Source organism: Trachypithecus francoisi, unplaced genomic scaffold (genome assembly GCF_009764315.1).
Source record: "Trachypithecus francoisi isolate TF-2019V2 unplaced genomic scaffold, Tfra_2.0 Contig01474, whole genome shotgun sequence".
In the NCBI taxonomy this organism is placed as follows: Eukaryota; Metazoa; Chordata; class Mammalia; order Primates; family Cercopithecidae; genus Trachypithecus; species Trachypithecus francoisi.
Window position 1 is genome coordinate 19944645 of NW_022681435.1, and position 144179 is coordinate 20088823.

Consider the following 144179-nt stretch of genomic DNA (forward strand, 5'->3'; position numbering starts at 1 on the left):
TGGGAAATGATGCTGGTTATTCTACAAACACCCCTTCACTTTCCTTCTCTGCCCTTCTTTGCCTGTCTTTGTGCTTTGAGAGGATGCACTTTAAAACAGACATTTCTCAAGCTCTCCTGTCCTCTGATTTCTGGTCAAATCTAGCTCTCACTAGAATCACTGGCAGGAAACAAGAGTTGGGATAAGAAGGACACTATGAGTTTAATTTCCTTCCTTTCTTCTCTGCTGGAGTTTATTTTATTTTATTTATTTTTCGGACAGAGTCTGTGTCTGTCATCCAGGCTGGAGTGCAGTGGCATGATCTCAGCTCACTGCAACCTCTGCCTTCTGAATTTAAGCGATTCTTATGACTCAGCCTCCCGAGTAGCTGGGACTACAGGCATGTGCCACCATGCCCAGCTTATTTTTGTATTTTAGTAGGGACGGGGTTTTGCCGTGTTGGCCAGGATGGTTTCCAACTCCTGGCCTCAAGTGATCCACCTGCCTCGGCCTCACGTAGTGCTGGATTACAGGCATGAGCCACTGCGCCCAGCCTTAGGTTTTATTGAAATGGCAGATTCATTCCTCTACATAAAGGCAGAGCTTCTTACTAGCAGTCCTTGTCCCATGGCTGCAGCTCTAATTGGGTCTTTCCTTTGTCCCCTCACGTCTAGGGGTGGCCATTGGCCTCCTGCTGTTATGTTCCCTGGGTTCTTTGCCATTCATTATTGGTTCCCTTAACCCCACCCACATCTCTGTAAATAGATCTTTCATTAAAAATGTCCTCCATTATTTCTTTGAATGTGTCAACTATGTTCTGCTTGACTTCCATCAATATATGCTACCTGACATTGACACGAATGAATTCTAATATGAAAAGTTTACAAAGTGAAATTCAAATTCTTTGGCACTCCTTTCATTGAGAAGTAGAATTTATGTCTGCTCTTCTTTAACCTTGGCTGAACTAGAACTGCTTTGACCAATAGAGAATTGTAGACATGATACTCTGCAACTTCAGAAACTAGACGAGAAAGACCTAATCCTTTTGGGCACTTGCTTTCTGGAGACTCCCTGGCCAAACACTTCCTTTCAGAACTCAGCCGCCATATTGTGAGAAGCTCAGGCTACCTGGAGAGATTATTTACAGGTGATCTAGTGACAGTATCAGCTGAGATGGCCTTGGCATCCTTCCAGCCCAGGCACCAGGGACTGTGTAATGTAGGAGAACAGTTCATTTTGTATCTGTTACTCTTGTGCACATTGTACTCTCCAATCACATTATACTTTTTGGTATTTCTTGGAGGTATATTGTTCTTTCTCATTTTGAATAAATATTCTCGTATTTCTGCCAATATATTTTCCCAATAAGCTCCTTCTTCCTGCATATGAGAATGACACCACTTTATTCTTCAGATCTGAGTTGAAAATTATTTTCCCAAGGTTGCTTTTGTTGACATTTAGGCAAGCTTATTTTAGTGTGAACAAACATATCAATAAATAAGTGCAATCAGTAAATAATAAACATATGCTCATAATTAATGGAAATTTTATATGAATAGATGAGCATAGAAATGTCAAGCAAATATCAAATTGGACTTGAGATATAAACTTAATATTCATTATTATTTGGACAATAAAAGATTAGATTGGACAGAAGCTTATGTAAAGTAAGGGAAAAAGTAGGCTGAAGACAGAAGATAAAAGATTAGATTGGACAGAAACTTGTGTAAAGTGAGGGAAAAAGTAGGCTGAAGACAGAACCTACCTAGTGAAATGCCGTCATCAACTACCTTGGATAAAAGAAGAAAGACCCATGAAAAAAACCAATCAGAACTTCCGGAGAGAACGGTCAAAGCAGAGCAATGCAGAAATGAAAAGAAAAGAACACGTAGAGAAGGAAGAGGAAATTAACAATGTTAATACTGTTCCAGGGAAGTCCATTAATTGTGGCAATGAATGATTTTTAAGTTTGGAAATTTTCCATCTATTTTTGAAATTTTTATCACTTTAAAAATAAAGGTGGTATATAATTAAGGTATACACCATAATGTTTTGATGTACATAGAGACGTAATTACTGCAAAAGCAAATTGACATGTTCAGCTCCTCACATAGTTACTTTTTAAGGGGTGAGAATGCTTGAAATCTTCTTTCTTAGCAAATTTCCAGCAAAATCCCTCTAATTTCAATATACATTACGATATAATTAACCGTAGTCCTCATGTTGCACATTAGATCTCTATACTAAAGCAACTTTATATCTTCTCCATTCCCCCAAACTTTCCACTCCTGGTAATCATACTTCTATTTCCTGCTTCTATGTATTTGACTCTTAGATTCCACATAAAAGTGATACCATTCAGTATTTTGTTTTCTGTTTTTGTCTTATTGCACTTGACATAATGTCCTCCAGGGTCATCCATGTTGTAAATGTCAACGTGGATGAATAGTATTTTAAAGACCGAATAGTATTTTGTTGTGTGTATCTATACATATCTCACATAAACTGCCGTCTAATTCTCCCAAAGCCAGGACACTTCTCTCCAGTTTCCCTGCACTATCTAGTGCATACATCATCATCTTTCCTAAGCTAAGGCCTCAGTACTGGCCCAACTCCAGTCTTGTTTTCTTCTAATTCATTCTCTGCAAGACACCAGCCATAGTGATTTTTCTCTAGATCAAAAATTATGTATATCTTAAAATCAACTGTGATGTTCATTGCACAACACTGTGAGTATATTAAAAATCACTGTACACATTTTTTGGATGAATTGTATAGTATGCCAATTGTATTTCAATAAAGGTATTACAAAAATAAGTAGTGTGACATTTGCCAGATAATATTCAGATAATTTTGAATGGAGTGGGAGGAGTGAAGATTGTTTTTGGCATGAGAAGTGGAGAACAGAATGTAAGCTCCATGAACCCAAGGGTTTTTGCCTGGTTTTACAGTGTTATAGACACTCTTCTGTGTTTAAAACAGTTGCTGGCACAGAGAGGGTGCTCAGTAAATATTTGATGAATGGATAAATGAAATAATATGGGGTAAAGGGACCACATAAGACAAGAGAGGACTTTTCTTATTTTAGGATGGATGAGAAGAGAGTGTCTTTGGACTGAGGTAAAGTGATAGTTGCGAAGGAAAGGAGAGAAAAGAGGTCACCTCTTTGGCTTAACTCTCCCTGCAGATACTGCAATCACTTCACCTTTGTATTTGTACATATATATTGAGAAGTGGGTAAAAGAGTGATTTTTTCAATAAAGTTTTGTTAAGAGTAAGTACTAGTAATTTCTCTGTGATGGGTGGTGGTGACCTTCGGAGCCTCTCTACTGAGAACCTTTATAATTTCACCTGATTGTCTTTCCTCCTACCAACTATTTACTATTCAGTAAAATTTATCTTATTTATCCTAGCTTTGTGATTAAATTACCAATTTAACTTTATTGATTTATTCTTGCAGTAGGTAAAACAATGGACAAGAGGTTTTATGCAGAAGCTTTTAGAGTTACATCCTATATGCTAAAGATTAAGGCTGTTACTTCTTTTAAAATTTATTTTTATTGCAATAGTTTTTGGTGAACAGGTGGTGTTTGGTTACATGGATAAGTGCTTTAGTGGTAATTTCTGAAATTTTGGTTCACCTGTCACCCGAGCAGTATGCACTGTACTCATATAGGTGATTTGTTTGATTTCCTTGTAGATTCTGAATATGAATCCTTTGTTGAATGCATAGTTTGCAGAAATTTTCTCCCACTCTGTGAGTTGTCTGTTTACTCTGCTGATTATTTCTTTCTCTGTGCAGAAGCTTTTTAGTAGGTCCCATTTATTTATTTTTGTTTTTATTGCATTTGCTTTTGGGGTCTTAGTCATGGATTTTTTGCCTAAGCCAATATATAGAAGAGTTTTTCTGATGTTATCTTCTAGAATTTGTATGGTTTTGAGCCTTAAGTCTTCGATCGATCCATCTTGAGTTGATTTTTGTGAAAAGTAAGAAATGGGGATTCAGTTTTAATCTTCTACATGTGGCTTGCCAGTTTTCCCAGCACCATTTATTGAATAGAGTGTCCTTTCCCCAGTTTACGTTTTTGTATGCTTTCTTGAAGATCAGTTGGCTCTAAGTATTTGGTTTTATTTCTGCGTTCTCTATTTAGTTCCATTGACCTACAAGTAAGGCTGATATTTCTAATGCAAGTAGTTCATCTACCTACGGATTCCAATGTTTCTCTGAGATTGAAAGTATCATAATTTTTAAATTGTTAACCTTGATGTTTTCATTTGCTTTCATTCCCTTGTTAAATGTTTCATGTGAAATTATACTTTTCATGAAATGTTAATTCTAATAGAGATCTGGCATTTGGCAGTTATTGACAAAGGTTGTATTTCCAAGGTTACAAACAAATGCTTATAGGAAATGAGAAAGGATGATAGAAAATCATACAGGGAATTTTAGCCATGATCACATTGTTCCCTAAATAATTGAAAAAAAAATGCATTGATATTTTGGAATCACATAAATATTTCAAAAATATATTGTTGTCCAAGCTTGTCTTGCATGATTTTGTATAAGAATTAAACACCAAAAATAATACCAGCATAAAAGAAGAAGGATTAGGGGAAGTAAAAGAAGACTGAGGAAAATTAAGTGAGAGGTTATAACATTTTAGAAATCATGAGAAGTTTTTATGTACTTTCACCATCAAGAAGGTGGTTGTTTCAGAGAATTATACATAATTAAATAATTTAGAATAAAAATAGAAATATTGAATCAGACACATTTGAAGGAGAACGAGCAGGAGTTCTCTCAAAGCAAAATCATAGGCAGCAAACAGAAATAAGAAAAGGGAAGCTGGAGAAATTGTAAAAAATAAAAGGAGAAGGGGTGGAAAAGATAACACAGTGTTTTGGAAAAATAAAGATGAGTGAAGAAGTCTTAGGAGTTCCGTATTAATAAAAAATGACCAGGAAACAAAAGAAAAACAGTGAACATAATTATTTCCATCAGATTTGGTTGGATAATAATTCATGGATGTTTATTTCAGCTTTTTTTTAACAAATAGTTTTTAACTTTCTGCATCAGGTGTCCTGTTAGGTTACAGATGTGAAAAGCTGAACAAAGTAGTTCGACTCTGGAATTGCAGTCAGTGGAAGAAACAGTCACACAAACACACACACTTTCAACACAGCATTACCAAGTCCCGAGATGTAGATGTGCACAGGATGCTAGAGGAATAGGGATGAGGGAGGCAGAGCTCAGTGGGATGTAAAGACATTATTTCCAGAGTTGATGATACTTGATGGGAGCTTTAAAGATGAGTATTTTTCAAAGAAAGGTGGCATGACAGTCCTTGGAAGATTCTCACAAGCTCCCAGAGATATGTAACCACATCATGTATGCAGGAAGCTACAAGCAGCTCCCTCCTAAATGTATAAATGAGCAAGAAGGAAAACGTCATGAGAAGGGGCTGCAAATGTGGGCCCAGGCTTGGTCATGAGGACCTTGCTTGACATGCTAAGGAAGTTCATCTTTTACCTTGGGATGTTGGGGTGTCAATGAAGGATCTTATTTTGGAGAAATACTTGGTCATATTTTTTTTTAAATGTGGCTGAGGAAGAGATGAATTGAAAGAGATAACATCAAAACTAGAACCAAAAAGACAATTGAGGTATTTTAGGTGAAAGATGATATATAAGAACTAGGAGCCGGTCATGGTGGCTCATGCCTGTAATCCCAGCACTTTAGGAGGCCAAGGTGAGAGGATTACTTGAGCGCAGGAGTTCGTGATCAGCCTGGGCAACACGGCCAGACCCCAATTCTGTATTTAAAAAATACAAATATTAGCCAGGTGTGATGGCAAACCCCTGTAGTACCAGCTACTTGGGAAGTTGAGTTGGGAGGATCACGTGAGCCCGGGAGTTCAAGGCTGCGATGAGCTGAGATCATGCCACCGCACTCCAGCCTGGGCAACAGAGGGAGATCCTGTCTCAAGAAAGAACTAAAGCAGATTCAAAAATTTCTATGGGGCTTGGTGATTATCTACAGAGAGGAGTCTCAAATGGCATGTAGGTGATGTAGGTGACTAGACAGACTGATGCCATCATCTGAGATCTTGAATTAAGAGGAGAAAGGATTTTATCAGGAAAGATGATGAGTTCAGATTTGAATATTTTGACTCTAACATACCTGCTGAATATCTAGGTGGAGATATCTTATAGGTGATTGAAGATTTTATTCTAAACCTCAGAGGAGAGAAGTAAAGTGGTGGAAATTAAAAACTATGAGAGTGGATGAAATCAACCTGTGGAGAACAATTCTGTCTCATTTATTCTTATAATTTCATTAATTTTTTTTTTTTTTTTTTTTTTGAGACGGAGTCTTGCTCTGTCGCCCGGGCTGGAGTGCAGTGGCCGGATCTCAGCTTACTGCAAGCTCCCCCTCCTGGGTTTAAGCCATTCTCCTGCCTCAGCCTCCCGAGTAGCTGGGACTACAGGCGCCCGCCACCTCACCCGGCTAATTTTTTGTATTTTTTAGTAGAGACGGGATTTCACTGTGTTAGCCAGGATGGTCTCTATCTCCTGACCTCGTGATCCGCCCGTCTCGGCCTCCCAAAGTGCTGGGATTACAGGCTTGAGCCACCGTGCCCGGCCAATTTTTATTCTTCAATTCTTCTAATTTATGTGGAGTTATGTTGCTGTTTCTCTGCTTTCCTACACTAGAAACTTAGGTTTCATTTTCAGACTTTCTTCTTTTTAATATAAATACTTATGGGTATAAATTTCCAAGTACCATTTTTTGTTTTTTGCTACATTCTATTAGTTATAAAATGCAGTATTTTCAAAATCATTGTTTCTTATTTTAGACCCATGAATTACTTAGAAGTGTGTTGTTAGAATTCAAAGCAGATATTTTATTCTTAAATAGCCTTTATTTTTAGAAACATTTTAGAGTTACAGAAAAATTGAGAAGACAACGTAGAGTATTCTTATAGATCCCCCACATAGACGCCCCTGTTGTTAACACCTTACATCTTTACAGTACCTTCGTTATAAATAATTAATCAATATTGATGCATTAGTATAACTGAAGTTCAAACTTTGAGTCCCTCAGTTTTACCTGGCATCTTTTATCTGTTCCAGGATTCCATCCAGGATAACACATTATACTTAGGCATCCTCTCTCCTTACTCTTGTCTTGGTTGTGACGGTTTCTCAGATTTTCTTTGCTTTTGATGACCTTGACAGTTTAGAGGAATATCAGGTATATTACAGGAAGCCCCTCTACTAGAGTTAGTCTGACATTTATCTCATGATTAGATTGAGATTGTAGATTTTTGGGATAAAGATTATAAAGTGTCATTTTCATCACATCCAATCAAAGATATGCACTACCATTGTGATTTTTGACTGTTGGTGTTGACCTTGAACACTGCTGGGATGGTGTTGTCAGGTTTCTCCACAGGTTCTCCACAAGTTACTCTTTTGTTGCCCTTTCAGTCACTGTGAGCAACACCCACTTAAGGAACAATGGGTTATGTTCCCTTTCTTTATGGGGAAGTATGTATCTGAATTATTTGGAATTCTGCATGATTGATTTGTCTCTTCTCCCTTATGTTTTTCAGTCAACAGTGTGGGTTATGGATATTTATTTTGTATTTTGTGTTATGTTTCAATACTGTTTTATTCCAAATGCATGTTTTCAGTTGTCATTTAAAAGTTTATTTTTAGACAATTGCACTGTAATCAATCAATCGGATGCATGGGATTATAGTAGTTATTTGAAATTTGTTGACAATTCCTTTAGTTCCTAATAGACATTTATTTTCCATGGGAATTCTATGTGTGATTAAAGTTAATATGTATTCTTCAGTTGCAAGGTACCACGTGTGTTAATTACATCAAGACTGTTAATTTTAATTTTCAGAGCTTCCCTATTCTGGTTCATATCTTTTCCCTCCTTGATCTATCAATTACTGAGAGAGGTATATTGAAACATACTTCTATGATAGTCAATTGGTCTTTCTTTGGGTGGAGGGCGGAACTTTATAAATTTACCCTTAATTTCTTTAGAAATCGTGATGCATAGGTTTTGGGTGAACATCGACAATGCCACTTGCTGCAGCTAAAAGTTTTGGACTGAAGGTTGTTGGGTGGCATTGGTCCCTCATTCTTTTGATCTCCTGCAGACAGGAGTCCTTGGACTTACGTGCAGCTGCATACACTATGATATTGTATTCCAGCAGAGAAATGCTATTTCTTATTCACATGACAACAGTGACAGCATCCTTGGATGTGAGGAATATGCACCGTGTGCTCAGAAATCAAGGAGTCTGAGCTTAGATGCCAGTTTCTACAGGGGTGCTGGGAGATACCTTCTGTGTTACCTGGCACCCTTAGTCAGGGGTAATGGCTTTGTCCATGGGAAATTGATGTGATGCATGTTCCATTCACTATGGCAATGGAGAGATGGCAGTCTTATAAGAATTTGACTTTTATTTCATTTCTTTCTTAATTGCCCTCTCTACAACCTCTAGTAGAAAGAGGCGGTGGTGGTAAGAGCAGATATTCTTTTGTTGTTCTTAATCTTAGAGGAGCTCTTTCAATCCTTTACCATTAAGTATGATAGTTATGATTTTTTTCAGAGATGCCCTTTATCAAGTTACCTTATATGTCTATTTGATGAGAGTTTCTATCATAAATGGGTGTTAGACTTTGTCAAATGCTTATTTCGCATTTGACTCAAGAAGCACAAGAAGTACAGTTTGAGATGAACATGTGGTTTCTGTACTTTATTAATATGGCATATTACATTGATCAGTGTTCTTATATTGAGCCACACTTACATTCCTGAGATAAATCCCACTTAGTTGCAGCGTATAGTATGTTTAATGGGTTGTGGGATTCAGTTTGCTAGTTTTTGGTAATTTTTGTGTTCATATTTGTGAGGAATTTTGGTATGCAGTTAAGCACTAGGGCCATTATCATGCTGGGATCATTGAACTTAATTCCAAATTGTGCTTTCTGAGGGTACTAAAGGAAGCTAAAAATTGGTATGAAACTGGGCTTATGTAGGAATGCTCATAAATTCATTTCATTGTCTCCTTTCTACCCATAGCTAAGACCAAGACAGGAACAAAGCATATCTTCAAGGTGCCTTATTTTCTTTTTCTATTTTTTTCCTCTAGAATTTTGTCTTTCAAGTTGCTGAATTTTTCCTGAATGTCTGATGCAAATTCCCATCCTAATAGAACCTCAGGCTTTGTCTTCTTAGCCCCATTTTGATGGCAGTTTAAAATCCAGTTCCAAGCTAGGGATTCTTAAATTCTGTATGTCATGGAACACACAAAAATGTTTGTATTTCTTGACTTGGCCACCTGGAGAGCTGAGTGGATCCATATCTGCACCAACTGAAAGAAACCCGTTTATGCACCATCAGCTATGAAGTTCAGCCAGGCCACCAGGAGTTGAAGCTTCTGAGCAAATGTCCACTCAGCTAGTTGACCTCTCTGTGTCCAGCTTTTACTCGGAGACATTTGCTTAATACCATGCTGGCCCAGCCAACATAAAAACTTGCTCATGATATTTATGTAAAATAATATTTTATAATATCCATATTGTGATATTTAACATGGCCCCAGTACCCACTTTGCTGAAGGGTTTCCTGAACATCATGCTTTCCTCTAGGGTTGGACTGTGACTCACCAAAAGATCCTGTCTCAACCTTGGAGCTGATGCTCAGGAGTCTTTGGAGTTCACGTACAGGAAGAATAAAGAAGTTATGGTCACTTTCAGCTGCTAGTTACTCCTGAGCCTCGGCTGCTGTCTAGTTTTTCCCATTAGTTTGTTTGTCCAAGAGATAATAAAGGACACTTCTAAAAACAATCCCTGTTTTGTTTGAGTTAGTATTTTATGACTTTGGTTTAAACAACTGGACACACATGTTGCACATACACACACATATCAAAGCACAATCCAAAATATGCACCCATTTTACTTCCTCTTCTCCTGTTCTAAGCTATTATATGTAAGGAAGAGTGCATAGGAGTGGAAGGAAGGATGAAGGGAAGTAAGAAAGCAAGAGTGAGGGTGAGTGGAGAGCAGAGAATATGATTCGCAGCCTGACGATGTGGAATTTAGATAAGGGTAATGCAAATACAATTTTCGGGAAGATGTTTTCTGAGTTGTGCGAGGTTGATGATTATAGTGAGTATAATTCAGTTGTTATGTGTGTCAGGAAAAGTTTTTAGCATAAGATGCATTGAAGTTTAATTTATATGCAGTAAAATCCATGCTTTTAAGCATACAGTTCTATGCATTTTGACCAAAGTGTATCATGTTATCAACACTACAATCCACATGTGAGAAACAGTTTTAAAATAACTCATTTAACTCTCACAACGAACAAAGAGGCAGGAACTGTTATTATGGATATTTCACAGATAAGGAAACCGAACCACAGAGAGGTTAAATGCTCCAGTGACCGAGAAGATAAAAGAATCCCGGGAGTTTGACTTCAGAGTCTGAATTTTTAACTAATGCAGATTTCCTGCTCATTCTGTCTTTGAACTTTTAGTAACAACTTAAATTCATTTTCTGGACTCCTTGGTCTTGGTTTTGTGTTTTTCTTGGATAGAACAATATGCTGAAAATGACTCAAAAAGCACAGTTTGAAGACAAAGGGGTAGAAAATAGAAATTGATCTGGGTAAAGATACATGGATAAGTGCACTGATATTCTGCTCATTCGTTATTCTGTCCACAATATACATTTAATTCAAATAACTCTTTCTGACATACATTTCTCAATCTGAAATTTGGGAAGAAATAAAATAGGTGTTCTGAAGATCTGTTTCTGTCATTGAATTTACCGTACCCCGTATGAGCTTCTTAGATATAAACGCATGCCAAGAGCCTCATGACATTACCACCATCCAGTTCCCTCAGACATTCGCTGCATTACTGTGACAGAGAATGGGTAATTTCTTTCTCTTGACAATTGCTTTCCTAAAACACTGGATAATGTCAGATCAGAAGCTGAATGTTGAGTTCCAAGGGATGAGAAGTGGTGTAGACCAGCATGGACAAGGGAACTAGACCCCAGGAGAGTGAAATAGCTGCATGCTTGGTGATGCTCCTCCTAGTTCTGGCTGTCTCTGAAGTGGGAGCCATACTAGATTTTTCTTGCAGGCCCACCACCAGAACCTTGTGAGTGTTATAATTCACAGTGATATGTCACATAAAAAGGGGAAAATCCATTTGAAAGTTATTAATTAGAAACAACTTCATTTTGTTTTCAAAAACAATGTGATGTCTCAACTTTTCATCATTTTGTGTGTATTACCTTTAATTCATAGCATAATATATACATATATATATGAAATCACGTTTATTTTTTGCTGTTTCTCTTTTCCAGGCACTTTTTTTCTGTTGAGCTGGACATGAGTCCATAAGAGCTAAAAGCATGTCTTTATTAAACAGTTATATGTGCAAATCACAATAAAAACTATCATTTATGGAGGGCTTGAACACCACAGACATGTCTGCAGTTTCTGAGGTAGGTCTTGCTGTCCTGATTTTACATAAGAGTAAACTCAGCTCCGAGGGGTTGACTTCCTCAAGGCCCCACAGCAAGTAATTTATGGGGTCTGAATCCAAACAATCTGACATAAAATACTGTGACATTGAAGTTACACAACACACACACATGCACATACGTACACGTCACACAAACACTGAAGTTAGAGCCATTCTTGGTTATAGAAATCATACATTTAAAAAATTCATTCTTGCAGTTATTTTTCTCAGCTTATGCTTAATGAACTGAATTAGGGTGAAAACAGAGTATGGAAACTCTTTTCATGGTTAGCTTTTGATTTGCGTCCTCTGACAATTACTAGATTTTTTTTAACTAACAAAATGTTTAGCATTCTTCATTTGGTTACTGGTGCTTGGGAGGCATTGGAAGTTAATCAGAAGGCATGAAAAATACAACTTCATTTTGTTTCTGACATCCAAGGGCTTTGCCCAGCTGTAGCTATTTCTAAAAAACAAAGGGCATAAGTACATTATTTGTTCCTTTCACCAGCCATGCCTCTTAATAACAGCAAATACCTATGTACACCATGTACAATTTCATAAGGCTTGTTATTAATGTTATACTCTTCTACATATGAATCAGTACAATTTAGCCACAGAAAACTCACTATACAAGAGTTTATATGCTTTATTCTATTTCAATTAGAGCCAGACGTGAAGGCTCATGCCTGTAATCTCAGCATTTTGGGAGGCCGAGACAGGGGTATCGCTTAAACACAGAAGTTCGAGACCAGCCTGGGCAACGTGGCAAAACACTGTCTCTACAAAAAACAAACAAACAAACAAAATTAGCTAAGAGTGGTGGTGTGTGCCTGTAGTACCAGCTACTTGGGAGGCTGAGGTGGGAGGATCGCTTAAGCCCAGGAGGTCAAGGCTGCAGTGAGCCATGATCCCACCACTGTACTCCAGCCTGGGTGACAGAGCAAGACCCTGTTTCATTAAAAAAAAAAAAAAGTTAGACAGTGACTTTCATTATATTTTGCATTATTATATATTGTTTTACACAAATACACTAATTCCCATACATTTGTCTTAATTCAGTCAGTTTATTTTTGGTTTACTTCTTTTCTTCACTCGTAAGTACATTTTATTTTGGCACATTTTACCTTTTTGGGAATTTAGGTTTATACTTCTTGTGTCTCTTCTTGTGTCTCTTGTGTTGCATGTATTTATGAACTCAGAAAATTTTATTAAAATATAATTTCTTTGTGACAGAGAGTGAATTGAATTTAAAGGGTGGAGAGGTTTCCATAATGAGGTGTCTGTGATATAAAACGCTGAAGACATTTTTCAAAAAATACCTTAAAATATATTTTTGAAATGGTTGCACTCAGGGATCCTTAACTATAATGTAAATAAACTGAAGGAAATCTTAGAGATTATTTTACTTCCCATCCTTATGTTTTATAGCTCAAAAAAATTGCCTTTTGAATTTAATAGCCAATAACCTTAATGTCTTTTTTTTTTTTTTGACCAAGTCTCACTCTGTTGCCTAGGCTGGAGTGTAATGGTGCAATCTCAGCTTGCTGCAAGCTCACCTCCCAGGTTCAAGCAATTCTCTGGTCTCAGCCTCCCAAGTAGCTGGGACTAGTGCGAACCACCAAGCCTGGCTAAGTTTCATATTTTTAGTAGAAATGGGGTTTTGTCATATTGGCCAGGGTGGTCTCAAACTCCTGACCTCAAGTGATCCACCTGCCTTAATAGTGGGATTACAGATGTGAGCCACCATGCCCAGCCTAATAACCTTAAGGTCTGTCCCTGTTACTCTTAGAAACTGAACCTGAAACCTACTTTCACAGAGCAACTAGAGAAAAAAATAAAGTGCAGAATTCTTTAATTTCCACTCTTCAACAGGACTTGATCACCAAGCAAACATAGGAGGTGATATTACTGAGCAGAGGGCTCGCTGCCCAGTGCACTGGAAGCCGATACTGGCTTTTATTGTGAGTCGATCAACAAGGAGACCAGGTGTCCAGCTCAAATCTGTCTCCTTCTGCTGACTTTACCGCCATATTTTTACTAAAAAGGTTTAAAAGTGGATTGCGGGATTAGCAGGCAATTGGTGAAAGGAAAAAAGGAAAAGGAAAGGAAAAAAGGCATGAGCAGCTGTTCTTTCATGTTACCTCATAGGTCCCATGTGTAAATTCAGGAGGCGTTCATATGAAATATGCTGTTGAAGTTCAGGCTGTGATTTCAGCAAGGTTGTTCTGCAGATAATCTAATTGCTACACTGGTTTTAACTGATTTCAGCCAGTTTTGTTGTCTTACAAGCAAAGGAAGTTTCAGTGTTTGTGTGTGTGTGTGTGTGTGTGTGTGTGTGTGATGCAAACTCAAGAAATTCTGTTAGTCATTGGTTTCTTTAACTCTGGGTCATGGTTTCAGTGAGAGAAAGGGAAGAATTGGGCTTGGCTCCTGGCTCCTGACTTTGATGACTGGATGACTATTCACCAAGATAAGAAGAATCACACTTCAGAATGGGGGTTAATACAGATTTTGAGCTAATTTTTGGATATAGTAAATTGAAGGTGGAAATTACCAGGAAACAGGTTTTTATGCAGGCCTTGGGAATCCAGAGAAAAGTATAATGGTAATTTTCTCCAACAGTACTCATCACATTGGGTGTTTGAATGGAGAAGGCAGATAGGTCTCCTGGACTCATCTCCTGGACTCCTTGGACTGCTTGAAGAGCACTGAAGAGAGACGCACATGCCAGCTGATGGAGGCAGCATTAAATGAACGACCAAACACAGGAGTTTAAAGAAAAAGCAAAGGTGTAGGTGGCTTTGATGAGGTCAAAGAAGTGATATAACAGGAGAGATTCTAGAGATTAGTAATTTATGCACAAGACGGTTTAGTAGAGTAAAGATTTCAGAAGGGGAACTCTTCACAGATGACCACGTAACAGCTGTGGCCACATTGTGGGCTCCTGAGGCACAGAAGGGGGCTGGTCTGGAGCGAAGTTAAATACTCTTGACTGGTGTATCTTTTTTGATGCTCTGTCATCTTGCTTCCATTCCCACTCTCTTAGTGTATGCTATTATATTATTTTTCTGGACTATTCAATATTTCCTAATTTCTTTCTTTTCCTCCAATCTCTCTGTTTTAATTCACCTGTTAATACTGTGGCTAGAGAAACTTCTCTTAAGTGCAAACTTTCTAGTCTCACTCCATTACCTTCAGAATGATTTCACCTGTTTAGCTTCACATCTATGTATTTCAATCAATAAATTACATATTCCATACTCCATCTATTTTCAGCTACATATTCTTTCGTTCAAAACAACCTTGTCACTGTGGTCATGCTCATGGTGTTGCCATGCCCCTCATTATACCCCAAAAGCTAGCTAAGCCACACCCCTCACATGTCCACACCCCACACTATAGCTGTGACCCTCACTAATAGCCACGCCCCTTACTACAACCACATCCCTCATGACAACTATGTCCCACGCTATAGCCACAGCCCCTCACTAAAGCCTCACCCTTCACTACGGCCACACCCCACATATGGCCACACCCCCTTACTAATGGCCATGCCTGTCACCACACCACATCCCACAATACTGCCACATCCTCTGACCAACAGCCACATTTTTCACCATCAGCCATGGCCTCTTACAGGTTCACACCCCACACTATAGCTAAGACCCTCACCATCAGCCATGTCCCTCACTACAGCCGTGCCCCTCACCAGCTACACCTTCTCACTGACAGCCACACCCGATAATAAGCCTCACCCCTCACCACACTCCTAACCACACCCACAACTCACCATGTAGCCACACCCCCTCACTAATAGCCATGCCCCTTACCAAGCTTTCACTCCTCACTATGGCCGCACCTTTCATGATAGCCACACTCCACATTATAGTACACCCCTTACCAAGCCACACCCCTCACCAACAACCATGGACCTGTTTGAGCTGTCTTTCAGCACCAGCACTTTCATACTTCCCTGCCTTTGTTCATGCTACTTTCTTCACTAGACATACCCTCCTTCCCCATCCATCCTTCACCCTCTGCTCGTCTATGCACCTCATCTCTAGTATTCCTTCTTGGAAACCTATTTAAGCTCCTGAAGCTGAGTTAGTCTTCTATTTCTATAGCACTGTGGAGATGTTATCATGACAGCAAACCACATTTAATCAACGTTCTAGTTAGTTTTTTCATTGCTAGACTAGAGGCCCTTCAGAGTGGGAATCATGCTCTCTAATATCACTCTTTCCACTTTCCACAGCGCTTAGCATCCGGTGGGTGCTAACTCGGGGGGGTGACTTGATCACAGGTGACTAGTGAGAGGCCTCCTCTATCTCGCTATTCTTTCACAAACTGCACCGTTTCCCTAGCTCCCTAGCGAGCTTTAAGGAATTTTGCTCTGCTTTCTGTCCCCACCATCCTGGCTCATCACGATGAGGGAGAAGGAGAAGCTTCTACCTGTAAAGGTTTCTGTTGCTTCCTCATTCTCTAGAATATGATACCCTAAGGCATTGAGTCTAAATCAGTCTCATGACTCTGAGCAAATTTGCTGCCCTCTTTCTTTTCAATGTGACCAATTTTCTAATTTATTTCCCCCAACTTTCTCTTTGTGTGCTTTTTTCCACTCAAATTATACGTATGATACATTCTATTAATATTCTCTGCACCTAAACCTACAGAGCACATATCGCTTCACTGATCATCTGGAAGGAGACGTTGCTAAAAAATAGAGCTCAATTATTTCTAAAGTGAAAGGAATTTCATGATAAGGGATTTTACCATTAGCAGGGCTCATGCTCACCTTATTTTATTTTCTTGAAAAACTCAAAGTCTGAGTCTCTAAGAATTGTACATTTATGATGTCTTTCTGTGCTTTGGGAAAACAGTTCTTATGAGAAAATACAGAGCATTCTTCAAACAGATTAGATTGGCCAGGAGCATGTTGAACCTGATATTTTCTTAATACCTCTAGGAGTTTAAGGCACAAATCTGAGAAATCTTTATTCATCCAGTCATGCATTCAAACACTATTTACTGAGAGTACAAACTGGGATTAACAAGCATTCCTCACATGCATAACAAATCTATATACTTGGCAGTCACATTTTATATACCATGTGCCTAATATCCTATTGGGTAGACAAGATTTTAGATGACATATAGTTTAACTTGGAGTAATTATAATGGGAATAAGTAATGTTTGCTATCAAAGACGGGTCATATATACAAGAAGATTTATGATGCCTAGCTTTGTGGTAGATACTGAGTTTGCTAAAATAACTAAATATATTCTCCCTTGAGGAGCTCAGTACTGGGATAACCCTTTCAAATGGTTGCACATTCTGCCAAATCAAGTCATTAAATCCCTGCTGAGTGTTGCCCATTTGAATTAGGACCCAGATCCCTTTTCTGCCCCTTTCTGCCCTGCTCTGTGCCTCACGGGCTGACTGCCATAGACTCTTTCACATGATCTCCCCTGACTTTAGTTGAAAATGGTCAAGGAGAGGGACCGGCAGAGGACCTAGGAGGGGAGACGGTTCTGGGTGTTTATGACCACATTTCTCCCTGTTGCATTTGTAGTTCTGGTGGTGACACATTCCTCTAAGGTCATAATTCCTGTCAGTGGCCATTTTTCTTAGGCTCCTCATCTCACCAGGCTCCAGAAGACAGACTGTGCCCACGTCTGTCTTCAGTTCCAGGGCTGAAATGGTTTCTCCTGCTGCTGGTGTACCACTGGCCCTTGGGGATTCCCTTAATCTTAACTTTATTCAGTTTAATCCTTTTAATGTGCCATTGATTTTGTTCTTGGTGGGACGCTAGGAAAATGAGACATTGGAGGCTAAAATGGGCCTTTCAACTACAGTCATCTAGTTTTATCTCATGTATTAGTTTCTTGGAATTATTATAACAAATTTCCCAAATTTGGCTGCTTAAAACAATGGCAGTTTATCCACTCACAGTACTGAAGGCAAGAAGTTAAGTCATGGAAGCAAGACCACACTTTCCGTGAAGACTCTTGGAAAGCCTCTCCCCTGCTCTTTCTAGCTTCTGGTGACTCCCGGTGTTCCTTGGCTTATGGCCACAACACTCCAGTCTCAGCCTGCATCTTCATGGAGCCACCTCTGTGTGTCTCTGTGTGTAAATCTTACTCTCCTTTTAGGAAAACATCAGTCATTGAATTTAGGACCCACACCACATCGAATATAATTTCATCCTGAGATCCTTAATTACGTTTGCAAAAACACTATTTCCACATAAAGTCACATTCTGAGGTTCTGAGTGGACCAGAACGTTTTTAGGGGGAGAGGGGGAGCTATTCTATTCACTCACTACTTCACTATTAAAAACATTATTGAATCGCTATTTTAGCAGAAGATAATTTGAATATGTTAATAAAAACAGAGAAATTAGCTGTATAAGGATGACAAGCAATATATTACCAACCCTGTGTTAAGTGGCTAAAATTACAAGTAAGTCCACACTTAACATTATTGTTGGGTGTGGCTGGGTCTTGAAAACTGCAACTTTAAATGAAAGAGCAAACAACAGGTCCTCCAATAACACCATCTCCTTCAACTCATCTTCTTATCACTTTGATAAGAAAAGAATTGGTTTCAGTATATGTCATGTCACTTATAGTTTCCATTTCCAAGAACCTACTGATGCCATTCAATGAGGATATTAGAAGAACTGATGGTGTGCATTTATATATTCAGGACATAAGTTTGTCTAAATATGATGGGGACTCCAAATAATTATTTTGTAAAGAAAGAAAGATGGTTCTTTCCCAGGCTATTGTGGTTCTGCTCTACGAGGTTGTCAGGAACCAGGGATGCAGGCGTTTTCTACCTCATTGCCTCCCCAGCCTTTTGCTCTCATTCACATGACTCATGAGGGCTCACCAAACACCTCCATTCTGACTGTCATGGAGGAGGAAGAGTGCCAACAAGGGCGCACTTCCAAGAATTTGTACTTAACACTTCTGATTGCATGTAGTTAGACAGAGCTTTATTCTATGGCCCCATATTGCTGCAAAGGGAGCTGGGAATAGAGGGTTCATTTTGAACAGTCATATGTTCAGCTAAAGGTCAAAATGTACTCCCTATTTAATGAAAAACAAAGAACAGGTTTTTGGAATAATAGCATTCTATGTTACCCTCTGCAAAACCTGAAGTACCATTTGCTTAAGCTTATCTATCTTACACCTTTGCAAGATCTGCAGAATTTTCTGCAAAACGTTTAATGAACTCCTTACAAGATACTTTTTAAATAGATATTTTCTGTGCTTTCAAAACCTCATCTGAAAAGTAATTAACACTTATTGTATGACTACCATGTGCCAAACATTTATTCAATCATCCTTTATATTTATTGCGTACCTATTATGTATCAGCCTTGAAAATGTATCAGTGACGAAGACAGCTGAAGTCTTTATCCTTTGGAGGGAAACATCTCTAATGAGGTGGAAAAATAATCATATTAATTCATTTATTAAAGGTAGAAACAAACAAATTAAATCAATTTATATAGTTATAAACATTAATAAAATAAAATGGAGTATGATACAGAGAATGACTTGGGAGGGAAGAGTTTACTTTAGATAAGAGAAATATGCTACCTTAAAGCTTATTAACAGTTGTGCAAGAAATGTTTTACCTACTTCCATGCTCAAAGTAACACTAGTGTTTATTATTTTCTCATTTTACAGGTAAAATTTGCCCAGGGTCATATACCTTGTAAATTCAGCCTCTGAATTTAAAGACTAGTTCTGAACCCAGGGTTCTCTGTCCTCTCGTCTATTCTACACTTCTTCAAATAAGCCTTCTCTAGGGTTATTTCCATTTCACTTTATGAAACATATAGTTAGGCAATTAACTTTTAAGATGAAGGAAGACACTAATGATTTCATCCAACTCTGTAATTTTCATGCTGCATCAGGTTAAACTTCAAAGCCAGTTTAGAAAACGGAGGAGATACTTAGAGCAAGTGTGAGAGGCCACCGAGGCTCAGTTCGAGGATCACTGGGCATTGTTTGTGGGAAAAAAAGACCCAAGGGGGCATGAGAGCAGCCTCCAAATATGGAGATTCGATTTGTTCCAAAGACCAATACATTTTTACCTTCCTCTATATTTCTGTACTTAACTGATGATGAGAGTTTTGAGAACTAAGTCAACCATTCCTTTGTAATACCTGGATTAAGTGCTTCATTTCTAGAGTTATATGTCTCTGAAGGTAGTACGTTGGAATCACATAATATGCTTGTTAAAAATATAGATTCCTGTGCATCTTTCTAGAGGCAGGATATATTTTGGAAAAAAAAATAACCCCTAGCAATTCTTTATGCACATTGAATTTTGGAAGCACTATTTTACCAAAGACTATTGAATAGAAATGAGCCAAGTTAGCCTCTATACATGGTAAGAAAATGGCCAGAAGATTTAAGATAATCTTGGGCAAGTCCCTCAACTGTGAGTTTCCCCATATACAGATGAGCACACAAGAAGCCATGAGAGCCTTGCCGCATATCTATCATTCTAGATACTGAGGCAGAGCGCAGGCATGGAGTCACATGTGAAAGAAACTGGAAAGTATGAGTTACGACTGGTTATATCTGCAGAGAAATCAGAAAAAGCCACAATGAGGTGTTGAACAGTTATTATTGGTAGATGTATTAGTACTGTTTAACAGCGCTTAAAAATTTAATGAAAGTAAATCACTCTACTGAACACTCTAGTGTTTTTTGTTTATGTTTTACTAATTTATCAGTATGTTATCTTAAAGAAAAATCAGATTAATTAAGCATCACAACCCTACATCATTTCAGAAACTTTAGGATACATTTCCTTTCAAAAAATATTTAAGTCTGTGCCAACAAAACCTTGAGATGTTTCTCATATATTAGGAAAACAAATGAGCAAAGAGAAGGAAGATAGATTGCAACTTGTAATTTAATCTCATGGTACTGATGATATCATAAACATCACAATCTACCGATTGAATTACAACTTTGTGATCAATCTATCTCCCTATCTGTTATCCACCACTGAATAAATGATCATAGTGGAATCTAAATCAGAAAATGCATCCAGCAACAAGATTAACAAATGAATGCAAACTACTCCTGAAACTTCCCTAAACAAAACCACCGCTTACGGGTAAAATAAATAAATTTAGAACTTTTTGTATTAACATTGGAACCAAATCATCATGAAGACAAAGAACTTTAGAACTGGCACGTCTAGACTGACTGGCTTAATGAAATGATACCTAAACTCAAAACGCTGTGAAGCTCTAAAACTAACACTCAATGCTTTGATTAAAGAGGATTTTGCCATCTGGCATGTTTTGTTGCCACATAGATCTAAGACATTAGAAATCAGTGATACTTTGTTTGGTAGCATGATTCTAAATAAGATATTATCTTTGAATTATGGTTTACAAGTTATTAAATGTTTTCTTTGCTTTTTGTTTGTTTGTTTGATTGGTTGTTTTTTTGAGACAGAGTCTCACTCTGTCGCCCAGGCTGGAGTGCAGTGGTGCGATCTCAGTTCTCTGCAAACTTCACTTCCCAGATTCAAGTGATTCTCCTGCCTCATCCTCATGAGTAGCTGTGGCCATAGGCACGTGCCATCCCAGCTAATTTTTGTATTTTTAGTAGAGACGGGGTTTCACCACGTTGGCCAGGATGGTCTTGATTTCCTGACCTCGTGATCCATCTGCTTTGGCCTCCCGGAGTGCTGGGATTACAGGCGTGAGCCACCATGCAGCCTATTAAATGTTCTTAAGTGCTTTGGTTTAAAATTGCTCAATAGTGTAAGGAAGAAATTAGAAATGTTAGTATGGACACTAACATATTGGAATATTGGACTGAAGAGAGTGAACTTGTATAAGTACACATAGCTAGACAGAGAGGTATAAGATCCCAATCTAGGACTCATGTTCCGAAGGTATCTGAGTGCCTTACCTAGTGCATCATCCCATATCTTGTAAGCATTGTAGAATTATTTGCACTGTATATTTGTAATTATAGATGCATGTGCTTTTAAGAATACAGCAATTTCTCAAAATGAAATATATGTCTTAGTATTTTATAAAGCACTGTTAAAATTACAATTATACACACTTTTGTAGTCACCCTTAAAATTTTTAATGAGATGAAATCAAATCAATCTTATTGTTAAAAGTAATTACTTATTAAGTAAAATAAATTCAGAGTTGGAAGGGAATGTAAGAACCACATTTATTATTTATGCCCCAATTCCATTACTGGCTAGGAAACTATCTGGGGAAAGATACAAATATCTTTGTAGAGGGTTCACCTCCCAGATGCATATTTTTTTCCATATTAAAAACTGCTACCAACTGAAGTGCTGAGGCTTTTAAAAAATGTACAAGGCACTGTTGACAAAACATTATATAATAATACTCTGGAATATGATATGGAAGGTAAAGGTATTTAATTAAAGGAATGGATAAATCAATGGGCCCTGCTGAATGAATATTATAATAATCAAAATTAATAGTTAAAATGTATCTGTATTTCCCATGTGCCAGGCACTATTTGAAATACCTTATATTTTAACTTATTTAATACAACAACCATATGAGATGAGTTCTCATATTATCTCAGGTTACAGAGGAAGAAAATAAGTACAGATAAATCAAATAACTTGCTCATGGTTCACACAGCTAGCCATTTTGGAGCTGTGATTTAAAAGCAGTAAATCTGTCTCTAGAGCCCATGAACCTATTCACCATGAGATTCTGCATCTTACAAGCTGAGATTAATCTCTCTTCTTCCATATGAATTTGTGAATTGAATGTATAAATACCCAGGGCCATGGTAGATATTTTCTGAATATTGCAAAAGATATGCTTTCAGACTTGAATTCTGTCTAATTAGGTCTTTTATTGATTGGTGTTCTCCAGAGAAACAGAACCAACAGGATGGATAGCTATCTATCTATTGACGTTTATTTTACTTTAAGGAACTGGCTCACGAGATTGTGAAGGATGGCAAGTTTGAGGTTTGCAGTAGGCCAGAAGGCTAAAAATTCCTTGCTGGAATTTTTGTGGAAATTGCATTAAACCTATAGATCACTTTGGTCAAAGCTGACATCTTTACTACTCTAAGACATGCAATCTATTAACTTTGTTCATGTCTATTCGTTTAGATCTTTGATTTATTTTCACCAGTGTTTCATATTTGCAGCATATAGATACTGTATATATTTTGTTAAGTGTTACGTATGAATTACTTGTCATTGAGCAATTTTAAATGTTTTTTCTTAAATTGATTTCTGCATGATCGTTGTTAGCAGGTAAGAATTCAATTGATTTTTGTGTGTTCCTGTATCCTGCAACTTGCTGAACTGACTAATTAGATCCAGAAGTTGTTTGTTGGACACCTTGAGATTTGCTACATAGACAATCATATAATCCGAAAACAGAAAGTTTTATTTCTTCATTTCCGTTCTTTAAGCCTTTTATTTCTTTTTCTTGCTTTATTGCACTAGTTATAACTTCCAGCTATCTTGAATTAGATTGCTGAGAGCAGACATCTTTGCCATGTTCCCAATCTGAGTGGGGGTGACTGAGCATTTAGTACAATGTTCACTGTAGGATTTCTGCATATGATTTCCATCAAGTTGCACAAATTTCCTTCTACTCCTATTTTTTTCTGAGAGTTTGCACATAAATAGGTATTGTATTTTTTCAGATGACTTCCTGTGTTATTTAATTTGATCATACGATTACTGTTGATATGGTAGATTATGTTAATTGATTTTTGAATTTTAAACCAACATTGCGTGACTAATAAGTTCCACTTGGTTGTTGTGTATATTTTATTTTTTGTCATGTTTTAATTAGTTTTGTTGAGTGTCTTTGCATCTAAGCTTATAAGACATATTGGTCTACAGTTTTCTTTTTTCTGTATGCTATTTTTGTCTAATTTAGGTATGAAGGTAATAATAGCTTTATAAAATGCATTGGAAAATGTTTCTCCCTATTTTCTGTCTATTTTATGGAAGTAAATGTGTAGAATTGGTATAAGTTCTTATTTAAATGTTTGGTAGAATACTTCAATGAAACCACCTGAGCGTGGAATTTATTTTTGAGATTATTAATAATGAATTAAATTTTATTAATGGTTATAAGACTGTTCAAATTATTTATTTATGATTGTCAAGTTTGGTAGTTTGTGGTTTTCAAGAGTTTGTCGGATGTTTTAGTGTTAAGTTTTTGGTAATGTTCCCCTATTATCTTTTTAATGACTTAGGAATCTGAAGTGATATCTTCCTTTTCATTCCTGTTAGGGATAATGTGTGTCTTTTCTATATTTATTTTTGTAAGTCTTGCGAGACGTCTGTTAATTTTATTAAATTTTTTGAGAAACCAGATTGTTTTCATTGGTTCTTCCTATTTTTTCCTTGTTTAATGTTAATTATTTCTGCTCTTTATTAATTTCTTCTTTCTGCTCCCTTTATATAATATGTATTTTTATTTATTTCACAGTTTCCATAAGGTAGTAATTTAATTTTTAATTTGAGACATTTCCTTGTTTATAATGCAAGCATTTAGTGCTATAAATATCATTCTCAGAACTGTTTTATATGCACCCCACATGTTTTGATTAATTGTATTTTCATGTGTATTTATTTATCATTTATTTATTTTTTTGAGACAGACTCGCGCTTTGTTACCAGGCTGGAGTGCAAGAGTGCAATTTTGGCTCACTGCAACCTCTGTCTCCCGGGTTCAAGTGATTGTCCTGTCTCAGCCTCCCTAGTAGCTGGGATTATAGGTGCCCACCACCACATCTGGCTAATTTTTGTATTTTTAGTAGAGATAGGATTTTGCCATCTTGGCCAGGCTGATCTCGAACTCCTGACCTCAGGTGATCCATCTGCCTTGGCCTCCCAAAGTGCTGGGATTACAGGCATAAGCCACCACACCTGGCCCATTTATATTTATTTCTATGTATTTTCTATTTCTTTTGAGACATCTCGACCCATGGATTTAGAAGAGTTGTTTTTTTTTTTTCAGATGTTTAAAGATTTCCTGCTGTCATTCTGTTATTGATTTCTTGTTTGATTTTATTAAGTTAGATTACACTCTGCATAGTTTTTGTTCTTTTAGACTTATGCATTACATAAAGATATTTTGATCAAAGACAATTGCATCTATGACAGTGATTCTGTAAGATTACAATATTGTATTTTTTTGTACCTTTTCTATGTTTAGAAATGTTTAAATACACAATACTTATCACTGTGTTACAATTGCCTACAGTATTCAGTACAGTAACATGCGGTGCAGTTTTGTAGCATAGCAGCTATCTGCTATACCATATAACCTAGGTGTGTAGTAGGCTGTATCATCTAAGTTTGTGTTGGTGCACTCTATGATGTTCACAAAGCAATGAAATAGCCTAATGATGAAGTTTTCCAAATGTATCCCCCTTGGTAAGCAATGCATGACGGTGTATATACTGAAGTCTGTTTTATGGCCCAGAATGTAGTCTAACTTGATGGATGTTTTATGGGTACTTGAAAAAAATGTGTACTCTCTTGTTGACTGGAATATATATATATATATATGATTATTTTGTCTGATATATATATGTCAATTAGATCCTGTGGGATTATATTTTCAGATATTTAATATCCTTGTATATTTTCTGTCCTGTACCTCTATCAGTTGCTAAAATGAGTGTTATTATGTTATAGTGTTCTTTGTCTATAGTCATTGCTCTTGCTCTGAACTCTATCAGATATTAATATGCCCAATTCTTGTTTTTAAAAATAACTGTTTGCATGGTATATCTTTTTTTCTAGTATTTTACTTTCAGTTTACCTAGGTCATTAAATTTGAAGGGCTTTCTTGTAAACAACGTATAGTTGGGTCTTGGTTTTACATCTGCTTTACCTGTTTATTACTCGTTTCTTTCTGGGACTCCAGTGAAGAAGGTTGACTATTTTGTTATTATTTTATCATATATTCCTGAGACTGCTAAATTTTTTTGAGACTATATTATCTCTGCTGTTTAGATTGAGTGAGTTCTATTGATCTATCCTCAAGTTCACTGAGTCTGTTACTTATCATTCACAATCTGCTATTAAACTCATCAAGCAAGTTTTGCTTATTGTATTTGCTAGGTCTATAATCTTTATTTCCTTTTTCTTTTTAATTAATACTTTTTGCTGAGAATTTTTTCAAGTAAATTTATATGATTGTTGAAGCTTTTTTTTTTAAAACTATTGATGCTTTTAAATCCTTGTCAGATATTTCCAACATTCAATTTATCTCAGCATTGTCAATTGATTGTCTTTTTCAATGAAGTTTTGATTTCTTGCTTCATGATTTCTGCTTTTGGATTGTATTCTGGCCATTTTGTCTATTATAATAGGAGAATGAGTCCTGCTTAAATATTTAGTAGGAAGCCTCACTGTTTATGTTTAGCATGCATTTGCTAGCCTACTTTTGTGGGCTGTATTTCAAATGATGGTTTAATTTTCAGACGCCTTGCAATATTACTTTGGTTTGCTTAGTTTATTTGGTGCTGATTTGGTTTCCACTGGTCCTTGCTGCTGTTGCCTGAAGGGGCAGGGTTTCTCCAGCCCACCTACTGTCTCTCAGTGGAGGAAGGAAGTCTCAGGTCTACTGGTTCAGTGCATGTTGTGATGAGATCTTTCTGCTTTGGATAGAGAGGACTTTCCAAGCAGGTCACTTGCAGGAGTGAGACCTCCTGTATCAGTGCTCACCAGCCACCCATGTCTCTGGGGAAAAGTCTCATGTCTGTGGGGACAAAGAGGCTTCTTTGGCTGCGCCACATTTTATGGTGAACTCTCTTTGGACAATGCCCATAAGCCACCCTGCTTTTCTGGGCCAGAACGGGAGTCAAAAGTCCACAGGGATAAAGAGGATTTCCTAGTGTATAGATTTTCTCTTGTTTCCTTTACAAATAATCATAAACTGAGTGGGTTAAGCAACTCAAATATATTATCTTATAGTCCTGAGGTTAAGAATCTCTCACATATCTCAGTGGAATAAGATCAAGGTTGACAGGGCTGCATTCTTATAGGTTTTGGGTACTATTCATTTCCTTGTCTGTTGAAGCTTCTAGAGGCCATGTATATTCCTGGTCTCATGGCCCCTTCCCCATCTTTAAAGTTACCAATGGCAGGTAAGGTCCGTTTCACATTGCATCACTCTGACCTCCCTTCTGCCTTCTTTTCCAGTGTTAACAAGCCATGTGATGACATTGGGCTTACCTAAACAATCCAGGATAATCTCTTATTCCAACTTTCATCACATCTGCAAAGTCCCTTTTGCCTCATGAAATGACATATTCACAAGTTACAGTGATTAGAATATGGACACTGGGCCAAGTCACTTGTGGTAATAGTCCCTTTCACCAGTAACCCCAGTTTCTCTGCTGTCTGTGAGTGCAAAAAAGGGATGAAATCCTTAAGGACAGAGAGGCTTCCTGAGTTGGGACACTTGTTGTGGTGGAATGCCTCTAGATTGTACCACCCTGTCACCTGGTGTGTCAGAGAGGAGCCTCCAGACAATGGAGGCCTGTGTGGAGGAGAGTTCTTCTACTAATCACTTTTTTATTTTGATACTAGACACAGTGCTTACTTTCTTGAATTAATTTTACTAGGTGTATTTAATTATACTCATAATTGATGAATAAAAATGTATACATTTGAGGTGTACAATGGGATGATTTGATGTACAAATATACCATGAAATGATTGCCACAATCAAAGGCATGAACAAATCCATCACCTGGACCCTTATTGGTAGAGTTTCCTATGGATCCCCTTCCAGTGGTGCTGAGCTCAAAGAATAAAGCTACCTGGGATGCCTCTGTTGCTGCGTTGGAGGTGGGAGGCATGAATTCTAGCTGCCCTGCCTGGTAGCTGGGGTCACCTAAGATGCCTTGCCACTGTGTTGATCCTCTACTCCTGGAGCCCCTAACTGGTTCCTCTTTCCTTTAATATATTTCAGAGACCTCTTTTAGTTGCCTCTTTTCTTATTTCCAAGGCTTAAATCTCTACTTAGGAGGATAGCAGGGAGAGACAAGTCTACTACATCTCGTCTACACAAGAAGTCATCTGTTCCGTTTCTTATATTTCAAAGCTCTCTCCTTGAGTTATACACATATTGAGGATATTTATGTCTTCTGGTTGAATTGATCACTTTTTCAATATGCAACATTACTCTTTATCAATGGTAAGGTTTTTTTCCAGATGCTTATTTTGTCAGATATTAATATAGCCACTACAGTTTTATTTCTGCGTGATATATCTTTCCCTATCATTTTACTTTTAACCTATGTTACTGGAAGGAAAAAAGCCTGATTAAAAAATGAGTAAAGAACCTGAATAGACAGTTCTTAAAAGCAAACATATGAAAAGCTACGTGAAAAAAATGCCCAACATCACTAATAATAAGGGAAAATGAAAATTAAAAATTTCACAATGGGCTATAATCCTATATTTGTTAGAATGGCTACTATAAAAAAGACATAATATAACAACTGTTGGAGAGAATGTGGAGAAAAAAGAACACTTTGTTCCTCAGTACCCCGTTGTGGGGATGTAGGTTAGTATAACCACACACAATATGGAGGTTCTTCAGAGAATTAAAAATAGGACAATCAGATGATACAACAATCCCACTTCTGGGTATATATCCAAAGAAAATGAAATCAGTATGGTGCAGAGATATTTGCATGCCTATATTTATTGCAGCGTTATTCTCAACGGCCCAGACATGAAGTCAACCTAAGTGTCTATCAACTGATGAATGAATTTGAAAGTGTGGTATAATACACAATGGAATACTATCTAGCCTTAAAAAAGAATGAAATTCTGTCATTCGTGAAAACATGAATGGCAAATACCACCGGTTCTCACGTACATGTGGAATCTAAAACAGTTGAACTCATAGAAGCAGAGAGTAGAAAGGTGGTTACCAGACAGTAGGAAAGGGTAGGGTGGGCAGGGGAGAAATTGGTGAAAGGCTACGAAGTTTTATTTACATAGGAGACATATGCTTTTTAGATTCATTGCACAGCTTAGTGACTACAGTTAATAAAAATGTATTACATATTTCATATTACATATTTCTCCATTCCTTTAAATAATCACTCCATTTTGTTCTGTTCTCCAAGATTTCTGATAACTATTCTACTGTAATTCATATTTTTTTCCTCAGTATATAGTGTTTCCTTTTCTCTCACTGCCTTTAAGATTCTTTTTCTTTGTTTTAAATATTTATTCATTGATTGGTTTGCTTGGTGTTCATCCTCCTTGGAGGATCTCTGAGTTACCTGAGTTTGTGGCCTGACATTTTTTATTATAATTGAAATTTCTCTGCCATTTTCTTTTCAATATGTTTTCTTCTACTGATTACCTTTCTCTTCCAATTCTGGGACTAAAATTACACATATATATTAGATATTTTGATATTGCCCCACCATTTTTGGTGCTCTATTATTTTTATCAATGTTGTTGCACATTTGATGATTCTTTCTTCAGCCAGGTCAAGTCTACTGATAAGACTATCAAAGGAATTCTTCATCTCTAGGATTTCCATTCTACTTTTTCTTGTAATTTCTACCTCTCTGCTGAAATCCCTCATCTGTTCCTGAATTGTTCATCTGTTCCACTGGGTTATTTAACATATACATCACATTCATTTTACTCCCCATTCTGACAGTTTTAGCATCTGTGTCATTTCTACATCTGGATCTGTTAATTGTTTTATTTTGACAATAGGTTGTGTTTTAAGTTGGTGTGTTTCTGTTTTCACTGAATGTTGAATAGTATGTAAGAAATATCAGAGACTGAAATAAATAGTATTTATATCTAGAAATGAACATGCTTCTTCTGTTTTAAGCTAATTAGCTTGAAAGTGACATCAATCTGGTGAGGATCTGGGCTGGATTTGGGATTTATGGTTGCTATGGTGACGCTTAGTGCGTCAAAATCTTCAAATTCTTCTAACTGTAGGTTGTTTATTGTATTGTTCCTAGGATACTGGCTGTGGCTCCTGGGAGTTTTTCTAAATGTTTCTGTTTCATTCACAGCTGTGGGCATTTTCTGCATACCTGCATTACAGAGGAGTTTCTGTCTACATCCTTACCCGTCTCCCACAGGTAGCCTTCTACTGTGGACTATGCCTTCCTTCCTATGGTGGTGGAGCGTGTACAGTTTTCTATTGTGTTGATCCAGCTTCCACGTAGGTAGCTGAAATAGTCCCAGTTACGTGTCTTTCCTAGCATTCCTGCCTTGCCTTACAATGGCAGTCAATCTCCTGTTTTACATGGTGGGTTCTTGCTCAGGAGTTTCCTCCCTCTTTGCCTGCTGTTTCAAGCCCCTTCTCATATTGGTGTAGAACCTTGGGCACAAGACTGTTTCTGACCCTCCTGTGAGGTAAAGGATTGTTTCCTCCTTACTGCAACCACAGTGGCTGAAGTTAGTTCTTGCATCTCCCCCAGCTGTAGAGAAACTTGCACTCCTCCTCCAACCAGCCAGTGTTTTCTCTGTGATCCTGAGAAAGAGGCTTTGCAACCTTCCTACTCACCTCCCTTCCCAAAGATTTTAGACTAATCACCTAAGCATAGAGGCTTCCCTTCTCTGATCACCCTGTCTATAATTCCCAGTACCTCTCCATCCACTAAAAATCATACCTTCTTTATTTTTCTCATTGCTTATAATTGGAGATACACATTATATTATTTGGTTATTGTCTAGCTATCCTCATGAGAAAATGAGCTCCAGGAAAGTAAGCATATGTGTCTGTTTTGTCATTGCTGTGTCTCTAGGTCCTATAACAGCACTTGGCATATAGTAGATAGAAGAGAAGATCAGGCAGTTGGCAGGGCCTTGTGCCTTCCACCTCTTCCACCCTCGACTACTGTTCATCTTCTTTGAGTGTGGGAGTGACAGGATTTGCTGCCCCTCTTCCAGCACCATAAACCTTTCCATTGCTAAGAGAGGAGGGACAAGGCTGGGAGGTAGAACCACATACCTTTCCCTTAGTGGTGGCCAATCCCTTCCTTCATTTCTGCACCAATACAGGAGTCTCTTTCCAGTCTTCCCACAATTATTTCCTTGAGCACTCGATGGATTCTGTGCATCGGGATTCCTCCTTGTCCCTGGGGTTTCCGTGATTTTTGTTTATGCTGTTTACTCCAGCTCACACTCAGCTGATAGCCATATATTCCAATTTTAAGTGCATTCTTTGGTGGCTGTCTGATGACCACTATTTCTTTCCAAGTATAACGTAATAATCTAGGCCATTTATTCTGTTTCTCTTCACAGTGATCTGATTTCCCTTGAATTTTGGGCTTAACTGTTGCTAAGAAACCTCAGCTTTTTGATAGGCCAAGGTGGGAGAAAATATTTGCAAACAATGCATCCAATAAAAGATCAGTACCAGAATACACAAGGAACTCAAACAGCTCAGTATCAGAAAAACCCAAATAATTATATTTTTAAAAATGAGCAAGTGATCTGAATAAACATTTCTCAAAAGAAGACAAACAAATGGCCAACAGATATGTGAAAAAATGTTCAACATCACTAATCATCAGGGAAATGCAAATTAAACCCACAATGAGATATCATTCAACCCTAGTTAAAATGGATTCTATCAAAAAATAACAAATGCTGGCAAGGATAGGAAGAAGGGTGAACATTCATATGCCATTGATGGGAATGTAAAGTAGTACAGCCATTACAGAAAGCAGTATGGAGGTTTCACTCTACAAACAAAAAATAGAACTACCGTATGATCCAGCAATCCCACCACTGAGTACGTTTCCAAGAGAAAATAAATCAGTACATGAAAGAGATATCTGCACTCCCATGGTTTTTGCAGCACTGTTCATAATATCTAAGATAGGAATCTACCTAAGTGTCCATCAACAGATGAATGTATATGGAAAATTTGGTAAACGTACACAAGGAAATGCATTTAGCTTTTTAAAAGTAGGAAATCCTGTCATTTGAAACCACATGGGAGGATGTGAAGGACATTATGTTCAGTGAAATAAGTCAGGCAAATAAATTTCATGTTCTCACTTATACGTAGGAGCAAAAACTGGATCTTCTGGAAGTAGAGAGTAGAATAATAGTTCCCAAAGACTGAGAAGGGCATGGGAGAAGGTGAGATAAAGAGAAGTTGGTTAATGGGTTCAAAAATACAGTTAAATGGAAGGAATAATTTCCAGTATTCAGTAGTATTATAGGAAAATAATTTATTGTGCATTTCAAAATAGCTAGATGAGAAGAAGTATAATGTTTCCAACACAAAGAAAGGATGTTTGAGAGTGTGTATATCCCACTTACCTTGACTTGACAATTACACATTGTATACATATATCAAAATATCACATGCACCCCAAACACATTTACAACTATGATATATCAACACAATAAACCAAAATAGAAATTATGATTTCTTATGTTATAGTAAGAATAACGCTCTACTTTTGTACATCCCTGGGAGAGGCAGAATGTCCAGGCTATGGTCTTTAAGGGCCAAACATCTGGATAAATGTTGCTGAATTCTGTCATGTTTTGAGCTTTTTCCAAATCCACAAATCTTAAGAATCTAGTTGACAAACTTTAGAATGACGATTTTGTGTGCTATGTAGATTCGAATAAATAAAAACATTAAGGTAGATAAGAGAGTGACATGGATAAAACCCATCTTCTTGAAACTATGTGCGCTTTTACTTTTGTAAAAAGTATATTTATCCACCTTATCACAATTATTAACTGAACTTATTGCCTAATTAGTGGTTTTCCATTTCATTTCCTTTCATAGACTCACCTAGGGTATAACTGAACAATGTAGCAATAACTCACCCATGTCAAAGCTTAAAATATTTACTCATCAAGTGTGTGTCTCACAGTGCAAATAAACCTAGACCTAGTTAGTTGAGAGAGTTAAATTATTATGTTTAAATTTGCCTTTTTATTTTTGACCTTTTACATATCTTTATCTGTTTTATACGGCCATTTATTCTCCCATATAACTGTCCAAAAGATTAAAATTGCATTTTATGCTTCATTAAACTATACATTAGGATTCCTGAGATTCAGAATTAAAGTGACATTATTATGAATAATATGATTGATGCATAATTATGGTATAATTACCAACTATTAAGATACTTAACCTAGATGGTTGTGTCAATAAACATAACCTTTTTTTTCAATTTTTATTTAAGAGTCAAATTATGAATATACTTCATGTTTTAATTAGCTATTTCTTCTGATTTTAACTCATTTTTATCAGAAAAATAATAATGACTTCATTTTAATCTTAAGGTAAATGTACATCCTAAGTATAACCTTGGGATAAGAGAAAGTTTGCATGACTTATGATGCTAGATGTCATTATTGATGAATTTGTCCAGGGAGTATAAAGCACACACTGAAATGTTCCAACTGTTTTCCACTCGGTGGCTCATTCATTATTCACTTTCTGCCTCTATAAAATTAGCCAGTGGACCCTTTACAGGGAAAGATGGCTATTCTTACCAAAACTTCTAATTTCATTCTAATCTAGTCAAACACATGCTGTAGTGTTATATTAGTAATGCCCAATTAGCAAGGCCTAGGGTAGAAAATAGAAAAAAAAAAAGACAAATGCAAGTCATTCCTGGTAAAGTCATTTAATCTCACTCATCAACAGCTTTGCTTATCTTCACGAAAATAGCAAACTGGAAGTTGTGAGAAAAAGAAAAGTGAGTCAGTGGGTCATGGTTCCTAGACAACAGTTTCTGAGCCGATGCGTTTTACTTAAGACATTATAAGGACAATGACTTGTTCCAAAGCAGAACCTTGTTCAAAGTAGGAATGCAATATAAGTTCATTCAGTGAACGGATTGAATAATATGATACTCTGAATTTTCTATGCAAAACTTACAGGCATATGTATTATGTATATTAGGCAAAACTTACAGGTATATGTATTATATATAATAATATTTTGCCATATTTATTAAATTGTTCACTCACATATACTCTCTATTATGTGACAGACACTGCCCAGAGTGCTGAAAATCCTTAATTCATTCTTGATACTTTCTCTCAAGCACTTCAGGGATAAAATGAGTTTGCTGAGATGGAATTATCTTTGGGTGGGTGTGACTGGGACACAGCTTGAATGTACCTAGGGTCTCAGAATATCCTGCATTGTGACCTGTGTGCCAATAACCTGGACATTTTACATGGTTAAAATTTATTGAGTTACATAATTATGTATTTTTTTTGTATGCATCTTATCTTAAAAACCTTTTTACATGGGATTTGTGAATTGACTTTCATAGACACAACGTATTTGGTTTGAGAGTCAAAGTGCAAGTTGTAGAGGACTAATAAACGTCCAGGATTGCCTGCCAATTAAAATACAGGAAACCCAGTTAAATTGGAATTTCGATAAATACCAACTTTTTTTTCCTGTAAGTATGCTCCAAATATTTCATGAACATACTTATAATAAAAAGTATTAGGCCGGGCGCGGTGGCTCAAGCCTGTAATCCCAGCACTTTGGGAGGCCGAGACGGGCGGATCACAAGGTCAGGAGATCAAGGCCATCCTGGCTAACCCGGTGAAACCCCGTTTCTACTAAAAAATACAAAAAACTAGCCAGGCGAGGTGGCAGGCGCCTGTAGTCCCAGCTACTCGGGAGGCTGAGGCAGGAGAATGGCGGGAACCCTAAAGGCAGAGCTTGCAGTGAGCTGAGATCCGGCCACTGCACTCCAGTTTGGGCGACAAAGCAAAACTCTGTCTCAAAAAAAAAAAAAAAAAAGTATTTAACTAAGTGTCTTATAAATCCTGCAAATTTTGCTTGCTAAGTCAGGCAATCTTAATTGGAAGTAATCCACAATCACTGTAAATCAGCAATGAAATATTGCTTTTTTGTTTTTTACAGTTATATGGTATTTGCCACCTATCTTGAAACAGCTTACATTTTCCTTGTAATACTGTGAAGCTGTTATAAATCTACTCTAGCTGGAGAAATTTGCAAGACATATTTTTAATTACAAAAGAAAGATCACCAGGCTTGGTTTTCAAGAATTAACCAGGAAAATTAAGCAGGAGGTAGACTGAGAAGAACAAAATTATCACATAGTAACTGCAACAACGGCCTTAAATTAATATTGTGCAGTTTTCTAAAATCAAATAATAACAGTTTAAACCTATTATAAATAATGTATTCTACAGGTAGCTTTTACTGTTGCAGTTCACTGTGGTCATTCTACTTATTATTAACTTTCCACATTTATGATATACAGATTGTGTTTGCCTTCTTGGCTCATTCTAGAAGTTAACTTTGTTGTACATTGGGTAAAAAACCAAGGACAACCTGAAGAACTCATCTTGTCACTGGTTCCTGCTGGTAGAATTCTTATGCCTAGAAGTGCCATGTGGAATAACTTACTTTGTATAGGCAACTGGTGAAAAGTTTAGTGAATTCACTAAAAGAATTTTACTTTTGTTTCAAATATATGGAGGCTGCATATGTCTTCTAGCAGTTCAGAATGATATTCTGAAAATAAATTCCCATTGATATTTTGTTGGTTTTCCACGAAATGGCCAAAGGGGAGAAAACTTTCAATATTATTCTGTAATGATTCAATAACCAGGTTATCAGTTGGTTCTGTTTTATTGTATGCACTGTAAAAACTTCTTTTAAAATACAGGACAACCCCAGGGTATATTCTCACAGTCAGTTGTACTTTTTTTCTTTCTTTTTTTTTTTTTTTTTTTTTTTTTTTCTGAGGCAGAGTCTTGCTTTGTCGCCCAAGCTGGAGTGCAGCACCACGATCTCAGCTAACTGCAACCTCCGCCTCCCAGGTTCAAGCGATTCTCACACCCCAATCTCCTGTGCCACCATGCCTGGCTAAGTTTTTATTTGTAGTAAAGACGGAGTTTTACCATATTGGCCAGGCTGGTCTCAAACTTCTGACCTCAAGAGATCTGCCCATTTTGGCCTCCCAAAGTGTTGGGATTACAGGCGTGAGCCACCGCGCCCAGTCAGTCAATTGTATTTTATTCTTCAAGTGCTTTTTATCTAAAGTCCTTTTGCACAATAACAGTTATTGTTATTTTTATACCTAACATGGAAACATTATAAGTAAGTAACGTTTGGTAAAGGCATTCTATTTTTTTTTCCATTTAAAGCACTGAGAAAATGAAGCTCATAACCATCAAAGCAATCATAAAACCTTGGCAAAGATAATGATCTGTAGTTCACCAGAGTCTAAGTTATACTTTGAGTGTTATACTTCATATTTTTATGCGCAATATTGTATCACGATAAGTTGAAAACATTAATGTACCCCTAAGTATCCGTAAAGATCAAGGTGTCAGAGAAATATAGAATTATTTTTTTTAATGAACAAGTGGCCTACTTCACTGGAAGTTGTTATATAACATAAATCCAGCATTTAATGGTGCACAGAGTATGTCCCTATATATATATATGCTCTGTAGAATGCCATCTTCGGATTGTTCCTAACAAGAATTCTATGGAAGCTTGCAGGAGTTAATTTTATCTTCAGAAGAGCCTAACTATCTAGCCATGAAGTTGTTTAAAGGCTGAAGTAGAGGGAGATTATTCTGTTTACTGAGAAAATGCTGTAAAATCCTTGTACAGTTTTAAACCTGTGTCTTCATTCTTCATGTTTCCACTTACACGGTTGTCATCAGTAAGCATTCGTTTTCAGTTTACCAGCGAACCTAATGTAATATAGTGCAACTTTCTGTTGAATAAGGGAAGAGTACTTTGAAAACAATTAGAATTTGAATTAACCTACTTTTAAAATTTGTTAATATTTTTAAATTTATTTGATTGCCTGTCGCAAATCTATGACAGTGGCAAAATGGATACAGGCTACTAACAGTAATACATTGTCTGCCTGTTAAAAATTCTATAGCAAAGGAAAATAACACATATGTAAGAGTCAGTTAATGCTCAAAACCTCTTATGAAGGAGTAAAAATTGCAAAACATGTTGATTCTTAATTTTGAATCTGAATATATGAGCTACATGAATGTAAATATTTATGCTGTATAGACATAACATTTAATAATGTATGCAAGATGGTTTTCTGCTATGGAGTCTATGAGCTACCTTAAAGCACTAACAAATACAGTTATTTTACTATGACTGCAAGGAAATGGCTCAAGCTACTCCCCGTTTTCAGAAAGAAGTTTATTTAATGTACAAAAAGTATGAATAGAACCAAAAGTAAATAAACATGATCACATTTCTTTACACTGCTATCTAGTTCTTTATATTAACTTTACCATTCAGATAATAGAAAGTAGGTGGCAATTTAGGGATTGGGAAAGAGATAAAAAAAGAAAAATCTTTTCTACCACGTTCATTCTTCTATACTGTGTATATCTGTGCTCATAGAATTGGCTTCTTTCACTTCTCCAGGTGCAGGGATTCCGTTGAAAAAAAATCAACAACTGGACCTGCTCAACAGCTGAGGGAAGCTGGAAATGATGAGTCCATATCTCGGTGCACTGTCATACAATTAAAACAATGGTGTATCTACCAACTTATAATTTTTAGGGATTGCAAACAAGGCTTTTTCTTGAAGTTGAACCAAAAACAACTCCCTGTGTCCCATAGACTTTGTAATATGTGCAGGAACATAAGGATACTGGGGAGGTTCAAAATGCCCTCTCCATCAGTGACCAATGCAGCCATCAATCGCCCAGTCTTCAGAGCTCCATCTTGATCACCCATTGTCTCTGACATTAAGCGTTTTAGTCCTACAACTTCCTCTTCTTCTGGGTTAAGTTCGCGACCAAGTGATCTGAAGAAAGTTGTTCCTAGCTGTAGCAGTAACACTTGGGGTAGCCAGGGCTCATGTCCAAGTGGAACCCTTTCTGGAGTCTTCTCCATTCTAATTTTATCAAATCCTTTCCTCATGCACTAAAATCTGGCTGCAACAGAGCTGTCCTTCACACAGAGGGGCTCTTTTGTACCAAAAGTATTAATTGATAAGAGGGTGCAACTTGATGGTGTGCTCTAGGGTGAGGGGCTGGGTCTGCTGGATGTACTTGCTGCCCAATGACTGACCCCCCGGGGCCAGCCATTCTGTGAGCAATTGGGTGGTGCCATAGACAAGCTGGTGAGCTCAACCCTGGAAGACAGCAGGGAGGGGGAGGCAGGGCGCACGGTTAAGTTATCTGCAACCCACTCAGCAGCCACTGCCTGCCATTAACAGGAGACCCCGAGAGAAGACCAAAGCTCTTTCTAATCATAAATTTCATAGAAACTAGAGAAGAGCTGGCAAAATTGAAAAAAATTACTCTGTTAACTATGTGTTTAGACTTAGCTAATAAATTTTGGAATCTGTATCATTATTTGCTACTAGGCATTCAATAAATATTCTAGACATTGTTTTATAGTCTTTTATTTTTTTCTTCTCTTCAATTTATTTTTAATTGACAAATAAAAATTATATATATTTATTTATCTTATGCAACACGAAGTTTTGAAATATGAATACATGGTGGAATGACAAAACCCAGCTAATTGACATGCATTTCCTCACTAATATTTTGTGGTGAGAACCCTTAAAATCTACTCTCTTAGCAATTTTCAAGAATAAATTGTTATTGATTATAGTCAGTATGTTGTAGAATAGATTCCTTGACCTTATTTCTCATAACAGACATTTTGTAATCAGTATCACCCTCATTCCAGCCTCTAGTGACCACTGTTCTATTCTCTGCTTCCATGAGTTCAACTTTTTGAGAATCCGCATATAAGTGAGATCATGTGACATTTCCCTTTCTGTGACTGGTTTGTTGAACTTAACATAATCCTACAGGTTCATCCATGTTGTCACAAATGACATGATTTTATTATTTTCCAAGGCTAAATAGTATTCTATGGTGTATCATATCACATTGTCTTTATTCATTCATCGTTTGATGAAGACTTAGATTGATTCCGTATCTTGGTTATTGTGGATAATGCTGCAGTGAATATGGTAATGCAAGTATCTCTTTGACATGTTGATTTAATTTCCTGCAGATTTATACCCAGTAGTGGTATTGCTAGATCATATGGTAGCTCTATTTTTGATTTTTTTAAAAACCTCCAAACCATTATCCATAATGGCTGTACCAACCTATATTCCCACCAACAGAATGCAAGGGTTTTCCTTTCTCCATTTCCTCTCCAATATGTATCTTCTGACTTCTTGGTAATAGACATTCTAATGTGTTTGAGGTGGTATCTCATTGTGATTTTAATTTACATTTCTCTGGTAATTAGTGAGGCTGTTTTTTGTAAAATACCTGTTGGCCATTTGTGTCTTCTTTTGAGAAATGCCTACTCAGTTCCTTTGCCCATTTTTAAAGAGGGTTATTTGTTTTTGTGCTATGGAGTTGCTTGAGTTCCCTAAGTATCTTAGATATCAACACCTTATCAGATGTATGCTTTGCAAATATTTTCTCACAACATTGGTTATCTTTTCACTCTGTTAATTGTTCCCTTTGTTGTGGAGGAGCTTTTTAGTTTGATATAACCCCATTTGTCTATGTTCACTTTTATTGGCAGTGCTTTTGGGGTCTTACCCCCAAAATAATTGCCCAAACCAATGTCACAAAACCTTCCTCTTATGTTTTAAATTGAGTTTAAATTGGTTCTTCATAGTTTGTCATTCTTGACATTGCTTTTATATATCCCTGCTCATATTCTGATAGGCTGAACCAAGCTGAGGGCCAGAAGGCAAAGGGGTCCTTTTGAAGAGTCAGATCATGGGACTTACAGCAGATGGAGAGTAGATCTGATGGAGAAGTGGGAGGTACCCAGGACTTCCTATGAACTTCTTTACTGTGCAAGACACCCCTCTTTTGGAGCGATGTATTAAAGATGCTCATTTATGGGTTGAAGAACTACTCTTGCCTTGCTTTTTCACTGACAAGACAAGGCTGTTTGAACATCTTTAACTCATTACATATTTAACCTTAAGTTGTTGGATTCCCCTTTCAGGTTGAATAAATGATTTCTAACTGAATCCTTGCCTTTGAATTTGGATGCATATTTGGATGAAACTGTGTTTTGGGATTATAGTTTCAGCCCGGGCATCCACGCCAGCATTACCACTGTGAGGAAAAGTTAATGTTATTTTCTGAGAGCAAATTCTCAGCTGTTCTCCTATGAAGAGCGATATCATGTGATATTTTTAAGGAAGTGAGATTTGCCAAAGTGAAATCCTAGATAAATAAAAAACTGGTAGCTGAGATTACTGAAGTGTTGCATGTAGTATTTGAGAAATCTTAAAGAATAAAGCATGTCATGAAGAATTAGAAATGTAATAAAGTTGCTCAATTTTTTAATTTGAGATGTTAGCTTTGAGCAAATACTCTGAAGAATTATTTTAAAATTTGACAAATGTATTAAATGCTTTCCAATAATAATAAAATGTATGTAGGCTTTTAATGCAATCTCCAAAACCATGTCTAGCATTTGATGATTTTTTTCAAATAATATAGTCATATACAACTTCCCCATTTTAAAAGTGAAAAAAAAGTGTTTGGGGAAAAAGTGAAAGAAATAAGCAGCCAAAAGTTACTGTAATATACTTGGAATGCAGTTAATGCAAAATGCTACTATGACACAGCTTAATCCTCCCCAATGAGATGAGTTGTCAGTTGCCATTTAATCTGCTAAAGCATAGTCCTTTTTTGGGCAACAGAAAATAATAAATTAGGAAAAAAGCAGTCTTATTTAATCCTACTAGCCAGGGCTGTGATAAGCTGATAGAGAAAACAAAAGGGAAATTGAATTTCTCAGAAATAATCTAGCAAAAATGGGTCAGAATGGAGTGGAAAGGGGAAAAAAAGACAATACCACTCTACTTTAAAATAGGAGGCAGCCAGAAATTCAACATGAATTATTATTTATCAAAAGGTACCCACTTTCCAGCCTTGCTGTAAATTTCCATTTGCAGAAAGCTCAAATATCTCTGAACTTGATGCTCTGAATAAAAGGTGTGATTTCTAGAGGAAATTTACTAGCTGTCCTATTTCCCATGCAAAGGGACAAAATCCTGCAACTTCTAGCTTGACTTCCTCGCTAGGTATGAAGTAATATCTCCTGTTCATATAAGATAAAAATCTTGTAGTTTGTAATAGAGAAATATTCATTTCTCATTTGCTAGTTTTTTTAAATTGAAGTTTTAGAATAAAGATATAGTAATTGGATATATGCCACAGGTAATTTCCCTTAAATAGGTTGCTAAATATGTTCTGCCTTATACAACGTGCATTCAAGATATCTTGCAGATATAATTTATTTTAAAGCGGGATTTCTTTTTGAAATCCGTCATTGTTTGCCGGTAAAATGAAAAGTTGTCTGTTACTGAAAATTTACCTAATTAATTACTTCTAAAATTGAAGCAGTAAAATTCCAAATTGAAAAGGAATAAGTTAAATTGTCCCTGTTTGTAGATGACATAATTATATATACAGGAACCCTGAAGACTCCACCAAAAAACTGTTAGAATTAACAAACAAATTCAGCAGAGTTGCAGGATGTAAAACCAACATACAAATATCCATAGCGTTTCTACATATTAAAAATGCCTGAAAAAAATCAAGAAAATTCCATTCACAGTAGCTACAAAAAAAATAATAAATAAAACACTTAGGAAGAAATTTAACCAAAAAGTTGAAAGATCTGGATACTGAAAACCATAATGTATTGATGAAAAACATTGAGAAAGGGAAGACAAATGGAAAGATATCTTGTGTTCACGGATTGGAAGAATAAATATTATTAAGTCTACACCACCCAACATGATCTACAGATTCAATATAACGTCTATCAAAGTACCAATGATGTTATTCATAAAAATAGAAAAAATAACCCTAAACTTTGTGTGGGACCACAAAAGACCCTGAAGAGCCAGAACAATCTAGAGCAAACAGAACAAGGCTGGAGGCATCGTACTATCTGACTTCAAAATTTACTGCAAAGTTCTAATAACCAAAACTGCATGGTACTGGTATAAAATCAGATACAAAGGGCAAAATAAAAGAATAGAGAGCCTAGAAATGAATCCATGCATTTACATCCAACTTATTTTGACAAAGGAGCTAACAAAACACAATGGGGAAAGACGATCTCTTTATTAAATGGTGTCGGAAAGACTGGATATACACATGAAGAAGAATGAAACTAGATGCTCATCTCTCATTATAAACAAAAATCAATTCAAAACGTATTAAAGACTTAAATGTAAGACTCAAAACTATGAATATTAGTAGAAGAAATCATAGGGAAAACTCCATGACATTGATCCGGAAAATGACTTTAGGAATATCATTCTCAAAGCACAGGCAGAAAATACAAAAATAGGCAAATGGAATTTCATCAAACTAAGAAGCTTCTGCACAGCAAAGAAAACAATCAACAGATTGAATAGACAACCAGAAAAAGGGAGAAAATATTTGTAAGCTATATATATGATAAGGGGTTAATATCTAAAATATATAAGAAACACAAACAACTCAATAGTAGGAAAACAAGTAACCTGATTTTAAAATGGGCAAATGATCTGAATGTAGATATAGAAATGACCAACAGGTATATATGAAAAAAGGTTCAACATCACTAGTCATCAGGGAAATGCAAATTAAAATCACCACCTCAAACCTATTAGAATGGCTATTATCAAAAAGACAAATGATATGTGTTAGCTGTGGAGAAAGAGAACCTTTGTACACTGTTGATGGCAGTGTAAATTAGTACAGCCATTATGGACAACAACATGAGGGTTCTTCAAAAAATTAAAAATAGAACTACCATATGATCCAACAATCCACCACAGGGTGTATATCCAAGAGAAAGAAAAATCAGTATGTCAAAGAGCTATTTGCTCTCTCATATTCATTGTAGCACTATTCACGACAGCCAAGATATGGAATCAACCTAAGTGTCCATCAATGGATTCATGAATAAAGAAAATGCAGTAGGAATACTAGTCAGTCCTGAAAAATAACAAACTCTTGCCATTTGTAACAGCATGGATAAACTTCTTTGTGTTTATTATGTTAAGTGAAATAAGCAAACACGAAAAGAAAGATATCGTATGACCTCACTTGTACCTAGGATCTACAAAAGTTGGTCTTATAGAAGTAGAAAGTAGAATGCTGGTTACCAGAGGCTGGGTGAGTTGGAGTGGGGTGGGCAGATGCTGGTTAAGGAAGTTAACCTTATGTCATCAGTTAGACAGGAGGAATAAGTTTGAGAGATCTATGGTGACTGTAGCTAATTATCCTCTATTGCTAAGACAGTGGAAGTAAAGTGTTTTCATCACAAAAGTGATAGCTATATGAGGTGATGCATATGTTAATTAGTTAGATTTAGTCATCCCACAATGTATGTATACTTGAAAACATCATGTTGTATATAGTTAATACATTCACTTTTAACTATTCATTTTTTAAAGTAATTTTTTTTTTTTGAAATGGAGTCTCACTCTGTTGCCCAGGCTTGAGTGCTGCAGTGCAGTGGTGTGATCTCAGCTCACTGCAACCTCTGTCTCCCAGGATCAAGCAATTCTCTTGCTCAACCTTCCAAGTAGCTGGGACTACAGGCGCCCAGCACCACGCCCGGCTAATTTTTGTATTTTTAGTAGAGACAGGGTTTCACTATTTTGGCCAGGCTTGTCTTGAACTCCTGACCTCATAATCTGCCCACCTCGGCCTCCCAAAGTGCTGGGATTACAGGTGTGAGCCACTGCACCCAGCCAAAAGTAAAAAAAAAAATATTTTTTAAAAGCGATAGTCATCCAAAGATTTAATAACTTTTATTTTATTTAATAAATATTCCACTGTGAACATAGCAGTGTACTTGTTCTCTGTTGGTCTACATGCTAATCAAAATAGACAAGATGAAACAGAATATATATATATCCATGACTATATACATACAAGATATCAACAGATTATATTGATAGACAATATAACAAATGAAACGTGGTTTCACTTTGAGTAATGTATTTCTGATAAACTGTCATCTCAACATTTCATGTTATAGAATATATTTAAATTCAAATTGCACTTCAAAACTCAGTACATTTATTATTAATCAGTGTCCTAGAGGAGTTCTTTGCACTTCAAATATTGCTGCAATAGCTTAGGCACAGGACCTCCCAGATGATGCTAGCATCGACAGTCAGATGGTAAGAAATTAAAAGACGTCTGTGAGACAATAACTACCTTCGTTTAAGTGTTTTTCTACCACTACTTAGATTTATAGCAATTAATTTCCACATGCTTTAACAATAAGCCTGTCCTCATTAAAACACTAAAACCAATATGTAGAAAACATATTACTTCAGTATCTTGTTTCCAAACGGTTATATTGGCACTGGTTAGACAACATATTTTTAAAATTCACACATCTTAAAATCATACTCTAAGAGGTAAAAAAATCATACTCAACTCTGCAATATAACATTTTAGGATCTTATTGTAGGTTCTTCAGGCTTTAGGAAAACAACATTAAAATGTGCTGGCTTAATTTTCTTCTCTAGTTGTAGTCGCATTGTCCTGTGTGAAGAGAATCCTTTGATGTGGCAGGAATGCGCCTTTGAGATGTAACTCTAATATATACTTGGGGACCATTGACCTCATGTCTTCAAGAATCCCATTAACACACACACACACACACACACACACACACATACACACACACCTCAGAAACCAAAGGTATTAAGAAAAGGAATAACCATATTGTATTTATATCTCAGGATGAACATTAAAGGTGATCCATTTCATGATCCATCCCTTTATTTCTTAAATCTTTTATGTCTTTTCCTTAATTTTCTTCCTCAAGAGATCTGCTCGATTGGTTCACATATAACAAACCCTGACAACTTTGCTAGACACCTTGCCCCCAGGACCTTATGAAGGTCTGATAAAATAGAATGAAACTTTACACTGACCTGGAGTTGATATAAAGGCATAGGATCACTCCTCTAAACATGGTTTTTAAACTCCAGACCCACCCAAGCTGCTCTCCAAAATGAAAAGAAGTGGGACACATATTTATATCGTGTCTATTTTTATTGAGCAATGTGATGGTAATAACAAATATAAAAATAGTATTCCCACCTTAAATCTGATAAACCTGAGGCTAAGAAAGAGTGTGTAACCGGCCTGTGACACCCATACAGTGAGGGGTGAAACACAGAATAGAAACTGTAAATCTTTGACTCCAATGTGCCCTCCTAAAACCAGGTTACCCTGTGTGTTCATACATGGCAATATGTAGGTAATTTTCTGTGTGATTTTGATTCAGTTGCCTTGTGATCATTTGGTCAAATGTTCCAAACTTTTCTCATTCAATGGACTATATGTTTCTTTTCAGAGCTGGTAAATGAATACTTGAGGTTCACTGGGTTTAGAGTGTCAAATAAAATAGAGAAGATCCAGTTAAATTTGAACTTCAGATACACAAATGAATAATTTGGTTAGGAAATCATCAGAGTTTGGGGGACTACTAAAACATAAAGGGATAAAGAGTTTATTGCAGAGAGAGAGAGCATGGTACTTAGAACAGTGGTTCGGAAACTTTAACTCACATGAGAATCACCTGAGCACTGGATGAATCCTAGATTGCTAGGGCTCAACCCCAGAGTTTCTGATTCAGTTTGGTTCAGAAAAAGTTCCAAGGATTTGCATTTCTAACAAATTATCTGGTAATGCTGATACTTCTGGTCTGTAGGCCACATTTTCAAGCCAGAAAATCACTGTCTTGAAAAAATTGGGTAGTTTTTTTTAAATTTATGGTATTATTTATTTGTCCAACAATTATAATTTCTATAGCACTGCTCAATGGTTAAGATTCAAGCAGTGATTTGTTTTGTTTTTGAGTCAGGGTCTTGTCTTTTTCCCCAACGTTGAAGTGCAGTGGTGCAATCACAGCTCACAGCAGCCTTGAACTCCTGGGCGTAAGGGACCCTCTCACCTCAGCCTCCTGAGTAGCTGGGACTACAGACATGCATGCCCATGCCTGGCTAAATTCTTTTAATTTTGTAGAGATGGTATCTCACTATGTTTCCCAGGCTAGTCTCAAATTGCTAGCCTCAAGTGATCCTCCTGCCTCGGCCTCCCAAAGTGTTGGGACTACAGGCGTGAACCACGACACCCAGTTTTGATTTTGACAGGTATACTCAATCAAAATACAAAAGGAAGGTGAGTTTTAAATACTGACAGGAAACTTAGAAATGATGGATCATGGAATCTAAGTTAGATATATGTAAGGAAGACAAAAAGAGAGCTGAAGGGACAGGGAGGGGAGTTGAAGAAAAGAGATCAGAGAAGCAGGATCTTGTTTCTCAACCATGGCTGAGCATTAGAATCATCTGGGACTCTTAAAAATTACCTGTGCTGGAATCCCATCACCAGAAGAAATTTTAATTCAGTTAGTCTAAGCTGGAGTGCAGACATCAGTATTTTTTAAAAGGTTTGTCTTAATTCATTATGCCTGCTATAACAAACTACCATTAACTAGGTGGCTTATAAATGACAGAAATGTATTCTTCACAGTTCTGGAGGCTGAGAAGTCCAAGAATAAGGTACTGGAAGATTCACTGTCTGGTGAAGCCTCACTTCCGGGTTCGCAGATGACGTCTTATTGTTGTATCTTTGTATAGTGGAAGGGTTTAGCTAGTAACTCCCTGCAGTCTCTTTTATAAGGATATTGATCCCATTCAGGAGGGCTCTGTTCTCAGGGTCTAATCACCTCCCAAAGGTCCCACCCCCTAATACCATCATACTGGGGATTCGATTTCAATATATGAATTCGGGGGGGACACAGTGAGACCCTATCAGTTTCCGTAGATGATTCTAATAAGTAGTCAGGATTGAAGACTACCGGGCTAAGAGAAGCCCAGATAAGGAAGTGAAAACAGGCATAGAATGGTACTTATCTCAAACTTGCCCAACAATAAAAGGGTCACCTGGATGATTATTTCATGTGTTGCTTCTCAGGCCTCTTCACTGGAAACTGAGTGAGTCTTGGAAGAGGACTTTTTATGAAGACAGATTTTTATGGTAAAAAAATAACAAGTGATTATTGTTTACTGGTTCACCAAATAATCAGAAAAGATAGGATAATTGTGTTCACGACTGGGAATCTAAAACAATGATTTTAGCATTTATAGTATTGACAAAATCTTGAATACAGACAAATTTACCTTGTAGATTATAAGAAAAAATGGTTTGCAGGCAAAAGGAGATGTTGGCTCCATTGAAATCACAAGTATACTGGCTAACATGGTTGGGGATGATGAAGGCTATTGATAATGTCAAACTTTACCTGAGCTCTGTGTCCTCGGAAAACAGTGAAAGTGAAAAAAAAAAATCTCTCTCAGCCTGCTATGTTCCAGAAACAGCTTCCTGGAAAGAATCCCGCTTCCCCATATGACTTCGATAAAAGTCACAGATGCTCCCTTGTTTACCTATGACAAGGCCAGAGACCTTCGAAATTCCCATTTTTCTCCCTCATAAATGTTTAGCTGAACTGCTTGTCCCCACAAATGAATTGGAACAGAATTTTTGATGAGCATATTGTGTATAATATGAGGTGCTGAGTATTAGAAGAAGACAATGTATTTTCTGTGTAGACATGGACATAGAATGTGGAATAATAGTCATCGGAGACTCAGAAGGGTGGGAGGGTGGGAAGGGGGTGAGGGATGAGAATTTAATCAACACAGTGTACTTTATTTGGGTGATGGTTACACTTAAAGGCCAGACCTCACCGTTACACAATATATCTATGTAATAAAACTGCATTTGCACCCCTTACATTTAGACAAATAAAAATGTATAATTTTCAACTCATCATTTATCCAGTACTTGTTTGGGGGCATAGGCATTGTTTCTTCCTCCTCTTCTTGAGTAGTTACTCATTGTCTCATAAATAGAGTTGGAGTAAACTTCGTGGTTCTTCTGAATGTGACTCACTCAAAACCAGTTGGATGTCTCTTCTGGAGTGGTTGTATGACTAAGGAAAAAGTGCAGGAAAACAAGATGTTCTGAATATTATTTCCTTTCGTTGTTCTTCGGCTTTGTTTATTGTTTTCTTCAATTGACACATGGCAGTAGATCCATTATAAACACAATACTTGATTGAAATGTGATATAGGGCATTCAATGCCTCTTTTGTGAGATCACTGTTTGATATGCATACCCTCCCACAAACACATAGCACTAAAGAGGAGGAAGTAATAGAGCCTCCCTACTTTTTCCTGTTTATATTATGCGATTGTTTTCAAATGGGGCATTAGAGAGGCTGTGGGAAAACAAGAAATATTTAAGATCACTTTTGTCTTCTGTCTGCTTGCATCACCATTTGAAATGAAAAGAAACAAAACTATAAATATAAAACTCAAAGAATACAAAGTTGTGAGGGGGGTGCAGTCTGTCATCTTTACACACAAGGAATCTAATCATTATTTGTTTCCTTGGTTTCTAAAATTGCAGTTTACCTGCCTAAAGCGGTCTGGGTAATACTTATATTCAAAGCAAGGTGAGATGAGAAGGATATTGTATTTATCCTTGGGGCTCTTTCAAACTAGGAATCCACCTGCCCCTAAGAATCCATTACCTTTGAGAAAAGTCCTTGTGACTGGGAGCCACTATGATGGATTTGGGGAACGTGTTGGGGAGTGTGATTAATGCATCAGGAATGCTAGATGAGACAAAGTTGGAAGTTCTTTGTGTATAATTTGAACCAGAGGTTCTCAAATTGCTGATGTTCTTTATGTGGGCGTGGGTCAGTGAGCTCATGGCAGAATCAACTGGTAAAGTTGAACATGTTTTTACATGACACAGGGCTATTTTAATATTTTTAATTGTGAATTGTCTGTTCACGTTGTATCTATTTCTTTATATAATGTTGGCCCTTTTCCCTCAATTTCTAGAATTTCTATATGAACTTGGCTTAATAGTCCTCAATCTGTGGTCTGTGCTACATGTTGCAAGTGGTTTCACCCGGTTTGTCATTTATCTTTTCACTTTGCGTAATATTTTTAATATGAATTGTCTGTTCACGTTGTATCTATTTCTTTATATAATGTTGGCCCTTTTCCCTCAATTTCTAGAATTTCTGTATGAACTTGGCTTAATAGTCCTTAATCTGTGGTCTGTGCTACATGTTGCAAGTGGTTTCACCCGGTTTGTCATTTATCTTTTCACTTTGCTTACAATGCTTTGTAATTAAAAATCGATGCAGTAAAATCTATCAATTTTTTACTGCACTGACATTTCTAGTCAGACTTAAAAATCCCTTGTTGGAATCCAGGTTGTGCGTAATGTGTATTTTCTTCTGGTATTTGCAGATCTTATTTTTACATACAGACCTCTGGATACATTTGAAATTGATTGTCATTCATGGTGTGAGGAATAGACCTAATTTGATCTTTTACAAATTGTTATCTTTATTTTAGTGGTGTTAGACACCACTTTTATTATATAGTAGATTTTTAAGTGCAGCTGAATCTATTTCTAAAGTTTTCATTTTATTCTATTGTGTCTGTTTATGCATGCACCACAACTACATTTATAGAGGCTTTTTATTAAGTTTTAACAACTAATGGGATTTGGAGTACTTCTGTTTTACTGTTTTCCTAGCAATTGTTGTATCTTTATTTTTCCAATAACTTTGGATCAACTTGTCTATGTTCATTAAAAAATTCCCATTGAAATTTTTATTAAAACTGCATTAAATTGATAAATTAACTGAGGACAAGGTACATCTTAATGACGTAGAGGTGTCATAGCCAAGAACAAGAAATAGCTTTCTATTTGTTCACAGCCTTTTTTTGTAATTTTTTTTTTCATTCTCTCTCTCTTTTTTTTTATTATTATTCTTTAAGTTCTAGGGTACATGTACATAATGTGCAGGTTTGTTACATATGTATACTTGTGCCATGTTGGTGTGCTGCACCCGTTAACTTGTCAGCACCCATCAACTCGTCATTTACATCAGGTATAACTCCCAATGCAATCCCTCCCCCCTCCCCCCTCCCCATGATAGGCCCCGGTGTGTGATGTTCCCCTTCCCGAGTCCGAGTGATGTCATTGTTCAGTTCCCACCTATGAGTGAGAACATGCGGTGTTTGGTTTTCTGTTCTTGTGATAGTTTGCTGAGAATGATGGTTTCTAGCTGCATCCATGTCCCTACAAAGGACACAAACTCATCCTTTTTTATGGCTGCATAGTATTCCATGGTGTATATGTGCCACATTTTCTTAATCCAGTCTGTCACTGATGGACATTTGGGTTGATTCCAAGTCTTTGCTATTGTGAATAGTGCCACAATAAACATATGTGTGCATGTGTCTTTATAGCAGCATGATTTATGATCCTTTGGGTATATACCCAGTAGTGGGATGGCTGGGTCATATGGTACTTCTAGTTCTAGATCCTTGAGGAATCGCCATACTGTTTTCCATAATGGTTGAACTAGTTTACAATCCCACCAACAGTGTAAAAGTGTTCCTATTTCTCCACATCCTCTGCAGCACCTGTTGTTTCCTGACCTTTTAATGATTGCCATTCTAACTGGTGGAGTATTTGATAATTTTTTCTTATAGGTTTTAAACATTTTAATTAAGTTTATAATCAAATGCTTTATGATTTTTATGGCTATTGTAAATGAGATTATCTCATTCATTATATCTTCTAACTGGATTTTATATGTGAATACAAATACTATTGATGTTATGTCAATTTTGTATATTGCTACTTTAACTTCTTTTATACTTTGGTTTGTTTTACTATTGTTTCAATAGAGTTTTGATGAACAATAGTATTATGTCATCTGTGTATCGAGATGTTTAATTTTTTTGCATATTCTTATATCTCCAATTGTTTTCTGAAGTCTAAGTTCATTAGGTAGTACATACCGAAGTATCTTAAATAGCAGTGGAAATAGTAGTCATCCTGTCATTGACCTTGACCAAGTCCATTGACTCGGACTTTTTCTCTAGGGTTTTCCCATTAAATGATTACGTTGGCTTTAGAATCTTTCTCTCTTTCTCTCTCCCTCTCCTCATTCCATCTCACTCTATATACAATAGATAGATAGATGATTGATAGATTGTCTACCTTCTTGTCTAAATGATTTTTCAATAGTAATAAATTATAGATATTGTCATATAATTTTTCATGATCTATGGAGATAGTAATGTAAATTTTCTCCTTATATTGATTAATATAGTTAATTATTGTGATACATATTCAAATTTTGAAGTAGTTTTGCATTCCTGATATAAAACCTGCTTGATGTAGTATCTTCTAAATGTAATGTTGGGATCTTCTGCTAGTATTTTAGTCAATATTTTTGCATGCATATTTATAAATGATATTTATCTTCAATTTTTTTCTCTGCTGCATTTATCAGGTTTCCTTATCAGTGTTACATTTGTTTCATAAAAATAATTTGAAAGTTTTTCTTGCTGTCTATGTTCTGATGAATTTGTGCAAGATTGGTACTGTTTGGTCTCTATAAGTTTGGCAGAATTTCCTTTGAGATGACCAAGACCTACCATTTCTCTTCTCTTTTCTTTTTTATTATAAAGGAATTTTAAATAACTTTTATTTTTTCTATGAAAATTTGCCTGCTTCAGTTTTCTGTCTCTTAATAGGGTCAGTTTTGGAAGACTATTTTGTAAAAATGCATCCCTTTTCTCTAGTATTACCATCACGCGTTACCATCAATTATAATTTACCCTGGGCTGGGTGTTAGAATAGCAATAGTTGTGAGGCTGGCTACTATAGTTTACACCTCTATTATTCACATAGCAGAATAAACAGCATTTTTCCCTCTTCTTTGGGTGGTTTATTTGTATTGTATTGTTTTAATTTTAATTTCCCATGTATCAATAATTATTTCTTCCTCACTTTTTATTAGCTTGTATGCTTCTGCTTTATCTTACCTTTTTATAGATTAAATTAATGATTCATTTATTTTAAATTTTTTCTAATGAAGCAGAATTTGATTTATTTGATGTAACCTTTTTATGGGTCCTCTACCACACTAATTCTTGTTTTTGTTTTTATTTCATTCAGTGTAATTTCTTTTAGCTATTCTTTAACACATACGGGCAGTCCAGGTTTCTGCATACACAATTAAATATCTAATATTATTAATCTCATAATTTTCAAATTAAATAAATTGCCTTTGTTTTGAAGAAAACCTTACTTATGCAGTTAGAATTCAATATTGTCTCATATGACATCTAATGCAGTGCCAAGTACAGAGTCTGTATTCTAAAATATATTTTGAATTGGGAAATTATCAGTCAGTTAATTAATACCTTGAAGCCTGATATAAAACAACTTGGTGAAGTGGCTATAGACTATTTCTAGGTTGAAAGCTTCATGTTAAGAGTCTATGTACCGTGAGGGTTAATACGGTTCAGCTCTGTGTCCTCACCCAAATCTCATCTTGAATTATAATCTCCACATGTCGAGGGAGGAACCTGTAATCCTCACATGTGGAGGGAGGGAAGTGATTAGATTATGTGGGTAGTTTCTCCCATGCTCTTCTCATGATAGTGAATAAATGCTCACAAGATTTTATGGTTTTATCAATGGCAGTTTTTTCCTGCTCTCATGCATGCTTTCTCACCTGCCACCATGTAAGATGTGCCTGCTTTCCCTTCTGCCATGATTCTAAGTTTCCTGAGGTCTTCCCGACCATGCAGAACTGTGAGTCAGTTAAATCTCTTTCCTTTGTAATTTTCCGGTCTTGGGTAGTATTCTTCATAGCAGTGTGAGAATGAACTAATACAAGGGTATATAGCTTTTGCTCTCAAAATTTTAGGTAGATAAGAGTCTTATCCATGAAAGCATTAAAGGAAAAGCATAAAAATAGTGACCAAAGTGTTATATATGATATAACCTAATATAATAATAACTTCTAAAATAATTTCTCTAATGGTATCAGAAATGAATAATATCAAAACATTGGTGGGTAAGTTGGAGGTGATTATAACCTTATTCCAGATAGTAGGTCATGTATGTTCTTTAGTAGGGATGAACTACACCTCAAACAATCAGCAACAATGTGACCAGAGTTCTTAATGATTCTTCTCCTAAAATATTAGATGTCATAATTATCTTTCTAGACAGATGCCAAAGCAGAGCTTTTCACTATTTTTTATTTTGGAAAACTTTTGATAACTGTAAAATTGTATTGCTCTCCTTGGTCACACATCATCTGTTACCTCTCTGTCCTTCTCCCAGGTGAGAATCTACTCTAAGAAATGATTTTGCAAATTAAGAGAGCTCTTTTTAAATACACCCATTACACATTATATGTTTAAATAACGGCCACTGATAACTATCCCCCTATGGCATTTCTGATGCTGTTTTTCACTTGAAACTCTGATAGCATCTGGGCCATGGACTAATGCTATGTAGAGGCAGGTAAGGGCCTGCCAGAGAGGTTAAAACGTGAGTCATGTTGACAAATGGCTTGGAAAGCATTTTCAATTACAGAAAGCAAGGAGCTAATGAATAGAGAAGGTATAAACAGAAGACTATGGTAACCGAGTATCTTGTGCAGAAACTATCGTCTGTAATAATGGTGTGAACACACCTATGAAATATGAATAAAATAGATTATACTTTAGCAAAAGTCTTTTTTCGTAGCACACACATTTTTAGTCTCGGTTGGTATTTGTAAGTTGGCGTTTCTTCTAGGAAAATCTAAATCATTTGAAGTATTTTCTTTTTGTGGGCGTTTCTATTTTGAATTAAATCAGTGCAGGCCAGTGCTGTCTTTCTACTCAAGGAAAGAGTAGAAGATTCAGCATTAGAACACCAGGGTTTGAATCCTGGCTTTAGGTTGCACTGTGTTCTTGGGCAATTGCTAACACCAACGCACCTCAGTTTTTAAACCCGTATAATACACATAATAACCTACATGAGAACAAATGTAAGATAATATATGTAGAGGCACTGGATAAATCTTAAATGTAAATTTTTACAGGCATGTTCTTGGGTGATAAAATCCTCTTCCTGTTACTCTTCTCTGTTCTTTGTTTATGCATTTTTGTTGATTTTGTTTGTTTTTATTTCATTTCATTTTCATTTTATGTACTGAAGGTGTACTTTTGTGGTTTTTTTTTTTTGGTACAGAGTCTCACTCTATCGGTGAGGCTGGAGTACAGTGGAGCGAAATCGGTTCACTGCAACCTCCACCTCCCAGGTTCAAGTGATTCTCCTGCCTCAGCCTCCTGAGTAGCTGAGATTACAGGTGCACGCCACTGTGCCAGGCTAATTTTTGTATTTTTAGTAGAGACGGGATTTCACCATGTTGGCCAGGCTGGTCATAAACTCCTGACCTCAAGTGATCCACCTGCCTGGGCCTCCCAAACTGTTGGGATTACAGGCAGGAATCACCGCACCTGGCCTTACATGACGTTTTGATATACAATATGCAGAGTGAAATGATCACTACAGTCAAGGTAATTAACATATCTGTTGTCTCACATCATTATCTTTTTCTGTGTATATGGTAAAACCACCTAAAATCTATCCTTTTAACAAATTTCCAATACACAATACAATAATATTAAGTGTAGCCCTCATGTTGTATATTAGAGCTCTCAACTTTATCTTAAATAAGTACAGTCTGTACCCTTTGACCAACATCTCTCATTCCTCCTACCCTCACCTCTAAAGTTCTTTCTGTTTCTATGCATTTAACTTTTGTTTAGGATTGCACATTTAAGAGAGATCATGCCTATTTTTCTTTTTATGTCTGGTGTATCTCACTTGGCATAATGCCTCCAAGTTCGTTTATGTTGTTGCAAATGACAGGATTTCCTTGTCTCTTAAAGCTGAATAATATTCCATCATTTGTGTGTGTGTGTATACAATTGATTTATCCACACATCAGTCATTGGTCACTTAGGTTGTGTATATATCTTAGCTATTGTCAATAATGCTGCAATGGACATGCGGGTGCAGAAAGTGGGAATAATAATGGTATCAGTCCCATGTGGGTGCTGTGGTAATTAAAATTTTTTAAATGTTAAGCTCTTAGTCTGGGCCTAACATACAGCATGTGCCAAGTAAGTTCTAGTTACTGCTGGTGCTGATGTTTTCCTGCTTTTTATATTACAAGAGTTACATTTTTGGTATTTACACAACTGTTTCCCATTTCTGTGTTTTGCCATTTGGGGACAGAGTATTTGTGAACCTTACTGTGATTGAACAAATTTCATTGCTAAAGCTACAGTTTATGGACTATGGTGTCCTAAGTGAGACTAACCTTCCCTGGGAGAAATCAGAATGATTGGGACAGAATACAGAGGACATGGTAACTGGCAGTTCCCATATTTGCTGACTGTATCCACGCCACGTGGCACAGCTCCAGGCACCACACAGCTCAAGATGTTCAGTGTTTTAGCTATGCAGGAGAAGCGGATGGCAGAATGATAGAGCCCAGTGCTTAATTGTTTTAACATCCTCATTCAAATGCAAGCTGAGTTTCAAAGATAGACATCCTTTTATTTCAACAAAGGGCAGATTTTACTGACAAAAATAAATGCTGAAACTACAACCTCAGAGAACCATTACACTGCAAATGCTTCACTGAAGTTTGACTCTGTTTTCTCTCAGCTGTGGAGGCATTTATGGAAACGTGAGAGCCATAAAATGATGTTCTAACATAATATTATCTGCAATCTTCTCCAGGAAGAAGATGCCTATGAGTCCAGTTGGATTTTACTTTAAGGTACTCACAGCGGCAAATCAATCAGAGTGTATTTTGAGGCAAGTTTTAGCAAGTATGTTCTTATTTAGTGCTGAAATATAGAAAGAATATAATCACACAGATATTTTAATTTGACTATAAATCACTCCTTGCATAAAACCTATCTGACCTAGAATTTCTAAGTTTTCCAAGTATTTTTTTAAATTTTAATAACAAATTTAACCACCATATCAATGCTACAGTATAAAATGAACTTAGAATTTTAAGATAGTACTAGACATTTGCCTGTGTTTGGAGCAGGAACATACGTGTGTGTGCACATGTGTGTGCGTGTATGCATGTGTGTATGTGCATGCATTCAGACATGTACATAGGCATAACTTTTATATTTTTATATTGTGCCAGAAAGATTTATTTTGTTACAAAGAGATTTACTTAACAAACATGGGGAAAAGGAAGGAAAAGAAAAATATAAAACAATTGCTTGGGAATAAATTGAGAAAATTATTTAAGAATCAGAGAGATCAGTCCAGTCTTAACATTACACAGCCTTAAATAAAGCTTTATTTTGAGTAGGCCAACCTATATTTATGCTGCAGAGAGGGGTATATTCTGAAATTTACATATATCCAGTGATGCATAAATCGATCAAATGCAAGTAGCAAAATTCTGTCTCAAAAAACAGTACTTCTGTTTTTGCTTTGTCTTAAAAATGGCTTGTTTCTTGTCAAAGATGAACGAAATGCCTTAATATTTGTTTTAAATGTTAAATAATAACGTAAAATAATTTAACCTGGGTCATGATGCCGGATTGAAATAACAGACTGAGATCTGTTGACAGTGTTAACAACTACTAGTACCCTGAAATCAGACTGATCAAGTAGACATATTTTGGCCATACATAATTATGATTGACATCCATACTGATGACCACAAGGTTTTATGAAGTATTGAGATACTTTTGTAATTATTGACCAAAACAATTCTGCATTTTTAAAGATGAAATTTATTTTTCCCATTGTCTTTAAAGATTGTGTTTCTGCAAGATGGGAGTGAGACTTGGAAGTTATATTCTTAATAAAGTAACCAGGCAATTATGACCATCAACCTGATTCAAAAAAAAAACCACAGTCCAAATACAGTGAAAACTAGCTTTTGAGTCACACTATTTCTGCTTTAGCATTGCAGGTTTATAGGGTACTGTATTAGTCCATTCTCACGCTGCTCTGAAGAAATACCTGAGACTGGGTAATTTATAAAGGAAAGAAGTTTAATTGACTCACAGGTCAGCATGGCTGGGGAGGCCTCAAGAAACTTGCAATCATCACTGAAGGTGAAGGAAAAGCAAGGCCAGCCTTCTTCACAGGGCAGCAGGAAGGAGAGGTGCTGAGCAAATGGGGAAAAGCTCCTTATAACACCATCAGATCTCGTGAGAACTCACTACCATGCGAACATAATGGGGGTAACCGCCCCCATGATTCAATTACCTCCTTCCAGGTCCCTCCCATGACACTTGGGGATTATGGGAACTACAATTCAAGTTGAGATTTGGGTGGGGACACAGCCAAACCATGTCAGGTTCCCTCTAAGAACAAGAATTCTCCTGCCACTGAGTGTAACTTGGTGTTATTCAAATTCTTTCTCAATTTCTCCAGGTTTCAATGAGCAAAGACAATAGCAAGTATAGTTGATTCTCATCATTTCATGAAATCTTTATTTGTGAATTTGCCTTGCTAAGATTTATTTGTAGCCCCCTTTTGGTTTCAGTTGTCACAGTAGGAACATGTGCTCATTTTGCAGTCTGTGTAGTGCCATGATTTTGACATTTGTGTGCTTTTTTTTTTTTTTTTTTTTCAGAGTCTCACTCTGTTGCCCGGGCTAGAGTGCAGGGTGCGGTCTTGGCTCACTGCAACCTCTGCTTCCTAGTTTCAAGCGATTACTCCTGCCTCAGCTTCCTTAGTAGCTAGCACTACAGGTAGACGCCACTATGTCTGGCTAATTTTTTTTTTTTTTTTGTATTTTTTATAGTAGAGATGGGGTTTCGCCATGTTGGCCAGGCTGGTCTCGAACTCCTGAGCTCAAATGATCTGCCCGCCTTGGCCTCCCAAAGTGCTGAGTTTACAGGCATGAGCCACGGTGCCCGGCCCTATTTGTATGCTTTTTGTTGATGATTCTGCGTCTACAATGGCCCCTAACCATGGTGCCAAACTGCTGGCTAGTGTTCCTAGATATAAGAAGTCAGGTATCAGCTTCAGTTGGGCATGAGTTACAGATCATCAATGAGTTCATAATGTTAATGCATCAATCATATACATCAGATGAGGTGTCTTTCAAGAAAATCACACACACCAAGAGGTTATGTATAGATTGTTTGATGAAAATGACCGGAGGCTCACAGGAATCTAACCCTGTACTTCCCTTAGGAGCAACGGTTCTGTATTTGTTAATTCAGTATTTACAACAACTATAGAACACAACTACCATGAAACATGAAAATACATTGTATATAATGAATAAATTTACCTTACATTTTAAATTCATCTCAATATAAGTTAATGGCTTGTGTGTGATTCTTTTTTTTTTTTTTTTTTTTTTGAGACGGAGTCTCGCTCTGTCGCCCGGGCTGGAGTGCAGTGGCCGGATCTCAGCTCACTGCAAGCTCCGCCTCCCGGGTTTTTATGCCATTCTCCTGCCTCAGCCTCCAGAGTAGCTGGGACTACAGGGGCCAGCCACCTCGCCCGGCTAGCTTTTTGTATTTTTTAGTAGAGACGGGGTTTCACCATGTTAGCCAGGATGGTCTCGAACTCCTGACCTCGTGATCTGCCCGTCTCAGCCTCCCAAAGTGCTGGGATTACAGGCTTGAGCCACTTGTGTGTGATTCTTAAAGCCTCTTTGGGATGGTATAAAATAGAGTCCAATGAGAAATCTGTATAAAAACATAATCTGCCTTTGAATAAATGTGTTTTTATTAATAGCTATTGTACATATGCTATGTTAAATCCATCTTATTTATATAAGAGCAATATTTTATTGCTATAATTAGAGTAACAATAATTGTTATTGAGTAGTAACATACTGGCTGAAAATTCCCAGGTGTCCTGAACCATGTATAGCAGAACACATGCATTTTTTCATTTAATCTTCCATTGTACAGGTGAGCACAGGAAGGAATAGAGAGTTTGAGACTTCCCCAGACACACTGCTGGTAAAAAATAGACCTATTAATACATATTTTTATGTTAAGTATTTTTTATTTTTTAAGTATGTATTAACTATATAGAAATATGTACATATATTAAGTAGATTAAACATGTATTGGCATAATTAACTTTTTGATGCCTGTTGCCTTAGTAGATTGTAACTCTCATAAAAGAGGATATCTTGTTTTTCTTATCTTGGCTTTAGTGCGTCTTGTGAACACGAGCCCTTCATATAGAATGGACACACAAATGGGTGTGCGCTGCATGTAAAGTGGGCTTTGAGCCAATGATGTTAGCGTTACATCTTAGAATCACAAGGTAAAGAAATCCTAGGAGTGTTATGTAATGAGGAGTACGTTAGTCCCCTCCCTGGCAATAGTTAACATTGTCAATATTGGAAAGTCACTTAGTTAATCTGAGTCGCACATTTTAAAGTACACAATGGGGAAACTGTTATCTGTCCTTTGCCTTATTTTAAGTTACTTCCACATCCACAACACTTACGAATATTAAATGACACATTAGCTGTAAAAACAATGTCAAATACACAGGAGTTGCTGGCCGTGAATCACCATCATCATCATCATCATCATCATTCACTAGATTCCATCACTGCTTCTTTCAACATTTAGAGTTTGACAGTTGTTTCCTTGAACTAAGTTCAAATATGATTCTTAATGTTCCTGCTTTTTATACTAGTCTTGCCCAAATTCGTATGAGTTGAACCATTTCTAAGATATATCATTAAAATTAAAAAGAAGACTTTCAGCAATTTGTATTTTGTATGTTTTTACTGAGTCAATTTTGGCTTAATTTCTCATATCATGTTTGATTATATATCACTCAAAGCACATCTGAATTTGGCACTAAATATCTCTTTGATCAACCATCTCAGAATGTTGGGATTTTCTTAATGGAGTACCTCCCTACATCTGAATGAAATACACTAGCAAATAAAAGCAATGATATCTTATTGTTCCATAAATAGCAATCAATAAATCCTTTTTTAAAAAAATTAAAATTTCCTTACAAACTCATCTTGAGTTCATTAGATCACATTCAAAATCCTGGCATTATCCCCCTATAAGCAGAGTTTAGCTTTTCAAATGGCTGGTAGGAAAATTTAAGAGCTACATTTTAGAGTCGGGCAATTGATTTCCTTTTTATGATGTGATACATTTTAATGCCCGATAAGCTCAATGAGAAAAAAGTCTTCTGTGAAGCATTTACTCAATAAATATTGATGTGGGTTGATTTACAACATTGCACCCTGTCAGCAATTTATGTTTTTAAGGTAACAAACTTAAAATGGAAACTGCTGAAGAATTTTACTTCTAAGAGTATGTTGAATACTTAGTTGTCTTCTTTTAACTTTCATCTCTGCCTTGTTTGGTGACTAACACCAAATATATTTTGTTCCTCAGCTTGATTTTTCTATATGACGAGATAGAAACTCACCAGATCTATGGCTTGAAAACATTTCCCATCCCAGACAAAGTTTCTTGTCTTTTATTGTGTCATAGGTCAAATACAAATTCTACAATGACCTTTCATACAGTGAAAGCAAGATGAAAGTCAGTCCTGTGAAGTTAACCACTCAGTACTCTGCTGCCTGTTGAAAAAAGCAATTTTATGTCAAAAGAACTACAGAATCTCAGCCTGAGAAAGAAGCTCCCAATTTCTCTTGAGCCAGTGTGGTTTTAAGTTAGGTAAGTTTGAAATGACTGAGAAAATGGGGGAAATCAATGCATGTTAATACACATTCATTAGGTACCTGTTCTGCATAGGCATGTGCAACATTATTCAACATCCGGTAAATATTATTGAGCTGTCTTATGAGTAAATAATTGTTCCAGGCATCTGAGATAAGGCAATAAACAAAAGATACAAAGGCTCTTTGAAAACGCAGTTTACATTGTAGTGAAATGAAGTGGGTGAATAAATATGTGTCAGGTAGAGATAAGTTTTGTGAATAAAAAGAAACCAAAGCAGGCTAAAATAGTACACAGGATAGTTTATGTCTGGGCTACCTGCTGTTTGCTTGCTTTATAGACGATGAGGGAATATTACTCTAAGGAGGTGATATTTGAGAAGAAGCTTCAAAGGAGTGAGAGAATAAGCCAATTAGATCAGAAAAAAACAGCAGGTGGAAACAACTTGGCATGTTTAAGGAAGAGCGAGATCAATGTGATTGGGAGAAGCAAGTGAAGGAAGAGTGAAGGAAACCCAGTCAGGGGCTAGAGTTCAGATTTATTTTACACATGAGGGGAAGCCAGTAGAAGGTTTTACGTCTGGGAATAGTATTCTCTTGTCTTATGTATATTTCAAGAAAGATTCACTGGCTGTCGGGTAAAAGTAGATTGTTGGAACCCATCTTTATGAGCTTGGAGTACTCAAAGTTCCTTAAATAGTACACCAACAGCATTATCCATAGAGGAAATGTTTGACCAATGGGACCACGTGAAAATTAATACCTTCTGTTCGTCAAAAGACACCATCAAGAGAGGAAAAATTCAGCCTGTAGAGAGGGTGGTGATATTTGCAATATGTGTATTGCAAATACACATGTATATGTGTATACATATACAAATACACATGCATATACACACATATGTATACAAATATGTATACACCCATGTGTGTACATATGTGTGTGTGTATAATGCCTCATATCCAAGATATTCAGAATATAAAGATATAAAGAACTAAAAATCAATAAGAAAAGATAACCCAACATAAAGCAGGCAGAAGACATGGGTGTTTTTATAGAATATGATATATTTGACCAAACAGTAACATGGAAAGGGGCTCTCAAGTTTGTTAGCCATCAGGTTACTGCAAATTAAAATCACAATTTGATGCCACTAGATATTCACTAGCATGGCTACAAGGAAACAATGGAAAATGCCAAGTATTAGGATGTGGAGCAACCAGAATGTTCAGATGCTGCCTGTGGAAGTGAAAATGGGGATGACAGCTTGACTAAGTATATGGTGCGTGGAAAAGAGAGAGAACAAGCATGCCTCTTAGGGACTTTTGCCTGAGTAACAGAACGAATAATGATCTGTATTCAAGATGGAGATGGCAATTGTAGATACCATTTGAAAGGGAAGAGAGAGGTGAAGGATGTCTTCTCCCTGTTTGGTTTGAAGTTTCTATTAGACATTCTAGTAGAGTTTCTGAGTAGGTAGTAGGACACGAAGATTAAAAAAGACGTCAAGATTTGTAAGATAAACTTGGGTGTTTCAGCACCTAGATGATATATAATGCATTGTGATTAGATGAGATCACCTGGAAGGTGAATAAAAGTAGAGGAGAGAAGGAGGCCAAAATTGAGACGGCCCAGCATGCCAACATTTGGAGTCTGGAGAATAAGAGAAACACAAAATAGACAGAGATAGTCAGAGAGTAAATGCAGAAGAATACAGTGTCACAGAAGCCAAGCGTTCAAGTTCAAGGTGTTTCAAGGAGGACTTGAAGAGGAAATGGTAAGCTATGCTAAACAAGGGAAGGTTTTGGAAGGTGAAGACAGAAGCTTGACTACTCAATTAGGCAAGATGGAAGTTACTGACAACCTTGAAAGGAGCCTTTCCAGTGGATGTAATCTCAGAATCTGGTTACAATGATTTGAGAAAAAAGTTGAGGCTGGGCACAGTGGCTCACATCTGTAATTCCAGCACTTTGGGAGGCCGAGGCAGGTAGATCAAGAGGTTAGGAGTTTGAAACCAACCTAGCCAACATGGTGAAACCCCGTCTCCACTAAAAATACAAAAAATTAGTTGAGAGTGGTGGCGGGCACCTGTAAGCCCAGCTACTCAGGAGGCTGAGGAAGGAGAATTGTTTGAACTTGAGAGGTGGAGGTTTCAGTGAGCTGAGATCACACCATTGCACTCCAGCCTGGGCAACAGGGCGAGACTTCATCTTAAAAAAAAAAAATTAAAATTTTCCCACAAATAAAATTGCAGGCCAAGATTTTATCAAACATTTAAGGAAAAATACCAATCTCACACAAAATATTCCATAGTGTACAGGAAAACAGAACCATAGTGTACAGGAAAATGGAACTCATACCATGAGACCAGTATTTCTCTGATTTTAGACTCATGAAGACCATTATAAAAAAAAAAGGGAACTATAGACAAAATCACTCATTAATACAGAGAAAAAAAAAGTCAAAGTTTAAGCAAACTGTATCCATCCTATATGTGTGTGTGTGTACACACATATAGACAGATATATTTTATCCCAGGATATGCAAAGTTTGTTTGCATATATTAAAATTAAGGTAATCTACCATATCAATAAGTCAAAAAAGAAAAAAAAAAAGCTTTTAAAAAATCAACACCTGTTCATGATGAAATTCTGTCACCAAACTAGGAATAAGAGACATTTTTCAATCTGGTGAAAGGCATCCATAAAAATATAGCTAAAAATAAAAAATATATTTAAATAGCTAATGTCAAACATAATGAGAGACTGAATTTTTTCCTAGTTCACTAACAAAACAAGGACATTTGCTTTTACTACTACTATTCAACATTTTACTGAGGATTCTAGCCAGTACAGTAAGACAAGTAAAAAAAGAAGTCATATAGATTGGAAATGAAGAAGTAAAACTGTCCCTATTTGTAGAGAAGATGATTGTGCATGTAAAAAATCTTTAGGCTTCTTAGTGCTGGTAGCACTGATATGTCATTTAGCAGAGTCACAGCATACAAGGTCAATATTAAAAATTAATTGCATTTCTACATTTAAGCAAACAACAATTTGAAAGTAAAAATATTTAAATGATCATTTACAATGGTATCCTAGAATATTCAGTACTTAATCGAGGTCCCAAGAATATCAAATACATAGGACAAATCTTGCAATACAATATGTGCAAGACCTGTACATGAAACACTACAAAAACTATTTTTTTAAAAAATGACCTAAAGTAAATGAAATCGTAATCCATATTGATAGATTAGAAGACTCAATATTGTTAAGATGTTCATTTTTACCCCAAATGATATACAGATCTCCACATGCCTCTTAGGGACTTTTGCCTGAGTAACAGAACGAATAATGATCTGTATTCAAGATGGAGATGGCAATTGTAGATACCATTTGAAAGGGAAGAGAGAGGTGAAGGATGTCTTCTCCCTGTTTGGTTTGAAGTTTCTATTAGAAACTTCTAATCAAATTACCAGCAGGGTTACATTTATTTATTTGTTTATTGTAAAAATTGACAACTTGTGTTTCAATTTACTTGGAAATATAAAGGATCTAGGATATCTGAAACTACTTTGAAAGAGAAAAACAAAAGTTAGACTTAGATTATATGGTATTAAGACTTACTTCAAAGCTATAGTAATCAAAACAGTATGTTACTGACGTAGAATAGTCGTGTAGATCAGTGGAGTAAAATAGAGTCAAGAACAGACATACATAAAAGGTCAGTTGATTTTAACAAAGATTCCAAGGCAATTAGATGGAAAAAGAAAAATCATTCAACCAATTGTTCTGTACCAAATGTATATGCATAGGGGAATAAATAAATCTTTCTCTTTACCTCAAACCATGTATGATACCATATCTATATCTCTCTGTGATATAAATATATAATATACAAAGAACTCTTGAGATTCAATAAGAAGACAAAATTAAAATAGTCCAAAAATATGAGCACACAACATATATTATATACACACACACACACATATCTCCAATAATAGCCAATAATCAAGTGAAAATATACTGAACATCTTAGTTGTCAGGAAAATGCAAGTAAAAATAACAATGAAATTGAAACTGCTAAAGGTAGAAATACTTGAGAATACCAATCATTGGCAAGGATATGGAGCAAGTGGATCTCTCATGCAATGCTGAGGGAATGTAAAATGGTACAATGACTGCTAAGGGATGCAGTTTGACACTTTTTCATAAGCCTATAGTTACACATGATTCTGCAATTTATTTCCTACATATTTACCCGAGAAAATGAAAACATTTCACACACACTTACTTCTGCAGAAATGTTTAGAGCAGGTCTCTTGGTAATAGCTCCACCCTGGGAAAACTTTAAAAGTTCTTTAACAGTGAATGTATAAACAAATTAATGTCTGTCTGGCCAGGAATATTACTTGGTTATAAAATAGCCAGAAATATCAACTCATGCAACGTTATGGAGCAATCTAAAACATATTCCTCTGAGGAAGCCAGATTCAGAAGAGTTTATAGCGTGTGATGCCATTTACGTGAAATTCTAGAAAAGTGAAGTCAATCTACAGTGACAGAAATTAGAAGTTACATCACAGGTTGCCTAGAGTCAGGGGTCCAGTTAGATAGACCTTAAAGGAGCACCGGGAAACTTTCTGTGATGATGCAAATGTTCCATAGGCTGATTGTGATGGTGGTGGGAAGGGCTATTGGTCAAACCTCTTGATCTGCACTCTTCATTTGTGTCCATTTTAGTCTATGTAAATTATGTCTCAAAGTTAATTTTCAAAAGTTTTGGTCAAAAGTGCACCATTGATCTAACAGAATTGTCTCCCAATTTGCATCCATGGTATTTGATGAATTAAATGACATGCAAAGAAAATTAGCAGTCAGAAGCAGGACAGCTGTGGGTCTACTTGGTTCCACTTTGAGAGATGTGGTGAGAAGTTTAAGAGGGATTTATGGCAAAGAACAGTGTCATTAGTGGAAGGGTATGCAGTGGTTTTTGAAGAATTGACTTGAACCTACTCTTTTAAGAAAGATTTTGGCAAAGTTTGCCTCTCTTGCTCATTTGGTCTGCTCTACTAAAAATTAGACCAGTGTCAACAGCTTGCTACTAGAATTGCTTTCTTCTATCTCACTGTAACTAATGTGTTCAAACTGCCAAAAGCAAGGAAAAGGAACAAAGTATCTAAGAAGGCACAAACACGGATTGGATTTAAAGGTGATAGATAAAGAAATCTCATTTTATGTCTCAGTGGAAATAATCAGTAAAGACATTAGCTAAATTGAAGGAGGGAGGGACAGGCTGTGAAATTTTAATCTCAGTGAGTAGACAAATTAGTTGACCATGTAATTGTCCTATGACAACCAGGGATTGTTGGAGAATCACTTGGAAGGTGTGTCTATAACTTTAAAATGAAACATACTAACAGGGTTGTATGTTTTTAATTAACTACACTCAGCTTTGTGGGTACAGGCTCTGAGTAGGCAAAAGAATGAAGAAGCCAGGCTGTTGGGTGATTGTGGGGTGTGTAATTGGAAATAGGAATGTTTCTTAGCCACAACAAAATCATAGTTTATTCAAGGGACATACCCACACACATATATTTTTGTTGTTTTCATTGTGATGAATGATTTCTAATTCTCCTCTAGGTCAACCAGTTTTATTTTGTGCTTCCATATTTTTTGAAGTACAATTTCCTCTACCATGGATAATATCTCTTTCTCCACCTATGACATTCCTATTCATTTTTAGAAACCTCACTCAAATATTTGCACTTCTTTAAAATATTCCCTAATTCCGCTGGATGTTTCATAGATCACTATCTCAGAATATGTTGTTCATGATCGGAGACTTTACAGATTTACTTATCAATTTGATTGTGTGTTTCTTCGTACGCATTGTCCTCCTCCCATTCACTAACCTAACCATTTGGTTGCATCTCCATTTAACTCTTTTTGTTGGGGTTATCATAACATTCCCAGTCGCTTCTCTTCACTTTGCAAGGAGGCTCTACCTGGTCCACAATGGTGTTCTCAATCAGCACACAGTTGGTACACCATCCAGCCTTCTAGAATTCAAAATTTGTCAATATCGCTTAACTTTAGTCAACTGAATTAATTCACTGTATAAGTCAATGGGGTGGTAAGTTAAGCAAATATAGTCCCTTCCTAACTGAAACTCATATTCTGCTCATTTCCTGGATCTTATCTTGAAAAGTTTTTCATTTCCATAATACTGAACTAAAATACATGGATCTATAACAATACCATCCCATCTCTCTCATATTCCCACTTCACTTTTAGCACAACTTTTACAAGGTAAATTTATTGAGATATTAGAATCTCAAATCCTTCTCTTTTCTCCTTGCCCATTATCCTTTGCACACATAGTTAGGGTAGAATATGAAGGCATAAGAAGTGTAAAAATTGAGAAGAAACTTCATCATTGCAGAGAAACCTGGTGCCCAAGAAAACCACCCTGCTCAGAAGAAGGATCTACAGAAGTGGATTCTGCATTTTGCATAGTCTTAAGAGAAAAATGTTGCTGTTTCTATTTCTGCTGCTTCTTTGACTACTTTTATTAACTAGCTAGGATTTACTGAGGGCTTATCATAAGCCTGGTATTTTTCTTGGAATTGGTACACATGATCACATCTAATTCTCTACAACTATGGTTATCAAAGTGTGTTCCCTGGATGAACCAGCAGCATCAGCAACCCTGGGAACTTGTTAATAATGCACATTTCAGGTCCCACCCCGTCCTACCAAATGAGAACTTTGGGGTGAAGCTCAGTAATGTGTTTTTCCATCACCCCAGATGATTCTTGAGGCACACAATGAATGTGAGAAACACAGGATTGAAAGATCATTAAATTTCATGCTAATCTGGGATACTCTGGTTTATTCCAGATAGATGTAAATGCTGAAGAGTTTAATACTTTGTTGACGTTTTTGGTGTTTTCTCTGTTATTTTCTTCGGTATCTCTGGAATAGTTCTTCATCACATCATGGGATGTGCCAGCCCTGCAAACTCCAGTTAGAGCTTCGTTTGGCTTTTAGAGCTTTTGAAACCACTTAGCCTGATTGTAATTTTATTTTCATGCAGCTGAGATACCATAAATGCTCATATTGCTGACCTTGAGCTGCATAACAAGGACAGTATACATTTTATGTTAAATCTTGATACAATCTCTCAGAGTTCAATTAATGTGATACTATTGGACCAGCAGTTTTAGGTAGCCCAAATAACTATGTGTATGTTTAAATAGGTTTTTAAATATGGCATCGAGTTGAAATAGTGAAAACTTTCATTTAAAAAATTAACTTTGAGTCTTCTGTAAATAGATGTTAGAATGCTCAGCTAAAATAAATTTTTGAGAAGTAGCTTATTTAATGTAGGGAAATTCAATTTTTACTAATATCATTAAAATAATAATCAATCCATGTCATAATATAAGAAAAGAAGAAAAAACTCTAAAATATTTTTATATATAGATTTTCCAAGTAGATTTTTATATAGGAAAATTGGTTAACACAAACCAATACAACATTTTTACTACTGGGCATGTTAGAATTGTGAGGAGACGTACTTACATCTTCTGACTTTTGTCATGGCTAAACCCAAGTGAGATGCTGCAAAAACATAAAGGCTTCCCACCCCCTCAAAAAAAAATTAAAAAAACAAAACTTTGTTAGGACTGAGAAATGTTAAAAACAAAACAACACAAAAGGTATTTTCTGAGTAAAATGCCAATGCAGGTGGCAACTAGTAGAAAACAGACTGCTTGTGATTACTGCTCCTCATGATAACTGAAGTGTTACCTTTAATAAATAGGAAGCTGGTAATGAGAATAATTCCAGAATTTAAGAAAAAAAATAGTTACTTTGAAATTGAATGCATGAATTCACTATCATTAATGACAATGGACAATTTAATCACTGTTAAATTGATAAATCCTTATTAAATACAACCTCATAGTCATATATGGACTGTCACTGAGGAAACAGTTACACGTATTGTACCTTATTATAAAATTATTAACAGATCGGAATTTGACACTCTAAATACAAATAGTTAAAATATTCTCTTGAGGAAATTCATATAATGGTAGCATATTCTCACTTATGTTTTGAAAGGTGATTTAAAGAATTAGAAGAAAATGTACCACAAACCTTAGACGTCCAAATGAAGCCACTTATAACTTCACAACAACCTCTACTGCAGGATTTCCAGTGAATTTAAAAGAGGCTGTGATCAATTTGAGATCTGATTAGATCTGGCCTTGAGGTGTTTGGACTTTGGGAAGTCTCCTCTCCTGAAGGCTTTATCCCTTTTGAGTGCAATTATTGTCTGTTTCTGGGCCCAGGCGAGAACACTGTCTCACCAGGGAGTAAACTGAGACTCAAACCTGACAAGTCCATCTAGTAGTGGATGAAAATGTGGGAAAATTCCAGAAATATCCATTGTAAAAAGGCAACCACACGTGGCTGGAGGGCCAACCTTTTTAATCCCCAGGTCTCAGGCATCTTCTTGAACAGGTCATTGTCTGCACAATAAGGACTGAGAAGACCTCACTTCTTACTTGGGAAGGGGGAAGGTTGCTTTTAAAACCTGCAACCTGGGAGGAAATCTGTTTAGCTAGTGAGACAGACTTCTCTTGAGGCAGGCACAATCTAAGATGCTGTAGCTTATTTAAAAATTATTAATGACATGATATATCACCATGAGAATGTGTTGCTGAGGACCAATGACCTTGGCCCCTCTGTCACAGACAGTATTGATGCATACTTGGACTTTGCACACAGAGGCTGTTAGGCAAGGCCTTTAGAATTCTTTAGTAACTTTAATTCATTTGCTGGGATTCTCTATTTCTTCATTTGTTTCAAGATAATTCAAATTGTTCATTGGAGCACTTGAATGATGGCTGCTCTAAATTTCTTGTCGGATAATTCTAATATCTGATTCATTTTGGTGTTCATTTTCTCATTGGCAACAGTGGATTGTCTATACTATTCAGATTGTGCTTTTCCTGGTTTGTGGTATGACATCCGCTTTTTCATCATATTCTAGACATTTTGGATGTTGGGAGACTTTGATCCCATTTAAATATATTCTAGCAGACAAACTTATTTTGCTAAACATTTTTTTTCAACTTTCTTAAGTTTAGCTTGTAGGTCTTGGCTTACTTTTATAAGCTTTATATCCAATAACGTTTTAGTTTTCAGAGTACTTGCAATAACATTCTGGTATGCTTTCACTCTTCTGATGCCTCTGGGTCTCTGATTTCTATCTCTGCAGGTGCCTTTGGGTGGGCGTAAAACAAATATTGACCCTGATTTGCTTTCTGATTCAAGGGGAAGTTCAGGGGGATGCTGGCCCTGGGCCATTTTCTGCTGCAGGGTGGAGGTGCCAGGGATATCAGGCTAGCTGGCACTGCCCAAGGGCCACCCACACCTCTGAGAGTGGGACAGGTGATGGTGGGTAGGTAGCTGCCCAGGCTCTGCTGAAGTTGATGCTGCTGGCAGATTGAGTCACCACCACCTAGGATGGGGAGGGCACCTGCTCAGGCTGTTGTGGCTGGGAAGGCCTGCTCTTCCCCAGGTGTGCTCAGGCACGGATCCCCCTGCCAGGCCTCTGCTGGTCTGTCCCTTTCCTGCCACTTTGTCCAGAGAGAAGCCATATTTTTTTTTTTTTTTTTTTTGGGCAGAGTCTCGCTCTGTCGCCCAAACTGGAGTGCAGTGGCACAGTCTCAGCTCATCACAACCTCTGCCTCCTGTATTCAAGCAATTCTCCTGCCTCAGCCTCATGAGTAGCTGGGATTACAGGCGTGTGCCACTACCACTCCACTAATTTTTGTATTTTTAGTAAAGACAGGGTTTCACCGTGTTGGCCAGGCTGGTCTCTACCTCCTGATCTCAAATGATCCACCCACCTCGGCCTCCCAAAGTGCTGGGATTATAGGCGTGAGCCACCGCACCGGCCCAGCCCGGCCCAGGTTTGTTTTTGTTTATTTTTCCTATTCTCTTTTGGTCTGCGCCTGTTGTTAGTTCAAAGTCCAAGACCCTGGTTCCCAGTCTGGGATATAAGGGAGATAAAGGGGAAGCTTGCAGAATTCACCTCAGCGTCACCAAGTTCAGGGATCCCCAGGCAGCCTTCCTTTTTTTCCTCACCTTTCAGAGTAATTTTATCTCTGTTGAATTATTTCCAAGGACCAAGGTAGCCTCCATGTTCCCCTCAGTTTGAGCAAACCTCAGATAGGCGTCCTCCTTCTAGGCCTGAACTCCCTTTCACCAGCCCTTAGGGAATGCAGTTACCCTAACCACAGAGGCCTTTTCACTCCCTTTCCTTAAAGCATTTGCTTTAGAAAAACTAGTCATTATCATCACCTGTTTGAGATATAAATCTTTTTAAATGCTCCTTGGCAGTTTTGTAACCTGAAACTCTCTTTTCAAGCACCTGGGAGCCATGCCTTTGACACGTAATCAGAGAAGCTAGCGTCCCCACCTCCCAGGCTTTGGCAGAGGATAGAAGCCTAACTTCCCTGCTCTAAGTTGTACAACTACCTCCTGCAAGAAGATAAGAGGAAATGTACTTTTCCTTTGCATAAGGCCAATTAGCAAACACAGATGGCCTCAGATACACTCTCCAACTCCAGCTCTTCCTTCTGGGGACTGAGTCCTGACTTTCCTCTCATTGCAATAGCCTTCCTTAGCTGGTTACCTTGGTCCAGTGCAATATTTGCCTCTATATTCATATTAGAGTTTCTTGCTGGGAACGCCTACCCAGTTTTCTTGAGATGTATCTGGGTTCTGAAAGCCCTCACTGGCTTCGCTCTCTCCCCCCGGCAAACTTGCTTTATAAACGCAAGGAAGGTTTTCGAGGTGACGGGTATCTGAAAGCCCTCACTGGCTTCGCTCTCTCCCCCCTGCAAACTTGCTTTATAAACGCAAGGAAGGTTTTCGAGGTGACGGGTATGTTGATCGCCTTGACTGTTCTGATGGCTTCATGGCTATGTAACCGCCCGCCCAAGGGGTTCGCCTTGCCGGCTGCCTAGACAGAACCAATTTATCAAGACAGGGGAATTGCAATGGAGAAAGAGGAATTCACGCAAAGCCTGTGCAAGAGACCAGAGTTTTATTATTACTCAAATCGGTCTCCTCGAGCATTCGGGAATCAGAGTTTTTAAAGATAATGTGGTGGGTAGGGGCTTGGGAAGTCGGGAGCGCTGGTCGTTCATGTTGGAGATGGAATCAAAGGGGGAGAAGTCAGTTGTTCTTGCTGGCTTCTGTTCCTGGGTGGGATGGCAGAACTATTGAGCCAGATTACGAGTCTGGGTGGTGTCAGCTGATCCACCGAGTACAGGGTCTGCAAAGTATCTCAAGCCCTTTTTTTTTTTTTTTTTTCAAGACAGAGGTTTGCACTTGTCGCCCAGGCTGGAGTGCAACGTCACCATCTTGGCTCATTGCAACCTCCGCCTCCCAGGTTCAAGCAATTCTCCTGCCTCAGCCTCCTGAGCAGCTAGGATTACAGGCATACGCCACCACGCCTGGTTAATTTTTTATATTATTAGTAGAGATGGGGTTTCACCATGTTCGCCAGGCCTGATCTTAGGTTTTGCAGTAGTGATGTTATATCCCCAGGAGAGGTGTGGGGAGGCTTAGATGCTTGGAGCCAGAGGCTGCACAACCCCTAAACTGTAATTTCTAATCTTGTAGTGAATTCATTAGTCCTGCAAAGGCAGACTGGTCCCCAGGCAACAAGAGAGTCTTTTCAGGAAACGGCTGTTACCAATTTTGTTTCAGAGTCAAACCATGAACTGAATTCCTTCCCAAAGTTAATCGGCCTATGCTGAGGAATGAACAAGGACAGCTTCAAGGTTAGAAGCAAGATGGAGCGGTTAGGTCTGACTTCTTTCACTGTCATAATTTCCTCAGTTATAATTTGGGAAAGGCGGTTTCAGGTGTGTGCATATGTTCAAACTCATCAAATGGTACACATTAAATTTGTACAGTTCTTTCTATGTCAATTACACCTTAATAAAGCTGTTTAAAATATGTACAGAGGCCCAGCTTTGAATATGCCTTTCCTTCTTCCTCTCTTTCCCTCCCTCCCTCTGTACCTTCCTCCGTCTTCCCTTCTCCTCTGCTTCTTTTTATCTTCGGTCTTTCTTTTCTTCATTCCTTTCTTTTTCAAGAACTATTTGGGATTTTTCTCAACTAAAACTTAGATGAAAATGTAAGAGGATGTTTTATTCCCTCGAGGTACATCTGCATTTGAAGAAGGGATCACTTCTTTCCTCTCCCAAATGACTCGTATAAAACTATTTCAGCTATTGAAAGATTTGGTAAGTCTGAGATGTGAGACCAAAGTGTCTTTTATCTATTTTTATTTAGGTTAGGAACATAAAGTCAAAGGTTGTCACTGCCTATATGTTTAACAAAGATTTCCCTTGGTGGGAATTGATCATTACATATTTAGATCAACATTTTTTTCAATAACATATTATTAAGGATAGTGTTAAAAATTGCCCTTCAGAATACCTTAAATTGCCACAAGAGAACAATACAGTGCCATGTCTTTATGTCCAAGGCAGGACATTTTTTTCCCAAATCATTTAAACAGATCACTATTATTAAACTTGAACACAAACTAAATTATTTGTGCTATATTTGGGAGGCAGGTTGTCAAGAAAGCATATTGTATTTTTGAACACAATAATCACACCCTCAACAGGTTAAAAAATAAATCTCACATTTTGTGAGGCTAAATAAAAAAGCACAGACTTGAGTCTCCCATCTGTTAACGTAAATTAAAATGGGGACCAGGCCTGCAGAAGCCTCAAGCAGACAAAGACTGCCAGGCCTCGTGACACCAACTTTGCTTGATTTGCAAACATAAGTGAAATGAGCTATTTCTTGTAATTGCCTATTTTGAAAAACAGAACATAAGCTCAACCAACCAAAAGCAGCCAACAAACTTACAATTATGTAACTAGAGACTTTCTGATGGAATAGAACAAATAAGGCAACTTTGTAACCAATCACACATCTTCTTTGTGTGGCTTCTTCCTTCACTCTATAAAAGAATGACCCTCATACTCCTTCCTTGAGGGCTCCAAACCACTTCTGGCATAGAGTTCCTAATTCCGGAATCATTATTTGCTCAGATAAACTATTAAGAGTTTTATTGTGCCTCAGTTTTGTTTAGCTTGCCTTTTAATACATTTCATCATGAATAAGAAGTGTATACTTATACTGCATATCCAAATAATCTCTCTCTCTCTTTCTTGCCATGAATGTACACAGTTAGGTTTTGGGGGCCAATAAATAACACCCTGCTTTGTTTTCCAGGGTCATGATCTCTTCAGTGATAAAGCAGAAGTTACATGTTTTGGTATCAAAATATCTGCTTTATTACCAATAACGCTGATCAGAAAATATGGCCTTCGATTTGCAGCTGACTTCACTGACTAATAAACCTTCCCCTTTGATAGAGACAGATGAATGCACCAGCCCCAGGCAGTGTTGAAAAACCACACGTCACAGGGTCCTCCCAAAAGGACAGACCCGGCCCTGGAAGGCAGAATGGGAAGAAGTGGATCTTTCCTTTATCCCAAACTTGAGATATGAGAACACAGAGAGTCTGGGAAGGTTCCTCCACATGAGAGGCCAGGAATATTCTTTCTTTTTGTTTTCTTTCTTTCTTTCTTTCTTTCTTTTCTTTTCTCTTCTTTTCTTTCTTTTCTTTCTTTCTTTTCTTTTGGTAGAGACAGGGTCTCACTGTGTGACCCGGGCTGGTCTTGGACAGCTGGCCTCAAGCAATTCTCTCCCTTGGCCAAGTATCTTTCTCAATGAGAGTTCTGAGCTTCCTGTTCCCTTCTCTTCAATAGTCTTGTGTGGTGTGTGCCCAGTTGGTAGGGTCGAGCCCACGTTGCTTCAGTGTCACAATCAGGTCCCAGCTTTGCTGCCTGGCATTCTCCCTCTCTGAGGGTCCTACTGGACTCTGTGCCAGTGAGTCTGCTTCCTGCCTTCCCTCTACATGGCTTTCTCCCTTCCATTTTCTTCTACTGAAATAATCCTGATCATAATTTTTAAAGTATCTATCCTATAGTGTTGTGATGGAAATTGCATAAATTGTATTGAATCAACAAATGATCATGGATTAGATGAGGTTTTGGGTGATTATTATTGGTATTTTTCAGGGTGCTGTTCAGGCATGATGCTATCCGAAAAACACATTCCCTTTCTCAGCAAGTGGAGTGGATTCTCCTCCTCCTTCATCCTCTCCCAGCACCTTGCCCCTGTGTCTACCATGGAAAGGTCTTTGTTGACAGCCTTTCCCTGGCCCCTGTCATTTCCCTGTGGCAAGGCCATACTTTGCTCCCACCTCCACCCACATAACTGAGCCCAGAGTCGACAAATGATCACACCGAGTGTTTGGGGAATGAATTTGCTCCCCACCGGTTGAGCTCACAAAGCGTGCATCAGATTCCCCTTCTCTGCTTACGGTAACTCCCCGCGTTCCTCTCTGTCTTCCTCCTTTCCTGATATGGTTTGGCTGTGCACCCACCCAAATCTTAACTTAAATTGTATCTTCCAGAATTCCCATGTGTTGTGGTAGGGACCCAGTGGGAGGTAATTGAATTGTGGGGGCCTGTCTTTCCTATGCTATTCTTGTAATAGTGACTAAGTCTCACGAGATCTGATGGGTTTATTAGGGATTCCTGCTTTTGCTTCTTCCTCATTCTCTTTTGCTGCCACCATGTAAGAAGTGCCTTTCACCCTCCACCATGATTGTGAGACCTCCCCAGCCATGTGGAGCTGTAAGTCAAATTAAACCTCCTTTTCTTCCCAGTCTCTGGTATGTCTTCATCAGCAGTGTGAAAATGGACTAATACATTTTCTTTCTTCTTCTTTCTGTCCATTCTTCTCCCCCATCCTAAGTCAAATGTGGCTGCATCTGTAACCATGGTGAAGGTGATGGCAGAAAGAAAGAGGCATTGAAGTGGAAAATCCTCTATCTTCTTCTTCCAGCCACAGCTCTGAAATGGAGGAAGTTTGGAGGCATTTCGGTCACTGGCTGCTGAGGCCTGGACCTCCACTTTCACTGTTGATCTCTTTGGTTGGTAACAACCAGTCTTTTGCAAAATCAAATGAGAGGAGGCTGAAAAAGAGCTGAGCATTGCTGGTTCCATAAGTGAGAACTTTTTATATTGAAATAATAATTCTAGTTTTAAAAGATAGAGCAGGAAGATTAAGACATGTTAGCATGGTGATAGAAAGCCAATAAATCCTGCTAATGCTTTCCAGTTTCACAATGAAATGTTTTTAGCCATTTTAATGACCAGCTTATAATTAAGAAAAAGATGGTATTTCAAACCTGAAAGATAGAACATATAATTGTTTGAAAGAGTTATAGCCTTTGTCTGGGTAGAGTGGTATAACGGGACTTCCCCTGAGAAATTAAGACCAGCACTGGTCCTGGTTAACCAGGGCAGAACCTGTTAATATGCTTGGGAGTATTGCTAACCTGCTTTATGTAGATAAATACCTGCAGCGTCTGGTAGCACATCTCATGGTGGGTGCAAAGTGCTTCCTGGAGCTGCTCTGAAAAATGACAGCTCAATTTTATGACAACTTCCCTTGCACGGCCCCAGTCTTCCAAAATGAGGAACAGCAGGCCTTTCCACAAGAATTCCTGTGCTCTCAGTAAGAATTCGAAACCCTGTGCACCAGGAATCTGACTTGGGATGGTGGTGGTTGTACTTCTTTTTGACCTCAAAGTTGGAATACGTTCTATAGACCCGAGGGGTCAGGAAGACCACGAGCAAAGTGAGGAAAATCCAAAGAAGACATAGGCTTTGGGACTTAGATAAGGAGCTCATTTCTATGTGTGTAATAGAGAGGGATTTTGTGAATCATAAACTTAGATTTGTCAGATATGTAACTTTATTTCTTTATAAAGAAAATTTACTTTGCTTTTGAATCTTAATTTCTGTATGTTAAGTGGAAAATCTAATTTTGCTAAACTATCCTAAATTACTTCTTGTGAAAAAGTCAGTTTCTAGAGAAAAAAAAATAAGATCATTCAGCATTGTCCTGTATCTCCCTTCTTGCCTAACTGCCCCAGGTAGTGAGCTCCGTGTTGTGGGGAGGGGTGAGGGAGGTGCTTCTGTGTCATCCCATGTCTGAGGGAGCGGCGTGGAGAGCCACCGTGTCACACTCTCCATACATGGCCCCCGTTAGATGAGTTTCCTTTCCTCTGGTCCTTGTTGTTGATCGCTGATATCTGCTGGTCCTGTCAAAGCCTCCAGCTGCAGGACTCCCCACTCCCATCTCTGCTCCTTTTTCAGCCCAGGTATTTTTGGTTCTGCTGCTCTTCTCTTGTAGTCTCCCTCCTGTCTGACTGGGGGGACAGGACCCGCCACCTACATTCCCCATGCCCTGCTGGGAAGCCGTGGATTCCACTAGTTCTTTGTCAGGCCCATCCTCTCAGTCTTATTTCTCATCAAAGGTTTAGTGCTGCAGCCAGGTCAGCGCCTCTGCAGACACGGCCTGCCTAAAAGGCTCACATTCTCAGCACAGATCCATCTGCTGGGTTCTCTTTTAGTTTAAAAAGAAGTCCACTCAGAAACATAATTCTTCTTTGTTTTATGCTACATGATTTTCCTTCTGAGTTAATGAATAACTCTGAACCAGTGGGTGGAGGTCATAAAATGTTAAGAAAATAGTGCTGTAATAAACATTCATGTGCGTGTGCCTTTAGAGTAGAATGATTTATATTCCTACGAACTCACTGCCCATCAATGATAGACTAAATAAAGAAAATGTGGTACATATACACCATGGAATACTATGCAGCCATAAAAAGGGAATGAGATCATGTTTTCTGCAGGGTCATGGATGAAGATGGAAGCCATCACTCTCAGCAAAGTAACACAGGAACAGAAAACCAAACACTGCAACTTCTCACTCATAAGTGAGAGTTGAACAACGAGAACACATGGACACAGAGAGGGGAATAACACACACCAGGGCCCATTGGTGAATGGGGGGCGAGGGGAGGGAATGTAGAGGACAGGTCTATAGGTGCAGCAAACCACCATGGCACATGTATACCTATGGAACAAACCAGCATGTTCTGCACATGTATCCTGTTTTTTAGGAAAAATGAAGAGAAAGAATTTTTTTTTAAACAATGGGAAGAAAAATGGAGAGAAAGGAAAAACGCTGTCCTCTTGAAGTAGCACATCACATTTACACAGCAAGTTTAACATCTGTATGGAAGTATCTGGAAATACTTGGGAACACGCAATGCTCAGGGTACCACAGGGAAAGGTCATCTTGATAAGACTGTCCAGAAGAAAATAAAAACAAAGAATGGAGAAGCATGCCAGTGAACATGAGGGTGCTTGGATTTGGGGGACAGGTTAGAGAAAGAAGGAAACAGAGGAGTATGAAGAGATAGCAAAGTAAGAGCTTTTCCACAATCAGTGTGGGAACCAGGGGAGGAGGGAGACAATGGTCCACAACCAGTGGGGGCAGATGTTAGGGACAGGAGAAGGAAAGGTCGACATCACTCATTGACATCAACAATGTACTTTCGTCAGACTAGACACTGTGGAACTCTTCATTCCAGTTTATGGGAAATGTGTTTGCCACATTTTCACAGGAAGAAATGGTGATTCCACTGTGTTCAGAGAGAAAAAAAACTCCTTTCCCTGGGATTCCTGGTCTTATAGGTGGAAAAGTTGAGATGCATATCTATTTCCATAGTCTCCATCATGTATTTTTTTCCTTTCAGCGGCTAATACCAGCTTATTGCATGACAGTTTTACCCCATAAATTACAGAACTATAGTTGGGAAATACTGCATTTAATTATATTTTATTAGAATAAGGAAGACTTTTTTTGTTTATTTAAAATAAAATGACAGAGAGCAGGAGGGAGAGAGGGAAAGGAAGAGGGAGAAACAGGAAGAGAAAGAAGGAAAAGGAGGTGAAAAGAGGGGGAGAGGAAGTAAAGAAGGAGGAAGAGAGGAGGAGAAGAGGAAGAGGAAGAGGAGAGGAGGAGGAGGGGGAGAGGAGGAGCATCATTCAAATTAGATGGAGAAGGATATAATTGATAGTGCATTGCCCCAGGAAAGTGAAAGTAAGTGGTAGAAAAATACAGGGGAAGGATTTTACTTGCCTGGAGTAAGTAACTTTTCTGCATAAACAGGAGGAGCCAACTATATTTGATTCAAATACATTTGAAGTAAAGAGGGTATTCCAGCTTTCTGTGAAGAGGCTGTTGGACTATGCTGGTTGCTTAAGATAGGGTTACATTTAGGAAGAATCACTGTCGGGCTGATATGGGGGTGAACTGGGAGGAAGTAAAGAAAATAACTGAATTTAACTAAGGGCCTTGAAGAAAGGCAAGTATCACACTGTAGTTTTCTCCACATTCTGCTTGACACTTATATTTTTTCACTTATAACATTGATATGTTGGGTGTTTTGGTCTCTTAAGTGGGCTAAGTGAAACTTTCACAAGGCACACAGAGCTCAAATAATTGCAGTTGCCATAATCAGGTACTGTTTTCACCAGGAAGGATAAAAAAAGGAAGGGAAGGAAAAGAAAATATTAGTGAGGAATCTATATTTTACTGAGTGTTTCATAGGGAAGATGAAAGAGTGTGTTTACTTTATAGACGCTCTAAGAATACTTCCAGGACCTCTGGGAGCCTCTAATCTTCCTAATACAGCAACTCCCCCTCTTTCTGATCTTCCTCAGCCCACAGCTTTACGTCCACAGCTCCTGCCTTCCTGTTCTCAAATTGCCATTAAGAACATCATTCTCCACCACAGCTCCAGGTCAGTCCCAGTGTGCCCGGCCAGCAAGGGATCTTCCTGGCACGGGAACCTCCATCCTATGAGGACACTGAAGGAGCTATATATGACACCATCAACAAAAATTGTCTGTGACATAAAAACTCATATATTTTAACACTGTTGTTTTCTTGCAAATATTACAGAGTAGGAACCCGTAACTTCTAATGCTTACATTTTGTCTATTATATAGACTAAATGTAAGCATTACATTGACCTAAAACTCTTTAAAGAGGAAAAGTATCCAAAATAAATTGAATAAATCCTGAAACATATCTTCAAAAATACCAATTCCCTTTGGATATATAATCAGCAATATATATCTAGCAATCCTATTACTGATTATATATTATATGGTCATTTCATTTTTAATTTTTTGAGAAACCTCCATATTGTTATTCATAATGGCTGTACTAGTTTATATTCCTATCAACAGTGTATAAGAATTCTCTTTTCTCAGCATCCTTCCCAGCTTTTATTATTTTTCTTAAACTAGAGTGAGGTGGTATCTCATTGTGGTTTTGGTCTTTATTTCCCTGATGATAGTGATGTAGAGCATTTTTTCATATATCTGTTGGCCATTTGTATGTCTTTTGAAAAATGTTTATTCATGCGTTTGCTTATTTTAAAATTGGATGATTTTTGGGGGGGGGAAGGCAAGATACAGGATCAACCTAAACATCCATCTAATGATGAATGAATAAAATAAATGCGTTATATATACATATACATAAATATATACATACATATACAATGTGGTACACACATCCCCACACACAAACAAATATACACATATACACACATGTACACAATGGAATACAATTTATCCATAGAAAATAATGAAATCCTATCATTTATGGCAGCACGGATGAACCTGGAGGATGTTACATTAAATAATAAACTAAGCCAGGCACAGAAAAGCACATAATGCATGATCTCACTCATATGTGGAACCTGAAAAAGCTGATTTCATAGAAGGAGAGATTTCACAGAAGTAGAGAGTAGAATAGTGATTACCAGAAGCCGGGGATGGATGGTAGGGAGGAGAGGGGACCAGGAGAAGCTGGTCAATGGGTACAGAGTTATAATTAGGAAAAATATATTTTTGTGTTTTATTACACAGTAGGGTGACTATAGCAAATGACAGTGTTTCAAGATAGCTAGAAGAGAAGATTTTGAATGTTGCCACCACCAAAAACGATAAATGCCTGAAGTGATGAATATGTTAATTACCCCCATTTGATATACTATGCATACATGCATTGTAACATCATATTGTAGCCCATAAATATCTACAATTATAAATTTTAAAATTGTAAATTTAAGAGTTAAAATAAAATAGAAAATATAACAATTTACATAGTCCATTTTAATGACTCATTAAATACTAAGTAGCTAGAGATATTTTGGAATTTCTTTTTTTGTGATGTGACATATTTTAACAGCAGACATTAAAACATGTACATAATTATTAAAATCGTTGGGTTTTTACATTTCTTTGTTTTTTAATTACTTTGTTTTGATTTTTTAATTTCAGTAGGTTTTTGGGGAACAGGTGGTATCTGGTTATATGGATACATTCTTTAGTGGTGATTTCTGACATTTTGGTGCACGCATCACCCAAGCAGCGTACATTGTACCCAATATGTAGTCTTTTATCCCTCACCTCCCTCCCACCCTTTTCTCCAAGTCCCCAAAGTCCAATCTATCATTCTTACGCCACTGCGCCCTCACAGCTTAGCTCCCGCTTATGAGTGAGAACATACAATGTTTGGTTTTCCTTTCCTGAGTTACTTCACTTAGAAAAATGGAGTTTCTTTGACCAATATCTCCTGACTAATAGTTTTCTTTATTTTGCTCCTTGTTATCTACTATAAAGATACTATAACACATGTCCTTCACTTAAACCTTTCCAAATTGTGCAATTATCCCCTTGGGAAAAATTTATGAAAACTAGGATTTCTGTAATGTCAAAGGGAAAAGTGTCATTTTCTTTTGTGTCTCGTGGACTGCCTGAAGAAAAACCTTACAAATAATAGATGTTTAATAAATATTGGCTGAATAGAATAAATTCATGAGTAAATTAGTGGTTGGTAAATTAATGATTGGTTACTAGATGGAACTACTTATTTGCATAGAAAAATCATGCAAGAATTACAAAGACATAAATAACAAGGCGTGAAATATACAGGGTAAAAAACATAAGTAAATAAAACATATAAATTCCCCCTGATAAATATATCTGAAAATGTTGATAAATTATTATTACCCATAGTCGTATTCTAAGTGGAAAAAAGAATATGAAAGAAAATGGTGTTTTTACTTTTTCACTGTACCAATTGGTATGTACTGAGCATTTCTTCTCTAAAGAAAATTTCAATTTTTTTCTATGACAGCTGGAAGGTGACATATTTGGAAGGGTAAAGAATATAAAGAAATACTGCCACGATTAAACATGTGAGGCAACTCTCACACTGATACATCTTTTAAAAACCTGCCATGTACAAATTAAATTAACATATTTGGTGTTGTTTTACAACTGTATTAATAATCGTTTTATTTTTAAAGAATATTTATTGTATATATTTAAGATATGGAACATAAAGTTTGGATATGACTATACATAAGTCATTGCTACTGTCAAGTAAATTAAAATGCTCAACACTTCATATAGTTTTCCTCCATCCCTCCCTTCCTTTCCTTTCCTTTCCTTTCCTTCCTTCCTTCCTTCCTTCCTTCCTTCTTTCCTTCCCCTGTTTTTATTTCTTTCTTTCTCTTTCCTTCCTCCCTTCCCTTCCTGTCTCCCTCCTTTCCTCTCTCTCTTCTTTCTTTCTTACATATATCTTGGCAAATATCTTGACTATAGTCCTTATGTTGTTCATTAGGTCTCTCAGAATTATTTATCCTATATAATTGTAACATTGCCTGTTAAGAACTCCCACCATGAGAAATGAAATAACGGCTATGTACAAATAATATAATTTATAAATTTAAATGACAGATTATTTGGAATAAACGTGTGTTCTATATAAAGATGTTTGCTGATGATATACTTAACACTCCTCTCCCAAATCTTGAGATATTAAAAGGTAAGAGTAACAATAGCTTACACTAAAATCCTGGAGAGTTGGTGACATCAACAAAGTAGAGCTCTCATGTGTTGGAAGGCATTGTAATACACAAAAGAACAGATTCATGGCAAAACCCAGTGAAACCTAGGAGATTCTAATTCTAAAGAAACACACACACACACACAAAGGTCCCTTGAAAATATGTTTTCTTGTTTATTTTTGCTGTAGAAGCCTAAAATAATCTCACAATAAGAAGCTGCAACTACTTTGAGAAGGAATAAGCCACAAAGCAGTTAGTTAAGGAGTTAACGGAGGTTAGACAAATGAAGTTCTCAGTCTAAAATTCCTTAACTCGTCCAAGGCTAAAATCTCCAACAGATCTCTTCAAGTAGGTTGTAACCTCCAGGAAGATTCCAAAAGTAGATATAGGGGTTGGAGGGGAAGTAAGGCAGGGCACAAGGTAAATCAAAGCTGCTCCTAGCGGTGGGAAGCCACCACAACCAAAATACTCGTCTCCTGCCAAGGAAAGGTTACCACATTATTTTTTCTCAGACTTAGATATTTTAGAACAATTTTATATTTCAGCAAACGTGAGAGAAAAGTCCAGAGGGTTTCCATATATTCCCTGCCCTCACACGTACACAGCGTCCCTCATTATCAACATTTCCCACCAAAGTTTTCCCCATTGCAAGCTCCCACAAAATAATAAAAACTAACACCCTTTTGCCTGGAATCCATATGTACTGCTAGGAGAATATGTATTGTTACTTGTTCTAAGGATATCACACGACTCAGAATAAATGATCAGTGAAGGTAGTTTAACCATCCATTCTTTCAACTAATGTTTGTGGGCATCTGTTATTGGCCAGGTGCTGCTGCAGACACTGGAGATATCACAGTGAGCAGACACAACTTAAATCTTTGAACAGATTTCCACAATTCACCACTCAGCAGTCTCAATTTTAGGCATTTATCTAAAAGAGATGAAAACTCATTTTCACCAACTGACTTGTTCAAGAATACTCCTAGCAGCTTTTTAATAACAGCCTATACCAGGAAAAACACATACATATAAATAGGAGAATGGATAAACAAATTGTGCTATATTCTGAATGGAATACTACTAGGCAATGCAAGGAATAAACTACTGATATAAACTCAACATTTTTGAATAGCGAGAATATTATTATGAGGGAAAAAGCCACACATACATATGAAATTCTAGAAATAATCTAATCTACAGTAACAGAAATCACAATCACTATTGCACTGGGTTGATACTGGCTGGTGAGACAGGGATTGATGGAAGGAGCATAGGGAACTTTCTGGAAAGATGCAAACGTTCTCTCCTTTTATTGAGATGGCAGTTATATGGGTGTCTCATTTGTCAAGGCTCATAAAAATGTACCTAAAAAGTATACATTTTATTATATGTCAATTACATATCAATTAAAAAGTGATATCATTTCATATAAAAGTGGTCTTTTTTCCATAATGGCTATACTAATTTACACTCTCACCAACAGTGTATGTGTTACCCATCCTCCAAATTCTTGCCAGCAAACATTTTTTATTTCTGTCTTTTTGATACAAACCATTTTAACTGGGATGAGATTATTTCTCATTGTGGTTTTCATCTGCATTTCTCTGATTAGTGACATTGAGCTTTTTAAAAAAAAAGTCTTAATCATTTGTATGTCTGAGAAATGTCTATTCTGGCCTTTTGCCCTTTTTGTTGTTTATTTGTTTTTTGAGACAGAGTTTCACACTTGTTGCCAAGGCTGGAGTGCAATGGCGTGATCTCAGCTCACTGCAACCTCTGCCTCCCGGGTTCCAGTGATTCTCCTGACTCAGCCTCCTGAGTAGCTGGGATTACAGGCATGCACCACCATGCCCGGCTAATTTTGTATTTTTAGTAGTGATGGGGTTTCTCCATGTTAGGCTGGTCTTGAACTCCCGACCTCAGGTGATCTGCCAGCCTTGGCCTCCCAAAAGTACTGGGATTACAAGCATGAGCCACTGTGCCCAGGCTTTTGCCCATTTTTAAATCAGTTCTTTTTTCTACTGAATTGAGTTCCTTGTAAATTCTGATTATTACTCTCTTATTGGATTGTGTGTTAGTCTGTTACCACAATGCTGACAAAGACATTCCTGAGACTTGGTAATTTATAAAGAAAAAGAGATTTGAGTTCCACGTGGCTGGGGAGGTCTCAGAGTCATGGCAGAAGGCAAAAGGCACGTTTTACATGGTGGCAGACAAGAGAGAATTGAGAGCCAAGTGAAAGGGGTTTCCCCTTAAAACCATCAGATCTCATGAGACTTGTTCATTAATACGAGAACAGAATGGGGAAATTGCCCCCACGATTCAAGTATCTCCCATTGGGTCCCCCCACAATATGTGAGAATTATGGGAGCTACAATTCAAGGTGAGATTTGTGTGGGGACACAGCCAAACCATATAAGATGGAAGTTTGCAAATATTATCTTCCATCTGTAGCTTGTCTCTTCACTTTGCTGATTATTTCCTTTGCTGTATCAATTTAAAAAAGGAAATCAAAAAAGTAATCTGAAAAATTCAGAAAGATCAGACAGTGAATGACACAACAAATGGATGAATATGCCAGGCTGTGCTGTTAGGAGTTTGTCCTGTAGGTGATGCAGATGTGCTGGAGAATTTGCAGCAGGGCTTCCCTCCAGCGAGTTATGCATTACAAGGGGGTGACTCCTGTGATCATGTGGAGAGCAGTCAGGGAGCCCCAAGCAGAATCTACAGGAGAAATGGCGAGATCCTCACAGGAGGATGGAGATGATTTTAAGGGGTAGAATGTTTGGATATTATTTAACAGTCTTGGGAGTTGATGGGATGTTTTAGATGGAGAAAACGGAGTTAGGGATGGCTCTAAGTTAGGTGAGCTGGGTGAGGAGTTGCGCTGGAATTGAGCAATGGACCATAGGGACTTGGGCTGGAAATGAGTGAGTGACAACATGACAGGCAGCATCAAAAACTCAGTCATTGAGTTTTTGAGATGAAGGCAAGATTAGAACAGGAGCATATTTGAGTGAGAAGATCATGAATTTACTTTGGAAAAGACTGACTTCCAAGTGAAAAGAATTGAGTACCATGGCGCCTGGCCAACATGGTCAAACCCTGTCTCTACCTAAAATACAAAAAAGTAGCCAGGCGTGGTGGCAGTTGCCTGTAATCCCAGCTACTTGAGAGGCTGAGGCAAGAGAATTGCTTGAAACTGTAAGGCGGAGGTCGCAGTGAGCCGAGATCAGGCCACTACACTCCAGCCTGGGCAACGAGAACTAAACTCCATCTCAAAAATAAAATAAAATAAGAATTGAGTACCATGGCACAGAGAAAGCTGGCTTTATAATTTCAAGCAGATGACAAATGAAGTAGGTATAAGAAGAAAAAAAAAAGAAAATAGAAAATTTGATTAGTATTTAAGTTAATTCGTTCAGATAGCACACACACAAAAAAACGGTAGCACAAAGGGGATCACAGAGCCTCTACCCTTAATATTATGGGTTGGCATTCTTTGTGACACTTGATTTGAAGAGGTTTTTATTAGTCTCAATGTGTTCTGCAACCCAACAGGTTAAGAATTAATAGAGAATATGCTGAAGCAGAGTAAGGGTGAATACAATTGTATGTAAAAATCTCTTTTTTTTCCCCAGTAAAGTAGGAATCAAACTCATTTGAAAGTGAACCAAGAAAAATGCATTAGAGAGGCAGAAGAAGGTGGAAAGAATATAGAACAGCTGCTGTGGAGAACTAGAAAGAGTCTGCTCAAGATTAATTAAAGATACCAGTGAGTATCATTGAGGACTCACTGACTGATCCCAAAAGCAGTGTGTTTTTTAGAGGTTTTGTTAAGAGACACTGTAAGTGGATAAGTATGTATCTCCTCTCTGTGACCTCTTTTAGGTAAAGAAGACGCATTTGTACATGTAAGTTGATTTGTTTTCTAACATGTTATATAATTTTATAGCCCTGACTTGTATTGCAATGATAAACCCAAATACAGACTTTCTATTAGAATATTATATAATTTTATAGCCCTGACTTGTATTGCAATGATAAACCCAAATACAGACTTTCTATTAGAATATACTTTAGAATGCCTGAAAATATTTACATTAAAAATCCTTAAACGTTGGATAAAGCAAACCATTTCTTTGAAGTAAACACTTCACCAATCCTACAAATGTCACTGATCAAAGCCAGCAGTATTAGAGATTTAAGCTGAAACTAAGTAGCACACTGAAGCAAGGAAGATTTTTAAAGCCGTAAAACCATAATCCTCTATTAAAATATGGGATTCCATTGCTTTGTCAAATTTGAGAGGTGTAGTTTTACCGGGAAGTCGATGAAAGCCTCAGAAGGAAGGTGACAGAGGATGACAAGTCAGAGTGTTTTTCATAAGTAGAGAGAGGAAGAGTGCTTTGCTTGGTATTAAGCACTTTATTCTTTAGGGAGGCTTGTGAAATAAAAATAATGTAAGTAGATTCCACTTTTATCAGATACAAGTGATCTTACTATCTTTCGAAGTGTCAAATTACTTCACAATGAATGGAGTAGATACGTTGCTAATACTTTGAAACTATTTCTTGAACACTTGATATTATCCAGCTTACCTTTGGTAAAAAAAAAAAAAATGCATTTATGTGGAGAATAAAGTGTGCTATAAAATCTTGAGCAATAAGAAATGAATATAGAGAAGATTGTATCAAAATAGCTATATACCCAGTAAATAGCGAGATAAACACTGGAAAGATTGTATACTTTCAATTTTTAAATGAAATATTATATATATACACACATCTATATTTTATATTATATATATAATATTTGAAAGATATCTTTAACAAAAATAAATATTTAGTAAACAATTTGCCACACAATACTAAAACCAGTAAAAATTATTTACTGAGACAGGTATTAGAATGGCCAAAGCACAGAATATGATGAAACCGAATGCTGACAGCAGTGTGGAGCAATCAGAACGCACATTCAGCACCAGTGGAAATGCAAAATATCACAGCCACTTTGGCACGAAGTTGGCGGTTTCTTACAAAACTGAATATAATCTTACCATATGCATTAGTCAGGGTTGTCTAGAGGGACAGAATTAATGGAATATACAGACACACACACACATATATATATGTACATACAATGCGCATATATATATACACACACATACACACACACGAGTTTATTAAGTATTAACTCACATGATCACCAGGTCCCACAATAGGCCATCTGCAGGCTGAGCAGCAAAGAGAGCCAGTCCAAGTTCCAAAACTTAAGAACTTGGAGTCCGATGTTCAAGGGCAGGAAGTACCCAGCCCAGGAGAAAGATGTAGGCTGGGAGGCTAAGCCAGTATCGCCTTTTCATGTTTTTCTGCCTGCTTTATATTTGCTGGCAGCTGTTTAGATGGTGCCCATCCAGATTAAGGGTGAGTCTGCCTTCCCCAGCCCACTGACTCAAATGTTAATCTCCTTTGGCAGCACCCTCACAGACACACCTAGGATCAATACTTTGCATCCTTCAATCTAATCAAGTCGACACTCGATATTAACCATCACAAATCCACCCCTTGTCAACTTGAACCCATACACATCTCCTGAGATCATACATCATCTTCAAATAAAAACAATAATAAGCTCATAATTACACCTAACATAATACAACTATCCTTCGTACAACTGGAAATGCACCAATCCCCAACCCAAATACTATTACATTAAGTTAACAATACTTAAACGCTGATAGGAAGTCAATAAATCTTATGCTACATGATAAAAGGAAAAGGAAATAAAATGAAGATGTTTTCTTAGTACAAGCGTATACATGCACAAACATGTTTTTAACAAAAGAAGGAGGAAATACTCATGACAATTCTGCAGCTGGTCATGCGGTTGTAGCTGGTATTGATGATGACCTTCTTCTACTACCCATTCTGTATTCTCTTTGCGTTCAGGAAGCACCTCAGCAGGTCATTTTTTTTTCCCAGTGGAGTGATCCAAACCTTCAATCCTGAAGGGTCTGGGCCATTTGTAGTCCTGCCTGGGCGGAGCTGTTGTAGTTTCTCATTGACCTTAATCACAGGGCATGGTGATACTAAGGGACACCCTAACTTTATCCACTGAACTGAGGAGCAACCAACCCACTTCATTATGTTCCTTGGTTCTCCACATATGGTCAAATGTATTACGTACAGAGTCACTAAACTCCTTGCCCCTCACGAGCAGTGAAGCAGGAGTTTCAAATGCATTTACTTTACATAACTGTCTAAACAGTTCACGCCAAGGACTGTCAGTGTTCTCCACTCTATTAGAAGTAGAGTCCTTAGCATTTTGGTGTCTAATCATATTAAGCAGCCAACTCCAGAAACCCCCAAACGAATAAAAGAACTCCATCCTTAATCTATTCCTCTAGAACCACTCCTGGTACCCAAATCTGTGTTAGTCAGGGTTCTCTAAAGAGACAGAACTAACAGGATAGATATGTATATAAAGGGGAGGTTATTAAATACTAACTCACATGATCACAAGGTCCCACAATAGGCTGTCTACAAGCTAAGGAGCAAGGAAAGTCAGTCTGAGTCCCAATACTTAAGGACTAGGAGTCCAATGTTCGAGTGCAGGAAGGGCCCAGCACAGGAGAAAGATGTAGGCTGGGAGCCTAGAGCAGTCTCATCTTTTCACATTTTTCTGCCTGCTTTATATTCCAGCTGCACTGGCAGCTGATGACGGGGTGTCCCCCAGATTAAGGGTGAGCCTGCCTTTCTCAGCCACTGACTCAAATGTTCATCTCCTTTGGCAGCACCCTCACAGACACACCCAGAATCAGTATTTTGCATCCTTCAGTCCAACCAAGTTGACAGTATTAACCATCACGCCATATGTCCCTAGTGGAGGCCCACCTTCAAACCAGGGAGAGTCTGAAGCCTGGGGGCCTGGCTGACACACCAGAATGGGAACTTATGGTGGTTTTTCTGGCCACCCATGGCTGCCCATGAACCACTCAGTGTGTACTTCCTTCCCTCTGAAGCTCATAAAAACCCTGGACTCAGACAAACTAGAAGAGATGCCTGGATGACCTGCCTGCAGAGAGGAGCTTCCCATTCCAGGGTCTCCTCTGTGCTGAGAGCTGGGCAGATGTAGAGACTATCAGCTGCAGAGAGGAGCTACCCACTCCAGGGTCTTCTCTCTGCTGAGAACTGAACACTCATCAGGACACACTGCCTGTGGAGAGCAGCTACCCAATGCGGGTCTCCTCTGAGCTGTTCTGTTGCTCAATAAAGCTCCTCTTCACCTTGCTTACCTTCCACTTGTCTGTGTATCTTATTCTTCTGGACAAAGGACAAGAACTTGGGACCTGCTGAATGGTGGGGCTAAAAGAGCTGTAATACAAACAGGGCTGAAATACACCACTTACTCACCATATTGCAGGCAAAAACAAGTAAAGAAGAGAGAAGGGGAGAAGAGTTGTGGCCCTTTGGGGAGTCCAGACCTAGGAACTCCCCACGCCAGGGCTGTGACACCCACTCTGGGGCTCTGCGGTTCCTGGTATCTCCAAGCTTCCAAGAGCCACCGTGTTCTCTGGCGCCAGCTGTCGAGCCTGCTGTGGTACATCTGGTCCAGCTGGAGCCTTACAGGGAGCTGGCACCTGTCCTGGTGTCTGTAGCTGCCTCCCCTTCCACAGCTGGTGTGCCTGGCTGTGTGCAGTGGCTGAACCCCATGCTTGCTTGCTTACACACCCCTCATAGCTCTGCACCTGGCTCACCCTTGGCAGGCATGACATTCAGCTTGGTAGCACAAGATGAATGCAGACTGCCAGGTTGAGTGGGCAGAATGAGCCCAGCAGGCCTGAGTAAAAACTTGGGCAAAAGGCCACCAACCACAGAGGATTCTGGCTGGCAAAGTGATACTGCAAGGATCCCGTGACAATATCACCTCATGTCCATTAGAATAGGTATTTTCAAAGGAAAAGCAAAAGAAAGAAGGAAGGAAGGGAGGGAGAGAAGAATGGAGGGAGACAGGGAAGAAGGGAGGGAGGAAAGAATAAAGAAGAGAGGATGGAAGGAAGAAAAGAAAGAGGGAAGGAAGGAAGGGAGGGAGGGAGGGAGGGGAGGAAGAAAGAGACAGATGAAAGAGAAAGAAAAAGAAGAGAAAGAAAAGAAAAAAGAAAAAAAGGAAAGAGAAAGAAAAGAAAGAAAGAAAGAAAGAAAGGAAGAAAAAAGTGGGAAGGAGAGAGAAAGAATAACCAGAGTTGGCAAGAATGTGGAGATATTGGAACTCTTGTGTATTGTTGGTGGAGATGTAAAATGGTGTCACCATGATGGAAAACAGTATAGTGGTTTCTCAAAAAGTCAATAGAATCATCATGATCTACCACAGTATGCTGGAAATGCTGAATATCCACACGTTAAAAAATGAAGTCGGATTCATACCTCACCCCATATTCAAAAAGGATTTGGATATACCTGGGTATATTTCCAAAAGCAGGCTCGTGAAGAGATATTTGCATACTTATGTTCATAATGGCATTATTCACAGTAGCCAAAAGGTGGAAGGAATCAAAATGAAGAAGAATCAACACAATGTGGTACATATGTGCTAGTATACACATGTTGCAATAAACATTCTTTTGCAAACATATTTCATACATTTGTTTTATTATTAACTTCTATATGTATACTATGAATAGAGAAAAGAGCTAGTACTAATTTTATAATTTAAATTTATTTTTAATATGTCTTTTGGGGGATGCTAAATATGTAATCAATTATCTAATTGTTCCATGGATATAATAAAATGAATATTTTATATATACCTATTAGGATGATTGTTCATTTCATCCATTACTTATATTTTTGGCTATTATAATTAATTGGGATAGATTTAAATGTCCAAATACAGTTTTCTTTTCCAAGTTTTATTTGAATTTTTAATGATTTGTCTCTGAAAATGTTTGCCTTCATAGCGCTTTTTTTTAATTTTTGATTTTTGGGGGCACCTAGGCCTTTGTACTGTCTTTGATCTTCTCGAATCAGTATTAGTTTTGCGCTTCTGCTATTTACTCACATCCCACCTTTTTGTTTTAGTATTTAACTGCCCATCTCTTCATATTACACTTCATAAAATGTAACTTAATATAGTTCTTATAAATTCCCTTTAACAAGCAGTTGGCCCGTTACTGTTTAGTGAGACCCGTTATACTCGGTCCCTTGTATTGTATGCGTGCCTGCTACTTATTTGTCATTTCCCTTTCACCTGTGCTTGATACTTGACTAATTTCAAAGCTCACTGTATTTTGCCTTCTCTCATTTGCTAATTTGGAATTGGTACTATATGCTACTATTATTTTAGAGGACAAAAATGTCCTTTGCTAAAGTAAAGATAGAGTTAAATCCTGATTATGTTAGTGGGGCTATCTGTGGCATTTTCTTGTGTTATATTGCTTTCTTAGAGTCTTTTTTGCTTATTTGGTGAAAATTTCCAGAAGGACAAGGGCCATTATTCACAGTTGCGTAGCTAGTGCTTGGGGCATAATAAACACCCAATAAATATCTGTTGACTAATAAAGATTGTATCTGTGAACCTTCTGGAATCATATATATGTGTGTAAATATGTATACATATGTATATATGTACACATACGTATGTATGTGTGTGTGTACATATATGTACATATGTACATAAACACATTTACACAGTCAGTATAATGCTTAAAAACACTAATTACAAAAAATAGATGATCTTAAGTAACACTGAAATTTCTAAAAAATCTCAGGTATGCTAATAAAATAAGATTGTGTGTACCTGAAAACACACTTAACTGTTTATATGTATAACCAATAAATAATTTTTATTATAAAAATTTAGCATCCTCTGAACCACTTCTAGTGAGTGTAATGTGGGTGTTGGCTTGAACATACAAAACTAAGCTGTTCTGGTTTCCCTTGTAAACCCACATGGGAGACCTGCCTTTACTCTGACTAACAACTTGGATGCTATGCAAGTCATCTGGCAAAAGTGCCATTTAGTGAACTGTGTTTGCAGTTTCCTGAATGGCAGCCATGAGGCCTGAGCATAATTACGACTCCTCCCTAAATGATGGGAAAATTTCCACTAATTAGGCCTAGATGCTTTTATGTATTAATGACATTACTAAGAAAAAATACTTTAATTAAAAGTTAAGTGTATTTGAAGATAAAAAGGCCATCACTGAATCTGGTTGTTTGTTACTGTTTATAATAGACTTTCTTTACATTAAATGGCCAAAGAGTAATGTGCTCATATTAGAATTGCATTAACATTACACTGAGGTAAACAGAGGAGGAGCAGCTGCTTCCTGTTCCCTATGCTGCAAGTACATTCTTGCAAAATCGTGAAACTGTGCAGAACTTCTGGCACATTTGATGTACCCTGTATACTCTAAGTCAGAAGTGTTGACAGTCTCCTGAGTTAAGTTGGATTCACAGAGTTAGCAACATGATCATTAAAGGTGATCTTTACATGGCCTTCAAATTATTTACTGTTTCATTTATTAAATGTATGCTTTTACCCAGTACCTGTAACAGAGTAGGTTCTGCATGACCATTCACTCCATCAGTCTGAGTCCCACTCAGGGTCTCACTCTGTTGCCCAGACTGGAGTACAGTGGCATGATCATAGCTTGCTGCAACCTCGACCTCCTGGACTCAAGCAATCCTCCGCCTTAACTTCCAGAGTAGCTGGGACTACAGATGCGTGCCATCACACCTGGCTAATATTTTAGTTTTTTGTTAGGATGAGGCCTTGCTATGTTGCCTAGGCTTGTCTTGAACTCCTGTGCTCAAGCTATCCTTCTGCCTCAGCCTCCCAAAGTACTAGGATTGCAGGCCTGAGCCACCCTGTGTGGCTGGTAAACTACTCTTTAGTATTAATCTTATAACCAATTTTTGGAAAACACATATCCAGGTCATGTCATAGCATCTGCGACTTTAAAGAATAAATGTTTAAAATAATCTTTGTTTAACCTTATGAGCTAAACAAAATTGGAAGCCCTGAGGGAGTGGCTACAAGAGCTGAACCTGCAACCATGCATATGATCATCAATCACACAATCTAGAAATGACTTAGGACCTATCAGGTGATTTACTTTCTGCTGGGCACTTAGCATAACAAGATCCATCTTGTTTCCTCCTCACAAGGATCCTTCAAGGTACGTAATTACATAAGAGCACAAGGACACATGCAAATAATTACAGCGTGATGTGATGAGTACTTTGTTAGAGACAAGGGACAGACATGGAAACCCCGTTTTAGGATGCATGCATTGTTTTTTCTTAGTTAAGATGCCCCATGCATGTTAATAACTATTGCCCGCAAATGCCTCTTCTAATAAAAACACTGGGATCACGCTGGGTCTCCCAAACAATGGCTTCCCAGGACACGGATGGGGCCTGGGTGAGTGCAGAGGTGCCAAGGTGATGTCGGGAAAGGGTTTAAAGAGCAAGAATCAACTATTTTCAACCCACTGCTGAGCTCTATGTTCTCAGAACTCTGAAGGATTGCAGCGTCTTTCTTATGGCAATGAGAGCTGTTGTGGTCTATCCTGGCTCTCCTGGAACTATCTGTGGAATGAGAGAGTCAGTGAGTGAACCAGTTGCCCTGTAGCCTCTTCACCTTTCTGCTGGGAGCCCCGGGCCGGTAGCTGGCAGCTGACCCTGCCGTGGTCCCTGCCAGCCCAGTGCGGGGTGAGATCAGCTCCCTCAGGGCTCAACTTTTGAGTTGGGTGTTGTACCCCTTCTCCCTGAAGAGGCCGTGGCTTATGCAAAATGAACAAATAACCAAATTGAGAAAAAATATGAATTCATCTAAACTCACAAGCTGAACTCATCAGTCCTATTCACCTTATTTCAAATTTCACTCTTAACAGGGGTACAATTTAGAGTGCTATTATCTGGGGTATTTTTTTTTTTCAGTTCAAAAACAAAACTACATGCATATTACTGGTGAGCCAGAGATACTCTGTCCTGTTAGGGACACCTCTTCTCATCTGTGCTTTGAGAAAGGCTCTCTCAAATTTGGAATGTGAAGCTTTTCTTACTCCAGGGAGGCCAGGTGTGTGAGCAATTGTCCATCACGCAAACAGGGAGTCAGAGAAAATAGGGGGTTACCCTTCCTTTTCACCACTTACCAAGGAATTTAATCCTCATTTACTCATCAGTGAGTCAACATTGCACTGGGGCTTAAATTGCAGCATTGCGGAAGGCCAAATGTCGGGAGTGCTACCTGAATACAGGACTAGTTTTCAACCGGTCAGTGAATAAGGAGTCTGTTATTGGATTTGGATCGTGTTAACTATGGGGTCAATCTAGTGTCAATGCTGGGTTAGTAAACAAGGGAGTTTTTTTTTTTTTTTTTTTTTAGTTAAAAGTGTGAGGAGACAAACATATTTACTATTCTGGACTCACTCTCTTCCCTTGTCAAAACCTGCCCTTGGGAAGCTGCTAGAATTTGTTCCCGTTAAAATGGTGAATGAATGCTAACAGTGACAATAAGGAAAACACACACACAAAAAAAGATGATAAAGAGTGCCTAATATGTCCTACACATTGCATTAGGTGTCTTTTTATTTCCTTTATTTTCCTGCTCACGAAGCCTGGAGAACAGATGCTGCTATCTCCATTTCAGAGCTAGGCAACTGAGGCCCTGAGAGGGCTGGGGACTGTCCAGCGTCTCACATCCCCGCCCTCCTGCACATCTGGGTGGAACTTAATTCCAGATCTCCCCCTGCCCTGCCCATCAGTGGCTGTGTGAACACAGGGACCCTGTGTGTGTGTGTGTGTATGTGTGTGTGTGTGTGTGTGTGTATGTGTGTGTGTGTGTGATGCGAATAGCTTCCAGAATACTGGCTGCCACATAGCAGGCATTCAATAAATATGTTTGCAGATGTCAAATGCTTGTCTTTCCCTGTCCTATTCTCATCTTTACCTTCTGGAGCTGGTAATAATAATAGCAAACATTCAGCATGCACTTACTCTATGCCAAGCACTGACCTTTACACACATTTTTTATGTGATAGATTCTCCGTAAAGCTTTGTAGGAGAATGTCACATTCTAAGCTGGGTCTCTCCAACCTAACATGTCCATGGACCGTCCTGGCTGCACTCCCCAGCCCCCTGTTCAATACAGGCCGCGTTCACACAGTAAAACCCAGAGACTTAGTCTGCTGTGGGAAGCATGCCCCCTGCACGAAATAATCAGTCCCTCTGCATTGATGAATTGCTCTCTTCTGGTGCATTTGCCCCTGCTGTGGGTGTGAGAGGAAAAGAGACTTAGAAGAATTGGAAAAATATAAGAAGTCTAAATGATTCACTATCAGGAAGATTATTTAGTTACAAGTTTTGCAGAGTGGAAACAATGACCAACACCTTTTCAGCCCTAATTTCCAGTAACAGGGAAACAAATGAAAAGAACAGATTCTCACCCTAGTGTCTGGGGGCTTTGGACAAGTCACAGATCTCTGGAGCCTCGCTTTCCTCCCCTTCTGCCTAGTTTGTGAGGGTTGAAGACACAGGGGTCAAGATCTAATTTTTCCATGCCTAGTAAAACAAGTGTTGGTTGAGAGTGGGCAGGGCAGGGCAGGAACTGATTTCACTCTGTGGATGATGCTGGCAAACCTAAGAAAGGGTCTCGCTCTGTCATCCAGGCTGGACTGCAGTGGTACAATCGCGGCTCCTTGCAGCCTTGACCTCCCGGGCTCAAGCGATCCTTCCACCTCAGCGTCCTGAGTAGCTGGGTCCACAGGCATGTCACCATGCTCACCTGATTTTTATTATTATTTTTTTTTTGTAGACTTAGCTTCTTATACAGCCACCTTTAAAACATGTCCCTCTTGTTTACTGGAGTGGCAAAAATGCCTAAAGATGGTTTCTTGCTGAAGCCAGGGGCAGGGCCACATGGCTAACTGACGTCAGCAGAGCTCAGTGTACTAAAGGCTACACGACTTCACCTCAGAATCAGGGGGCAGAGACCCTGTCACCAAGTTTCTACTGATTCCTTCACGAACATGAATCACACCTGACACGTTTAATTTTATTTTATTGTGACAAGAATATTTAAGGTGAGATCTATGCTCTGAATACATTTGGAAGGGCACAGACACTATTGTTGCCTGTAGGTACAGTGTGACCCAGCAGGGCTCTTGCGTCCTGCATACCTGAGAATTTATGACCACTGATGAGAAGCTCCCAGTCCCCCTCATCCCCCAGTCCTGGTCCTATGAGGTTGACTCTTTTAGATATTTTAGATTCCTCATGTGAGTGGGATCAGGCAGTGTCTGTCCTTCTGTGCCTCGAGTGGCGTAACGTCCTCCAGGGCCATTTGTGTTATGGCAGATGACAGGATGTTCTTCTTTTCAAAGGCTCAATAATATTCCATTGTCTCTCTGTGTGTGTATGTGTGTGTGTGTGTGTGTGTGTGTGTACACCCCACACTTTTAAAAAGCCAGAGTTTTTAGACATATAGGTTAGCCAAGTTTTACACAATAGTGATGTTAGTGCTTGACATACCTGGGTCGGGTCTAAATCCCACCTCAGTCTTCCAGTCACCCAACCTGTGTCAGTCCTGGCTCCCTGCACCCCTCGTGGGGCTGCTGCAGTGATGCCGCCTCCTACGGTGGGCTGAAACCGAGCCGAGCTGGTGTTCCTGAAGGTTGCACGGGTGTCAGGGCAGCTAGTGCTCTCATTATGATCACACTCTTCCATCACTACAGACCAATATCAGACACGGTGCTTCTCGCACCACGGCTCTGTAGACTCCCGGGCTCTCGCTCTTCTTCTGCCGTGGATGCCACTCCTAGGATCTGTTTCTTGGTACGGGGTGATAAAACCCCTTCTATGGTTTCAGAGTCTCCCAGAGCTCCATGAGTCTTTGTTCTTCTTCCCATTGACATTGTTCTGTGGGCATGAATTGTACAAATTGGTCTCTTGAATTAACTCCCAATACATTAATAATCAGAATTGACTTCTTTCTCCTGACGTGCAGTTGTACACATGATCTACTTTACCTGTCACACGATTTCCATCCGCTTTGTATTAATTTTGGTGTTCCCAGCTCATCTATTTCCCTTTGAGTTTTCCTTTCTATGTTGATGAAAAATGGGAGATAATTCCAGTAAATAGCCTCATCTTCACAGTTTATACATTATAGACTCAAACAAGTTTAGAGAGAACTTTTTTCTTGAAATATGAAACATTAAGCAAACATATGAGATGGCCTTATTAAGAAGGACATTCCAACTCAGGAGTCATCTGCCATGGGATCCTCTGAATTTATGTACTGAGAAGATAATTCAGAAATCTTTTGATTTTTTTTCAGTGAAGTATCAATGTAGTGGTGTCAGCCTCTTCCTCTAAAATCTCTATTTGCCACTGAGCTGGTTTCATGCTGGTTTTATAAATCATGGTTTATGGAGCTTGAGGTGTGTTATTCTTAGAAAGTTGTGGAGAGGAATTCTGGTGTGCAGATGTAGATTGCTCTCCCCAGCTGGTTTTGAATAAGACAATTATCACAGATTCTTACTCACAACTCCTAAATACAGTTGAATCTTGGAATGTCTGAAAATAAACACTTATTTCTTTGCATCTTGGTTTAAAATTATAGGATGCTTTACAATGGTTTCTCTGTGCTAAAGGTGCCTAAATTATGTTTTATCTTTCCCTTTTATTATTAAACATTTATTTTTAGGTGAAAGAGAAATGAGTGTGTGAGGGGGATGCAGGCTGGGTCCCATGGAGCCTTTCCTCTCTGATCATTTAGAAGCCATGGCAGGGGGTTTGCTTTCATTGTCTTTATCCCGGTTTCTCAGGAATGTGTGCCATTCATCACAGGTGCACGTGGAGGTGGGAGGCTCAGTGCACATTCACCACCTCTGCTCTAAAATAACTCATGCACATCCTGCTGGCTCTGGGTCTGAAGTGTCACCTGGCGTGTGAGGGATGGCATACAAGCAAGATGCAAGTCTTAGAAGGCAGCATTCTAGAGCCCTGCCAGCCAGCCCACCACCACCCCTGTTCCAGGTATTGTCCCCTTCCTCAGGTAACAACACTTTGTCTAGGTCTTCAGAACTGAGACGAGGGGCTGGTCAGAAAACAGCACTTCCTATCCCACAGTTTGGGAGCTCACAGGAGTTGATCTCCAAACCCTCCTTCTAGAAAGAACAGAAAGAATGAAAGAAAAAGAAAAACAGGTAAAGCGCGTTGATGCTGAAAGTAGAGAGGCTTCAGGCACAGGCCCGCCACTCCAGGCACCCTCCTTGCTGCAGGGTGGACAGTCCAGCCTGGGCCACATCCTCAAAGACTGGCTCACGACACCCCCGGAGAAAGCCAGCTTTGGCAGGCAGGAGGGACATCCGCAGGGATAGTCCCGGGCCTTCACCACCTGCAGGGTTCATGTGGAGAGGCGGAACGGGGGCCACTGCTTCCTCTCTATGGAGATGACTTTCTTGTGTCTTTTTTCCTGCTGCTCAGGGCCTGGGAGAAGCAATAAGGCCATAACTGATCAAACATCACCCAGGCAAGCGGGATCTTGTCTGACCTTGTTCCTTACTAACAAGGGCTCACCTCGACATGGAGGAACTCCTTCCTGAATGGGAACACTACCCGGGTTCAGTGAGGATGGATTGGGAAGGCAGGCACCGCTGTATCAGTACCCCTTTTGCTGCTTGGGCTCAGAGTGGCACGGCATCTCTGGCTGCCCTGGGTGGGCCCTGGTAAGTGGACATTCCTGAGATATTTGCTCAAGGGAAAACAGCTCTTTAATTTCCTCTGAGCAAACTTTGTGTCTCTTTTCATAGTCAAAAGAAGGGATTCACCATATGCACCTGAACATAAAGCTTTAACCTAATTAACATTACCCTTAATTTCATATTTTTCTATCACTGGGAACTGCGTAGTGCTGGTTTATCATAGGTATTGAGACAGGAAGACTCTGCTCTCACTGAGTAGACTTAGTGAGAAAGCAAATCAGGCATTGGCGTTTGAAGAACAGCCCAAGGCAACTGGCATGGGTTTTCTGAAGGTCCTTCAGTCGTGAGGCCTATGTAGAAACCCTGCCCACCCACCTTCAGACCTGGCTCTGGTTGACTTCATGTGAGCTAAACTCCAGCCAAGCAAACGTCTTGGGCTGCCTGCACATGTGGCCCGTTTTCACACCCGTGTGTCTTTGCACCACTCTTCCTCTACCAGGCCCTGCCTCCCTGCCCTTTCTCTATATGAGGCCCATTTCAGCCTTTTCCTTATTTGACACATTGTCTGACCACACCTGAGTCAGGTTATTTCACTGCTTTCTCTTTTGTTATCTCAGAACACAGTGCTTGTGTCTCTCACGGGCACTCTTCTTCCTTCTGCCTTTTCTATCTTTTCCTGGGGTCTGTCCTGGTCTGGGGGGCAGCACTGATGCCTTCCCCACCATTGTATTCCCTGGAGTGCATGGCACAGTGCCTGGCACCAGGGAGGTGTTCAACACAGGCTGGCTTTTCTTATCCAGTATGCCAAAAATGTCACTTATGTGTGTGCAAAAATTTACAGCTAACGCATACAGCAGACATGACCTCTTTTTCTACTGCACATCAAAATCTCCATGTTTTCTTTGAATGGCAACATAATTAATGAAGTTATTTTAATTAGCTTCAATCTATACAAGACACGATGCTTAACTTGAACATAATATAATTTCTCTACGGAAACTCTATACTTTGTTATAATTGAGTTTTTACTAGAGGAATATTCACCTCACCATGAATTTTTTATTTTTTAAATTTTTTGTAGAGATGGGATTTCACCATGTTAGCCAAGCTGGTCTCAGACTCCTGAGCTCAAAGCAATCCACCTGCCTCGGCCTCCCAAAGGGTTGGGATTACGAGGCATGAGCCACCACACCTGGTCTCACCATAGATTTTTTGTCCTGAAAAGTGCAAATTGCAATCATATTTATGTCATCATTACCAATCATTTCTAGGATTAGATACCATCCTATATATATATATATATATATATAATATATATATATATATGTGTGTGTGTGTGTGTATGTGTATATATATGTGTGTGTGTGCGCGTGTGTGTGCACATGTGTGTGTGTGTATATATATATATGCATGTATAGTCATTTTGCATTTTAGTATATTTTCCCAAACTTCACAAGGAAATAATTCACTGGCCTGGTGCAGTGGCTCATGCCTGTAATCCCAGCACTTTGGGAGGCTGAGACGGGTGGATCACGAGGTCAGGAGATCGAGACCATCCTGGCTAACACGGTGAAACCCCGTCTCTACTAAAAATACAAAAATTAGCCAGGCGTGGTGGCGGGCACCTGTAGTCCCAGCTACATGGGAGGCTGAGGCAGGAGAACGGTGTGAACCTGGGAGGAGGAGCTTGCAGTGAGTGGAGCTCATGCCACTGCACTCCAGCCTGGGCGACAGAGCAAGACCCCATCTCAAAACAAACAAACAAAAAAATCAGCCAGGCACAGTTGTTCATGCCTGCAACCCCAGCACTTTGGGAGGCCAGGGTAGGAGGATTGCTTGAGCCCAGGAGTTTGAGAACAGCCTGGGAAACATCGTGAGACCTTGTCTGTACTAAAAATAAAAAATTTTTTAAAAATAGCTGGGTGGGGTGGCACATGCCTGTAGTTTCAGCTACTCAGGAGGCTGAGGTAAGAGGATGATTGCTAGAGCCCTGAAGGTCAAGGCTGCAGTGACCTGTCATTGCGCCACTGCACTCCAGCCTGGATGACAGAGTGAAACCTTGTCTCAAAAAATATATATAAAAAATAAAACAAAAACATGTAAAAAGATCCCACTAAACTCTGAGCCGAAATGTAAACTTCACTGTTGTATTACTTGTAGGATTTTCAGGAGAGAAGGAGACAGTCTAAAGCAGCCTGTGATTCCTGGGTCATGAAGAACGTGGAAACTCATGTCAGCCTGATTGTCTTCCACGTAATTCCAAGCTAGGAAAGCCGGAGTTCCCTAGTATCCTTTCTAGGATTTGGGGCTTTATACTCGGGAGGCATTTGAAGGAGAATAATGTTATACCTCTATGCGTTTTGACTCCATCTCCATCATTTCCTTCCTAAAGAAGTGTGCATATTACAGGTTCGCCAGCAATGTGCAAGAGTTGAGGAGCTGACTTTTCTGCTGACATTCAGGGGCTGAAGTTGGAACATTTTCAGGGCTTGAGGTCTCGTATCTCTTGGCATTAGTTCAGAGGTTTCAACTTTTAAAGACTTGCAGGCTATGAAATTTCTGCCTTAATAGATTCTGTGAAAACCAGGCAGTGCACACAGGAGCTGTGACCCCAGGGCGTATGTCCAAGTAGAGGATGGGGGCTCCAGCACATGGACTCCTAAATGGCCGTAGTCCCAGCTCTTTAACACAACTAAACCAAAGTGTCTCTTTCTATGAAACTCGTCAAATGGGCGAATTCACCTTCTCTAATAGTGACAGCGAACAGCAGTAAGTGTGTACAAATAGTGTTAGGGACTTCTAAACATCCTCAGCGTGGCAGTAGTTAGAAAATAGTTGACTCTAAGGGAATATTTTCCCCTAGTCTGGAAAGCATTCTTTCTCTTATGCAGAGAAAGATTGTCTACCTCTTAATCAGTCAGGACAGGCCCGAGGCAAGGGCAGAACTCCTGATGGCTGAAGACTTTCTGGTACTACTGTTGCCTGCAATTCCCAGCCTGGCGGATCTTGGCGCTTGGCAGAGTTTGTGCTGAGAAGAAGGGCTCATTACTGGCCTCATCCACTGTGGCTCCAGAATTGTGACCTGAGGTGGGAATATATGCATCATCAATCCCTGCTTGCTGGAGGGCTGTCGGCAAGGGCCTTGAGTGACCCTGGAGCTACCTCAGTTTCCCAAGGCTGCTGGGGCTGATGTTCAAAGTCACACAGGACACTCACTGGCCTCCATTTCTGGCAGGAAAGGTACACAGACCCCTGAGTGACAAGGTGAAAGCATTTTCCAGATACTAAGTTCCTTAGACAAGAGGGCGATTATCAAGCTTGATTAGGAAATGAAGGAAAAGTTTGCTTTGGGAGTACTTTTTAACAAAGGAAAAACATGAAGTTAAGTTTGTGTAGTGCTTCGCACACTGCAAGCCACTTTAGCAATGACCTATTTTAGTCTTTGCCATCATGTTGTGTATTATTGTTACCATTTTGCGGATAGCAAAGTTAATGCCTGGAGAAACTGGGACTTGCTGAACATCACAAGGCTGGTTCATAACAGGAGATGGGTAGGACTCTGACCTCTGAGGATGAACTGCGGGTGGCCTGGCTGTGCCCTGGCTGAGAAGATGGGATCAGAGACTGGCTTTCAGGGATGAAAGCTAGAATGGATGGTTGATATCTCAGACAGGATGGATGCAGAAAGCCATAAAGGAAGGCCAGGTCAGAGCTGTGGGAAACTCCAGTGCCTGGGAGTCCAGATACAAACATGAATTGGGTGATGCAGAAGGCAGGATTCCTACCTGGGATGCCAGGCTCAGACCAGAGACACAAAACCAGAACAAGAGCAATGAGGGAAGGACAAGACACTTTAGGGGAATGGATGGAGCCCTGGGCAATTTCTGCCAACGGTCTTTCTGTAAGACCATTTCTGCTCACTCATTTGTCCTTAAGGGCAATGTCTTGCAGCTTCTTGTAAAAGTTGGCCATTACTGGGTGTGAGCGTGCCCTCTGGCTTCAGGGTTCACAGTGGGAACACTGCCTCTCCAGCTCAAGCTGGTGCATGATCCACACCACTTCTTTCCATGTAGTTATCAGTCCATTAAATAATTACGTGTTTTCATCATTAAGACTCTGATGCAAGTATGGGTAATGACTATTCTTCCTACTGGAGTTTATTTTATTTTTTAAAGTATAAGCAATGTAGTTCCTACAAATCTGACTTAGTTGAAGATAGTTGTGATTGACAATTGCTTTTATAATTGGTTTTTCATAAGTACAAATGGAATTTTCCTAACTCAACTGGTCATCTTTTTCCTCTCTTCAAAATGGCATTTGAATATAGCAGGAAATGAATGCTGCCATTGCCTAGGTTTTCTAATAGGACCCTCTTGAAGTATACTCAAATGAAAAAAAAAAAGTATTTTTTGGCTATGAAAGAAATATTTCTCTTTTGTCTTCAATATATAATTTTGAAGGAGGTCAAGCCATCATTTGAAAAATAAGCAATTTGTTTTCCCAGACAGGTGCACTGTTCAACAAAAATCACCATGTTAGATTCCTGGTGTAGCTGAGAGCTGGCATTTTGGAGGGTTAAGGGGATGTGCTTCTAAGTGACTATGAAGGTGGCCATTTACCTAGTGAGTAGAAGTAGAACCACATGATAGGGGAGGTCAAAGGGGTTACAGCAGCACACAGCACACAACTCAGCTGCTTGATTTTATAGATGAGAAAATGAGATTTCAGGCCTGACTTTCTTCCAGTTACAGAGCTGGCTCCTGGCAGAGCTGGATTGGAATCCAGTATCCTTCCATCCCAGCGCTTTTGTCTTGTGTGTGACTCAGCACCCCCAGGCATCCCACCCTCAGTTGAGTATCTTGAAGGAAGACATATTTAAAGCCCTGGTCACTACTCATGGGTGGACATGGTTTGTTTTTGCTGATGGCTCCTACAGGACAAATGAGTGAGCAGAACAATTGCAAGAGCATTACATAAGCTTGTAGTTATAATTTTGGTCCTTTTAAAAAATCTTTTTATTTTTATTCATTTATTTATTTTTTGAGATGGTGTCTCGCTCTATCACCTCGGCTGGAGTGCAGTGGAGTGATCTTGGCTCACTGCAACCTCTGCTTCCCAGGTTCAAGCAATTCTCCTGCCTCAGCCTCCCAAGTAGCTGGGATTATAGGCGCCCGCCACCATGCCTGGCTAATTTTTGTAATTTTTGTGGAGACGGGGTTTTGCTATGTTGGCCAGATTGTTCTCGAACTCCTGAGCTCAGGTGATCCTCCCACCTCCGCCTCCCAAAGTGTTGGGATTACAGGCATGAGCCACCACCACGGTGCCCAGTGGTCCTAATTTTTTTTAAAAAAATTAGATAAAATGATATTTATTTGTTTTTATGCAAAATTCTTTTAACTGCTAAAACTGTCCATCCACCCACTTATTTAGCAAGTATGTTTTGGATACTCCTATGGGACCTACGTGCCCGGGGACACTAAGATGAGCGGCACTGTCTGTGCCTGAGGACCTGGGGTCTGATAGCTGCAGTCATCGGTGTCATCACTGAGACCCTTGGAGGAGTCTGCAAGGTCAATGCTAATTTCATAGTGATGGCAAGACCTGATTCCCCCCCTTTGCACTCCTCCCCTTTCATGAGCGTGTGGTGCAGCTTTTCAGAGGCGATGTGATATTGCAGCAGACGGGATGCCGGCAGATCAGAGGATACAGGCCTTTTGTGTTAAGCCAGGCCTCAGGCATCAAAGACATTTGCCAAATGTAAATCAGTGCCACTTTCCTCACTATTTATTCTGAAAATAGCCATTTTTAAATATGTTTATGTTAATTATGCTTAACAGGGCGTGGATTTATTATTGTTATTTTAAATAAATGTATGATCATTATAAAATCTTCTCAGTTTTAGAGTAGAATAGTGGTTACTAGGGGTGGGAAAGGTTGGGGGCAGATAGCAAGAGGTTGGTTAATGGATATAACAGTAAAGCTAGAGAGAAGTGCACCGCAGGGGGACTACAGTAACAATTTATTATATATTTTCAATTGCTAATGTTCCCAACACAAATAAATGATAAGGTGAGGAGGAAGTAAGTTACCCGGATGTGAACACTACACTCAGTATTGAAATATGGTATTGAATATGTATTCAAATATCACACTGTACCCTGTAAATAAGTAAAATTATTATGTGTCAATTAATAATAAAAGCAAAAAATGAGGAAAAAAAACCTCTCAGCTTTAATTGCTAACATGGTAAATCTTGATAGGTGTAAGTCACATATAAAGAGTTGTTTGGCATTCTGAAATTTTTTTTTTTTTTCTCGAAATGGAGTCTTGCTGTATCTACCAGGCTGGAGTACAGTGGGGCAATCTCGGCTTACTGCAACCTCTGCCTCCTGGGTTCAAGTGATTCTCTTGCCTCAGCCTCTCAAGTAGCTGGGATTACAGGTGCAACAACCATGCCTGGCTAATTTTTATATTTTTAGTAGAGACAGTGTTTTACCATTTTGACTGGGCTGGTCAACTCCTGACCTTGTGTGATCCACCCACCTTGGCCTCCCAAAGTGCTGGGATTACAGGCGTGAGCTATCACACCTAGTCACATTTTGTATAATTTTGGTGAATGTGAAGGGAGTCCTAAGACCAAAAAGTTTGAGAACCACTGGATGACATCCAGGGCATCCCCCAGTCAGTTTCTGGACAATGGGTCTGATGGGGTCCCTCAGCCCTGCACCTTCCCTCAGGCCCTGCAGAGAACAGGGCTCTGCAGTTGCCTGCCCAGGGTTACTGGGTTGCTCCACATTCCCTTGTGGTTTGCCAGTGTCTTACTGTTGTCTTTGTAAAATTTTTTTAATTAAATTATCCTTGAGTCATTTTAATTTGGGGATGCTCTCTGTTCCTTGAGAGGACCCCAGTTGTTATATTAAGTTTGATATTGAGAGAGAATTGTGTTTACTGCATCATAAGAACTTGCTTGATACTGTAAAAATTACAGAAAATTATATGCATATGTTCTCCACTGGCTTGCCAGTTTTTTCTCAATATCAAGCAATTCAGCTTGTTCCCATTTACTTTACTTATTCTCTGCCAGTATCAAGCTAGATAGTATTTTCATAATAATAACTACAAAGATAAAAGTGGAGTTGTTAAATGTTCAAGCTTTATATCCCCATAGAGTCCATAAGTTGACTGTGTCTTTTACATTTTTGCATCTTTCATAGCTCTTAGCATAGTGTCTTACAGGTAATAGACTAGTTCAGTTCCAGGAACGTTTGCTGAGAGTTCCGCTTTGCAGAAGGTGCAGTTGTTGGTGCTGAGGATATAAAACTGAATCAGAGTCTTCCTGACTGGAGGGATCTCACCATGTGGTGGCTCACACACAAATAAACAGTGCACGACCGTGCAGGGTGGCATGTGAGATTGGGAAGGGGTCAAGAAAGTTTTCCCAGAGAAGGTGACATTTGCCCTGAGTCCTGAAGTGGGAGTGCAATTCAAGGTGGAGCAGGTGTTGGTGGTGGAAATGGTGGTTAGAACGGTAGAGAGAGGAGGCAGAGTAGGAGCCCAGGCATGTGTGGGACCCACATGCAGTTTCTATTTAGCCTTCTCACTGGAATGGCTGTCAGGCACCTGCAATTCACCAAGTCCAACTCACCTTGCCCACGGCACCTGTGCCCTCACTCCCTGCAGTGCCTTCATCAGTACCTGGCACGCCGACCCACCAGGTCCCATGCCTGAAACCTCCTCTAAACCTCATCTGCTCCCTCAACCCTCACACCCACAGTGTGTCAAGTTCTATTATCCCTACACAAGTTCTATTAACACTAATAGAACCCTATCAACTTCTATTTTCTCACAAATCTCTCCCTTTCTCTCCGTTCCCCCAGCAAATGCCTCAGTTCAGGGAGTTTGGGGCTATAGGTTTGAATTTGAGAATTGATAAAACATACAAGAAAGTAAAGTCATTTAAAAAATGCTGCTCCCTTGTGGAAAGTGCTTTCTCAAGAGAGAATGGAACACTTGCGAGGTAATGGAGCCAGGCCAGAGAGATGGAAGGAAAGCCAGGTGAGGTGGCACCATGGAGGCCAGTGGTTACTTCAATATGGAGTCTTGCTGCTGCCTGGCCTCCAGAGGGATTCACACTCAACCAGAGGCATTGCCTTTGGCAGCATGGGGGTCTCTGGAGGGTTAGGTGTAGAGTTGCCTGATAAAATACAGGATGCCCAATTAAATTTGAGTTTCACATAAGCAATCTCTCTCTCTCTCTGTGTCTCTCTCTCTGTCTCTCTGTGTGTGTGTGTGTGTGTGTGTGTGTATAGTATAAGTATGTCCCAAATGTTGCATGAGACAAAATGATTTTACAAATATTTAAATATTCTTCAAGAAAAGTTTTAATAACAAAATAATCCATTATATAAGATGTCATATAATTACATATGTTAGTCTGTACTTTTTTTTTTTTTTTTTTTTGAGATGGAGTTTCACTCTGTTGCCCAGACTGGAGTGCAGTGGCATGATTTCAGCTCACTGCAACCTCTGCCTTCCTGGTTCAAGCAATTCTCTGGCCTCAGCCTCCCGAGTAGCTGGGACTATAAGCATATGCAACCACACCCAGCTAATTGTTTTGTGTTTTTAGTAGAGACAGGGTTTCACCATTTTCGTCAGACAGGTCTCGAACTCCTGACTTCAAATGACCTGCCCACCTTGACCCCCGCAAAACACTGGGATTACAGAAGAGAGATTCTTAAAAGTAGAATTAATGGTTTTTAAAGGAAATGAATACTTTTAAGACTCTTGATATAAGTTGCCTAGTACTTTTCAACATGGTTTTACCAAACTTACTTCCACAAACTGTGTATGAGAATGTATTTTTCATCACACTCTGATGGGGAAAAATACTATCTCATCTTAATTTGCATTATTTAGTTTTATTTATTAGTAATTTGCATTTTTATGACTTTGAATTTTATCTGTAGCACTACTAATGATGTAGAAATAAGATAAAATGACAATAAACTATCATTTCTTTCTATAAACAATGGAGATAACATCATTAATACATAATAGTAGCTTAGTAATATAGTAGAAGTAGTAGTTTTTAGTTTTTAAAGTGTTCTACACTTCCTAATCCTGTTTTTTGGATGCCATCTAGGACCACATTATCAGAAATTATTTTGAATCTGGGAACTGAACACTTATATAAAAATCTTAATTTTCTAAACAATAAAGTTAGCATTTTTTCAATTAAGTTGCTAATACTTAAAATACATTCTTACAGATTTGTGTGGATATTTTATTCCTCATCGTGGCTGTGGTGGACATTTTTTGTTTTGATTTGTTTAAGAGTGAAGAGATTTTAGTGTATTTAGTTGCCGACAGGAGACCCTGGTAGTTGAGGGGAAGGGTTGCTAAGAGGCAGGTCTCTGAGCAGGTGAAATCCAGTGTCTGGGAACCTGTGGGCATTGATGACCAGTGGACACGAGCCAGAGCCTTGCTGCTTTGGCTCCAGCAGCACCCGCACAGTCATTTCTTAAAGCAGAGCAGCCTCCTGCAGGGGATACAGCAGCCCCATAGGACTTCTTTCGGGTGCTTCTTCTGCTCTAGGCTTTTCATTAGCAACATGGTCTTTTCCTTGTCTACCTTTTCCTGTTCTTTCTGAGAGCTTGGGAGTGACCTTATTGTTTCCTGTTGAAATACCAGAAGTGTGGGGATTTTAATGAAACTATCAGCAAGTACATGATTGGTGTTGAAATATTCCTCACTGGACATTTTATCCCAAGCATCTACCCTGGAGCACAATATCAGGCCATACCCTAAGGCTCATCTGGAAAGAGTTGGAGAGGCCAATCTCAAAACATGCCTTTGAACAGCCAGCATCATACCTTTCCTTTTTTTTTTGGTAAAAGTTATGATATTATTACCTGTACTTCCCCATCAGCCAACATAGGCCAAAACTGTTGGCCGGAAAAAAAATAGTCACCAGAATGAGAAACCTCAGAAGAGGAATTGACACCTGTTTACCATCCATGCTCAATTCAGAATAGCACAGGAGATGTTCATTAGGGTATGCCAGTGGTGGAGTATACAGTCGGCTCCACCAGCTCTCGCTGGCAAAGTGGTACAACTCAGGCCATATATACATGTAGAGATATAGATATAGATATAGATATAGATACACAGAGTTTATTACAGTTGTAACACACAGTCCACTATAGTGTCTCTCTACACACACACACACACACAGACACACACACACAGTTCTACAGTGAGCTTCCTATGTACATCTTAGCATTTCAGGCTATGATTTGTGAAATATGTTACATTAGAGCTAATCATCACTGCTGCAAGCTACAGTTAAAAATAGCATGTTTGGCTGGGCGTGGTGGCTGATGCCTGTAATCCCAACACTGTGGGACGCCAAGGCGGGCGGATCACCTGAAGTCAGGAGTTCAAGACCAGCCTGGCCAACATGGCAAAATCCTGTCTCTACTAAAAATACAAAAATTAGCTGGGCGTGGTGGCACATGCCTTTAATCCCAGCTACTGAGGAGGCTGGGGCAGGAAGAATAGCTTGAACTCGGGAGGCAGAGGTTACGGTGAGCCAAGATCACAACACTATACTCCTGCCTGGGTGACAAAGCGAGACTCCATCTCAATTTTTTAAAAAATGGCATGTTCATCTGACAAAGGACCAGAATCCAGAATCTATGAGGAGCTCAAACAAATCACCAAGAAGAAACAAATAATCTCATTAAAAAATGGGCCAAGGGTCATGAATAGACACTTCTCAAAAGATATGCAAATGGCCAACAAACATTAAAAAATGCTCAGCATCACTGATCATCAGGGAAATGCAAATTAAAACAACAACGAGATACCACCTTACTTCTGCAAGAACGACCATTGTTAAAAAGTCAAAAGATAGCAGATGTTAGCGTGGACATAGGAAAGGGAACACATACACTGCTAGTGGGAATGTAAGTTAGTACAACCTCTATGAAAATCAGTACGGAGATTCCTTAAAGAGCTAAAAGTAGATCTACCATTCAATCCAGCAATCCCATTACTGGGTATCTACCCACAGGAAAAGAAGTCATTACATGAAAAAGACACTTGCACATGTATGTTTATACAAGCACAATTCACAATTACAAAGATGTGGAACCAACCTAAATGCCCGTTGACTGGATGGGTAAAGAAAATGTGATCTACATATACCACGGAATACTATTCAGCCATAAAAAGGAATGATATAATGTATTTTGCAGCAACTTGGATGGTGCTGGAGGCCATTATCCTGAGTGTAGTAACTCAGGAATGGAAAACCAAATATCGTGTGATCTCACTTATAAGTGGCAGCCAAGCTATGAGGATGCAAAGGCAGATAGGGTGATATAATGGAGGCTCAGGAAAGTGATGGTGGAGGGAGCAGGGATAAAAAACTACACATTAGGTACAGTGTAAACTAATTGAGTGACAAGTGCACTAAAATCTCAGAATTCACCACTGTATGATTCATCCATGTAACCGAAAACCACTTGCACCCCAAAAGCTACTGAAATAAAAAAATTATGCCTTAAAAATTGGCATGTGTATTTTGCCTAGAGAACAACCGTTCTCAGAGTTTAAATAGGGTTAATTTAACATGCTCTGTTTAACACTAGTCCCATCAGACGATATGAGAGAAAAGATTTCATATATTATATTTGGGAAATGTGCCAACTAAATAACAGCTTAAAGACTTTCTGTATACCTTAGTAATAGGCTGAGAAAACTCAACAGTAAAGAAACTTGTTTCATGTTATGTAATTATCTTCTAGTGCTTTTCCTACTTTTGTTCATTACTATTTTTACTGATTAATTCAACAGACTTTCAGTTGAGGGTCTGCCATGTCTTCTAGACCCAGGGATATAGCTGTGAATAAGACAGATAAGGTCTTTTCTCTCATCAGCTTATATCCCGCAACCTTAATTTCTGTCCTCAAGTAATCACAATTAACATCCCATGGAACTTGTGCTTCCTGCCAGGCAGGTTTAAGTTGACAGCTCCAAAGGAAATTTTGTGTTTGCATTGGAATGCTTCCAGCCATGGTTTGAGATGTGCAAAATTGGAGTAAGAATCTTCTGGGTTGTGAATCATGTGAGAATTGCTGGTAAACTAGGTAAAAGGGGAGAAAAGCTGAGTAGAATCTATTACCCTCTCCCTGGATCAGAGCATCCTTAGCACCGCGAGGGCTTCAGCTGCCGAGGACCTGTCTATGCCCAGGGTACTTTGGATAGAGCTTTCAGTCTCCTATGAACCTGAGGCCAATTTCTGTTCCTGAAACTCCCACCGTGGCCCTGTGGAGGCAGGAAGTGGTGAATAGCACTCAAGACTGTGATGGGATCCATTTTGCCTCATTAATTCTGGGAGGCTGGTTATGCTTCATTGCCTTCCACCGTTCACTGAGCTACCTGGCAATTAGGAATGCTTCGTTTCTTTTGGGGGCATATGAATACTGTCTCTGTAGGTCTTTCCTTGTTACCACTTCAGTAGATACACATCCATGACCTCATTTGAGCACTGTGGGCATGTCCAAATCAGGTTTTAGAAATAAGTTCACTATAACAATTACATAGAATGTAATGGTTTCATTGTTTTTAAATGAATTTTGCTTCTGTCTCTTCTGTATCCCAATCTTGTTGGTTTGCATAGAAACCCAAATTATGCTTGGAGTTGTTGAGATGGACTTTAGAGGATGCCTGCAGCCATGCAGAGCTGTATTGGAACGCAGAGAGGCAACTGAACATTGCTGCAGGCAAACTTTAGATGCCCTGTTCTTACAAATTCCTCAGTTTAACTAAACACAAATGTCTCTTTTACAGTTTCCATCAAACCTCAAATTCTGTGCCAGAAATTAATATGCTGGAGCTCCAGATGACCAGCATTATGAGAAGCATTTCTACTTTCCATGGACTGTGGCTCCGTGTTTAATATCCAATTAAAGAATAGGGACTTTGCTGGTAACGATAAGAGACTAACAAAGTAGTAATTACCCAGTAAGAAACGGAGGGCCTATGATTACAAAGTACAGAATGAAACACTGGGTGAAATTTTCACACCTCGACTAAATTATGCCCAGAGTATTTATTGCCAAAACACGATTTTGTTTTGGGGGATTGTGTAAGTCTATTCACAATGTACTCTTGTCCATAAAATTGTACGTATGATGTATCCAATATTTCCAAGGCGAATTATTTTTTTCGGGAACTACTTGTACGTTTTAGTAGATTGAGTTGATTTAGTGTGTAATTAGGAATGAAGTTTCCTGACTTTGAGACCAGGTCTCTGCATCTGGGAAGCAGGAATTAGGGACGGTGCCAGATCTTCCCCACGTGTCTTTGACTGACTGCCCTTCAAAATCCTGAGAGTTTCAGAATCAGCATCAGGATATCTATGAACAATGATGGTTACTGGGACATTGAACAGTAGGCTGTCTTTCTGTCTTAGGAGAAATACATTACTGACACATCAGTCATTAATTTCTAATTTTCTTCCTCCCCTGCCACCTTTCAGAGCCATGGCTGCCCCATATTGTGGGGTAACAGAGAGTAAAGAGTAGATGGAGATTACAATGGGTTTCAGTATCTTGGGGATTATTTTTGACCTTATGGTGCATCATGGCATCAAAGGAAGAGCTACCACGTCTCACATTCAACTCAGAGGGTCAAAAGTTCCTGGCATTTATATAAATGGGTGTGTTTTTCCATATCACTCTATCTTTTCAGAACCCCTTAATTTACCCTAAATTTTTTACCGTTCCAACATACATTCCATTAGGAGGAGGGCTTCTGATGTATCATTTCAGGGGTCCTCTCTGGGTTCTTATCTTTTTCTGTGTTCTTGGCATTTGAAATACACTTTCAAGAACACTGTGGAAGTTCCCAGATTGTTATAGGCACTCCTGATGTCTTAGAACCAGGCATGGCATCTAACTCCACAGGTGTGCTCTCAGTATCCACTATCCAGAGAGCAGGAGAAGGCAAGAAAGCGAGTTCCATCTGTATGACAGGTAGGAAAGGCAACAGCTTCTAGCGCTGATGTTATAAAGATGCCCAAACATGAAAGGGAGACAGACTACACATACCCTGTCTTTCCGTTTAAAAAAAAAAAGCCAAAGTTAGAAAAGATGATGATTTGTTTTTTCTAAGACCAGCAGAGTGGGCACAAAAGAACCAGCAAGCAGGCAAGGGTAGGTGCAAAACTGCAAATTTATTTTTGGTCACCTAGCTTCAGAGAAGGAGGTGGGTAGGGAGAGGTCTGTCGGCCTCCAGCAAAGGAGGCCGACAGAGTCCTCTGGTGGGGCTCTCGGGCGGGGTTCCTGATACAGTCCCCACACCCCGACAGGAGTGGGGCTGGGAAGTCCGCGCGTGGCGTCCGTCTGGAGTGCCTTTTCTAGGAGTGGGAGGGCAATAGGCGGGGCACGGGCCTGTGGGGGGCGGGGGCGTTCCGCAGGTGCGACCAGGTAAATCTTAGTCTCTTCGGATTGACGTCACCTGGCGCATGCCCGGTTGATCTGCACCGTCCCGGGCGCCGGGTGCATTTTCGCGCGTGGGAAAAGTTGGTGATGAAGAACCCGGAAGTGCACCATCTTGCCTCCCTTCGTCCAAACAGATGACACCCATCCTAAACAGTCTGAAAGGCTGCTGACAATTAGAAGGGAAGTCAATAATCAAAAATCTGTGGGGCCTATGAGAGGAAAGAAAAAAATGAAACAGAGAACCCACTTTATGCCAGGCATTATGCTAGATGCTTTGCAAATATTTTGCTATTTCATTCTTACAACTGCATTATCTGCCAAATTGTGTCTAAGGAGGTGGAAGATCTTCAAAGTGCAAGCAACTTTCTCCATTTCACACAGCTCATACAGAGGAGAGCTGGAACTCCACCAGAGTATGCCAGGCTGATTTTCTGTAATAACCACAACAACTGCACCTCATATTTGAAGTTTTGCAGTTTACAAGGCACTTTTATACATACATATATGTGTGTGTATATAATTGTGTGTGTATATATAAAAGTGTCTTGTATGTATGTGTGTATATATGTATATGTACATGTATTTTCTACTCTATGGCTAATGGGTTAAGGGACACAACCTGAGTTGGAAGGGCAGTAGTTTCTTGAAGGGAGCACAGGGAACACAGCTTTGTGAGTGTGGAAAGGGTAATCTAATCAGATTTCATGCCTTTGTTTCCTTCAGTAATTACTCTTCTCTCCAAAAATTAGTATTGAAAGAAGAACATGGAGATCATGCTTTACAATTGGGGTTCTATTGAGAAGGCACATAATTGAGCAGAAGTTAATATTACCAGTATTATAATAAAAGAAGGGTTATAATAAAAACACTTTCCACTCATGGAGGGTCTGCTACAGCAAGCCCTCTGCCAATGCTGCATGCCACTTACAGCTCCCAGCAGCCATACTTCAGAGTGGAAAAAGCTGAGAACAGAAAAAGTTAAGTGCACACTCATTACACATGTACCTACTAGTGATATAACCTTAACTTTTTTCATCCTATTTCACTTTTTAAAAATCTTATATCTGCCAGGCACGGTGGCTCAAGCCTGTAATCCCAGCACTTTGGGAGGCCGAGGCGGGCGGATCACAAGGTCAGGAGATCGAGACCATCCTGGCTAACACGGTGAAACCCCGTGTCTACTAAAAAATACAAAAAAAAAACTAGCCGGGCGAGGTGGCAGGCGCCTGTAGTCGCAGCTACTCGGGAGGCTGAGGCAGGAGAATGGCATGAACCCGGGAGGTGGAGCTTGCAGTGAGCTGAAATCTGGCCACTGCACTCCAGCTTGGGTGACAGAGTGAGACTCTGTCTCAAAAATAATAATAATAATAATAATAAAATAAAAATCTTATATCTTAACCTTCCATTAGCTAAATGACTTTTCTAACAAGCTTCTGAGTATTTGGAGAATAGAGATGAAATCTTTCACTTTCTGTACCACTTATAGTGCATAGCACTTTGTACATAAAAAGGCACAATAAATACTTCTGGATTTCATTTGGATAATATAATCATGAATCCAAACAGTATGCCTCTATTTAGTCTTATGATGCCAAGGCAAAACTTTTAAGTAAGGAGGTTTCCTTTGATTACAGCTCTTAATACGTAGAGGTTGATCCACTGAGCCTTGCTCCTGTGTATAAAATGCAAGACCTAAGTGCATTCCAATTGAGTTTCATGCACCCCTGGTTCTAATCAAGAAATCCTTGAATAGCTTTGACATTGGAAACATGAAGAAAACCACAATGCATACATTTGACAATTTTGTTGGTGTTATGAGAAGTTTTAGTCTCTTGAGGCTACATAGAATTACTTTCCCCTTTTTCAAGGGAGACTGTCTCTGTCCTCATCCTTCCTGGAAACTCCGTGACACCAGTTTAAAATCAGAGATGGACATATGATGTGTGTATTACAAGAACCCTAAAAACTGCAAAATATTTCCTACCCATCTTCAGTTGATGAGTATTTACCTTTGACATGCTGCAAGTTTATTGATGGGGCCCAAATTAGGAGAGTGAGTACTGTTCTGTCAAAGCCTTGTGTGATATTCCCCTGATTAGGACTGTGCATGGTGATTTATTTTCAGCATGGGTGCCTGGCACGATGTGCCATCATTATTCAGCATCTCAACTGAGCCCTGGCAGATCCCTCAGAGCTTTTATGCATAGGCAAGTTCTAAGAATATTTAATGTGCTTTACCAACAGTTGATATTCTTTATCACTACAAAATAAACTTAACTGCATAAAGATTACGGATACAAAATTAGTTCTAACATTTTGCTTCCCTTTTCCTTTTTTATCAACTTATGTCAATTGTATTTAGTTAAAGAATATATAAATTTCCTTTAGTTGTTAGAAGTTTTAGCTAAGCGTGCTTCAATAAAAAGGGAGGAAAGGAAGGCAAGGCATTTTATCTTCGGAATGCCGTTTTCCTTCTGTTTATGACAGTTTTCTCTGCACTGTTGGCAGGCAGTATGACGTAGTATGAACTCCAAGAAATTTGGGCCCTGAGTTGTAATTCTGCTGTGTACTAGACATGTGACCTTGGGAAAATTACCTGGGTTTCCAATTTTATAAAATCAAAACAATGATATAATAATATTCACTCTAATACCACCTCACAGATGAAGTCATAGCATCACTTGGAAATCTATAAAGAGCGATGAAAATGTAAGGTATCTGTTTCCTTTCTCTGTTCTGTGCCCTTTGAATGCTTTTAAAATTGATTTTTAGTTTATTTCTTTTAATCCTTATCTGGAAAATCCTTTTGCTCACCTCTTGAGACCATCTTGATGCATTTGCGCTTTTGATCGAGCCCACATTTTTATCTCTAAGCCTTTGCCCCTAAGGCCTTTTATTAACATGCTTCTCTGCTTCCCCCTCCTTCTTCACTCCTTTCCTATTGCCTCTGCCTTCGCCAGACTCTTGTCTCCCTCCTTCACATCACAATGTTTTTCTCCTCTTACCCACCTGTTTCTTCTTTCTGCCTCTATTTTGCAAAAGCCAAAAATACCTAAAATTCTAAAATTAATTCATTCTCCTCCATGGATACACTTTATATGCTCATTCCTGAAACCGGAGTGTTTCCATATACTTCTCTAGAGGCCGCCCTCACCTCCCACTGGGGCTTGCCTAGTTGCTCCTGCCAGTGAGTTCCTCCCTGTCTCTGGGCCCAGTGGATGCTTATTCCCTTACATGTGAATGACCCTGCTGAACTTGCTGTTATTGCCATGCAGGTAGGTGTGCGTGTGTGTATGTGAGTGCACACACAGAGCCAGCATAACAATAAACTTGTACATTTCATAGCACTTTGTGGCCTGTGTCCATATTGACAATGCCACACATTGATCCTCACACCAGTTCTTTGCTGTGATATAGGATAATTACAATCTCATCCATTTGTACAAAAAAGGAAACAGAGATGGGGTGAGATGATGACTTGCCGAAGGTCAGCTAAGTGAGCAAGTTGGGACTTGATGTCTTGTTTTCTGGCTCTGCATCTGGTATTACTGGCCACAAAGGACTTGTCAGTTGCACCCTGTGAAACAGTAGGCAAGTGGTTACATTCCATGGTGGTTAAGATGTTTAGCTCTCAACGAATACTCCAGTGTGCCTCAGTGTTGAACCTGAGGGGCTCCGTTGGAATAAAATTATACAATTAGTCAACCAGGGGCCATTCGAAGTAGTTCATTCTGCAGCTCTTAGTGGCATTATGATCAATGAGATGATATTTATAGCAAGTCAGAGAATAAGAGCATCTGAAACCTCATCCCTTCTCACCCTTACCCCACTGCCATCTCCTGTTCCCTATTCTCATTTTGTCTCTATTCTCACTGTTGTCACCTGACAGCAAGTGAATGAGTCGGTGACATTTATCAAGTGCCCCTGCAGATAGAGGACTGCGTTTTATCCAGGGGAGATTTACGAAAGGAGTAGAGGATATGGCCTCTTGGGTGAAAAATGTTCATGGTCTATTCTTTCTTGATGGAAAATGAAACTTACACTTAGGAGTTGATGTTAATGTCAAATAGCATGAAGACTGACTTTGCCCCCATGACAATGTGCAAAGCTTCTGGCAGCAAATAACATGAATATTTAGTCAAAAGGCAAACACTGAGATAATTTCCCAAGTTCTAAGCCTGACTGTTGCGTATAAAGAATCAATTAAATAGCACCTGCCAATAGAAGCCATGAAATGCAATTGTATTGATAGATCTGATTTGGATGTATGTGTATCTCTTTTTCAAACAAGATTCTGGTCCAATTATAACATGATCTTCCATCTCCAGGCAATTAATGAACCCCTGAGAATTTCCTTTGAATGGATGATTGCCATCTGTCTGCTTGCAGTATAACCACTTTCATGCATTCTGATTGATTTTTAGTGCTATTAACAGTTGTAGTTTGTCTTCTAAATAGGAATTGCATTATTCTAATGTTTGGGGGAGTCAGCTTTTCTGTATTACTGTCTTTGCTAGGAGACCATGGAAAGTGTCGTGTATTTATGTGCATTTGCATAGCTGACTCTGCGATAGGCTGAAGTGAAAGAAGATCAGATTTGATGGAGGTAGCAATTCTAAAAGGACATAATGCAAGCGATCTGTCAAGGCTATCTGTAATCACAACTACACCTGAAAAACCAGACTGCATTTGCTGAGCAGCATTAAATTCTGACAGCTGTAAAAGTCACACACATTTATTCTTGCCGCACATCAGGATTTACTGGATGGGTTTACTTCAACCATCATGTCAAGCTGGCAAAGTACAAGAGGGGAGAAGAGGGAAACATGTTCACCCCATTCAGAGCTCTAAAGTTAATGGCTTAAAAAAGCATGCCATTTTTTTTTTTTTTGAGATGGAGTTTCACTCTTGTTGCCCAGGCTGGAGTACAATGGCATTACAGGTGCATGCCACCACACCTGGCTAGTTTTTATATTTTTGGTAGAGATGAAGTTTCACCATCTTGGCCAGGTTGGTCTCAAACTCCTGACCTCAAGTGATCCATCTGCTTTGGCCTCCCAAAGTGCTGGGATTACAGGCGTGAACCACTGTGCCCAGCTGGATTTTCTTCATAGTCTCTGAATCAGACAATCCAGGGGTCTGAGTCTTTGCATCCCAAGTCTGCTGGTTATCCTCTTCTCCCAAGCTCTTCGCAACTGGCCTCTTCCTACCCTTGCCTCGGTGTCTGGCTGCTCCTCACACTGTCCTGGCTTTCTGCATTGCTTCTAGGGTCCGTAGACAACTCTCTCCCTCATGTCACCTGGTTTTCAGTCACACCACAGGACGGCTATTATTCCAGGCTTACATCTCCTCCCTTAAGATAAACATTCCCCACTGGCTAACTCCAGGGACATGAAACCTAGTTTTCTTTTACAAATTTTAAATTGAACTCTCAGGGGTTTTTTGGCAAGATGCTGCCAAACTGGCCTGTGGAAACTAGACTCTTTAAAAACTGCTTGAAATTCAGAGTTTTCTCCATATTGTTGTTTATTGCCTCAAACTATTTTTCAGCACAGGCATTTTTCTTACATGAATAAAAATATCAAACACCTTAATGGGAACATTAAATGTGGCTCCACTTGGTTCTCCCAACTGCCACAGGTCTTTCACTGAACACCCTGACAGCCGCACTACTTCTTTACTTGCCTTTTTGTAAGGACCTTGTTTATAAAAATCTATGAAATTAAAGGGTTTCTTTTCCCCTTGGGTTATATGGCCAAGGGTAATGTATACTTAATTATTTTGATTCAGGTTGAAAGATGATGGAATTCAGGAATCACTGAGTTTCCACCATCTGTTGTCAAGAGGAACAGCAACTGCGAATTCCAGGGTGAGTGGCTATGTGGGGCATGAGGGGTGAGGTTTGTCAAAATATCGGATGGGTTTTATATTCTTTTATTCCTTTTGGTTGTGCTTCTAAGAATAAATATTAGTTTCATTTTCTTTTGGAGTAAGTGCTTCATCATTTTTGTTTTTAAATTTACACTATGACCATACAAATGTTATAATTCCAAAATATTAATAACATCATCTCTAATTCAATATTAAATGAAAAGTCATAATTACTGGAAGGAAAGCTAAAACCTCCCAGATTTCTAATGAGAATAGAATGCTAGAAGAGTTTGCTTAAAGAAGATTTTTGAAAGCTGGTAGCCATGCTTAACTCCCTATACAGCCCCAAGGGAAGACTCTTGAGCCCCAGATAGCGCCTAAGGGGAGCAATTTAACCCCCACACTTCAGGGTTCACATCAAAAGGGGATGCTCTGCTTGGCTCTCCAGCACGTACAGTAACCACGTGGCTGTTCTGTGAGATCATATGCAAATGACAGAGTCACAAAGAACCAGTGCTGTGACAAGCGAAGTGTGTCACATGCCCTTCACTCAAAATCATGATGTATAAATTTGATCAAGACCTAACTAGTTAAAAAAAAAATTTAATAGACCTTCGAAGTCCCACTTCAGGCTGCTTCTTCAGAATCTCTGTTTACATCCCATTCTTTCTCCTCCTTCTCAATCTACATCTTGCTTTCTGCTGAATTTCTACCTCCTCTTGCTGAAGCCATGAATTCATCAGCTCTGGAGTTAAATTTTCTGGCATAAAACCCCACTGTACAGTGACTGACCATAGCGCCAATGTAGAAATTTCTCAAGAACATGCCCCTTGAGATCTGAGTTCCTAAAACAACAGTTCCAGGAGGCGTCAACTATATGTGTGGGTAGATCTGGAGCTACTGAGTGAAGAAAGTGATCCTAGAGTCAGCCTGACAAACTTAGTATAAGTTGGGGTATTGCTTTTTTCATGAACCATGTAAAAAAGTGAGTGCATGGCCTGGCGCAGTGGCTCATATCTGTAATCCCAGCACTTTGGGAGACTGAGGTGGGCAGATCACCTGAGGTCAGGAGTTCGAGGCCAGCCTGACCAACATGGAGAAACCCGGTCTCTACTAAAAATACAAAATTAGCTGGTCATGGTGGCGCATGCCTGTAATCCCAGCTACTTGGGAAGGCTGAGGCAGGAGAATCGCTTGAACCTGGGAGGCAGAGGTTGCAGTGAGCTGAGATTGTGCCACTGCACTCCAGCCTGGGCGACAGATCAAGACTCCATCAAAAAAAAAAGAAAAGAAAAGGAAACCCAAGGAGCAGAGCTAGAATGATGGGAGCAGGCATGAGAAAAGGAAACAAAGGGAAAAAAGTAAAAAAGTATTTTGTATTGATTAAAGTGAGGTGGCTTTCAACCCAAGGACCTTTACCAAGGGAAGGTGTGTGGAGAGCCAGTGTAATAGCACACATGAGGCATGGTCCAGCAAAATCTCATGGGCTGGGGCATCCTCAACAAGTCAATGGTATAAGTCCAAGACACATAGTTTTGACCATTCAAATTTATAAAAATATGACATGTGCTATGTTTAGGCCTAGTCCTGAAGAACTAGCTGGAGATGGGGCCAAGCCTGCCAGAGAAGCTCAGTGGTGACTGCATTTAGTTGGAAAAAATTTGAAAAACAGGTTTCATTATCTTCAAATGGAAAGAGTAAACCTGGGAGATACAGTGCTCTAATTAACTGTGGACATAAATGGGAAGAAACAGTTATCTTGCAAAAGTGACTGCAAAGTTGGAAAGTTTAGAATAGGAATATGAATTCAAACCATGGCAAGGTAAGATGTGGTTCGCAAGTCTTCACTAGCATTTTATTTAGAGGACAAGAAAAAGTTTCAATTAATACAGGCAATAGCCAAAAAAAAAAAAAAAATCAGCTCAAGAAATCATCTGTATGTAATCAACAACTAAGAAATGTTTCAGTGGTAGGGAAAAAATGGCATTGTCTATGATAAAAAGGAAATTGTATATAGTCTTGATAATTAGGAAGGCTATCTTTGAGTAAACTATCCCAAATTGTCCAAGGAGACAATTTGTCTCTAGTTATGACAGATTTACAAGAATTAAACCCTGTGTACCTATATGGGAATATCTGTGGCAGTAGGTTTCAATAACATATGGACAATGGTGGAAATGAAAAGCTCAGAGCCTCAAGGGACTTTAATAATAATTTTTGTTTTTGAGACGGAGTCTTGCTCTGTTGCCCAGGCTGGAGTGCAATGGTGCAGTCTAGGCTCACTGCAACCTCCTCGGCCTCCTGTAGCTGGGACTACAGGCACTTGCCACCACACCCGGCTAATTTTTGTATTTTTAGTAGAAACGGGGTTTCACCATTTTGACCAGGCTGGTCTCAAACCCCTGACCTCGTGATCTGCCCACCTGGGCCTCCCAAAGTGCTGGGATTACAGGCGTGCGCCACCGCATCTGGCCAATGATGATATTTTCAAAGGAAGAGAAGGAAAAGATTAAAAACTGTTACCTCCACTGTTGAAGTTAATTCTTGACATGTCGCTTAGGGACTCCTGATTTCAGAATTTATGATCCCTTCTCAATTCAATTTCTATTCAACTTGGGAGAGCCATCCTATATGGCTGGCTCTTTAATGTGGGCATTCACGGTCCTCTGCCTTGGACCCTCTTCTCACTCTTCCAGCTGATTGGTTTCCTTGGGAGATGTCCTTTCTTGCAAATTTATTTCTTTATACCTCTCCAGATATCTACACGTCTAGTTCTAACCTCCGTAGTACAATTTGACCCAAGTCTTCAGTAACTCATTATCATTTACTTGTTGAGAGCTTAGAAATCTAGAGAAAGGGCTAAGCATAGAGGTACAGATGTGGAGTAGGTTATAAGGAGCTGTTGCAGCAAAGAGGTATGGAGATGGCACAGCTGGAAGAAGACGCGAGCTTGCCAACTTGGAGATGTGGAGTGGCACGTGGTGTGGCAAGAGCTTCAGGAAGGCAGGGTGTAGGTGGAGCTTCTGCTTCTGCAGGTTGGAGAGTGGGCGGTGATGTGGAGGTGGGTGGATGGGTTTGGGTCAGAAAGGGCCCTTTGTGCCCTGTAAGGAGCTGGGTGTGGGTTGTATAGGGAGCTTTCAAAGGATTTTAATGAGATTCGGGATGTGCTTGGATTTGCCTTTTAGAAAAATTACTTTGGTGGCAGAGAGGAGGATGGACTGAAAGGGGCTCAATTTGGAAGGTAGGGATTCATTAGAAGGCTGCTGTGGGAACCCAGGTGGGAAGTGTTGAAAAGCCTAAACTAAGGTCCTGGCAGTGTAGGATTAAGAGGTCAAAATTTGGAGTGGCATTTAGGGGAATGAATTGGGAGAGATTTATCATTAATTGGACATGGGAGTGGCAAGGGAGATGGAGGGATCAAGGGTGACTGTTAGATTTCTGACAAAGAAATTGAGCAGATGGTGACATTTCTCATCAAAAGGACTGCATAATGGAAGTGAGTTTTCAGGAAGAGATGGTAAATTCAGATCATCCTCACTGGTGCTCTCTCTCTCTCTATCTGTCTGTCTCAGGCACACACACAACACCATCATGCTCTTGCTGGGGAAAAAGCAAGTTATATTCAAATACAAATTCAGTCATTGCTTCAGAAAGAAGTCCTTGGGAAAAGTAGTTTGTTTTGTTAATGGCTCTCCCATACATCCTCCGGGATGCCCACGTGCTTCCTGAACATGGAGACGCTCTGTGTGGCGCGGGCACTTTTGGGAATAATTTGTAGGTCTGCTACTTATGTCAATGACCTTGCAGTCCTGACCTCAAAGAACTTTGGGTACAGAATATCTTATGACATTACTGTTCTTCAAAGGTCTGACATCAGATTAGCCCTTACTAAAAGAAGAGTCTTCGAAATAGGGAATTTGGTTGAAAATATTTCCAGCAGGCTATTTAGTATTTTGCTAAACTTCCCTTTACACACTTGTGTTTTTCATAAACCCGTACATAAAATTTCCTCACAATTCTATATTTTAACAATGTCCCTATTGACTTATTGATATAGAATAACTGTTCTTACAGTCATTCACTTTGTCAAACAGTTTCTGGACTCGTCGCACTCCTGATGGCCAGCCTCGAGTGTGCCTTGATTTGAGGGTCTCCTCTCTCCCTTACGTGCTGTGGCATTCAGATGCTTCGCGTGCGGCTGGCCGGCCCAGGTTAGGCTGGCCTCCCAGCTTGCTTTCCGAATATCATATTCAGACTCCCAATCTCATCATCACCCTGCTGACTGATCTTGAGCACAAGGATGACTAGAACTCCAGTTCTTTATGTAATGTCACTTTTTAGTCACATTTTCATCCAGATAAATTTTGATTCTAACAGCTGACCTTTACACTCACCCATAGGCTTGATGCCTTGTTCCAGCCTGTGGTTTATTAAAATAACATAATGTGTAAAATGTAATACAAAATAACAAATATACATAAATACACATATAATTTCCCTATCATATTAAATCATATCCAGTATTCAATACATTTAAATTATTATATATTTGACATGTAAATTATAATAATTAAATATATATTTATAATAAATGTAACCCTATTATAAAATAATGAGATATAAAATTAACAAAATAAATACACACATGTATACATAGTCAAGCACACACACACAAGTATGCATGTATGTATGCATATATGTGTGAATATGTATATATTTGGCAGAGTGCAAGTTTCTTTAATGAGAAAGGAACATGGACATTTTGCTCTGGGTATATGAGTAGTATGAAGGCCAAGACACTGGTCTGAGACAGGAGCCTTGCTGGGGAGGGCAGTGCTACTCCTCTCCCAACTGTGTGGTCCTGGGACTAGCTGGAGTTCACGTCTCGCGTTTCAGTCCCACTTACCAGCCCTATGACCTTGGGGAGGACAGTGAACCTCTAAGCTGTGCCTCCTCGGCTGTAGAATGGAGTAATCATGGCACTCATGTTGCTGTGTTGTGGAGGAGATTGAAAGAAACGATGTCTTGCCAAATGCCCTGTGCAAAGTAAGCCCTGGGTAAATCAGTTATGTTAATGCATGGTGTTAATTACTATCATTTCCCTCTTTCTAGTGTTGCTTATGCTCTTTCTCGGGGTTAAAGGTTGATTTAAATAAGCAGAAACTTCTTGAACTGTTTTTGTAGAGTTTTTTTTTTTTTTTCCTCTTCTTGAGCAAAATCATGGCTGCAGTAGATTTTTAAGTTACACCAATACCTCAAACTAAAAAGGCAACTTATAGAGCACATCACTAAAAATCTTTTTGGGAGAAGATCTTGCAAATTGATCCAGGTGTATTGTGAATCTGAAAATCTAGTTAGGTTGAAGGTACTGTGCTGCTTTCAGTTTTTTCTGAAGAGACAAGGGCTTGTGAGGGTCCTGGGGTTATCCAGGAGACAAACGGATTCCAAACTGGCGCCAGACCTCCCTGAGCTGAGTCCCTCATCTCCCACAGAGGCTAATGGCTGTTAAGATCCATAAAAATGGTTGGGTGTGGTGGTTGATGCCTGTAATCCCAGCACATCATGAAGTCAGGAGATCAAGGCCATCCTGGCTAACACATGAAACCCCGTCTCTACTAAAAATACAAAAAATTAGCCAGGCGTGGTGGTGGGCACCTGTAGTCCCAGCTACTGGAGAGGCTGAGGCAGAAGAATTGCTGGAACCCGGCAGGTGGAGGTTGCAGTGAGCAGAGATCATGCCACTGCACTCCAGCCAGGAGACAGAGTGAGCCACTGTCTCAAAAAAAAATCCACAAAACCACAAGACACAAATGGTAGCCAGCACCAGCACCTGCTGTAAACCCGAAGCCTCCCTCACAGTCACTCTACTGATGTGGTTCTATCTAAGTGCAGTTTCTTCCCGCGTCATTTTTACCTTGAGTGTGATGTTGCTGTTGTTGTTTCAGAGGCTGCTGACAGCTGTGGCTTCAGTGTTTTTGATTTCCTCTTGCTGCAATGGTTTCAGTTAGAACCTCAGCTGTGGGTGCTTGGGAACAGGCCTCACATTTTGGCGTCTGAGTCTTTACCAGGCTCCCGCAAGGCTCTCGAGTTAGGCAATGTCAGAAACTTCGTTGTGTCAAAGACCAGGATCTGTGGCACCAAGATCAGCTGTGAAATTACAGTAGGAGCAGCGTCTGTTTCAGGACCTGAAACTTTATTCTGTAACTAGCTATGGAATACTTACGGAGTGTCTGCGATGCATCAGGTGTCAAACTCTGTTGGGGATACGATGATATGTGAGTTCTTCCTGTCTTCAAATCACTTACAGTCTGGTGGAGAAGAGGGACGAATACACAGGAAATATTGTAAGTGCAATGACCATTAAGTCCAGGGGCTGTGGGAGTGTGGACGAAGGGCCGTAGTCCAGCCTTCCTGGGGAATGGATACTCAGAGAAGGTTTTGGACAGCTGAGATGAGTTCCAGTTGGGAGCAGCTGGGGGTAGGGAGAGTAGGGAAGGAATTCCTGGCAGAAAGAAGAGTGTACTCCAAGTCCTGGAGGTGAGAAAGAACATGCTGTGTTTGGAGGAACTGCACAAAGTTAAGTGTATGTCTAGAACATAGATTCTAGGGGCTGGGGGGTGGCAAGATACAAGCCTGGAAATCAAGAAAATATTTCATTATAACAGCTTTGAAAGCTAGATGAGAGAGCTTCATCTGTAGGGTTGTGGGGTCACGTTGAAGGGTTTTAATCAGGGATACAATGATCTGACATTTGCAAGTCCCCCTTCCAGAATTCACTCAAGAGACCAAATCGCAGAGCTGAAGGTTGCTTGATGAGCAAACAATTAGAGCAAAAGAGCTGAGTGATTGGAGGAAATGATCCCAGCCAAGTAGTTGAGCTGGGTGATGTATACTTCTGTGATCCTGGGGTATTCTGTCTAAAGAACTGGTTCAGCTATGCAAACTCCTTCCCAACCATGGAGCGCACCCACTCTCTGGATAATCACCACCTCCAAGGTCGCCATTGCTGCATCACCACGCCCGTGTTCCCAGGGTGAGTGCTTATTTCACAGGGTTTCTTGTTAGAATGATGCTTTCCCCGTGAACTCTCAGGTTCCATTCATTAGCAGTGCACTCAGACTTCATTTCTTCGGGTAGGTTACCGTGGGAACGACGGCTGCAAGAAATGAGCTCCTGTGGTCTCACTGAGGGGGTGGACCCTGCTGTGGCCGGCAGCTCCCAGTGCACTGGCCGTCCCCACTTTCCGGTGGATTAGTAACAAGAACAACAACAAAAATGCCTGATTGGAGGAGAAGCAGCATGGGGCTCGGAAAACATGAAATGTGAAGCAGAAGCAGTTAGATTTGATTTCTTCTCTTCTATTCACTCCCTGTTCGACTTTGGGCAAGTGACATCATTTATCTGAGCTTTGGTTTGTTTGTGTGTAAAATGGAATTAATGGGGCTGCTCTCCTGTGGTTGTTGAGAAGACTGGAGGGGTTAATGCCTCTGAAAATGTTTCATAAATTGTTGCTTTATACACAGTGTAAAAACAAAGCATGTACTGGAATGCTTATGTTTTTACAAAAAAATTTACCTGCACTTTTCAAACCTAATCCTCAAAATAATCCTTTTTTATAAGAAAACAGAGCCTGCAGGAGATGGATCGTCTTGCTCACGATCAAGGAGCTATGCAGGTGAGGACAGAATGGATTGTTGGTTCTTCCGATTTCTGGACCAGGGCTCCCACGACCGCGCTGCTCAGCTGCTTAGTGCAAGCCAAAGGTCCATCGTGCTGGCTTGCGCTGCTCAATCAAGGACTCTGTGTACTTTCCTCCCTTGGAATTGGAAGTGCAGACACTTAATTATAACTTTCGATTGCTTGAAATTATAGGGCTATAGAGTGACTGGCACGTGTTTCTGAGGAAAATCACATTCTACATCCTGAAATAACCATCTCCTTTTTTCATATTCAAGACAAATGCAGGGATCTAGCACATGCATCATACACTCAAAGTGTTTCCTAGGATGACTTGGGAGCTTTGAAAAGAAGTCTTTATGAAAATAAGGGGTGGGCTATTACATCATGCTTCTCCATCCAGTCGTTTAGGTTTGAACTGATGCTCTCCCAGACCATTGGGAAGAATTTGGAGGACTTATTTATGGCTTCTTGGTAATAGTGAGAGCACTGGCCTCCTGAAAGAGGACCTCATATTAGAGGAGGTGGGGCATTGGGCATAGGGTACATAATGGAATGACAGATGGAAACTTCAGAAATTCATCACGGAGTGGCATTTTGTTTTGAGACAGGGTCTTACTCTGCCTCCCAGGCTGGAGTGCAGTGGCGCAATCTCAGCTCACTGCAGCATTGACCTCCCGGGCTCAAGCAAACCTCCCACCTTAGCCTCCTGAGTAGCTGGGACCATGGCATGCACCACCATGCTCGGTTGATTTTTTTGTGTTTTTAGTAGAGATGGGGTTTCGTCATGTCACCCAGGCTGGTCTCAAACTCCTGAGGTCAAGCAAGCCACTCACCTTGACCCCCCAAAGTGCTAGGATTACAGGAGTGAGCCACAGAGCCTGATCTAGGAAACAGCATTTAAAAAACAAAACAAACAAACCAAAAAAACCCAAAAAAACCCATAAATCTATTCTCCCACAGTTCTAGAGGCCACAATTCTGATTTCAAGGGGTTGAAAGGGCTGTGCTCCTTTTGAAGGATTAGGGAAGACTCTGCCCTTGTCTTCTCAGTGTCAGATGACCCCTGGTAGATCTGGACACTCTCTGACCTGCAGCTGTTCACTCCCATCCTGGCCTCTGTCCTCACATGGCCTTCTTCCCTGCATGCCTTCCTGACTCTCCCTCTCCTTTTCCTTATGATGACACCAGTCTTTGGACGTAGGGCCCACTCAAATCTAGTGTAAGTTCATCTTAACCAATTCCATCTGCAAAGATCCTATTTCCAAATAAGATCACATTCTGAGGTTCTGGGTGGACATGAATTTTGGGGGAACATTATTCAGTCTCCTATAATCTTCATTTATAAAGCAGGAGAAAATATACCAAAGCACTTCAAGCAAGTGAAGAGTGTCGAAGATAAATCATTTTAAAGGCCAATATCAACTCAGTCACTGGGTTTTCATTAATTACTAGTAAAACCACCACACCAGCCTCATCAAATGTGTCCACACTACCTAGAACAGCACAGGAGTGGGGGCCTAGTCTTCCACGTGCTTTCACTGAGACCTCCCTTCCCTGGCGTCAGCAGAGCCAGCCTAATCACTGCAAACTGGCCACTTACAGGAGCAGTTCTAGGAAGCAAGCTATAATTAAAGCTGATTGCTAACCCATTCCCATGAGAACGTCAGCACAAATCTCAACTGATCAGGAAATATTAATTTTTTGATAAAACCTCCATTGGAGGAAACTTGAAATTCTCTATTTTCTCTGTACACACTGGCCAAGTATTTGCATTGGACTTCAAAAAAAATGATTATAATTACAGCAGGTGGAGAAAGTCATTTTTGACAGAATAAACGTGGAGGAAAAACACAAGTAAAGACCCCAGGGTGTAAGGAGTCTTGTTGCATGGTTGGTGTGGCTGCAGCAGTGGGTGTTTGGAGAAGGAGGCAGGAGATGGCACCTCCTTTCCCAACACCATGCTATTTGCCCTCCAGGTCTTAGTGTGGGCATAATGTCCTGAGTGGACCTGGCATGAGTGGGTGGTCCTCTCTTTCCTCCAGTAGCACCTGGTTAGTGTCTTCATTACGTCTCCCATGCCAGTGCATCCCAAATGCTCGTTTGATCAGTTGCTTTGTCCCAAGACTGAGTTTTCAGAGGGGAGGTTCTATGTCATTTCTCTGTCTCTCTGTCTCCTTTTTTTTTTTCCTGAGACACGGTCCCACTCTGTGACCCAGGCTGGAGTGCAGTGGCTCAATCACAGCTCACTGCAACTTCTGCCTCCCAGGTTCAAGTGATTCTTCTGCCTCAGCCTCCTGAGTAGCTAGGATTCCAGGCACGCACCACCACACTTGGTTAATTTTTGTATTTTTTCAGTAGAGATGGGGTTTCACCATGTTGGGCCAGGCTAATCTTGAACTCCTGGCCTCAAGCGATCTGCCTACCTTGACCTCCCAAATTTACGTCATTCTTCTTTGTAGCCCTAGTGCCAAGCACCTGCCTGACCAGGACTCACCAAATGTTGTATAAGTAAAATGCTTAAATCAGGGCAAAGCCATATGTCAAGATTAAGCAACGCCTTGGGAATGTTCCAGAATTCTTCAGACAGCTCTGATGCTTGAGTGGAAGAGACACTTTATCTTTCCCTTCTCCATCCTGATCCCTCTGGGGCCATTCAGGCGTTCAGGTAAATAAAGCAGGGTTCATGTACATATATATAAGCCTTGTTTTCTCTTATTTAACCTGGAAAATCAGAGAGACCCATGATTTTAAGGAAGGCAAGGACCAAGCCCTGAACAACTCGGATGCATTGTCATTGGAATTTCTGTTTGATGGACCAGAGTTGGGGTGGTGGAGGTGGGAAGTGTGTGAGGATATTGGGAAGGTCATTCAGCTGCGTATTCACAAAGCAGGAAGGAATCACTGAGAGCAGTGTTCCTGCAATAGATTGTATTGTGGTCTCCAACTCCTCAGGCCTCTACCTATTGGAGGGTGTCATGTCCTACTTGCTGCCATGTGCCATGGAGGGGACACTTCTCTGTCTCTCTGCTGGGTTTGGCCACTTGACTTCTTTGGCCAATGGAATGTGGTGGGTGTAGCATAAGCTAGGTCAGCGCTGAAGCTTTAATGCCATTGCTGTGAGCTCTGCCAGAGGATGGGTGTGACTAACACACAGGTTGCTCTCTGGGATAAGGAGACACATGTCACAGGGGACTCACAGCTTTCGTATAGTATGAACAAGATATCAACCTCTGATGAGAAATAAGCCTTGATACTGCAAGCAACTAAAATTTTGGGATTGTTAGCACAGCAAAGTTTACCAATACAATTTCAGATTTGAGCAATTTCAAAAGATCCACTTTTAAAACAGCTGCAATTGCTGGGTGTAGTGGCTGACGCCTGTAATCCTAGTACTTTGGGAGGCTGAGGTGGGTGGATCACCTGAGGTCAGGAGTTTGAGACCAGCCTGGCCAACATGGTGAAATCCCGTCTCTACTAAAAATACAAAAGTTAGCCGGGTGTGGTGGCACATGTCTGTAGTCCCCATTACTTGGGAGGCTGAGGTGGGAGAATTGCTTGAACCTGGGAGGTGGAGGTTACAGAGAGCTGAGATCATGCCACTGCACTCCAGACTGGGTGACAGAGTGAGACTTGATCTATAAAAAAAAAAAGAGAAGCTGCAATCAAAGTAAAACAAAAATACACATTGTGTTAACGTAATACATTGTATTTTTCTAGTTTATTTTTTAATGCTTTCATGTTGCTATTTCACTGAATCCTGGTGGTCACTTTGTTAGGATAGGTATTATAATCTCTATTTTCTGGGTCTAGAAATAAACAAGACTTACTCACATCTCACAGACAGCAAATGGCATAGCTAGAAACTGAGCTCTGGAATTTTTACATTAAACCTCAGGCAATCACACCATGGCTTCCTCTCAACTCAGACGGGGATGGTTAACTGAATCCTGGTGATGTGGTTTAGATCTTTTTCCCCACCCAAATCTCATTTTTAATTGCATGCCATAGTGTTGGAGATGGGGCCTAGTGGGAGGTGATCGGATTGTGGAAGAGGTGTCTCATGTGTAGCATCTTCTCCCCTCTCTCTCTCTGCTGCTCTGGCCATGTGAAGTTCTGGCTCCCCCTTTGCCTTCCGCCATGATTGTGAGTTTCCTGAGGCCTCCCCAAAAGCCAAGAAGATGCCAGCATCACGCTTCCTCTACAGCCTGCAGAACTGTGTGCCAATTAAATCTCTTTTCTTTATAAATTACTCAGTCATGGGTATTTCTTTATATCAATGAGAGAATGGACTAATGCACCTAGTGATGACCGGAATTGCACTAGTTTGGGGGTTCTATTTTGGCCAGGGCTACAGTGGCTTCAACTGTGAATTCTTGACTTGCAAGGATGGAAATGATGCATTCAGTAGTGAGACCTAGGGATGGGTCTCTGTCTTGTTTACAAAAGGGTCAAAATAAATGCACATTCATTTATATACAAAATATGCTGGAGAAAGTTCTAGAACACTCATGCATATTCCTGCACACATCACCTTAGGAATGGTATGAATCAACATTGCTGGTTGCAAATCGAGTTGATATTAAAAATGTTTACCAATGGGAATGCACAAACACTGACCAATAAAAAAAATCCATAACCTGGAGCATCTCTGGGAGAAGGTCTCTCCATGTTTTTTGGACAGTAATGAGGACTTTGTCAGCAAAAGTGGCAGCAGTAGTTGTGGGGTGTGCCTTATGGTGATTTGGGGTATTTTAACCAATGTATGTAGAACTAGTTCAATGTTTAACAATTGGTGCAACAGAATCTGTGCATAATAATTAAATACCAGCCATATTTATTTGCAAAAAGGAAAGTGATTTGTTAAGAGGCTGTCTGGTAGTTCCCATAGTTCAAGAAGGACCTGGAGGACCAGGCCTGAAAAGGACTCGAGGGAGGTGCGGCACAGACAAGCTCCTGCTAGAGGCTGGCTGGGGCATGGCATTCATTCTGAGGTGGCCACCCCTGAGCTCTTGTCTGCAGTGCAGCTGGAGCCATCATTAACAGTTTGCCCTGTGCCTTTGAGCCACTCTCAGGGACTCATTCCTGAGCAAGGAGCTCCCTGGCTGCCTGGCAGCTACTAGGTGTCAAGGAGGGAAAACATCTTTCTTTCTTCAGCTCCCTACCAACCTTGGCAATACTTCCAACCAGGAGAGGAGCTTGGGTGCTGGACAGCCGGCAGGAAAGATGTCCCTTCAGCAACTGGATTTCATTATGTCCCAGTGGCCTCACAATGGCTGGCCACCCACTGAAAGACCACTTTGAGAACAGGCTGTGCTTTTCGTCTTGACATACACAAACCCTGGGAAATATTTCCATGGTGCCCTACATTTATTTTTCCTTCACAGATTGGGCCTTCCTGTAACTGCATGGTCCATATTTGTCTTCCGTGACTGATTGAAAGCTCCATGAGCATGCAGGGCTCTGATGTCCTAGACACAGCTGTATTCAAAGACCTAGAACTCAAAATACACTCTCAACAAATGAATGAGTAAGATGCATTGCCCCTTGCTCTATCTATCTGTCCCACTGAGAATGTACATTCTTGGGCAATGCTTTTTATTTTATGGCAGGCACTGTATGACTTGCTACAGCTTCAGTAAGTGCTACACACTGACGACAGAAGTGTAGAGTCTCACAGTTCAGGAGTGAGAAGTTCAAGGTCAAGGTGTTGGCAGGGCTCATTCCTTCCGGGGCTGTGCAGGGGCGTCTGTTCCAGTCCTCTCTCCCAGCGTCTGGGGTTGTCAGCAACCTCTGGCCTTCCTTGGCTGGTAGAAGCATTACTCGAACTCTGCCTTCATCGTCGCGTGGCATTTTCCTGTGTGTGTGTCTGTCCAAATTTCCCCTTCTTGTAAGGACACCAGTCATATTGGATTAGGGCTCACCCTAACGGTATTATTTTAACTTGATTAACTCTGTAAAGCCCTGTGTCCAAATAAGGTCACATTCTAATGTATTGAGGATTAGGACCCAACATACCTTTTTTTGAGGGGATATAATACAACTTACAACAGGTGTTACATTTTTTGTTTTAATTTTCTTTTCTGTAATTTTGTGAGTCCTGGCAACTGATATTAAATATATCATTGGGAAATCCAAATAAATTTATAAGACAGGGAAAGACTGAAGAAAGATTGATAAAAGGAATCCATCATACTCCTCTCATCCCCACTCCTAGGTTAAAAAAATGCAACCTCACTTGGAAAATGAGGTGTATGGTGCTATGGTGCCTGTCACCTGCCTGCTGATGTAATTTGTTCCCTTGGCTGCAAATCAGCCTGTGATACTGAGCCCCCTCCAAATGCCCTCTTGAGTGGCACCCGCAGGTGGTCCCTCAGAGGCAAATCAAGAAGATTCATTCCTCCATTGTATCTAGAAGAGATAGATCTGAAAGAAACAGAGCCCCCACGCTATTTTTATTCAGAAAATAGAAGGTAAAATATCTCACTGCACTTGCTAAGCTTTGTCTCTCATTAGAGTGGAACAGGGCACCATCCGCCTTGTGGAACAAGTTTTCTTCCCTCCTAAATGGAAGATGTAAGTTCAATGGGTATCGGATCAATACTAATTTTATATTTAGGCTCAGGATTGATTTGCTGCAAGGCAGGACAGGGTGAGCCATTCTGTCTGCTGTTGGAATTGCTGGGTATGTCCCATGCAGTAGGCTGGAGGGCCAGATGTTTCCCTGGACAGCATCTTTAGGGCACTGAACTAATGCCTCTGTCAACACGAGAAAATAATAAGGTTGCACTCACTAAAGGGAATTCTTTCTTCACAGATTTGTATTAGCTGTAAAATTTCTGTCTGCAACCCTGACACAGACAGAGGGAGAAGCTAAAATAACTGGAGGGAACAACCAACTAAGGATAAGTGAGTGGCGTGTGCACGTATGTCGCATTTAATGGTGCGTGTGTGGGGGGCCTGTCCCTGGAGACTGCTCTAGAGAGAGGCTTAGAGACAACACAAAATGAATTGGGAACCTGTAGGAAAAGGAATGTGCTACAGTTAAGAGACACATTTTTACCAATTCACATTTCCACCTGGCATTTCTGCAAAGTTCTGCTATAAAAATGACTTTAGATTTTCTGACAGAGTTTTGAGATAGGTAACTATACCGAAAATGAAACGAATTGATTTTTTTTTTTCTAGACATGTGGACAGAAAAATGTTTAATTTTTTTTACCTTTGAAACTGTCACTTGCAAGCTCAACTCTGGGTTATGTGTTAGTTGCTGGGCAGAGCTGGCCGTTCTGAGGGAGGCCAGCTGCGAGAGTCATGGTAGAGCCTGGGATTGGTGGGAAATGACAAACACCAGGTGAATGTAAGGGGACGAGGGGCAGGGCTGCCCTGTAGAGAGGGTGTGGCTGGAATTCTCAGGGGACGAGGGGCAGGGCTGCCCTGTAGAGAGGGTGTGGGGAGCCTGGAATTTAGCTATCAGGGGGAGGTGTCCACTCTACCAGCTAGAGGTCAATTTAAAAAAGAGCCGGCCAGGCCTGGTGGCTCATCCCTGTAATCCCAGCACATTGGGAGGCTAAGGTGGGTGGATCACGAGGTCAGGAGTTCAAGATCAGCATGACCAATATGGTGAAACCCCTGTCTCTACTAAAAATACAAACATTAGCAGGGTGTGGTGGTGCACACCTGTAATCTTAGCTACTCAGGAGGCTGAGGCAGGAGAATCGCTTAAACCTGGGAGGTGGAGGTTGCAGTGAGCAACAGAGCAAGACTGAAAAAAAAAAAAAAAAGAGTCTTAGTCAAGTTGGACCTCAAGGAAATGCCTTTTTGATGCTCGAACAATTGATGATTGTCGATTTCATATCCAGGGACACAATCAAATTGCCATGTGAAATGAACCATGATGCCAGATGAGGGGATCCCGCTGGTGGTAACTGCCCTTCACTGCTCCACTGTCCGCAGCCGCCCCTTCCTTCCTAACGCCAGGGGCAGCCGCTCAATTATTTTTCATAGCAAAATGTGCCAATGCTCGAACTGTTTAACCCCAGGAGAAGATGCCCAAGGATATCTAGAGATTCAGAGACTTTAAAACTGCATCACATTTTACTATTTCTGCCATTCACTTCCAATCAAAACTCTCTTCCCCCTCATCAATCTCCATTTATAGTTAAGTTTAAAAGTAAAATCATTATAGAAAAGTTCGATATGAGTACTAGTACATGGTTATCTTAATTTCCTTGATATTATTTGATGCATATTATGGCAGAAAGTGTGGGATCTGGAGCCATCCTGCCTGCATTTGAATCCAGGGTTTTCCCAACTGCCTGTGTGACTTTGGAGACATTGTTTGTCTTCTCACTCCCTCAACTGCCTCACCCTTGAACTTCACTGATGACCTTCGCTTACAGGACATTTTGAAGCAAGGGTCTTTATCAAGTGACATCTTGCCCATTTCCGTGCCTAATGCCAAAATGTGCTTTGCTAGGAGGACATGAGGATTTTATTAACCTTAAATTTGTTGAGTGTCTGCCCTGTGCCAAGGGTGTGTTTGTTTTGATCCGCCCATCCACTATTTGCCGTTCCGGCTTTCAACTCAGAAGATAAGTGCTTTGCTTGAGTGCTGAGTTGATAGGTGGCAGCCCAGCAGACTGAATCCTGGCACTGGAATTCTGGATTCAATGTTCTTCCCATTACGCCATGGCCAACCATCTGCTATGGGAGGTGGCCCCGCCCTGAGCTCGCACATAGTGCCATGGCCGAGAACCGGGAGGAGGACCCGCACTCTGGGCTGGATAGCCCTCCCTCCCTCCTACCACGGTGATATGGTTTAGGGCAGCCTTTCAATCTTTCCGAGCCTCCGTTTCCTCATATGGCTTAGACATTCTACAGATTTGTTCTAAAACTACACAGTTTAAGAAAGTGGTGCTGGTGGAAACTTTGTACTAAAATTTGTGCCAGGGCCTCCCATGGTTGTTGTCGGCATTCCTTCCTGAGCGTTTTGAGAATTTCTTGCTCTCTTCTTCTGCATCTTCTGGCACACACCATCCGCCCCCCACGCCCCCCACCCCACACCGTGCACTGACATTGTGATGAGCTTTGCGACATTTGGAATAAGGTCTTTGTGTATGAAATTAAATGTCAACCTGCTTGAGTTGCTTCCAAATTTCCCTGAGAAACTTATGCTGGCATTTAATTTCTGATTAATATTATACTCTGAAACTTCTGGAGCTCAATATGCTTTTGTAGAAAGCATTTTTATTTTTTATTTCTTAAAGAAACCTGGGAAGTTCACACCGGAGAAGTTATTTCAAAAGCTCAGTTCTATCCGCTTTGGCCGACGCTGGGAGGTGCTGTGTGCAAGAGTGACGTATTTTCCTGTCTGAGCTTGGTCTGGCCCACTGATGCCAGCCGGTTTACTTTGTAACAGCGCTTGGGATCCTTTCTACGGACTACTAAGGTCATTGCGATTTGCTTGCTTGAAGCTCTGAAAGGCCTTTTCAAGGCTGGAGGTTGTTTTCTCATCAATATGCTGGCTCCATTTCCTTGTTCTAAAACTTCTGGGTTCTGACTGATGATCAATTCAGATTGGAGGATGCCTGTGATCCCTGAGAGTTAATGGTCTTTCAAAACCTAATTTCAGGGGGAAGATCTAAGGAGAATTAAGAGTAAGAAAAATGTGTAAGGGATCATATTAATCAGTTTGCAATCATTCAAACTTCAAAGAAAATTTCCTTTGAAAACAACTAATTTGCACAGCTTTCAGCCCATGATGACTCTCTATAAATTATCAGCAGAAATTTTATGTCAAAAGTCATATGCTTTAAGCTTTACATTTTAACCTCTGTTTAGCTGGCTTTTGTGCATGGAGACTAATTTTATCTTCCTTTAGGCCTCATTCCAGACTCTTTTAAAAAAAATATTTCAGAGGGGTTTTCTTGCATCACCTGCTTCTGGGGCACGTTATTAAGACAACTACCCCCAGGTCTCTGCCCATCACATTTCAAGAACACTTCTTTTGAACTGAAGAATCATAAAGTTCACCTGCTGGCAGGTTGTGCAGGCTGGAGGGACTTTTCCCAGACCAGCCTGAGCTGCGAGCAGCCCTCTTATAGCAGCACTGAGCACAGTGCTGTGGTCTCCATATAATCCCGCCAGAAGCAGGACGTACCACTTGACGTTGAACCATGTGAGCCAAGATGTAATCACTGGCATCTGCGTATGGCCTTTCGTCGTCTGATCAGAACTGAGTTTGGGGAAAGGGTTTTAGATCTACAGACCATTTGCTTTCATTTAACTTCCATTTTAAAATTAAGTTGACAAGCGACTCTTAAAAGCCTACCTGGTGAAATTTGCCTTTTCCTAAATGATAGAAGAAGAATCTTAGCCAGATCATCACTCTGTGGCTTGAAGAGCTGACCCAGTTAAATCAGAGCTAGATTAAGCAGCAACAATAACAACAGTAACGAACAAACAGGTCAAGTTGTTTGTGCCATATTTAATCTTTGCAAAGGTCTGCTCACATCTTAGGCTGGTCTGGGATAAGTCTTTGCAGCCTGCACAACCTGCAGGCAGCTGACCTTCATGACCTGGAGGGAAAATGCTTCCAGATCATGATATTCCAAGGGACGACCTGGTTGACCACAGTTAACTCTACCAATTTGAAGCAAATAGGAAAAATGTGGATTAAATGAGGCTGAACTATATTCTGGCAAAGGCCTTTTCAAGGGGGCGGGTGGTTCTAGGCTCAGGAAATAAAGCAGAACAGCTGCTTCTCTGATTCTCTTCCTCCTCCCTCTCCCCTTCTTTCCCTCTATCTCTTTCTTCCTCCTTTTCTCTCTTCACATAATTTATTGCAAATATATTAACAAAACACTTCATATTAGAGCAATTCAAATGTACAGGGCACCTCAAGTGACTGGCAACTGGAACAGGTCATCAGAAGAAAAACAGGTGCGCATGCTCACTTGGTTGTTTTGCTCTATTTATTTTGCCCATTCGGTCTGCAGTGAGCTGCAACACCCTCCATTTCAGCTAGTTGGATCTGCAGAAAGATCCTAAAAATCTATTTTCCACTGAGGATAAACTCTGCAAGGTGTTATGGGTTTTCACCTTTTCTTCTTGATTTATAGTTGAGAAAAATGAGGCCCAGAGTTGCTCAGTGGTTTTCGTCAGATCACTCAGCTAATAATAGGCAGCAAAGCCAGGACAAAACCCTCTGTTTTCAGACCCTCTGCTGATTAACCTTCTACTCCCATGGTGGCTTCTTAAGCTTTAATGCCTGATGCTATTGAGTAGAGAAAACTCGCTCTTTATTGTATTTCCTTATTGCTCAATTTTTACAGATTCAAGATGTTTTTTGAAAAGAACTTTCCTGAGGTAAGCAAGTATTTCAGTAATGCCCAAAGCAAACTTTTTTTTTTTTTTTTTTGGCTTCAGCTCACTTCTGACTCATGTCCCTTGATAACTGAGTTCTTCTTCACCAGGAACCTTAATTATTTTCATCACTGGTTCTTCAATTGTTCCTTGGCCTGATTTCTTCTATTGTCTTAGATGCTTGATCATGAAACAGGAAGCCTGAGAGCTGGGTGCAAGCTCCACTTCTGTTCTCCTCTAAGCCAGAGCTGGGTGTGGCCCAAGGACATTGTATCATGGGACAGTTTTCTTGGATGTTACCTTATTTGTAGCAATTTAGAATTTCAGAAGAAATCATCCAAAATGCTTTCCTCTCTTCGTGACTTTCAAGAGCTGGCCTTAGCAGTAAGCTCAGGTTACTGACTCCCTTGTCAGCTCAGCAGCCTTTGGAAAGAAATGGCTCTAGAATCTCAGGGGTGTCCAATCTTTTGGCTTCCCTGGGCCACGTTGGAAGAAGAAGAATTGTCTTGGGCCACACATAAAATACACTAAGTCTAGTGATAGCTGATGAGCTTAAAAAATTGGAACAAAACAAAACAAAACCTCATAATGTTTTAAGGAATTCGTGTTGGGCTGCATTCAAAGCTTTCCTAGGCCCCATGCATCCGACAGGCCACAGGTTGGCCAAGCTTGGCTCTAGGTGATCTGAATTGCTTCAGGGCTTACCTGTGTCTCACATTAAAGACCATGAAAGATGGGGAAAAGAGAGTAACTGTGTTGGGTAATAAATCGAGCTTTTACACATGCAATTAGTGCTCAGGGTTTCTCGTGTCATAAACATGAAGCTCTTCATATATGCCTATGTGAGGACGATTGTCTAAATAGTTAATAATTAGTTTGGTGGAGACCCTGAGCATCAGAGTGGACCATGCCAGGGGACAGAGCTGTGAGAAGGGTCCTGGAGGTGTCTACAATGCCCCTTTGTTAAGTATTTGTATATCTAAACATAGCTAAATGTAGAAAAGGTTCAGTAAAAATATGGTAAAATAATAAAAAAAAAATGATCCACCTGTCTAGGGCACTTACTGTGAATGGAGCTTGAAGGCCTAGAAATTGCTCTGGGTGAGTCAATAAGTGAGTAAATGGTGAGTGAATGTGAAGCCTAGGACATTACTGTCCACTACTGTAGACTTATAAACACTGTATACTTGGGCTACACTAAATTTATTAAACAAATTTTTTTCTTTAGTAAAAAATTAACCTTAGTTCCCTATAATTTTTTACTTTATAAACTTTTACTTTTTTTAACTTTTGAGTCTTTTATGACAACACTTTGCTTAAAACACAGAAACATTCTACAGACTGTGTATAAGAAAATAAAAATATTTTCTTTCATTATATTCTGTATTGTGAGCTTTTTTGTATTTTTAATTTAATTTTTGTATTTTTTATTTTTATTTTTATTTTTATTTTATTTTTTTATTTATTTTTTTATTTTTTATTATACTTTAAGTTCTAGGGTAGTATTTTTTATTTTTAAACTTTTTTTGTTGTTGTTAAAAAGTAAGACACACACACACACATTAGCCTATGTCTTTAATGTGATCACACTAGAATTTTATCACATGGTTGGGTATTTGCCATTACAGTCACACCCACCATTTACCTATTGAGTGCTTACTATTTTCCAGGAACTTTTGTATTATATTTTCTATAATTCATGTAATATTAGTAGACAATATTTTATGTAATTTTGGTTAGTCCTTCTAACAATTCATAGTTTGTGTTGCCATCTGGATTTGCAGTTGAGATCATGGTGCCTGAGAACAGGTAAGCCCCTGAGACCTGGGCCATGGGGTCACTGCGTTGGGGTCTGAGCCTGTAGCCAGCTGATGTGAGGCCCTGCTCTTGGCCAGGTCTTCCACGGCCTGACTCCCAGGTGTAATGTGAGGTCTTCAGGGCTCTTTGCCTTAACACACTAAGTAGATTGTAAGACAAACAGCTGGAAACCTGACTGACAGAAGGGCAAGCTCATGTTTTCTGTCTGTGTTCTTAGGAGCTCATGATCTCCTTGCTTTCCAACATTTTTCATGCATTTCACAAAATAAATGGGAAGTTGTGATTTCTATTTGATATACCCTCAAAAACTGGCAAGAGATATTTAGGATCTGGGCTTTTGTTTGGAGAATGAGATGTAGCATTAAATGCCAATGTATGCATCCCACCAGCTTATATTGAAAGCTGGGTTTGTAATCCACGAAAGCTGCCTCTTCAATTTCAAAACAATACATAATTCCCACCCAGTTTATTTGTTGAGCACATCTCATTTATCAATCTCTGATATTGTTGAGGAGGCTGCAGCTGTTGCCCTCTTTTCTCTATCATCTTATCTCTTGTTCTCTGTCTGGGGAGGAAGGAGATGTGCAGGCACGTAAGTGGTTGACTGGCTGACTGCCGGTGCCCCCTGGAGAGCACTGAGCAAACAAGGTCCAGGCTGACTTACAGCAACCTGGACCACCCTGCTTGTTTAAAGCTAAGATAAAACAATGCCCAAACCATCTCCATAAGTTCTTTTTCATCCAGCATCCCTAGATTGATTAGCTTAAGGCTGGGATCTTTAAACGCTTCAGTCATTTCTCTGAATATCAGAATGATTACTGACAGTTCATATCTTCCATTCCCATTCAGATTTCTTTAGCATCACAACCACAGAAGCTTTCTATGGGGTACAGAGGGGCTGCACTCCTGCTGATCCTGCCCCTCCAACACCTGGGCACAGTGTCCATGGCCAGGACTGAACACCTGAACACAGAGCTGCAGCATCACTGTCTCCTCCAGGGACTTGGTCCAGCCTTGTTTAAAGGTGCCAGGACAGACACAAATTCGAAATAAAAGTTTAATTCTCCCCATTATTAAAAGATTTTATCTTAGAAAACATGCCATTCTAAGAACTTTCTCCTCTCTTTGAAAGGTATATAAATTATTTTGGAGACTAGATGGTCTTTTGTCAGCTTTATGACCCAGGAATGTCTTTCTTAGGGAATGGGGAGCTACCTCTTGGACATGTTAGCAAAAAGGGATATAATGAGCTGCCATCTTCTACTTTCTCAAGACCTTGGGAACATAACTTCAGTGGGCACCTGGCTCCAAGCTGCAAAACTACCAGGCAGTATAAAGATATGACAAGCTTGTTTCTCCTCTGCATAAAGCCAACTGGGCTAATAGGGATGTTCACCTCAATTACCAGGTAAAGTTATTGTGAGCTGTGTGACAAACAGTGCTGTCAAATCCTCTTACTTGAGGACTGGTTATCATTTATCTGGATAACATGTATGGAATGGGCTGTGTCTGCCTGGCTGTATCAATGGGTAAGCTTTCTTTCTGTCTCTAATCTTCTAGGGATTGCCGGCAACGCACATCACTTTCTGGCTTAAAGCTTACTCAATAATAAAAGTGTTTTTTCATTTGTTTATTTGTTTTTGTTTTTTTCCTAGCACTTTTGTAGAGAGGGATTTCCGGGTTGGGAGAAGATTTTGTCTTTAATTATATTTTCTTGACAAGGGGTAAGGTGGGGAGAGTGGGGGGGGGGTCTTCATCCTATCAGCAGGGGGAGCCCCAGCTCCTGCGGGGTCTAGAGACCCTCAGCTTTCTCCTGGGCTGCTTGGTGCCCTGTCAGCACGCTGTCATCATGCTCTTCCCTCCATCATGCTGAGGAGTGGGGTGCGCTAACAGCTTCCACCCAGATTCTAGCAGCCTTCTGCCAGGGACCCTCTTTGGGAAGGAGGGTCTTTGCCTCCATTCCTCACTTTCTAGGGAGGTATCCTCTCCTCACGGCTTCTTCAATTAGCTTCTCCCATTTCCCAACCTTCTAGGGCACAGAAGTGACTTCATGGGTTGAATTTTGTTCCCCTACCTCCAAATTTATCACTTGAAGTCCTAACCCCCAAGCACTTCAGATTGTGACCGAATTGGAAGATAAGGTCTTTCAAGCTGTGGTTAAGTTACAATGAGGTCCAGTGAGTGGACTGTACTCCAAACAACTGGTGTCCTTAAAAGAAGAGGATACGGGACACAGACACACACAGGGGAAGGGCCCTGTGAGGACACAGAGAGAGAAGATGGCCGTCCACCAGCCAAGGAGAGAGGCCTCAGGAAAAAGTGACTCTGCCAACATTTGGATCTCAGTCTTCCAGCCTCCAGAGCTGTCAGAAAATAAATTTCTGTTGCTTAAACCTCTCAGTCTGTAGCACTTTGTTATGGCAGTGAGAACTAACAGATCCAATGATCCAGGGTGTATCTGAGGAATATCCTCTGGTTGTCTGACTATTTTACTTATAGATGAGGATTCTTAGTCACCTGAGCCCCCAGAATCTCCAGTTTAAATAATACAAAAAATATCAATGTAGTCTCTTCCTACACATGTTTGTGTAAGAATCTAATAATCCAATCTCTTTTTTCCCCCCCATTTAGTGGAGGCAGGTCCACACACGTTTTGGTAAACATACGCAAGCTCCCTCCGTCCAGTTCTGCACCTAGCCTGCCTGTGCATGGCATGGTAGTGAGCAGCCGTGACCTAATGAAATAGGTTAGAGTTTTACCAGCTTTTTGCTTCTGGTGTGCATCTTTTGGAAACAGGAATATTTTTCTGTCAAAATGGATTCAGGGTTTATTTTGACTGTGTTATTTATGCTGTGATTCATCTGTGCAAAAAACTAAGCCATGGAAGATAGTTTCCACTTGCTGTTTACCTGGAATTTCTATTGGTCCATCCTTAGTGTGGGGATTCGGGGGCAGATTCCAGGTACCTGTTTACCATGGCTCAAGGGGCATTCCTGTGTGTTGACCAGGATGTTGCTTTCCCCCGGGCAAGAGAGTGAAGGTCTTGCTGCACCAGGTAGAAATATTTTTGGGTAAAGTTTGATTTGCAAATCATGGATGAGTTTATTCCAGGCAGAAATAAAGCATTTGATTAAACTGCCGTTTATGGGAGTCATTAGCGTCTGCTGTGCACGCTTGATTGCCTGTGTGCTTAGAGCTCGCGTCTCATCTGGGATGCTCTGCGTTAGGATTTCTAAGCAGAACGCAGCCTGTTGCTTCTTCCATGTGGTTTGCGTTGATCAAACTTCTATTTTGTGATGTTCTGAGAATGGGGAACACGATTGGCTGCGGAATAGCAGCAATAATATCATTAGAAACCAGAGCACTTATCCAGTCATCATCATTTGCAGTGCTAGCATGAACGATGGTGGTTAGAGAATGCATCATGTTTGGACAGCTTTTTATTACTTAGCATTTCCCCCTGCTTGCTGGGGACGATGATTCCTGAGTTCTAAATGAATATGAACACAGACAACAAAGAACTGCCTCAATATCCCAGTGACCATGCCAACTATCTTATAGTCATTTTCTCATGACAATCTTGATTGATTCTTTCAGGAACTTGGGTTACTACACAGGCTTAAGGCAGTCTCTTTTTTTCTTGCCATCTTGACAATAACATTTCTCTTCCCTCCAAGTGACATACAAATGCATCTTCAGGGTGGTATTCCTTTAACCTGAGCTTGTAAGTTTTATTATTAAATATTTATCAAAATTAAATAAATCGTGTGGTTAATTACAACACCGATAAAGGTTTCTTTTCCTGCTGTGGAGACTGGCTCCAGAAAACAACCCAGGCTGCAATTGCTTGCGTGAGCCGCTAGGTGGTGCGCTGAAGAAAGCATGCGTATGCAGCTTCGTAAAAGGCCGAGGAAATAAATAATGGGGTCGCTTGACGGGTTTGGGGATAAATAATGACTGTTTGCTTTTTTTT

General features: G+C 39.5%; 1 pseudogene; it reads right to left on the reverse strand.

The window, feature by feature from the left end:
* Positions 1-37050: 37050 nt before the first annotated feature.
* LOC117098772 lies at positions 37051-96982 on the reverse strand (annotated as a pseudogene).
* Positions 96983-144179: the final 47197 nt, after the last annotated feature.